We start from the raw sequence: 124,600 nt of genomic DNA on the forward strand, positions 1-124,600 counted from the left end.
AGAGAAGGAAGCTCGGCTGCGAGCTCAAGGAGAGTCAGCACCACAAGCAGCAGCTGCGCTGCAAGCACCATCACCTCTGCAAGCAGCAGCACGTCCGTGCCGGCGAGGGGGCTTCCGAAAAAGAAGGCAGCATCCAAACACTGCCCTCATTAGGGCGGCGATTGAGGAGCAAGAGCTCCTCCGTCTGAGCTTCGAAGCTGCTCGGACGAGAGAATTTGAGCTCTGGGAGCGGGAGCTCGTACAAAAAAATATTGTTTCAAAGGCTCAAGAACGTGCTCTACAGGCACAAGAACGTGATGCAAAGGCACAGGAAGAGCTGGCTGCAGTCATGGTGGCTTTCCTAAATAAAGCACCGAAGTAAGGGGATTGAGCATATTTGTGTTGTAGATGGGAGCAATTATTCATATATCTATGGTATGTGATATACGTCTTTATTGTTAACATGCACAATTGCAAGTGTTCTACCGCACATTAATATTCATATCCCCCCTCCCCCCCTTCCCCCTTCCCACACACACACACAAAATGTTATGGAAAGTGACACTCCTGTCACCTGTGTCTTGCTAATATAGTGACTGACAGGGCGAGAAGGGTGAATCTTTCCGAAGCTCCAGCATCTCGCCCAGTTACTATTGAGGAGGAGATGAAACCCTGGCGCCCCATGTGGTTAACTTTAGAACTACACGGATGGGGACAACAAATAACAATGACCCAGCGCTCGGCTGACGAAACTGAACGCTGCGCCAGCGTTCGGCTGGAGTATGTTTTCCGGTCGCCCGAGGGGAAGGAGGGGCTCTTTTGTTACCACTCCCGCTGCATGAACAATGCAGCATGCACGGTGCATTGCGCAGCTCAGCACAAAAGCTGAAGTGGGTCAAGCTCGCATTCTCTGATGGCAGCTTTCAGCAGAGATTCAGCACTATGAACCAACCCATGTTTACAAACAAACCGGAGCTCTCCTGGCGGGCGCCACTGGCGCCGCGCATGCGCGATGGAGTGTGGGCAAGAAGCTCGCCGTCGCCCATAAACAAGCCATTGGAAGGCGATGTTGTCGGCGCCGTCCCCGTGCTCTTTTTTTTTGCTTTGGAATTGTTGCTTCTACGTCTTCCTAGCAATGTCTCACTACTTTAGCAGCCTCAGCGAAATTCACAAGGCTCGTTACACCGCACAACTTCGCGTGAATAATGTGACGTGCGGCGATTCATTCCGGGTAAACGCCGCAGAATGGGTGCTAAAGCCTGACTCGCACGATGAGATTTTGCTCGCTATTTTCAGTCGCAACGTCGCTCGGGCTGCAATAGCGTGGACCGTAGCTGAGATGGTCCACGTCGATACTGAAAATCACGAGCAGAATCGGACATTACAAGTCGGTCATGGCCACTGGTAACAATGATCAACATCTTTTTGTATCTACTGTTTACATTGAGCCTACTGACCCCAACCAACCTGCACTTACTTCTTGTCGCAATTACCGGGTCAACTTTTGGTCTACGGGCCGTTGTCGTTTGAAAGAGCAGACGGCGGTGCGAACGATGAGGCAGCCGTTTGAACGTGAAGGCGCACTGAACGTATTTCGCAGGTGGTTCGTCAAACTTGGCGGTTTTCCCGCGTTCATGTTGGAACAAAACAAATAAATCTGACGATCACAAATAAATTTGACGACCATGAACGGACATGAAGATCGCCGGAGCGGCTACATGGAGGGGGTCTGCACACGGTAATGGGGATCCCAAGAGCCTCAGCAAATGAAACGGTTCTGAGAGAGATGGGGGCAGAACCAACACTTCTAGACTTGAAAGTCGGGATGCAAGATGCAAAATCGGGATGCAAATAGGGCCGAGAGGGAAGGCCATGGCCCCGGCGGGCGGAGGCGGTGACCGGCACCGTTACAAGTCGACCTGTGCCATGAAATGTGTTGTTTTAGTACAAACATTTTGTTCGAGAACATTTTTCAACGCAGTTCTTCGGTTTGATCTATTTGTTAACAGTGACTTCTCGACGTTTGTGGAGATGGACACACAAGTGTGCACGTGCCGGGATATGTAGTAACACATTTCAGTCGAAACATTTATGCCGGGTGTTTCATCTGTTGTGTGGCAATTTGGGCCAGTTGGTTCATGATTGTAGACAAGCGCCGAAAAAATACAGGCACAAGAAGTTGACGTAAACACTGGCGCCAGCGTTTACAATTGGCGCCAGTGTTTACGTCAACTTCTTGCCCCCTCTTTTTTTCGGCGCTTTGTGCTTCAACACCAAGTCGACGTGGGTGTGTCTTTGAGTCAGGAGTGTTCAGTATGGATACATAGGATGATTCCCATTCGCAGCATTCATAGGTGAGATATACCCCAATTTCAGCTTGATTTGTGGTGTAGATGCGAGTAGCTCTTGACAAGAAGCTCTCTGAAGGGTAGGCTCCGAAATTCACGAATCCGAGAAATCTGTATTTAAATTGCTGGCTTGTGCATGCTTCAAACCCACCTGTAATCTTTTGTATGAATTCCTATTTTTCACGAACTCCTGTCACTGTGCTTTCTCTTCACAAACTTCCTACATTTTTCGACCATTTCTTGCCCTTGTTTAAAATCGGAAACGTCCAATCTTTCTCTACTCCCGTTACGGCAATTATGTATATTTAGCGCTCTGTAAATTCAAAAATACAAAAATATTGAAATTTTGAAGGGCCTGATAGGACACATTATAAGCCTTGATTTCTGAAAAGTAGAAGAAAAATTAAGGTGGCCCTCATTTTAAGCTGATTTTCCAATTATTGCAAAATCGGTAACCCGTTTACATTTCAGTGTGTTTTTCCGGAAGTTTTCAATTTCAATGACAATTTATCCGAGTATTAAACAAACGCGTCCAAATCATGTTAAAAATATTCGACTTTCCAGTCCTTTAAGAACCGAATCCATAAAGCTCTAAATTGCTTAGTAATCGATAATACATATTTACCTCATTTTATTTTATGTACAGATGTTTAAATGAACGGCTAAGGGCTCTACTCTACCAGAAAGTGAACGGGGTTCGGGATGGCCATCTGTCGTGTCACTGTCATGACTGCGGGTGCAAACCAATATTTGCTTCTTCTACTGCTCTCGCTAGGCACAAAGATAAGACTGTTAGAGAGATTATGGAGGCTAACGCTATAAATAGATCCGGCACGTGTTGTGTCAGTGTGGCGTCAATTGACTTGGCGGATAAGGAGTTTGCGTACTTGCGGTCCGTGGCGGGGCCACGGATTGGTTGAGATGTGGTGCGGTGACGCAGTGTGTTTCAACGCTGAGGCTCTTGAATTAAATCAGTTGAAAGTTAGCGCTCTGTGGTGTCTGTTCTTCCTATGTCCCTGTCTTCAAAGCGCAATCATGTTTTCTAACGTACCATACCAACTTGCCCAACAATCAGCACTTTTCAATCTAAGGCGACAAGTTTTTCTTTTTATAAATATCCAAAGGTACGGTTTCACGCAAGTCGCAAAAATGTGCGCGTATACCGATAGCGACTTTGTGGTTTTCGTTCTTCAAGAGAAATTTTATTTTCCGCAAAAAATGTTCGAATGTTTTTGCGGTTGCACAAATAAAATATATGTCTACCAGATATGGTCTTTCGATCCTATCTGAAAACGCCCAATACAAAAAACCTCAATCAATAAAAAAAAAAATTTGGCGTTGTGCGGCGCTTTACGGCGGCGGATCTATTGTCGTTCACAGGCGGCGCAGGTTCAGGTTCTGCTGCGTCTTACCTCCTATATCATGTTACCGCCAAGGTTGTAGGCTGATCTGTTTGAAAAGTGGCTCAGGTTAATTCCTTCATGTCGCGTAGACGGGGACGCTACACGCCGGCTGTTGAAACAGGCACCGCGAAGCATGTTACAGGGGGGCGCCTCTCGATCGCTCCGGCCTATGGGCATTTTTGGCAGGGTTGGGCAGTATCGCGATACAAAAGTATTGCGATAGTATTTTAGAAATACATTTCGTATCTGTAGGGTGAAATGTATTTCGTTACATTTCTTGAAAAAGACCCCCCCCCCCCCCCCAAAAAAAAAAAACAATCAAAACGCATTCTTTTTTTTTTTCTTTTTTTTTTACTTTTGAGTGCATTAGGGTCAAGGAGATGTTGGGGCATTGTTACCATGCTGACCAAGGTTCCTTCCGATTCTCCGAACTAATTTTTATACGTCCCCTTCTCTCTTTTGAGAAGTGTTGCGTCGCGGACTCGAACCAGGTGGTCTGCCAGGACTGGAGTCAGACATCTTCTACCGCAAGTCCTTAGGTAGGGATTCCTTGAGTCATTGTTTGCTGGCATCCAATGCACGCGTCAAACCGTCTCTCTTGCCCTCAGCGGACACAGTACAGTACACACAGCCGGCAAAGCTGAGTCACAGTCTGTTGCAGCACGAGCCTGGCGGTGGTTGACTTGAAATGGTAGGATGACTCACGCAGTGAAGTTCAAAACATATTCGAATGCGTCTGCGGCTGCGCCCGTAATTGCACGGCTCAAGGGCACGTCATCAGTCTACGTGAACGTGACCCGCTCTCTGGTGATCGGAAACCCAGAAAGGAGGCCAGAAGTGGCTTCGCTGTGCCGACCCAGACTTCGTACACCTGCGACTTGTCTCGAGCGCGCTGTTTTTCGGAGAGCTTTATTTTTTTATTTCAAAATACTATCAGTCTCTATTGAGACTATGATAGGGTGGGTATACAAGCGTACAAAAAACAAGAAACAACAACTACAAGAGCAGCACACACTTGAAAAGGTACTATGAAAGGTATCACCAAATAATCACAAAAAATGCTTTGACAATGAAAGATAACAATATAGATCCGTCATGGGCTATAATGCGTTGGCGGAAAACAGTATAAACAAAAAACAACATTTATTTCACATTTCGCAAGATGCTATATAAAAAGAAAAAGCTTCAAGTGATTGGCATACCACAGCTTGCTCCGAAAGAAGATTCCAGTCACTTATGGTTTGTGGAAAGAATGAGGATCTCGCACCTGTGCCGGGATTCCGAGTCAGAACATCCAACGCGTCAGAACATCCATCGAGTCAAAACATCCATTTGTGGATGTTTTGTCTCGGTGGATGTTCTGACTCGATGGATGTTTTGACTCGGATGGATGTTCTGACTCAATGGATGTTTTGACCCTATGGACGTTTAGACTCGGATGGATGTTCTGACTCGATGGATGTTTTGAGTCGATGGATGTTTTGACTCGGATGGCTGTCATGAATATTTTGACAAGTTGAATGTTCTATCGTTTTTTGCCTGAAAGGAGAGTGCTAGCTGTTGTGTAAACGACTTTTGACGTTATGGTAAGCAAGGACCGTTTGCATACGCTCCCAGATAAAATTTAATCATTTATGAAGGACAAAATTGACTTCGGTATTTGACGGAAGTGGATAGGATATGTTCTTATTGCTTTACTATTATTTGAGCTGTGAACTGCCTTTACGATTTTATTATCTTATTGAGACCTTGTCAGTTACTTAGGCTATTCAATAAACGTGGGTTTGTATATGTATTTTGTGATTCCGATTTCTTCAATTTTCCTCTACGAGTGTTAGTTACTTTTTTTTTTTGCAAGATCATTGCTGTTGTTTTTCTTGGTCCCTGCTTGATCCACTAATGGTCTGTATTTTTTATTAATAAATAAATAAACAAAATAATAAAGTTGATATCGTCAGGGGCATGTAAACGGACCTAAATAATTTTTCTTTTGTTTTATCACATATTAGGGGGTGTACGCTCGTCAGTGACCCTGTGTCTTTCTTGTAGCATAACGGAGCGTAAAATAAGGAAGTATTTTGGTGGTCCACTCCGTAATAAAACCAAGTAGGACACGACGGCGCAGTGGCAATGGCTCTCGGAAGCAGCGATCGGTAATGTTACGTGATCACGCGATGTGGTTTAAGATTGTAATTTACTTGCATTACAGCGAAAATACGCTGCTTTGCGGTCTTGGTGGCGTTTTATTTGATGTCGTTTGACCCGTGCAGCTCGAGAGCACGCTACTCTGCCATTCGTGGCAGCTACGTGACCCACAGACAATGGACAAGGCCTTTCGAATTCATATAAAAATGATAGGTATTTTGATCGCCTTTGAAGAAACCAGTGTGACAGTCATTCTATAATTTTAGCTTGGTGTATGTCAATGCGCTCCTAAGAGGTTCGGAAAGAAAGGAGTATTTTTTCCAGGCAATGTGGGATAACAAATTTTAGCAATTCATTCAAAAGCAACGTGATAAAAATCATCCAAATTAAAAGAACGATATTATTATTCACATGAAAAGTTAGAGCACTCTCATGCTTGAGATGGTGAAACATTTTTTCAAAACAGAATGGCTCTGTTTTAAAAGTATTTTGCTTCGCCACATTAATTAAAAAAACATTGTTTTTTTTCCCTTTTTTTTTTTTTTACATATGGGTGGGAGATGCAGAGCGCGCGATGGGCTGACTCCGAGTCTGCGCGATTGCTCGAGGGACCAAAATACTGTTGTCGGTGAATGATGCAGCGTAAGCCCTTCAGAAAAATTTATTTCACCTCGCCAGTCAATTGCTTCCATTTTTGTGTTAAGCCTCTGAATTGTTTCAAGTCGCTTTTGTCCCAGACGTTCACCGTGATCAGTAATGTTATTCCGAGAGAATCGTAGCTTTAGTTCGTGGTTTTTTAAAGTTAGTCTCACTCTCGGACAAAGCACTCTACATGGATTTGCTCAATTGTATATAAATAATAGTTTTTAAATTACGAAAGCACTATTGAAACAAATTTTAGTTTTGTTTTTTCGTGTATTATAACTTTTGTGGGTATTTGTATCCCGTCGCAGTGTCTCTACACTCATTTTTGTCACGATTACTTCTACCGGACACATCGTAGTGCATATCGTTCGAATAGAGTCATTTGGTTGAATAAGTCACCAAGACATCGTGAGGCATTCAACGAGGTTTATTCAAGGAAACTGGCCCATGTGTGCTGTTCAGTTCATTCTACGGAAGAACTACAAGGATTGTAATTCTGTTAAGATAATTAAGGGCATCCTGAAATGTCAGGACTGCAGATGACAAATAGCCAAATATACTCAGTGACAAAAATAAAACACGAACACGAGGGATCCTACATCCAATTTTGGCAAGTGCCCGAAACTGGCACTTGCCAAAATTCGCAGTCTCGAGCCGGAAAAAATTCATATATATTGTTTTCTTGTCTTTTCAATTCAAATAATAGTTTTGAATCAGATGGATGTTTCGACTCGGATGGATGTTCTGACTCGATGGATATTTGACTTGATGGATGTTTCGGCTCGGATGGATGTTCTGACTCGATGGATGTTTTGACTCGATGGATGTTTCGACTCGGATGGATGTCTTGACTCGTTGGATGTTCTGACTCTGGTGTCACGTGGCCTGATGGATGTTTTGACTCGATGGATGTTCTGACCTAATGGATGTTCTGGCCATAAGCGCTGTGCCGGCAATATCAGGTCGCAATCCACGAGGCCTCTGTTTGGATGATGCTAGGCGAAACTTGAGGATTGCAATCCATGCGTCGGTGGGGGAGGGTTGGCAGGAAGGACCTTCACAACAGGGATGCCACCGTATCGTTTTTTTCAACCGTAACAGAAGATAAGACATGTGTTCCAGAATGCTTCAGGTGGTCCACTATTCTCGAAAATTCCAAATGACACAACCTCCACAATCTTCAACGAGTTATCTATAACGAAAGTACGTATTGTCCTTTCATACAGCAGCGTAGTAAAGTTTCATCTTCAAGGCCACACCTAGAGATCAAGAATACCAGTTCATTCCACCGTGACGTCATGTGATCAATGTTGACAGGGGCGTCCTTATTGGACAGGGGCGTGGTGACGTTTTAATAGGATTTAGGATGACGTAGAATTTATTTAGAGGTCGAAATCTTTTCGCATCCCTCGTCAGACAGACAGGATGTCAGGGAAGGGACAGCGGTCAGTCATTGATGGAACGTTTTTTTGGGCCCTTTGAAGACTCCTCATTGTCTAAAACCACTACCTTCAAGGCAAAGTGCCAAGCCTACGGGAAAGTAATTTCGGGATAAAAAACTTTCACTTCCAACTTCAAGCTTCATCTCATTTGGCGTCTCAAACAAATACGGAAAATGTATTGCAGTATCGATATTTCTGTATTTGTATTTCTGCCCTCCCTAAAATGTACTCCTGTATTTGTATTTCCAAAGACTTTTTGCCTCTATTTAAAATGTATTTCCGATACGTCTCGCGATACACTTTTACAGATATATTTCAGTATCAGTATTTTAGCTACTATTTTATTGTATCCCAGTATTTGTATTTCCAAATACATTTTTGAGTATTTCAGCCAAACCCTGATTTTTTGGGTCAGTTTTACGAAAATGTATTAGGAATTTTCCCTTCAAAACTACCGTCCACCTCTGCGCTGTCAATTTGTGTATTCCTGACCGCCACGTAGCAATTTTACGCTTTTAAATAATAATGAAATTGTAAAGAATGGTTATGTGCACGCCCCATTTATGGCAACCGCGTTGCGTGAATTTGGCCATATTTCTCGCTTTATAACTTCAAAGACACACACATATTGCATTATATTTTTGCAGATTGTGTTAGCACATATTATAAATGTTAATTTCGGAGAGTTTAAAGGGGCCCAGCAATGTCTTTTCTACTAATTTTTAATTTGCACCGAACCTGAGCGCACTGAACATAGTAACTTAGTGAAACTTTTCTTTTCTCGAAATCCCCTTTATTTTAAAAGTTATAGGCAAATTAAAATTACAAAAACAAGCAAAAAATAACCTCCCTCATGACGTCCTTGGTTGCTTGAGAGTGGCCGTGAACTAGAAGAGGGGTAGTGAGCTTATCGAGCGCTCAAGGCTGCCGCACTCCGAGTCGACGGCGCGAGAGGGCGCCATTGAAGCGTGTTCTGGATAGGCTGTATGCAGCGGGCAGCCAGAGCGGCTCTCATTGCATTTGCTGCGCGATTAAATACTAATTCGGCATGACACTTCATTGGCCACAAACGACAGCAAACACGGGGTAAAGATCAGTTTAGAACGAGCGCTACTTTGCGCTGCCATACCGCGAAACGGCCAAACCGCAAGACAAAGCTTCTGGCCGAAGGCCTTCGGAACGCTCGGAGCCGTCCGGATCCTCCTGCCCAAATGACCGCAGCGCCGCCGCATACATCCGTGACCTTTCCGTGTCGGCGCCTGAACCCACTACTCCTTTCTAGTATGCGCCGCCTTTTCCACCGCTTGGTGGCGGGTATGCCGACGGGTCATTTCTTGTTTCCGTACTTTATGAACTGCATTCGTTTCTTTTTTGATCTAAAATACTGAACAAAAACAACTTTTATAAAAAAACTGAAAGGGTTCGCGCCACATATATTTTGTATTTTGACTAAAAAGAAGCTTTTAGCGGCTCTGACCAGTAGTAAGCCTAGGACCAAAGACGTCACATTTTGCGCGCTTTCGGTACCGCGGGTCGCCCTCGTCGGTGGAGGAGGTTTCTGCCTCGTCCGGTTAAAATATGACGCACTGATATTTAGTTACTCTCTCCGTGTCCGCTGGACTGCCTGAACCCCAAGAGACGTGAAAACCGCAAAAAAGGTGGACGCTTAAATATGATTGCAGGGCCCCTTTAATGAAAATTAAAGATGACCTTTTTTTTAAATGATTTTCAAAATAATGCATTTTTAATTAAATGCCCCTGTGTGAGCAATTCTACTAAATTTATTCAGTTAACCAGGACAACGATATTTCAAGCACAGATAAACTACAGGGTGATTCAAGGAGACGCCAGGCTCTTTAAATCGAACGCAAAAATTCAGCTTCTTAACCTATTCGCGACTCCAATTCAATATAGGTGGCGCCACTCGATTTCCAAAATGGCGGGTTTAGTGAGGGTCGGAGATGCATGCCGCTGCTGAGCCTGTCCGCTTGGCTGGCTTCACTGAGCGACAGAAATTATTTCTGCTTATACGAGGAAGCTAGGGTGTTATGAGCGCAGGTCACCTCTTTCTCCTGAAAACAACAAAGGTATTTAGTGCAATATTTACGCCAGGAGGCACGTTTTAATTTTGGAGCGAAACCGAAACTATCCTCTATCGTGGATTTAATTTCTTGATATAGGTCTTAATTTCAGATTCTTTCATAACCCAAATGTGTCTCACACCGTAATTTTTTAGTTAAAGAAGTTGTTCTCGGAAAATTTTGTCCCTTTAAAGACAGAGTTTTTCATACACCTTAGAGGTAACATGGAATATTATTATTTGTTAAAAAAGTTTGCGCTGATATTTGTGCGTTCTCGCTGCCTTTTCTCGCTCAGATAATTGTCATGTGAAATAATGAAGTGCGGGCCTTTCAATGGGTTTTTGGGATGATTAATTGCTTTAACATTTTAACCAGCACAAGAATAACAGAATAAATCCAAATTATACAATACGTTCCCAAAACGTATGAATTAAGAAACGCTGTTCTCACTAGAAAAATTCAAGGACGGAATCCGAGTAAGACAGCTGAAGTGTGTCTGTGTGTTTCTTATAGAAACGCGTGACGCGTAGGAGTTTATAGTGCATCCAGTGTTTGACTGTTTGCCTATCTTAATAACGATGTCAGAGGTTTTCATGTGCTAAAAAGAAAACAAAATGATATACCTTTCTGGAAATACTATTATGGTTAAATGGCGTATTTTTGTGATCGTGGCGTTAATTGAGGGCATACATTGCCACGATTTGTATTAATAATATTATGAATATTAAAATTAAGATATTGTAATATGCGATCTTTCAAGTTCTAAAATAATTAGTTGCCTATGATCTCATTTGAAACGCACGAACAAGTATGACAATCAAAAGTGTGCCAACTGTCATCACTGGTGCCAATTGCAACATTTTCAACAACCAAGTTATAGAATAAATATAGTCTAAAATAAAATAAAATTTTCTAGCTAATATGAGAAATTCATGTAAAATGAGATTCATTGAGGGTACTGTCAAAGCAGCGACTTTTGGCAATCGGCAAAACTTCTAAAGTCGCCGTCAATATCCTTCCGGACCGAATCCCCCCCCCCCCCCCCCCCAACCTCCTCGAAAAACAAAAACGGATATTATTTTTTTTTCTAATCACCAATTTTTCATAACATTTAGTTACTTTCATTTCTACGCCCCGTCGTTTTGCCAATCTCAGACTTTCCAGATCGAAGGAACGACCTGCTTGCACGTCTGCTCACTGCAGCATGTGTTGTTGGCGTCGGAAGCCGATGAAACAGTAGTGCGTTTTAGTATTGCGTATACGAACGAACGCAAGTGCTGTGTGTTTGCGTTAGCTTTGCGTGTTCCACGCTGCGCGTGCGCGGAGCCCAAAATTGCGGTCTTGGATCGGAGCATGCCAACGACGCGCACGCGCAACGTGTAACACGTCACCCTAACGCAAACGCACAGCGCATGGGTTTGCTTCTGTACGCCACACTAAGACTTTCTAGTAAGGTACAATTTCACACCGGCTGCAGCACTCCATTGGGACAGTGAAGAGTGTTGTTTGCATTCGGAAATGACATTTAGCGAGCCATGACCACGCGCAGTTCCGCCGTGTCCGCTGAGCAGGAGAATCGGGGGACCCTCACTAGAGCGCTTTCCGTTTCCGCCGCGGGAGGGCGAGCGTCGAGCTGGAGACGCGAATCGCGCTACGATTTTGTGCAGCGTTGCCCACAGATGGTGCATTTTTTTTTTTTTTTGTAAAGTTTGCAAAGAGCGAATTTACCTGAGAAAAAAGTAAAGAAAGAAAAAGGCTTAGCTCCTATGGAAACGCAGCGACGCCACCGGTCTTCAAACAACACGGCACCGTTTCGCACGGGAGACAAGAGATGGCGCAACGAACGCTGCCAACGAACAAGCATACGGCGTCGAGAGCCGGCGTATTTAGCAGACGATCTTTTCGACTCAAAAGCGGCGCGCGTTCCGCAGGCTGTCGACAGTCGCAGAAACAAAAACAGGCTCGGTAACAACAAGGAACTGCAGTCCCTTCTCTGCTAAAGACGCCGGCTCTCGGCGTCGTATGCTCGTTCGTTGGCGGCAGTTGGCGTCGCGACCGCTTGCGCCATCTCTTGTCTCCCGTGCGAAACGGCGCCGTGTTGTTTGAAAACCGGTGGCGTCGCTGCGTTTACATAGGAGCTAAGTTTTTTTCTTTCTTTACTTTTTCCTCAGGTAAGTTCGCTCTTCGCAAATTTTACAAAAAAAAAAATGCACCATCTGTGGGCAACGCTGCACAAAGTCGTAGCGAGATAGGTTAAGAAACTGAATTTTGCGGTCGAATTAAAGAACCTGGGGTCTCCTTGAATCACCCTGTAAATACCCGGCAACACAGTGGCAAAGTCTGAAGACCTTGGCGCTTTTAGATACGGAAAAAAAAATTTAATCCAGAGCGTTATTGCTCAATGTGCCGTATAACGACATAACGACCCTAATACTCGGTGTTTAATACTTTTTGTCAATCCTTCCTATGCCTAATGTGTAAGTGAATATTTCTAGACCCATAACCTAAACAACATTTTTTTTTTTTTTTTTTTTTTGGGGGGGGGGGGGGGGGGGTGCCGACCGAAATGCCAACATCGCGCGATACGCAAAACGTGCACGTGCCTCAGCTTTTTTTCGCCAGACAACTTTTTTCTCTCCCAGAACAAGGATTGTTTTTATGCTTCTGGGCATGGAGCCAGCAAAATTATTTTTTTTTTCATCAAAATTAAAATGGTAGCCGGACTGCTTGTTCGATCTTATCAGAAAACGCCCTAGATAAAGTCCTCTTACGAGCTCATGCGCGCGCCCAACAGCCCGTCAGAGCCCGAGGCGAACTAGCGTCGCTCGCTGGCGAAACGACGCAACTGTGAAAAAACGTAAATAAAATATCTCCTTGTCGTGGCACCTCTCGCGCAGCCGTCGCACACTCTTGAGCAAGGAGCTCGTGCTCGTCTGATGTCATGGTGACAAAATATTTTTTTTTCTTTTTTTTTCTTTTTTTTTTTTTTTTTTTTCACAGCTGCCTCGTTTGGCCAGCCAGCGACGCTAGTTCCCCGCGGGCTGTTGGACGCCCGCGTGCGCTCGTCAGAGGACTCTGTCTGGTCGCTCAGTGGCGGGCAGACTTCTCACCTAAAGAGTACATCTCACACCGTGCCCCAAGCCCAGCGTCCAGCGCACAACGGAAACACACTCCCGCCAAAAAGACGAGGCAAACGCACCCTGCGCAACCAACGAAACCGCGAAGCTCGCAGCAACAAAACAACAAAAAAGACCCTGCGTCTACGCGCGGATTGGGGAGATCCCATCCATTCAGATATACATGATGGGGGAAGGACGCGGATGATTAGATTATCATCACGTTCCGCCACTGCTAGCTTTGTGCCTGCTGCGCGAGTGGTAAATTTGGTGCGCCCCGAGTTTCCCACGAGCTTCTAGTCGTTCTGAAAAGTTGATTTGGTGGGCTTCGATGACGCTCAGTAAGCTTCTAATTGGAACCGTGTCTATTTTCACTAAATAAAAGTTAACTAACAAATTTTAATTAATTAGCCGACTTATCGCAAAGGATAGCCACCCACATAATGTCAACTCACCTCCATCAACTGTCTTACTGCATCTTTTATATTTTGTAATAAATCTGTTCGAATTAAAATGGAACATACGGTATATATATATATGGGTGGTTTAATCTCAAATCGGGCAGGCTAAAAGGGTCTAATTTTTAATTTTGACGAAAAAATATATGTTTTGGGTGCATTTCTCAAATGAAGGAGGGCGCGAACCGCATGTTCCCCAATTTTTTTGTTCTCGAGTTACGAAGCGTAGAAGCCGGAGTGACCGAAACTAGTGTTTTTGCCTGCCGTCGCAGGTCGCATGTTTGACACCCTCTGCTGGCGCTAGTGTTTTTCCTACACCTTTTTAACGTTTCCCCCTCATTTAATAAGTACTATAAAGATACCTTGACGTATTTAAATATTTTTAGGAATTTAATTGGTCTCTAAAACAAATTTCAAACTTGTCACTCAGGTCGATTTTTTGTCAACTTTGACAGGTCATTACTTTGTCTGTACTTAAGGTAAATTTTCTTTCTTTGGCTTTATAGAAAGCCCAAAGCAAGCCCATTATAGATATAATAATATCATTATGATCTGTTGACCAGCCGCTCTGCTACCTTCACGTAAACGATGTAAGAAATAACAAATGCTAAAAGTTTGAGGTCGATTTTCTCAAAAACCCCATTTTTGTAATTTTTTTTTCTTTTAGATATATTAGTCGACTACAAAAAAAAACAGTTTAGAAATGTAATATTTTGGTTGTATGTCCTTTATTTGAGCCGCAATCGCGTGAAATGTGTGCTCATTTGACTAAAATACAGCAACCTTACCGGCATTGTGCGCCTTTACGATTTCGAAAATATGTTTTTACTTTTGTTTACGTTTTCAAAAAGAAACGTAAAGTAGGCGAACTTGTGATAGTCATTGTAATTTAAAGCTTGAAATAAGAGAGAACCCACATAAGCAAAATACAAAACAATGAGTAACAAGTATATACAAATCAAAAGGCAACGCAACATGTAAAAAATTGTTTCTATATACAACGGTTCAAAGTAAACGAGGGTGACTTCTAATTATACAGTTTATTACGATTTGAACGATAAATTCTCCCACCATTCAAATCTGAACATAAATCTTCTGGAATTCCATTAACGAGTTTCAAAAGTGGACCAGAAAAAAAAAATACATTCCCCACTTCATCAGACGCGCCCAGCGAAGAGCCATATGGCTCGAGAAAACGGATGTGAAGTCAACGTGCCGTCATCTTGTACTTCAATTTTGCTGAAAATTGGAGTGTCGTGATCCAGCGCGCGGTGCGAGGACATCACTGGAAGAGCAAGTTGGTTTTCATCGTTACCTGCGTGGCTACATAGTCAGCGACGACCTCGTCCATGACTCGTCCCATCCGCTCTTTGCGCTCAAAGTCGTCGAAGGGCGGCTGGAAAAACTATTGCCTATTTTCACGCAACTCGTTTATATTTCAGACGGTGCTCCTAGCCACTTTAAAAACAGGCACCAGGTGTACGAATTCCAAAAAAGGAATGTCGTTGTTAAGTGGATATTCCCCGCATCAGGGCACGGGAAAAGCTTGTGTGATGGAGTGGGCGGCGTGCTCAAGCACCAGGCATCCATGTATGACTTGAAAACTACAGAATTGTTCTCCCGTAACGGAACGTGCAAAGCTTCGTTGAGGCACTCAGACCGAAAGTCAAAGGGATTGTTCTACTCTCAATCGCCAAAGAGAAGCTCACGCGTTTCCGGGAGCTCAAGAAAAAAAGAGTGGGGGGAAGGTAAACCCACCAAGAGGCATCCGATCTTCCCACGTGTGGAGGAAGACACTGGAGGAAAGCGCCTTGAACGTTGCCCTAGAAAAGATATGCGAAAGTACAGAGTAGCTGCATACACGTGTCAAGGCATGCACGTACCGCTTTGTCTCCTCAAATTTAGAAAATCATCAGTGAGTGCGTGCCGGCATGTTCAAAACTGCAACTGTGAACTCCGTGGCTCCTACAACGTCTGAAAACTGATACCCAGTTACGTCGAACTAGTAAAAAAAAAAAAAATACTGACTTCGAAAAATGTGTTTCGATGTTTTTGTATTTTACTGGTTCTGCGCGTGCGTTTTTACATCACTGAGGTGCACGAACTATGCAGTCAACTGTCGGCGATCAGCAAGATGTGAGGTCCAGTCCAGCTCCCGTGACATCAGGCGTACCTCAAGGCTCAGTGTTAGGTCCCCTGCTCTTTCGTATTTTTATCAACGACTTACCTTCCTGCGTTTCGTCCTCTATTAGCTTATTTGCAGATGATTGCGTTCTTTACCGAGAAATAACTAACACCTCTGATGTTGCTATCCTTCAGTCTGACCTTGATTGTGTTTCTAATTGGTGTAACAAATGGAACATGCAGCTCAACACTAACAAATGTAAAGTAATGACTGTTTCTCGTCTTAACTCGCACTCTACTTTCTACTATCTAAACAGTGTTTTGTTGGAAGGTGTATCATCGTATAAGTACTTGGGGATCCATATTTCATCGAACCTGTCTTGGGAGCCTCATATTCGCTACATAACTAACAATGCTAACCGCATGCTTGGCTTTCTCAAACGTAATTTTCCATCTGTTCCTGTATCTCTCAAGCTACTACTATACAAAACCCTTGTCCGCTCAAAATTGGAATACGCCTCCCCTATATGGGATCCCGGTACTGACTTACTTACAACAGCAGTCGAAGCTATTCAAAATAGATCTGTTCGCTTCATTCTTACTAACTATCACCGTAGTGCAAGCGTAACATCCATGAAAACGTTTTTAAACCTACCTAACCTTTCTTCACGTCGTGAGTTATCCCGTCTTTGTCTGTTTCATAAAATTTATCATCACAATTCTTCCTTGCATCAAAAATTACTAACTCCTCCCTCATATGTCTCACCACGCGTCGATCACCAACACAAAATCAGTCTACCTGTTTGTAAAACCACTACTTTTTATAATTCATTCATCTCCAAAACAACAATCACGTGGAACCACCTTCCATCGTCAGTTGTGTCTGAAACAGATGCCATCATGTTTAAGCGTTCTTTAACCACTTTTCTAAGTTAGAATTTCTTATGTTCGTGTTTCTATTCTTAGGTTGTCATTTTGTTTTTTAGTGATTTTCGTTTTGTAACCCACTCCCCTCTTTAATGCCCTCGGGCCCTGAGGGTACAATAAATAAATAAATAAAATAAGTAAATAAAATAAATAAATAACAAAACCCGGCGCATATTTCCCGAATATTTATGAACATAATTTGAATAATGTGAGAATGTATCATTCGACCGTAATAGGCTAGGTAATGAGTAGCCACCCTCGTTTACTTTGAACCGTTTTATATAGAAACAATTTTTGTCATGTCGCGTTACCTTTTGAGTTGTATATACTAATAACTCATTGTTTTGTGGTGTGCTTATGCGGTTTCTCTCTTATTTCAAGTTTTAAATTAAAATCCCAAGGTCGCCTACTTTACGTTCCTTTTTGAAAACGTAAACGAAAATAAAAACATATTTTCGAAATCGTAGAGGCGCAAAATGCCGGTTTGAGGTTTGTTTGTGAGAGTTTGGAGTCGATTTTCTCAAAAAACCCATTTTTGTACATTTTTATTTTTTTACTTTCTTTTAGATATAACAGTCGACTACAAGAGAAAAAAAAAACAATCTAGAAATGTAAGATTTCTAGATTGTTTTTTCTTGTAGTCGACTAATATATCTAAAAAATATATAAAAAAATAAAAATTTACATGAATGGGGTTTTTGAGAAAATCAATTTCAAACTTTCAACATTTGTTATTTTTTATAACCTTTACGTGAAGGTAGCGGAGCGGCTACTTAGCAGATCATAACGATATTATTATATCTATACTGGAAATGCTTAGGGCTTTTTATAGCTAAAGAAAGAAAATGTACCTTAAAGGGATATTTCAACGAAACTTAAGTATACCCGTCGTGTTCAAAAATAGGTTGAATATGATCCACAATATCCGTAAATGACAATCGCACGTTTGTATTTTGCGCCTGGTGGCTGTATTTTTCGTTATAAACGGCCCACTCGGGCAAGCACTCGGAGAACAGCCAACGGAGACCACGTGACATCCAACGCAATCGTGACGTAGTTCGTCTCGGGACGAGCAAAGCTACGGCGAGGCTGACGTCGAGAGGATGGCCTAGTCGTTCCAGCCACCGCAGCGGCTGCTTTTGTACTAATTCTGAGTAACTGGTTTATCTTCTATAATCTTGTAGAGGGATAATAGCGACTTCTGGGTCACACAAAAGGGATTCTCGCAGCTTAGATCAGTTTTCATTACACTTCAGCTTGTCTTAGACAAGCACGGGAGCAATCTCAATTGTGCTTAGCAGCAGAGATGAGCATGAGTGGTTAGGAACCTAGATAGATGGGATAACATAGGGGGCCTCCATGTGCGCTTTGCATAGGGTGATGCCAACTGCCTGTTTCCCTTTCCCACACCCTCGTCCACCGCCATTTTGTTCCTCATTGTTTCCCCGTGCACCGGAAAGTGGCCTTTGTGTCCATCGGTCCTCCCATCCAAAGGGGGAAATGCTAATCCTCCCTCCGTGGGTTCCACAACGCTGCTCCGAACTTGTGAGATAAGGTGCTTGTTTCCGGGAGGGTTATAAGCCCACGGATTATCGCCGAGGACCAAAATGGCTGCTGGTTTGTCGGCGAGTGGTATTACAAAGGCCGTGTTCCAAAATTTACTCGATTTTACTCCAGGGGTAAGAGTTTTGTACCTTGGTGTTCCAAAACCTACCCGCGTCCAGCGTTCTTCAATCTATGTTGTCACGTGACACGACCCGCCGGAGTAACTCGGGTTCATTTGGGTAAGATTTGAAACACAGCCAAAGGGTGGCATCACCCTAGCAAAGCGCACATGAAGGCTCCCTAGGATAACAGTGTAACAGATGCGAAAACTTGAAACGTTGCGAGAATGAGAACCAAAAGGCAAGTGCCATATGTTGCTGAAGATAGTGTCCTTGGTATTTTCTAAGCGGCTTTCACCTGTTCAAAATGCAAACCAGCACTGCTTATCGCACAACCCACACGTACTCGACATAGTAATTATATGTGCGAACTACGTGACGAGCGTAAACAACGGACATGCAGTTGCGCGGAGGAACAGGGCAAGAAATTTCGAGTTTATCCTATTGTGTAACTCAATATCGAAGCGGCAGACTACGATTAACGGAGTTATCGTATTCGAAGCGATAAGCAGGAGCATGGTTAAGTACGCCGAGCAGATCTACCGCCGCTCGCGTGAGAGCTGCTGGCCGGCAAGGTTTCGGATCTTACCGCGTTTCAGTTCTATCAAATCACGTTTTGTCCTGTGGGAATGCGGTTCTAACTTCTAACGATGAGGTACTAAAAGGAATTTTTTGCTCATTTGTTTTCAACTAGCTGACGTCCGGATCCCGGGCCGCAGAGCCTCAGGCGATCTTACGCTTAACAACTCGACCTTACCTCGGCCGACTCGCTTAACAGCGTATGGTTAAAGAATAACAATCCAGTCGCGGGTGGTGTAGCGCTTGGAATCCGACCCCCGAGTTTTTTCGCGCGTTTCCGACTCGGGATACACAGGGAGAATAAACAGAACAAAGGATTGCAAGGCCGACCAAGCTAAACACGCTCATTGTTGCCAATCGAGTCAATAGAAACAGAAACCAAGACAAAATAATTTTTCTTTTTTTTTGGCACACTTAGCGATTTGGTGCATAATGGCGCGAGGTATTGGCTGTGGCGGTTTCCGCAACATGGCGCCGGATGGCGCGGACAAATGCGTCTGGCGCAAAACGGCGCAAATGGCGCAGCCGTTCCACCCCTGATTAGTGCATTTTTGCGAGTAAGTTGATTTACTGACCAAGCAGTCAAACAAAATCAGACTTCAAGCTTTAAGAGCTGCCATACAAAATATTACGTTTTCTACTTATATTACTTTATAAATAGGGCTCCGTGTTTTCGGAGTTTATTTTTCGTCAAAATCGGAGGGTGTTTTTCGGAGTTTATTTTTTTTCCGAAGATTCAGAGTTTATATTTTTTATTCCCAATTCTCCGAAATTCGAAGTTTAATTTCGCTGTGTTTCCTATTAAAAATAAAAAAAATAAATAATGACCGAATGTAAACGTATGCCAGATAAAAAATAAAACGCGCTTGTATCAATTGACATATTTTCATTTGAATTTGGCGTTGGTGCCACTGCCATTGGCAATACTAATTTATCCACGACAAAAGTCACACCAAGTGGCGCTCCGATAAACGCCGGTACCTTAAAATCAATAAACTCCCGGAGGTAGTCGCTAGGAAGCTCATAGTCATCCTATTCCATCAATCCAGCCCGCGGCCGCGCGAGGTGGAGTGGTTAAGGAGGTAATGGAGAGTTTGAACTGCCCCTCTCTTCCCAATTTTATACAGTCCCTATGGTTCACAGCTTTCACTGTTACTAAAACATACCCTTTCCTTTCTCTAAATCACAAATCGCATGGCCCAAACTAGAAACCAAAAGAGTGGCTTTTGTCGTGATCCGAATGTACAATGAACGACCTGTTGCCCTGAATCAACCTTGAAGAGACAAGCGGCAAGACCCCTTTTGACAACGGCCCGAGATTTGAAAGATAATTATGGTGGAATTTTCCCAGGATCATTGGCTCTGTGCTAATCAAACTGTAAAAAAAAAAAAAAAAAAGTATTTTACTTTTTTTTCTTTTGCCGGGGGGGGGGGGGGGGGGGGGGGGGGAGGGGGGAGTGGCATTGACACATAAATATTCGGAGTCTATCGGATAAATCCGAATTGACCAAAATTTTACCGGCGGGTGTTTTTCGAATTTATCCGAAAACACTGAGCCCTACTTATAAAGCACTGCAATAGCTAGCTAGAGAAAAAAAAATCAGCCAAATAAATGGTGGATTTTTTAAGAAAATCGACCGCCAATGTGCAAAAATTTGAAATAGTCCTTACTTTACGAGAATACACCGCCCTTTCACTTTTACACACATTAAATTTGTTATCAATAGAAAGAGCATACTCTCAGCTTTCTGAAAATACTAAATATGTTACGATATCTGAAATAGGTCACACGGAAGAGCTGGTCAAACTTTGGCAAATATTGTCAAAGGGAGACACTTTGACAATATTTAAAACAAAAGTGAAGATAAAAATTTACAATGAAATTATTGACCATAAATAATCGCTATTCTGGGAGTGGTCGAAAAAGGTTATATTGCACTACCAAAAATAGACAAAAAGTTGAGAGGAGCGAAACACGACACCTTCGACAGGCGAGAGCAAGGTCAGTTTGCGCCTCGGATGCTGAAAATGTCCATAACTCGAGAACAAAAAATCGCCTGAACTTGCGGTTTGCACTCCCTGTCACAAAAGGATTTTCCCCAAAACATACATTTTTTTCGTCAAAATTAAAAATTCGACTCTCAATCCGTGCCTGAGTTGAGATGAGACCACCCATATACGTAATCGAAAATATGCAAATGAATGAACCGTACCTGATTTGATGAATCTATGTTTTACGAAACCACCGAAAGCCAAAACAAACAGCAGAGCCAGGATTTGAACTCTGGGCCTCGGTCGGGAGTGCTAACCATTACACCACTCCACCCAACCGAACATTGGGAGGTCGAGAGTTCAAGTCCTGAATGGATTAAGGAAGAATAAACAATTAACACTGGGACAATACAACCACATCCTTCAACTAGGAGCAGACGATTAAAATATTCCCACAGCGAGCAGCCGACTAAACCCAGGAGGGAAAGGGGGGAGAAGGGGAGATAAAAAAAAAAAAAATAAAGAAAAACGCGAAGAGCAAGTTGTCAGCAGGAGGGTAGGGTTTGACACGTTGTTGTTTGCTGTGGTCATGGCGAATGACTCTATAATCTCCCTGTCGTATCTGCCAAATCCTGGCTCCGGCGTTTATTTTGGCTTTCGGCGGTTTCGTAAAACGAAACCATTAGTTCCATCAAGATTTTGATTAGTTCGATCAAGTACGGTTCATTCATCTGCATATTTTCAATTGTTTCCTCTTCGGAGACCACGTAGGATGATTAAAAGTGTGCGTTATATATATATATATATATATATAATTGCCGCAACAAAACTTGCAGGTCTATAACATGGTAACATGGTTTCGGACAGCACAAGATGCAAAATGTGTTAGCAGAGCCACATTTCGTGGTGTGTTGACACATTTTGTTTTATTTTCCCTGTTGCCGCAGTCCTTCCCCCCTCCTCCTCCTACTCCACTCCACTCCACCCCTCGAACATGGGGCTAAAGTATCAATCTGCATCACTGTTCTTCATTTGAGAGAAAATATAAAGTATGTCAGCAACAGGCAAGGATTTAAAAAAAAATGACCGCATTTCCACGTGGTGAATGATGTTGATTGGGGCGAAGCTCTGATTGTGCTGATGATATACTGATTTTGTTTATAGGTAGTGCTGATTTTTTTTTTTTTATCCTCTCCGGAGCAGCTTTTTGTCTGCGTAGACGCTGAGCCGCAGCATGCCCAGCTTTTCGTTCGTTTTCATCCATGTCAGAAAGAGAATGTGTGGTATGGAACGTGGTTATATACGCATTTGAGCATTTGACCGCAGCGCCCTCTCGTCTATAAACGTTGAGCCAATGTATGCAAAGTTATATACGCATTTGACCGCAGTTATATACGCATTTGACCGCAGCGCCCTCTCCTGTATAGACGTCGAGCGGCTAAATGCAACATTTCATCCATGACATCCCTAGCTCTTGAGTTACTACCACATCTCAGAGCCCCCTACTCGTCCCGCAGTCGTGGCCGAGAGGTCAAGGCGATGGACTAGAAATCCATTGGGGTCTCCCCGCACACGTTCGAATCCTGTCGACTGTGCAAACATTTTTTCTTTTTATGTGAACAAGGAAGCCAGCCGGACGGACGGACGGACAAGGCTAGACCCTAATGAGCTTCGCCCCTAAAAGCTGGTTTGGTGATCCTTTGTGCTTCTTAATATTTTAATGTATGCCATCAATCTTCAATTTAATGCCCTTCAGAAATTAATTTATGAAGAGTACTGCAAACTGGAATTGATCAGCACAATCCAGGTTGTGTTGTCTTTACTATAGTTACTGACAAGGTGAAATGCAAGCTTCCTACCTTCAACAATGATTCATCACCTCGCGCACCTCGAGCACGCGCGCACGTGCAGCCAAGGCACAGCAGAAGGCATGGTGCGCATGTTGGAGGCTGGGTGTTGAGAAGACATACTCTGCCATTTTCATTCTGTAAGTGACTAGTAATCTGAGAACCTGCTTATGGGTGCATGTGCAACAGACAGCAACACTTGGCACAACCCTATGCCTGAATTGCCTTGAAAAAAAAGACAGGGGTGGTGTTCACTTCAAGAGCAACACAAACAATTTTGAACAAGCAGCATCGTTAGCATTTATCAACCCCCAGCTGCTACAACCACTACGATGTAAAGTTGAGCTAATATCTCCATTGTCCTTTCCTTGCAAGGGCTTTGCAAGTCTGAAAGGATCCAACACCTATTCAATATTTAGAACACCAGGTTGAGAACAGCAAGGACTTCTCTTGCTCTTTTAATGATTTTAAAAACCATTCAGAAAGTTCAGGGTTCCATGGTCTTCTGATGCTGAAACGACTTTAGCATAAAAAGGTTCCATTGCAGCTACAGTACACTTTGAAAACACAGTAATTACAAATTTCTTTGGACGACATTGTCCCATCCAACAATAAAATCTTATTAAATATATCCTGAAACATGTGCATACATAAGGTTATTTCTCCGTAATTTACAGGCAACTATCAAATATAAGGTAACTATCTGGTATCAAAGGTAAACATGATTTCACCAGTGAACTAAAATCAAGTTTTTGTTATGCTTGTGGCATACTTACATGTACAGTGTAGATACGTGTAGACAGAGCACAAAAATGATATTTACAAGCAGTGTCCATTTCACCAGTTACATGATGGGAGAAAGCTTGACACAATCAATATTACCTACGACAGACACTGCGCTGATGAAAATGCCTGTGGACAGCACCCAATGCATAATGAAGTGGCAAATTGTGTTTCAAACAGAATACACGGAAAATGAGATAGTACAACCAACCAACCACCCAACTAACCAGTCTGCACATCCCTCACAGGCCGCACCAGTTTACAACAGCACTGTGGAAAACAATTTCACGGAACCTTAGTTCATCCTTCTTTTTTGCACACTCTTGCATTATTTACACGTCTTATCACAGAATCAATGACAGCATAAAAAAATTGCAGAAGAAAAAATATCTGACAATGCATAAAAGAAAACAAGAGTACATTCAAATATTGACATATATACAAAGCTTCAAACAAATGAAACAAAAAAAAAGCACATGTAGTACCTAAGTAGAGAGAAACTTGCACTAGTACAAGATCTAAAAAAAAAAAAAAAATTTCCTCTTGAGCAAGAACAAACATGCGAGGAAAGAGGCAGACGCGCTCCCTGCATCCTCATATGCCTGCTCTTCCTCAAGTTGCAACAGTTAGTCACTATGCTCTCCATGTCAACAAAATTTACAGAACCCCCAGGTACACCTTTTTCTTCAGGGGTAAAAAAAAAGACACCAGCATCCAAACAGCCTTTAGGAGCTAATTATCACCAATCTTAGCTAATGCCAATTTTGACTGACAGTACACTTGAAGCAGAGGACAAACCAAAGAGATGTACACATCCTTCTGCTTTGTCCTAGGCCTCGTGAACACTGTACATAAATTTGTCTTTGCTAACTCATTTAAGGGAACATAGTTCGAGCGAGTGGAGTGCAAAACTATCCGACACTGGACATCACACCATTTCTTTGCGGCCCCCCACCACTGCCGAGACACAAAATTTCTTGAAGTGTCTGACATAATGTTGGTACTATCTTAGGTGTGCACTGTGAAACAACACTTCCATGAAACCACAGATTACAGGCAACCTCAAATGATAGGAAGGTGTTCAAGGAATCATAACAATACAATTAATTGTGTCAAACTCATATTTCACTGTCTTTGAACTCAAATTAGGCCCATGCATTGATATCGATGTCACAACCCCCGGCAGTTTTGTGCCACTCCAGCTCAGCAAGTGAAACATCTATTAAAATTGTCAATATACATGTACTGTTAGAAATTAAATATTTACAGACTGTACAAGACATCTTACAAACCAGAATTTCCTATTGTACCATACTCTAAACAATTTTAGAAAACCACTAATTAGGAGCATTAATACTTCAGAGTTATATGGCTGACTAGCCATGATCAAATAAACAATAATTACAGAAAAAAAGGATGTGCCAGGAGACCCCTGACACAACCGAGGACGGGCAGTGAAGACAGATATTTTTCCCTTTTTTTTTTTCTTCTTTTTTTTTTCAAAGAGTGTGCAAACGCTTCACCGAGAGTTGGGGGTTTTTGGGAAAAGCCACTTTGTGTGTATGTAATAAATGTGCAAATGCACACGTGCCACCCTCTACTTGAGATAGGACTTGTAGAGGAGTGTGCTATGGATGCTATCGCGTTCCTGTTCCATGAGAAACAGAATGTCTTTCAGGTTGACGCGCTTCACCCGTGGCCGCATCTGCAAAATTTTAAATACACAAAGCTTATTATGTACAGGAACACTGCATTTCTGTGAGGCATAAAAGGAATATGTGGTACTTACTTTTGCATTCATTAGTGCCCTGTGCGAGTCATTAGTAATTTATTCCCAAAACAAAGCAACAGTTGAGGTTTTCTTTTTTTTACAAAAGCATTGAACTGATTTGCGAGAAGGCTTAATTGCTCCTCAAGAACTCTTCCCAGGACCTTTTTTTTTTTCTTTTTTTTTTTCTTTTTTTTTGTTAAAGGCCAATATATACTTCTGCTTGCTTCCTCCTTTCCCGTATAGCCTCCATCTTTAACCTTGCACCAGCTAATACCTCCTAGATAGCGAAGCCATGGGGTTTTCTACATCCCCTTCAAGTGGCCAGCATGAGACAGATTGAGCACAAGCACTGCATCAGTCTTAAGCTGGGACTACTATACTTGGGGTCAATTTTCTATGGCAATGAAGAGAAAGCTAGGGAGGGCAGAGCTAACAGCTCTGTGTTATTGTGCCAAGTAGCTCCAGACTCTTTTGGTTTCGGTATGTTTGTGTTCTGGCATGACAGACAGGCATTTGCTACTGTTCATCTCTTAGTATGAGGATTGCAGTTAGGGGTGCCCAACTTCGATCACCGAGCATGCAGACATATCCGCATATCGGTCCTTGCGTTTCACCCGTTTGTATAACACAAGCAAACGCTTCGTCTGAAGCACTCTGACAAACTTGTGAGGTAAATAAGAATGTGATCGACCACGTCAAATTTTGTGTGTCTCGCGACCGACGCAGATATACGGCATTGATTTAAGAAATGTCGTGAATTTCATTGGCGCTTCAGTTTTGAGGTCATAAACAGATAAACTCTTCCGGTGCTGAAAATTCACAGCGCAGGAGCGATATACCGATATAGGAGCACGCATATGCTACAGTGCCAAGTCAAATTCTATTTGGATCGCACTCGGTTAGGGCTGGCCCTAGGAGGTGTCGGTGGCACACCATGGCTCGGAACACGTATAGTGAAAGCTCACGCTGCAGAACCCAGGGATCCTGGGCTCAATCCCCACCCCTGCTTGCTTACACCGGTGAGCTTGCTAACCAAACACTATACGAAAACAATAGAGAGTCCAGGTTCCCTTTGTCTCACTTGTGCATACATGCAGCACACCACTTGCTCAGTAGTATGTTTCGTCAACTTTTGGTTGGCAAACTTTGCGAAAATCCTACCAGGGCAAACAAAGGGGGGGAGCTAACGAAAAGTACCGACGATACACCGTGCCCAACAAGAGCCGTCGATACACACAAGACGCCATGTTTGTTTTCCAGGAAACTAGAAAACCTGTTGCAAACTTAAACAAAAGCCGTAAGGGCTAAAAAGAAATGCTCTAAGTTTGGCACATTCAGACTAATATTATAGTAACACTGAAATTAAAGCTAAAAAGAACAATTTTATATTTTATAGCTGTGCAAATTATTTTGGTTGAACTATATTCAGCTGTGCAGTGGAACGGCGTGCTTCGGCTCTGTAGCCTTGGCTCCACTGCCACAGAAAGTTGATCCCAAGTATAGTATTCAATCAGTGAAAACACAAGTCCCAACCAAATACTGACGCAGCACTTGTTTTAATGTGAAAACATTAACTGTCTCATGGAGCGAGCTGACGTCATCAGTTTGAGGCGCGAAAACGGCTCCTAGTTTCCGCCGCAATCCCAATAGGAGCGAGTCGCCTTCGGTTCCATTGGCCGCTGCGCCATGGCCTCCGAGATCCCAAAGTGAGCCCGCGCTAGTACGTGATATAACTCCGCTGCAGAAACGAGCCGTACGCCGTTTTAACAAAAACCAAGCAAGAAGATGATAATGTTTATTGGGATGGCGTAATGTGCGATAACTGTGCAAGAAAGATGAAGATTGAGTTTCTTTAGTATGCAGCAGACGACAGAGGGAGTGGACGAGCAGATGACAAAGGGAGCGGACGAGCGGCTTGCATGCTTTCGCATTCACAACTCGTAAGAAATGCTTAGGTGTACCTCAAGCTTTTTTTTTTTTTTTTTGTGTCTAATCTGTGTTCTGAACTGGCCACTCGAAGATGACATAGGAAACCCAGCATTATGGCCTTGCTGTCTACGTGTTGCCCCAATACAGCTCCCCTAGCCATTTAGAAAAGGGGTTCTCTAATGGTGTATTCGCAAGAGAAATAACTCCGGAGAAAAACTGAGTATTTCATAGAGTTGCATGGAGAAAAGCTACAAGAACAAGGTGGCGGTTAAGAAAATCCGAGCGACTACTCGTACAAGGGAGTTGAGCGTACTTGAGCTGGCAGACTCTTCCTACTCATGTGCCTTCGGGGGCACATCAAACAAGAGGCAGGGGGAATAAAAAAAAGGCACCCCACATTTTAATGATATTTTTTTAAATATTATTTTACAATGAATCTTGCATCGCCATGAGGCATTTTAGCAGGGGGTGGGTCTACAAATGTTTATAAAAGCATCAGATATATATATAGGGTGTTTTTTTTTATTCTTACACATTGGTTTAAAAAAACGTGAAAGCAACACTAATGCAGTTTGCGCAGGTGGGTTATACGGCCAGGCGGACGTTATGTGGGTGGCTAATCTTTGCGATAAGTCGGCTAATTAATTAAAATTTGTTAATTAACTTTTTTAATTAGTGGAAATAGACATATGATTTCAATTAGAAACTTGTAGAGCATCATCGAAAACCACTAAATCAACTATTTTTGGAAAGCTATAACGCCGGGGAAGCATTTTACAGCGTTTTGAAAAAACGCTCCATTTGGAAGCGTTTCTAGATTTCGGTTTCTTATCGGAGCGCATCACCGCGCCCGCGGTCCTGCTCCCCAGTGGCTGAGACGTGCAACACACGTGCGGCGTGCTTCCCTCCATTCTACGAGGGAGGCGAGGAGGTGGCTTCGCGTCGCGACCACCGGGGAGCAGTATCGCGGGCGCGTAGATGCGCTCCGATAAGAAACCGAAATCTAGAAATGCGTCCAAATAGAGCGTTTTTACAGAACGCCGTAAAATGCTGCCCTGGCGTTATATCCTGCTAAAGATAGTTGATTTAGGGGTTTTCAATGATGCTCAGCAATTTTCAAATTGAAACCATATGTTTATTTTAAGTAATTAAAAAGTTAATTAACGAATTTTAATTAATTAGCCGACTCATCGCAAAGATTAGCCACCCCCATAATGTCCGCCTGGCCGTATAACCCACCTGCACAAACCGCATTATAGTAGCTTTCACGATTTTGTTTTAAACAAATGTGTAAGAATAAAAAAAAACACCCTGTATATAATTCATCAGACAAATGTAAAACAGTATTAATAAAACATCACTGGAAATTAAAGAAAAAATACATATATTAGCGAACATCCGTGACGAGGCACACATGACCTCAAAACTGGATGGCACCTAATCCTCTCCTCAGAGAGAAACTCTGTTGAGCGAATACACCATAAGAGGAGTATCTTCCCCGCAGAAAACCAAAGGTGTATGTCGCTCTTTACACCAGGATGCAGGCTTTTAATCAAACTTACACTAAACTAAACTGGCAGCCCTAAAGGAATTTCGGACTTCGTGAAGGCAATAAAAATCCCCAAAACAGAGGGCTCCATGATCATACAATCTTTAAAGTATAACTGCAAATAACTTACCGGAAGTTTAGAGAAGGAGTTGCTGAGGCCAGTTCCTGTTCCAACACCAGTCTGTCACAGAAAAAGGAAAAATGAGAATGAAGTTCCATACAGCACATGCACATGATCTAGAAAAATATTCTGAAAATAGCATGTCGCAACAGTGCAGGGGTTATCAACAAGTTGCTCAACCTAGCCTTTAGTGCCTTCGAGCTCCAAGTATTTTTCAATTGATGCTCATGTATTTTCAAGCCCTCGCCCCATTACTTCATACTTTGATTGTAATGCATAAATGGCTTCTACACAGAGGAACCATCATGTTTACCAAAACCTGCATCGACCTGCGTACAAACACAGCCCAGATTTGCCAAACGAAGACAGAGCGCAAAAGACGTTTGCACCCAAAATAGCCAACAGCACTCGGGCAGATGTGAGTGTGGATGGAGCCGGTTTCGATCGAGAAAATAAAGCCCGGTTCTTCTGCTCACATAAATTAAGTATGCCTTTAAGAAAACTGAAGCCCCTTTAGAATGTAAAGCTAGGGGTGGGGATAGGGTGCTGGGGGAAAAGACAGAAGGGAAAGACGAAATAACATGGTGGATGCCCGTGACATTTTCTTTCAGTAAAACAACCGTGTCAGTAAGAAGGACAATATTGTTGTTTTTCTCGCTGGCACGTTTGTTTCACTGATATAAATGCCATAGGCACCCACAATGACATTTCTTGCTTTGACGAAATTAAGCCTAGGTATTCCATTTTTTCAATCGAACCCGGTATTTCTGAGTGCCAATATTAGGGCTTTTGCAGTCGCTACTCTCCTTGCATAAACAGGGTGTCTAGCAAATTATTATTTTGAAATTCCCTAACTTGTCCAGGTTTTCCCTGACAATTTCAGGTGAAATTCCCTGACCATTGTAGAGGCAGTTGAATATATAAGACCATTACAACACAAGGCATTGAGCATTGAGCACTGTGAGAATCATTTTGCACCGGCTTAATCCAGCTTGCATATTCCGAAATATTCGGGTTCGTCCAGTCCGAATTACACGAGCACTTTCTTGGTGCCAACATCATCAGTGGAGAGGCCACTTCCAGAAAAACAATGAAAATACAACGCTCAACCACAGACGTCAATAACCGTATGGCAGCATGGCCACCATTGCGGTCTGCAGCTTTCCCATTTGTTACTAAATCTGGTAGCTCTAACTGGATCTAGCCTAGTGTCGCGCCCTCAATCCAAGGCTTGGACTGTATTTGTTGGCTGTTCCCTTTGCATCGGGTAGCACACTCTACACTGGGTGAGCAGAGCCCGCGCTTTACTCTAAGCAGAATTTATTGCCTATTTTTCTGCCCCAAGTCTTCGTCTTTGCTCAGGGCACTCAATTACATTTCCGACTCATTTTCTCTGACTGGGCCCGCTTTTTGACAATATCCCTGACAATTTCCCGATTTTTCACAGTAATTAAAATTTCCCACAATTCCCAGTTTTCCCGGTCGCTAGACACACTGATAAACCTTGGCTCTCCACGTGCTGTGCGGGAAAGTAGATGCACAGGATCAGATCACACGAAGGTTAACCTAGATTTGGACAGACACGACAATTGGCACGAAACCCTAGGCGAAAAGGCTACAGTCGGTAACAGGTTAAAGGAACACTGACACCCCTCCAAAAAAAATTTTTGTTTAATTTTTTTTGCCAGGCAATTTATAATGGTGTCAGAAGACTACCCAATCAAAATTTAACTACTGCTTCACATATATTTTTAATAAAGTAAAAAAAAACGCAACTGCTCAAAACCGAAACTGGACTGGAGAGGAAGAAGGAATATAGACCCTTTCAGGCAACATTTCATGGGTGCCGCCATCTTGACGTCACGTGACCCTGCCGCCATAGCCGACCTTCAGTTTCTCGCCGTGTGTGCTGCGCCAACCGCCACCGGAGTTTTGTTTTCGCGTTCTTTTATGTTCTGCGTTGAAATCTTGTGTTTTCTTTGGGTCTTTTCGATATTTCGGGCTTTCATTTAAGCATTTGATATCTATATTTGAACATAGACTTTGTGTTTTCTTATTTATAGAACGGAATCGGACAGCGAATGGATCGACGATGCAAGATTATGGCCTAGGCTTCAGAGACCACGCAAGTTTATCACATTCTTTCATTTTTGTCGCAAATAAAGGACAGTCAACACCATTGTGACATATTGAAATTTCAACTGACGCAGTAAGGCTATCGCAGTCGTGCCCCTCGCTCCATGTGCGCGCTTTAGACATTGATTCTGTAAGTAAAAGCCGAACCGCACGTAAGCGCTTTAGCGAGCGACGACACGAGCGACGGCGACAACCACGAGAGTCAGCGACGAAGATTTCTCACTGTCACCCGTCGCGTCGCTCGATTTTTGGATTTTTTAAAAACGTCGCTCACCCTCTTGGTCGCTTGCTTTCGTCGCTTTCACGCAATTTGCCTCGTCGCGCGATTGACCGCGCGACAGTGAAGCGGGTCGCCGTCGCTTGTCTCGTCGCTCGCCAAATCGCTTACATGTGGTTTAAACTTATTTAATTTCGATGCACACAGCACTGAACCATTGGCGCCTCGATATTAAATATAAACCGTATGCAAGCGACGGCGACCCGCTTCGCTGTCGCTGAATGTTCGCAAACCCTTAATTTTCGTGAATTAAAATTTTTTGAAATTTAAGATTACATGAAAATTTCGGTCCTTAAGAGTTTTAACGCAGGCATCTGGAATTCGCGCAATTCAGTGGCTAAGATTATGTCTTCTGTGACCGATTCGTGAAAAATAGGGGCTGCGAAAATATAGCATTTTACAGTATCTAATGGAAGAAAGCTGAAACTATCGCCGAGGTTATTATATCAGTGAGTAGCATTTCAGCGGCTGCTTGATTTTGTCATTATGTCGCGCTTGGTCGGTAAACAACTGCTGAGTAAACACTGATAGTAGTATACTCCATTTGACCGCGGCAGACACTAAAAGCCATCCCAGCCAATCCAACCCTGTAAACGTGGCATGTGACTACGCTTTTTGTCGTGCGTCGTGGCGCTTCCTTTTGAAGGTCACGGGAACCTCACACAGCCTTGGATTGGCTCCGATGACTCGTTGCTAGGCATGTGCGAATACCGTAATGTCCCGAGTCATCGACCACTCCACTTTTCGGGCAAATATAGATTTCCAAAAAAAGAGCAGTTATCGCCCACCCCTACAAATACCCCAATGCGGACTCCGCAATCCGCGAACATTCATCCTACCCAAATGACACGGCCGCGTACCTTACAGTTAGAGGACTTCCGTGAAAAAGTAAAACAAAGGGGAAAAAGACACGTCACATTGTTTAGGCATTTTCTCCCCTATTTCCACGACCCCGAAGTTCGAGTACATGCGTGCGAAAAGGAAACAATGGAGGTAACAGAACAAAACTTCGTTTTGCTAACAAAAAAAAACTCAGAAAGATAACACAAGCAGTAACCCATTCAGGGGTTGCAAGATCAGCAAATGCCCCAGCCCCATATCCCGGAATGTAACCACGGAGTGTAAGGTCAATGTCAGTCTCCGCCGAAATACGGGCACCGCGCACCCTTTTTCTGTAGCGTCGAGACCACGGTTGGTAAGGATGCGCAATGTTTGAGACAAAGCCAACAGGTAAATAAAGCTTGCTGGGACGCCGCACAAAGACGTTTGTGAAGCGTTCCATTTTGAGCCAGTGTTAGTGGTGTAGCCAAACAGACGTTTCGTTCTCCCTTTTCTTAAAAAAAAAACAAACAAGCGGTTTATTAATACGATACCCGCTTGTCACCGAGACAGGTACCTACCTCTGAATCTCGTTCATTTCGAGTCCTTTTTCTTTTCTGTGTCCACACACAGCCTATCTAGGTGACGTCACACGCCGAAGATACCCCATAGCATGGACCAGTTGGGCACGCGTTAGCGGTTCTCGCGCACACGTGCCAACGACTCCTGCCGTTGACAACAGTGGTGCTGCCCACGTCATGCAGCAACGCCGCCTCAACCCGCGTTGATAGCACGCCCCGCACGGACGCACGCATGTATGCACCAAACAAGAAAATTGCACAAGAGCCCTTGTGACTGACAAGGTGCCCAACTTGGTCCGACGCCAAAGTATTTGCCAACTCGATTGCTCTGTCGCTTCTTCTGCCCGCTCGATCACTCATTGCGCCTGGTTGGTTTTTCTATTTTCTTGTTGACTCTTTTTTTCTTTATTAACGAAGAGAACATAGTAAGAAACGTGCCTTCATGAAGCAAACGTTTGCACTGTAGCTGATCCACAGTGTTCATCGCGTGTATGCAAGCAATGGCCTTTGCAATATTAGAACATTCTTTCATAAATATTTATTTCTTGCATAAAACAATGAAACTAATTTGATTTTTGAGTTTAATGTATCTCTTTTGCAGCTGCACTAGATATGTACAGAAAAATGGGCATTTTTTAGCTTTTTCCAAACTTTTTGTGCATACCCACCGAGACATGGCCCACCCTGACTCAGGATATTACGGTAGTGGATTTTGAGTTCGGAGCGAATAGCGGTTTTTGGCCAAATATTTTCTAATCGAATATCAAATAGTTTCTACAAGCCTTTCACTAGTGTTGCACCATGCTGAAACAAAACCCAGCTGAACTAATAAAGATTGTTCTCAAGCTTCCACTTGTCCATTTCTAAGCTAACTTAATTTTAATCCAACTATATCTATAGACAATGGCCTCAGAAAGTTCAATGCCTACATTGGGATGGCAAGGAAATTACGGATTTGACATATAATTAAACCTATACACCAACTTAACAATCCTACGTCACGCTGCAGTGGTGGCACTTTGGGCACACTTCCGGTCTGGAGTGTAGGATGCGGGCCAGTAATTGCTGTGTTGTTTTGGAAGTAACCAGATTAAAACCTGCCTTCTCATCAAAATGCCACGACTGGAGCTGCACCAAAAGAGCCAGGAAAGGTGTCAAGATCAGTTTTCACATGTTTTCTGCCTGCCTGGTTCGTCCGAGAACATGGATAATATTTGTGTGCGTGTTCGCTATGTGTTTTAATCAGTTAAATAAATATATCCTACATTATCCCAAATTAACCGGTAGATCACAATGGCGACGAGGATAGGATCCATGCAACAAAGACGGATATAAACAACTAAGCGACATCGGAACAAAGGAGACAGCGGTAACATGAGTAACACCCCATCTCAAACCTAAAGAATGCCTCGCATCGGGAAAATTAAAGAGCTCCATCAGAAATCAGAATCATGGTCTTCGTACATCAAAAGGATTGAAGTGTTCTTCTCCGCGAACGACATTCCAGAATAAAAGCGAGCCGATGTTCTTCTCTCTATCGTCAGACGAGAAATGTACGGACTAATACGGAGCTTGGCGGCACCTGCTAAACCAAGCACAAAGACATAGTAGTACGTACAGATCATTCAACTAGTGGAGAACCACATCGACCCAACGCCCAATGAAACAGTTGAACGCTACAAATTCCATCACCGCAAGCAGCTGGAATCCGAAACCATTGCAGACTACATAGCTGCGCTCAAACAGCTTTCACTGCAATGCAACTTGGGTGTTTCCCTCAACGACTGACTTTGAGACGAGCTCATTGACGGCATTGAGGACGGAAACATTCTCGAGAAGCTTCCGGCTGAACCGACGCTGACATTCAAAGCAGCCGTGTATCTTGCCACTTCGATGGAGGTATTCATGAAGGATGCGAAGGAAATAAGAAGCGAGACCGAGACCCAACAAGATGTCAATCGCTTGGTGCAAGGGCAGAAACACGAGACGTCACCTCCGAAAAAGGCAAGCAAGCGAAAGGGAAATCTCGCGCACAAACAGGATCCCATGTCACCGTTTCGGCAAAACCAATCCCGACCCTGAAGACTGTTTTGCAAGGAACAAGGCTTGTCAAAAATGACCGCATCTCCACGTGGTGAATGATGTTGATTGGGGCGAAGTTCTGGTGGTGCTGATACGCTGAGCCGCAGCATGCCGAGCTTTTCGTTCCTTTTCATCCATGTCAGAAAGAGAATGTGTGGTATAGAACGCGATTATATACGCATTTGACCGTAGCGCCCTCTCCTGTATAGACGTCGAGTGGCTAAATGCAACGTTTCATCCATGACATCCCCAGCTCTTGAGTTACTACCACATCTCAGAGCCCCCTACTTGTCCCGCAGTCGTGGTCGAGTGGTTAAAGGGAAGATGGGGCACTTCTACATTTGAGAAAAAACGCTTGAATTGCGTTCATTTGGCCTTTAGAATAACAGATATCAAAATTATATTTCAATGCGACGCGCCGGAGAGCCACAAGAGCAATTTCAAAATATGGCTGAAGCCCCGCCCCCCTAGCCTTGGGCAGCCAAAAGAGCCGTCGATGACGTCACGGACAGCGACTGTCTTTCGCGTTTTTCTCGCGTTTAACAATACTTACGCAGCAAATGGTTTGGGTATTCGGGTTCATGGGGTAAAAATACACTAGAATTCACTTCTAACTCAATTTTTCCAAGAAGCTCCGTAGCTTCCCTTTAAGGCGATGGACTAGAAATCCAATGGGGTCTCCCCGCACAGGTTCGAATCCTGTCAACTGCGCAAATATTTTTTTCTTTTTTTTAAAAGACAGATGGGATGGCAATCGATGTGAGCACGGAGGCCGGACGGACAAGGCTAAACCCTAAGGAGCTTCGCCCCTAAAAATGCGGAAGAACAGCACACTTCCAAATGGTCTGCCGTGACAGGAAAAAAGATCCACAAGACTTAAGAAGAAAGGACAAGCCAAACTTCACCAACCATGTCACTACACAAAACTCGGGAGACGAAACTCCGTTTTATTTCATCGACTCAAGTTACCCGAAACCCATCACAGTAACTGTGAAGATTTGCAACAAACCTCTTCAGATAGAGATTGACACAGACTCACCCGTGACTGTGATCAATCTGGAGACATTTCAAGAAATTCTTCCAGACATCCTGTTGAAACCCTCGGGAATAACGCTGAAGCCGTACACCGGCAAGCCCATCGTTCCCGAGGGAAAGGTTCAAGTAGAGATGCGGTACAACGGGCAAGTCAAGTGGCATGAAATCGAAATGGTGAAGAATGGGGAACCTCCCATACTGGGAAGGGCATGGCTTCAGGATTTTCAAGTGAACTGGAAGGAAGTACACAATGTGCGTGCAGAAACCTTAATTCTCACAAGAGTGCTACGGAGATACAGTTCCACCTTTGAAGGTCCGGAAGAACTGAAGGACTACGCCGTGAAACTCTGCGTGAATGATGATGCTCAACCAAATTTTCTCAGACCAAGGTCAGCCCTCCGACAAAAGATCGAGGAGGAGCTGGATCGTCTTGAGAAAGAGCCTATAATCACTCCTGTGATGAGGAGTGAGTGAGAGACTCTAATCGTTTCAGTGATGTAGGCAAACGGCGCATATGCGGGGATTACAAGGTTACACTCAACCCCGCCATGAAGCCAAAAAGGTACCCACTACCGAAGACTGAAGATTTCTTCGTGAAGATTGCCCATGGAGAGAAGTTCACCAAGTCAGATTGCAAACACTCCTACTTCCAGATCCCCTTAGTGGAAGAATCAAGAAACCTCACTGTGATCAACACACACGAAGGGCTCTATCAAGTGAACGGAGCGCCATTTGGAATAACCTCAGCGTCAGCTATCTTCCAATGCGTCATCGAAGAAGTCGTTGGGAATTTGCCGTTCACAGGTGCATTTCAGGATGACATCGTGGTAACTGGCAAGAACTATGAACATCACCCTGCGGAACCTGGACATCGTACAGCAAAAACTCAAGGAAAGTGGCCTTCTCTTGGGAAGAGAAAAATGCTGCTTCATGCAGGACTCCATAGAGTTCTAGGACATGTCATAGACAAAAAGGGACCCACCCAAATCCCAAGAAGGTGGATGTGATTCTACATGTGAAGAGGCTCAAAGACGACGAACTCTGAGCATTTCAGGGACTGCTGAACTACTACGGAAATTCCATCAGCAACGCAGCCGACATCCTACATGAACTGCTGCAGAAAGATAAAAGGTGGGAATGGTCGAGATCATGCCAGAGAGCCTGCAACGAAGCGAAAAAGCAACTCACCAAGCAGAGTCTGCTAGTGCACTATGACCCTGCACTTCAACTGGAACTGCACTGTGACGCATTGAGCCTAGGCATTGGTACAGTACTTCAACACGCACCACCCAACAAGCAACGTAGGCCGATTGCCTTCATGTCAAGAACGCTCTCCAAAGGTGAGCGAAACTACTCTCAGATTGACAAAGAAGCACTGAGTCTAGTTAAAGGCGTAAATATATTTCACCAGTATTTGTTTGGACGCCACTTCACGATGTGGACAGACCAAAAACCCCTGGTATTGATTTTTTATCCCAGCAAGAGAATCCCAGGCACGGTTGCAGCAAGAATGCAGCGATTGGCAATCATCTTGTCAGGGTATGACTTTGACATAAAGTGTGTATCGACCGATAAGAACATAGTCGCAGACCCGTGTCGAGACTCCCAATGACTGACAAAGGCGCTACAAAATCAGAAACTACAAGAATGGACGAAATCAAATTTCCACCTAAAACGTTTCAAGAACTCCCACTAACACATAAGCAGATCAGCAGAGAGACACAAAAGGACACCGTGTTGTCTAAAGTTTTAAGACTCACCATGGATGGATGGCCAGAACAAGTGAATTCCAATGACCTCAAGCCTTACTTCTGTTGCAGAACGGAACTAACCGTGGAGCTCAACTGCTTTATGTGGGGAAAACGCATCATCATACCCTCGAGGTACTGAAAACATGTTTTGAACGTCTTGCATCAAGGTCATGCGGGAATGACAAAGATGAAAGGACTGGCACGTCACTACTTGTGGTGGCCGCTTTAGGATCATGACATCGAAACGATGGTCCGAAGCTGTCGGCCGTGCCAGGAAGTGAGCAAAGAGGCACTCAAAGTTCCCATACACCCGTGGGAATACCCAAAAAAGAAATGGCAACGCCTGCATGCAGAATTCGCAGGACCCTTTCAAGGAAGGAATTTCTTGCTGATCATTGATGCACATTTGAAGTGGCCCGAGGTAGTGCCCATGACCTCGACGATTTCGGCAGCCACCATAAGAGTGTTTCTAACCCTCTTTGCAAGATATGGGCTGCCAGAAAGGATTTTGACAGACAATGGTCCACAATTCCAGTCAAGCAAATTCCGGGATTTCATGACAAACTGATTCCAGCAGTCATTTTCACCCAGGAACCATTCTGCAACAAATAGTGCGGCAGAAAACTTTGTAAGAACATTCAAGAAGTCAGTCAACGCAAGCCTGAAGTCGGGGCTGAGCATGGAAGAGGCATGCCATAACTTCTTGGTGGCATACCGGACGACCCCGCACACGACAACTGGCTCAACACCTGCCAAAATGACGACAGGAGACGAATTTTGCACAAGGTTCAATTTTCCTAGACCATCAATAACGGATGTCGTGCGATCAAAACAGGCGAAGCAGCACACCTCGCGCTACTCTAAAGAACAACACTTACATCAAAACGACCAGATCTGGGCAAGATGGGCAAGGCTACAGGAACGGTAAGAAATGGTCGAAAGGTGTCGTCGGCCGAGTTCTAGGGAACCGAACACATGAGAATCGCACAAACGGCGGAAATACCTGGAAACAGCACATTGAACAGCTGAGACATGTACCCAAGGAGGAAGAGGGAATATCTCCGAATCAAGGCGATAGCCTCAAGGCCGCAAAAACATAGAAAATGTTTGCCCCTTCCCGTGGCTTCAGTCAGCGAAACGGTTCACCGTCTCCGAATTGCAGTGACGACTTTCGAACTACGGTTCAAGAGAGTCAAAACGATCCTGCAACACCGGAGGCAAGCACTTCAAGCTCACCAGCCACACCGCTTAATGGCACACGTGACCAAGGCAAGGAGGGCAGCCCTCCTCTTCTCAAAAGATCAACACGGACGCGCCAGCCACCTACGCGGTTGGGCCTGTGAAAACATGAAGCTTGCCGTGTAGTATTGTGTGCATGTTTGCCACGCATAGTGAATACGACCTATAGCCTAGGTAACAGAGGGCTGATGCAACCAGAGACACCGGCGGGGAGAGCGAGCCACAAAGAAGAATGTGACGCCTGGAAAGGAGCAGACTGGGTGCGGTCGCAGACCAAACAAGACGATTCTCAATCGATTGTAACCTATCAGTCAAATAAATATATCCTGCATTATCCCAAATTAACCGGTACACCACAAATAGGTGCCGTGAAAAGGGAAAACCAGACGCCGTCGGACCATGACTGCTTGTGTGGGAAGCACTTTGGGTTGAATTCACGGGTATTTCTGGTCGTCAGATTTATACGTTTTATTCAAACATGAACGCGGGAAAACTGTCGAAATGTCCGGACCACCCGCGGACCCTGTTCAGTGCATCTTAACGTTCAAATGGCCATCTGATCTTTTAAACTGTCGCCTGCTGGTTTAAAGGGGCCCTGCCATCATATTTAAGCGTTTACCTTTTTTGAGGTTTCCACGTCTCCTGGGGTTCGGGCAAGCCAGCGGGCACGGAGAGAGTAACTAAATATCAGTGCATCATATTTTAACCGGACGACGCGGAAACCTCCTCCACCTACGGGGGCGACCCGCAGTACCGAAAGCGCGCGAAATGTGATGTCTTTGGTCCTGGGCTTACTACTGGTCCGAGCCGCTAAAAGCTTTTTTTTTAGTCGAAATACAAAATATAAGTGGCACGAACCATTTCAATTATTTATAAAAGTAGTTTTTGTTCAGTATTTTAGATCAGAAAAGAAACAAATGCAGTTTATAAAGTACGGAAACAAGAAATGACCCGTCGACATACTTGCCACCAAGCGGTGGAAAAGGCAGCGCATACTAGAAACGAGTAGCGGGATCAGGCGCCGACACGGAAAGGTCCCGGATGAATGCGGCGGTGCTGCGGTCGTTTACGGACTGGAGGATCCGACCGGCTCCGAGCGCTCCCAAGGCCTTCAGCGAGCAGCTTTGTCTGGCGTTTTGGCCGTTTCGCGGTACGGCAGCGAGAAGTGGCTCCCGTTCTGAACTGATCTTCACACCGTGTTTGCTGTCGTTTGTGGCCAATGAAGTGTCATGCCGAATTAGTGTTTAATCGTGCAGCAAATGCAATGAGAGCCGCTCTGGCAGCCCGCTGTATACAGCCTATCCAGAACACGCTTCAGTGGCGCCCTCTCGCGCCGTCGACACAGAGTGCGGCAGCCGTGAGCGCTCGCGATGAGCCTACTACCCCTCCTCTAGTTCACGGCCACTCAAGCAACCAAGGACGTCATGAGGGAGGTTATTTTTTGCTTGATTTTGTAATTTTGATTTGCCTATAACTTTTAAAATAAAGTGAAATTCGAGAAAAGAAAGGTTTCATTAAGTTATTACGGTCAGTGCGCTCAGGTTCGGTGCAAATTAAAACCAATAAAAAAAGTGCTTGCAGGGCCCCTTTAAGGGGAGACACTCCCTAGAAAAAAATATTTCTGCAAAAAAAGTTGATTTTGAAAAATGACATATTTACCATCCACCAACATCTAGAAATTTTCACTAGTTTACACTGCTTATTTAATTTGTAATAAATTATTTTCTGTCCACCAAAGCTAAAGAAAAGGTAGGGTTTGGAGCACTTTGAACGCATTTTTCTCCGTTCCACTTTTTGGTATAAAATTCCATTTTAGTCACTCTATCGTTTGATAATGGCAATACAGGGAAGGCTCGTTCTTCACTTTTCGTGACTGAAATTTATTAAGAAATGCGGCTATGGAATTTTTTCGGCACTTCACGAATGTCTTTTATAAAATATGTTGACATTTTGAACATTAACTCGGCAACAACTTGTCAAGTGGAGAGTGACGACAAAAATTGAACAGCTGCTGAAGCCTCGGTAATGGTTAGGCTTCATTTTGATAGATAGCTCGGCAAGCCTTGCAAGCCACGCGCTCGTCTGGGCTTTTTCATATCGTACGCGAGTGCACTTTGGATGCTTGATGTTATTTGTTTGTTTGGAGTTGAAAGCAAATAAAATGTGGTGCCAATTCGTCCCCCTTCCCAGTCCAGCAAGATACGAGTGAAAATGTGAATGGCTGCTCACCCCAGCGCCTGCACTGTTGTCCGTCTTCAACTTTTTCCGGGGGCCGATGGCCAGAAGGGCAGTCATGTTCGCTTCTCTTTGCCTCATCTCCTCCATTTCTGCTTTTTGCATCTGGGGAAAAAAGAAAATGACAGTGCATATCAAGTTTCTTCACAAGCATGCAAGGTTCTTTAAAGGGGCACTAAAGAGGATTCTGCGATCGTCTGTTCTTGGACATAACTGATTCTACGGGCCCTAAGCATCCTAAAAATTCAAACATTACAATTACTTTCGGCATTTTGTACTATAAACCACTTTGTTTCATACATCTGCTGGGTTCATGACCAATTTCCTATGAGCTATGCATTAACCATGATGGACCAACTAACTTTTAGGAGAAACAGTTATGCTACCAAAAAAATTTGCAGTAATTAAGAAACACACGCAAAAAGAAAAAAAAACACTGTTTATAGTAATCGCCTGCCTGAATAGCCAGGGTACTTCTATTCATTACCAAATCTTCCTAATACATTCAATGTGCACTGTTTTTAATACAGAACGTGCCACTCCGAGGGGTGCCGATAGGCGGGTACCCCTCCAAAGAAAATGCAAGGCCACATGAAGCTAGGAATTCGTACGATTGTGCACAGCGTTACAGAACTCGAGTGTTCAAAATGGTATCTGCAATCATTTGACCAATTTTTGTGGTTATCTGATGTGCATACCCAGTGTTTTCAACGGCTGATATTTTCAATGCGCAACATTATGCAACTTCTTCGGGCACCCATCCAGTTGCTCTATGCAGTCAGTACTACTATGAATTGAAATGTATCAAACTAAGAATGCCTTGAATCTGTACGAAGCATTTTAATGAGAAAAATGAATTATAAATTTAATTTTTACTGTGGCAATGAAAAACAAAAAGCAAACATTAGGAGATTACTTCAATTAGTTATGTGAAACCGATGCACACTTACAAATTAGCATCCCTGGATCCCTTGAAAGTGTGAAGGTATACAAAGATGTAGTTTGGTTCCCCAAAGTACAGTAGAACCTCATTGATACGTCCCGGCTCATATTCAAGAGTAAGGGCACGGGAAACGTCTAAAGAGTTGCGCTGTTTTTTTTTCCAGTTCATATGCTCTCGGATAACACTATTTCCCGAAAAGTATGCTCAACATTCCACCAAATATCGATCGGGTTATACGTTTCTCGGCTATCAACTTTGCACTCGCATATTCGGAGCTCCGAACATCCGGTCTCAACGAACGAGCGCCAAGCAGCCGTCCTCTGGGGTATACGACTCGGCGCACACATGCAGAGCGGTCTGCGGGTCAGCCCGCTGATAACCTCACCGCAGCGCCTATTGTTTGCCGCAATTTCCGAAAGCCCTCCAGGTGCTCAGGGGCGTTTTGATTGGGATTACAAAACACACAGCGCAGTTTTACTGTCTGAGCTCATTATTTGATTAGTCAAAAAATCCTTCCCATAAGATATTAACAAAGGATTTTAAGTACATACTTTACGCATCTTGATTGCAACTCGGGCGGCTTGGGCGAGAACCTCGGCACTCTTCGCCAGCGTTCTCGGCTGTTGGCGGTTAGCGTCCGCACCGCTTCGTCGGCGTACTAACTGCAGCATCAGATGGACAACAACGCGTCCATCTGATGCTGTCATTCATTTTCCTCTCTTCAAGTGCTAACACTGGCGAAAGTGGCACGAATGCTGTCGTAGCGAGCAACCGAAGTAGCCAAAGCAGTAGCATAAAGATCAAACCCAAATACAGCTATCTACCAATCGAGCTTCACCCGTGCGAGCGCATGTTCACTTCAGTTGTCAACACCGGAGCAGTCCGCTCGCTTATGGCTTTTCAAGCATTTCCAAAGTAGACACATGATTATGGGTCACTCTTGATAACTCCAGCAAGCAGTTTGAGGCATTGTTCGGAGGGTTGAAAGCATCGACTGCAAGAGTGCGCAGAGCAACTCTAGATTAGGACGCACAAGGGAGTAGTAGAAAAGCAGTAAATGAATGAATCTGGCATTTCTTTGTTTCTATCTTTGCATTGGTTCAGCTCTGGTTCCTTTATCAAGTTTCGCCAACGCTTTGGCAGCTTTGGTTTCGCGTTCCGCCCCAAGCCAGTGCCATCCCATTTCACCATTTTTCCTGTGCCGTGTAGGCTCGTTTCACTCTGCGATGGCGTCGCTTTCGTGACGCCATCGCAGAAATGCTTTTTTAAACTACTGATTTTTTTGCTTGTTTTTTGTGTGTGTGTGTGTGTGTGTTTAGAAATGGTAAGTTTGGATTGTACGTTTTCCCGGGTAATAAGTTTTTCTTTTCTCACGGTTTCTTCAAAACATATCAACGAGGTTCTACTGTAGTAATTCTGCAACCGACAGATTACCAAAGAACATGTACCAGCGGCTGATAGAAACCCAGGAACCGCATGAAGAAAAATTATGCAACTGTTTGTCACTGGATCGCCCTACAAGAAGCCCAGCTGTCTCGCCAGGGCGATTCTATTAAATCAAGTTTTTCTTTTCACCCTTGCGGTGCTTCGGCTGTTGTCAATCCCTTCCTTTTATTATGACAGTTCTCCTGCGACAGGAGAATGGTGTCGCTGATGCTGCCGCAAATCAGCCTTTAATTACATTTGCTCTTCTTTACCTTCCACATTTTTTTTTTTTTTTTAGATAGTCTTTAACTTGTATTTCAATGTCATGATAAACCATGCTGGTTTTATTTTCTTAATTCGAAGCGAATGTAACTGCCGAAGGGCGATGTGCAAGAGCTCTAAAAACATTGCTTCCCGTCCAAAAAACAAAAAGGGGAACTTAGAAGGCCTGGCCAACCTTCCTAAAAGCATGCATGTTCACCTCTTTTGCCTTCTGTTTTAGTTTCAGCTGCTCTGGGTCCTCCATTTTTGAGCGGCTCTGTGGAAAAGCAAGCAAACAAAACATCCCTTTCAAAATTCTCGATTAGAAGCCCAAAAAAAGAAAATATGTAGCACCTATCCAATCTGATACAATTCTTCCATGGTACTACTACTATTACCTGAATGGTAACTACAATATCAAAACTCAAACAAAGTCACAATCATGATGTAGACTGTGCACAAATAAAACACTGGCACTTTTCCGCATTTTACTCGGACAGAATATAGACGGACAAAATTCAATGCTTTAGGTTACTGCCCAAGCGGTAAATGGTGACTTTCTTTTTCTTTGGAGACTTTCCTATGGGGACTTTCTGTTACGCTTGTAGCGAGCAATTTAATTTTAAGGGGGTACTCTGGCTGTTTTTTGAGCAACCGAAACAAACTGCATTTTTTGAATACCCGGACTTTAGTCTTTGCTGTATGCTATTCATTGTCTCGAATTTCAAAATAGCCCAAAACCAACATGTGTGACTTCGCACCAATGGTGCGAAGTCACAAGTGGTACAGATTTTCAGGTCACGCAGGTTGTCTTGAACAGAGTATGTAGAGCATTTTTTCACACTTCTCAGTGAATGAGCTAAGTACGCTTTTCCCACCATCAAACCTCTTGTAATCAGTTGGCAACGTGGTTTACTGCATCACCCTTTGAGGAAAAAAAAAAAAAAGCATTCGCTTGTTTGTGCTAACAAGTATATTTTTCCAGACCCAATTAATTATTTCTTGTTCTGTGCTCTTCAAGACAAATGACTGAGGTATGACCTGTCACGTTTGGAGTATTTACTACTATACCAACAAAAATAAATTAACTACTATAACAAAAATTTGTCATTTACCAACAAATACACACTAAACCAAAATTTAACACTCGCATCAAACCCTCCATTCATTATCTTTTCAAATTTAATCCATGGCAGTTTAGGAAAGTACCTGCAGGTCCTTGGCACACCTAAAGAAAACAATTCTTAACTCTGGTCTGAAAGGACATTCTTAAACTCCAAGCAAGGTGGTGTCCTAAGAATGCCTATACTAAATTGCCTGCTTCCCTTTACTGGGACACAAAGTAGCTCGAGGTTTGATAAGTCAAGCTTACCTTTGCAGCTCGAAGAAGGATTTCACGCTCTTGCTCTTCGTGCCTTTTCTTCTCTAACCTATCCAATTCCTCCAGAAACTTGAGCTGTGCTTTGACGTCTTGGGTCACTTCGTACCGAGAGTCACTCTGAAAGATTCCAAGACACCTTCTCAACCAAAAGAATTGTGTAGCATCATAAAATAAGTTCTTGAAAAAATATCAAAACATACTACGGCATTCAGCCGGCTAACAGACAGCCACTAGATTTAAAGGGGCTATGCAACGTAATTGGGTAGGAATGTTTCTCACTTTACACAAGCTTACTGAAACTAGTGGGACCCAAGTATAGTCTCACGCAATGCCACTGACCAAGAGGCTTCTTTTTCGCCGCTTATTTTAAAGATAAAAGTGGACGTCTTCTTTCAGCCTCTCCTTTGCTAAACTTGATGACGAATCTATGGGGATTGCATTGTTGGCGTTGTCAACAATGAGATCCCCAGGATTTTGTTATCAAGCTTTGCAATCCCTACGGAGACAATATACAGGGTCATCGAAATGAATCCGTAAAATTCACTATATTCAGGAAAACACAAAGAGGCAAAGATAAAATGAATATCAACCACTTTCAGTGCTTTGCTTGGTCTGCTGCAACGTCTTCCTGGCTGACAGATTATCTGAATGTCTTGGCAATGCTGTGAACTTGCGTCTTCTTGTAGCCATACCATGCAATGATTTGCTTAGGCGACTTTACGGCGTGAAGCGATTCAAGTATTGCTGCCCTCCGGTCGTATTCCCCACTAATCTTTGAGCAAGTCGCGAACTGTTTATAATGCGATGGTCTGCTGTCGATTCACATGGCCGCAGAAGTGCAATACGACCGGTTAGCTTCACTGTATTGTTAAGAGACAAAATCTGGAGAAAGTCCAAATTCATCTCGATGACCCTGTATATAAACGCAGTTCATGCAATGAACACGAGCCCTGCGCGAGCATTCGATTTGGGCTTGTGACAATCAATGCCTCGACATGAGTTCAGGTAGCAGCTCGTGTCCCATTGCTGAAATGCCAGGAATAGCCGAATTTTAACAATGTGTGGAACTCAGCACATGCCCTGTGCTTTACCAACCCTAGCGCATGGCTATGATAAACATTAGGGCCATATAATAGGCTCCAGATCAGGGGCCGCTTGTTCCGGCACAAGTTGAGGGGGTGAACGATGCTCATTTTTTTCTCAAATTTTTTTCTGCAACTGCCACTGCATAGAGAAAGAAATTAAAGTGTGTTTCTAGGTTATGAATGTCAAGGAATAACTCTGAATGGTATTTACTGAAGGTAGACAAATTGTAATGCCCTTTTATATAATGTACTGATTCTAGAACATGTTTCAGTGAATAGAAAGATCCAAAAAGCTGGAGGAATTAACGTGAGTATTTGCCCACCTTGTGTCTGCTTCTTCTCTGTACATTTTGATGGATGTGATTGCTACCGACCTCCTCTCTGCCGATTGACTGGGCGCAATGAGGAATACGGTAAAGGAAGTCAAGGCCATCGTACCAAAACCAGGACTGAACGCGAATGCAACTGGACGTCACGTCATTGTGGACGGCAAGCAGTGTAGCTTTTTGACTGCCCTTGATGGCTCTGAAGACACCAAGTTAAATGAACGACTGGCATCAGAAAATGTTTATGCAGCATTAGTGCTGAAACATTTTTCCTTTTTGTTCAATCGCATGTTTTCACTGGTTTCAGATTCAGAGCTCTGAACAAGACAACAAGGATATGCACGAGGATATCCAGCCACGACCCTCCAAATACTATACAACACTCCGCACCGCTTTTGACGTGTGCGCAAGTGACAAACCATGGTTTATCTTGCGCAGCAGTGAGGTAAAACAGGGTGCTAGAAGCACCGTGTTTCACAAGCGTGTCGGGCATGTCTTTCGTTTTGCATATATCTTGTCCAACCATGATAGATACGGGTAGAAAATGGGCGTATTCAAGACTTTTCCCTACCCTTTACACTCGGACACCTAGTAGGCATCACACACCCCAGTTTCTTGACAAATTAGAGGCACCAAGCCGGGATATTAAAGCACTCGGCCAAGACCGGCGCAGTTCTCCTCACCTTGATGTTTTCCAGCCGGTGCTCAGCAACGATTCCCAGCTTCTGAACCAGCGATTTTAACCGCTCTTGCGTGGCGTGGGAGATGAGGGCAACCACATCGGACGGGATCTCTTCGATGCCATACTTGACGGCTGAAAGGCCCGGAGGCCCCAATGACCCGCATGAGAGCCAGAACCACAAACAAAGGGTCATGCTGGGTCTCACCTACACTTGTGATCCTCCTCTGCAGGGGGTTTGTGAAGAGAAAGTTTTCATCCTTGCACGACCGTATCTGAGTGCCCACAATCTCAGCGTTCGATGCAAGGATTCTCTGACTTTCTTCCACTAAGTTCACTCCACCCATGGCAGCGACGTCGTTGATGTCGTCGTCATCCCTGCAAATTGCAATTCGGGCGTCATGACTTCGGCATTGGGTTCTTAAAAAAATATTAAGAATGAAAAAAAAAAAGATCTCGATAGACCACTTTGTTTTGTCTATCTCCCTTCCCCTTCCCCTCCCCTCCCCTCCCCTCCCCTCCCCTTCCCTTCCCTCTTCTCCCACCTCCTCACCGAATAATTCTATACTAGCCTCCTTGTCCACTAATGCTTACATCAGCTACCGTAGACCACACCATGAGCATTGAATTAGTTGACAAAGAAAGAACTTCATTGTTTAGTCAACTGCCTTCTGAATTGTCAAAGGAAGTAGCTATTGTTTCAAAACTCATACTGTCTGGCCCGGTGCACAAATCACATCAACCCAGTAACGCAATGTTTAGGCATGGGCTATCTTTCCGTGCTGGCTATCTTTCCGTGCTGGCCATCTCCCAGGAAACTATGACATATAAATTGTCTTCAATAATGCTTTAGAAAGGTGATGCCTAGTGGTCACCAACTGGAACAAAAATGCACACATTTCTGTCATGCAATAAAAAAAAAATTCTCAAATGTAACACTTTAGAAGAAAAATTAAAAATGTTCTACTAAGCAGAGCACAATCACCTGACTTAGATGCAAATACCCTCACTCACCTAATGTTCTAGCATAGTTCTCTACCCTCCTTGTCCTAAACTTACTCTGTTGCACACTCTCGCTGCCACAAATAATTGTACTTACTTTCAGCACAAACACTGGGGCAAGACTATCTTTCTGAGAAATGAAAATGTGAACTAAAAAAAAAAAAGTTTAGAAGAGAATCAACATCAGCCTTAAAAACTGACATCGACCAATGTCTTCGTCTTTCCTGACCCCTTGGTGTCTCTTTCTCAAGACAACATCACCGACCCTGACCCCGGAACATTTCTCCTCGAACAACATTGGAAACAATGCCAATGACACGCAAAAGGCTATTTTAAAATTCCCGCAACACGGCAACACGGTTGCCGGAGAGTGCTGCGCCACCAGCCGTCTTCATTCACCCCCCGACACAACAAGAACGGTTTTGAGAAGTGACAAAGCAGCGTTTTCACAAACGGCACTCGCCAAACACTGGACTGTTCCATAGGGCTGAAGTACCTGAGCGAGGAGTAAGTGCGTTTTTCCTTCAGCGCCGTCACGGGGGTCCTGGCCACGATCGGAGTGGCTGCCTTGGTCTGAATGGTCCCCATCGTGGCTGGAGACAGCGCCGTTGTCAGGTTGGTCGTCTTGGCAACCAGCAGGCTCTTGGTCCCTGGCCCCACCACCGTTGTCGTGGGTCGTGGCTGCGGCGCGTCACAACACTTTTGTAACATTGTTTAGAAGCTAGCAGACAAACCTCTCTGGAAGCTTTATCGCCCGAAGCTTCTCGACGGCCATTTCTAGAGAGCCGAGAAAACCAGCGTTTGTTTGTTGGCACAAGCAACACATTCCCATCTTTAAAAAAATTGTAAAGAACTCGAAGTAACTCTTCGGCTGAGCCCTTTCAGTAATAACGAAACTGTTTCTTTTTCCCGTTTATAATGGCACTAGGCAGTAGCTCTCAAGTTTTGAGCTGTGCCCTGGCAAACAAAATTGGAGATTGTTAGATCGCTTTTCGATTGTGTGCCACGAGGCTTGCCCACATTGATATGAATTTCTGAAAGAAAACAAAAACAAACAAAAAAGTTTAAAGGCAATCATCATAGCATTTTGATAGGATGCTAAAGGTGAAGTAGCACTGTTCTTTCGTTGATTAAAACAAATGTTTAGTTCTTTCATATGCTCTGTTTCCACGCATGGACAGACGCTGACAAGTGCTTGCAGATGTCAGTGGAATGCACAATTGGACACCAGACACCGTTTTATGTTGGCTTTAAATGGTCATGCCTCGCGGACGCTGGTGGAAGCTACAGCACATCTTTCGTGGTTGCGTCTTGCAGATGCTACGACACCACCTGGCTGAGAAAAACAGGCTTATACTCATCTTTGGGAGAAACTACAAATAGCACACAGTGTCGGAGTTCTCCTGTTCCAGTAAAAAAGCACCGGAAAGCGACGAAGGGAGGGTGGGAGGCAGTTACCGTGACGAGTCTCTGATGCTGCGCCAACACACCCTGGAGTCCCACAGGCCCTGCGAGCTGAGCCGCCAAGCCTCCCGTCACAGGAGTCATCACCCGCACCTGGGTGGCTGCATGGGGCATGGCTGGACGGGTCACCCCCGCCACTTGCTGCGAAAAAAGAGTGTACACAGGCGCCCACATTGAGATGTTGTCGAGCTGTCAGGGACGCACGCCGGCTGGATGGTTGCGCTCTGGTCTATGACCACGGGTAGCCACACCCCGGTTGTGCCATAAAATGCTGACGAAGTAGTATCTGCCCATAATCATACAATAAATGCAAACAAGATTCGGGAAGGGATTATGAATATTTTGTTACCCAGGATAACTCTTTAAACAAAAAGAGAAAAAGCAATGGGCTGACTACAAGCATGACCCATTCGTTACCAATATGATAATGGCAATATCCAAGTAAAAAAATATAGTACCATTCCTCTAACCAATAGGGATTCCTTGTCCTACTGCACTTTGTACAACCCTTTCCTGAAAACAGTTTCAATACCCCGTAAACGGAACAAGGTGGGGGGGGGGTGGGGGGATGTTCCCTCGCAAACTTCTCTCGTTTCATTCTCCTTCAAATTCTTTTTCCCTCTTCCCGTTTTTTCTTTTTTTTTTAGACATAAATTAATTTATGAAAAACTATTTCTGCATTGGGCTGCCTTTATTTGATATTCCAAAAGCCACGAACTACCCATATCCCTTCACCAGCACAGGCACATTGTCAGAGGCGTCAGAACTACAGTCGCCGACTGATTTTTCGGACGCCAATAATTCGGACTTGTTTGATATTTCAGACCTAAAGGAGGAACCGTGACCTACCCGATAAAAATAGTGCACATTCACGACTGATGTTTCGGACAGCCTGAAATCCGAAAGTTCGGTTTTTCGAACAAAATCGTCGCATCAGCGGGAAACACCACTGAAAAGCGGCAATTTTGGAATCTATGTTGGCTGCATATGGATTAGCTTGGTTTGGCAGCACTACTTAAATACTGCTAAGTCCTACTGCTAGGTGACGCTGAACAGCTTTTTAATGAGAAAGCATTAATTGGGGGGGGTCCCATGGAGTGACCTGACGTCATCAGTTTGAAGCGCAAAAACGGCACCTAGTTTCCCTGATCCCAAAGGTTCCATTGGCTCGTGCACAACGACGGGGCTCCCATTGGCCGCTGCGCACGTCAGTTTCAACGATTGCCACCAGATGGCACTGCGTGTCCGAGCAGCCAGCATGCCGATAAAACTAACCGCCGCAACCCCATGTCACTACGGGCCCCGCACCGGTTAAGGGGAGACACTGCCCAGAAAAAAAAATTTCTGCAAAAAAAGTTGATTTTGAAAAATGGCATCTTTACATCCACCAACATCTAGAGAGTATTCCCAAAAAGTTTCATTAATTTTCACTGTATAGTTAATTTTTTATAAATTATTTTCTGTCCACCAAAGCTATAGAAAAGGTAGGGTTTGGAGCACTTTGAACACCTTTTTCTCCGTTCCACTTTTTGGTATAAATTCCATTTCAGTCAATCTATCGTTTGATAATGGCAAAACAAGAAAAGCTCATTCTTCCCTTTTCCTGACTGAAATTTAATAAGGAATGCGGCTATGGAACTTTTTTGTCACTTTACGGATGTCTTTTGTAAAAAATGTTGGCATTTTGTCGAAGGCACAGAAGACAAAAAAGTTGACCAATTTTGCAGAAAAGAAAATTTATAAAAATGGATTACTTTTTAGAAAAAATGTTAAATAGCCGCACCCTCTAGGCATTCTGCTACATATCTAGCAAATAAAAATCTTTAATATCGCAATAGTTTTCTGACGATAGATTAACTAAACGCAGGCGTGTTGCTGATAAAAGTTACTCTTATTTCCTTCTCTTTTAACCGACAGACCTGAAATTCTGTTATACACCCTCTAGCATGACCACCAGCCTACCCTGTAAATTTCATTAATTTTAAGACAAGGGTTCAAAAGTTTACCCCCCTAGGGGGTGTGCCCCCTTAAAAGGGACATGTTTGCGCGCGCTCGGAGGCTTCTGCTCGTCTCGCCGTCGACCAACATGCCGTCGCCTCCATGATTTACATCGTCGGCGGTGCTTCTGCTCGTCTCGACGCTAACGAACATGGCGCCGCCTCTAGCATCCACATCGTCGGACATTCATGCTTTCACATTCACAACTCATAAGAAGTGCTTAGGTGTCTTTGGAATTTTTAGGGGCGAAGCTTCTTGGAATCTAGCCTCGTCCGTCCGTCCATCCGTCCGTCCTGGGTCTGTGCTCACATAAAAAGAAAAAATGTTTGTGCTGTCGACAGGATTCGAACCTGTGCGGGGAGACCCCAATGGATTTCTAGTCCATCACCTTAACCACTCGCCCACGACTGCGAGACGAGTAGGGGGCTTTGAGATGTAGTAACTCAAGAGCTGGGGTTTCTGTCATGGATGAAACGTTACATGTAGCCGCTCAACGTCTATACAGGAGAGGGCACTGCGGTCAAATGCGTATATCATCTCGTTAAACTTTGCATGCATTGGCTCAATGTTTATAGACGAGAGGGCGCTGCGGTCAAATGCTCAAATGCGTATATAACCACGTTCCATACCACACATTCTCTTTCTGACATGGACCATTGACTTAAGCGGTGGAGATGCGTTCCCACGGCTTCTAGCGGATCCCAGCTGATCCGCTAGAAGAACCACTGGCTCTGCATTTCACCAACCATAAAGCAGTAATAATGAAGTCGAAACGCAACCCGGAGCTCAGCACTACCTATGAACAATAAAATCAGTATCGTCAGCACCACCAGAGCTTCGCCCCAATCAACATCATTCACCACATGGACATGCGGTCATTTTTTTTTTCTCCAGTCACACATCATTATCATCATCATTGTTGTTTTTATTTTGCTTTGTTCATTCGCCATTGCAGTCATGGACTTGCGCCTCTCATCTCGATCTCGTCTCAGTGAATCGTGTTTTCGGACTACGCTGGCTTGGACATCATTGCCCATCTGTTCTTCCACCACCACGATGTGTCGCTAAGAAGCGCGAAAAGTACTCAACCATAACGCTAGAAAAGAAGGCAGCGATTCTCAAGCTAACAGAAAGTTGCCCAATGCAAACGGAGGCTTAACCTAAAACAAGGTGCGTAGGCCTAACCTGAAGCAAGGCACTATTTACGACTTTTTAAAGCCCGCTTATAGACATAATAAAGGCAAGTTTTCTAATCTGCTGATTTTTCAGACTGCTCTATTATTCGGACGTTTTTTCAGTCCCTGCAAGTCCGAAAAATCGGTCGGCGACTGTATATCGGAGATGGGGATGGGGGAGCAAGAGTGGTTTTCTGTTCCCTCCCCGCTATTGTGTACATTAACTTTTTTTTTTTTTTAATATCTTGGGGGGGGGGGGGGGGGGGGGGGGGGGATTGCCTGCCCTGCCCCCTTCCCCACCTGTTCCAACGCCACTTCACTTAGAAAAACACCCTTAGGTGGGAATCCTCCTTGGAGAACAGAGCTGTCTCGCTCCATCGCTCAAAGCACCGAGGACAAAATAGACCTGGGAATGAGCAACACCTATGTAGACACAAACTTTATGTTCTAGTGTTTAGTGTTTTGCAAGCTTCCAGTAAGAACACATGGAAATAAGACCATTCTATTGGTGGCCTTATATATATTCCGGTCGAGCCACCCCAAATGTTTTCCAACTGTTTCTGCGCAAAATTAGGCCTCCAAGTGGAACAACGCATTTCTGAGGAAACCCTCAAGCCTCTCCCTACCTGAATGTTTGGGATGATGGCAGGCGTCGACGGGAGCGTGACTGCACCCTGTGGAGGCGGCCGCACCCCTTCAATAGTCAGCTCCTTGGTCATCAGGGAGTGCCGCAAGTATGGAAGGCTTTTCTGAAACCACCGAGTGAGGAATCGTGAGCATGCTGCAAACAAATTGCACGTAACCCCCGTAGTAGCTTACTTTTAGAAAAGGTACAAGGCATGGCTGTGGTGAAGAGTTAAGCTCTTTCTGAAGCTGGTTCGTGAAGTCTTCAGGCTGAATTGTTCCATCCTGGGAAATGAGCGAGTGTCAGAATGCATCCCTACATGGATTGCTACTGAAAACACAAGAGGCTAGGATCTGACAAAAATTGACTCTTACAATGAGCCCTTGAATGAGGCCCTTGACGTTCGATGCCACTTGTTCGGGCTGGTCGCTGGCCAGTCGTATCAACGTGGACAAGAAGTTCTTGCATTTTTTCTTGGCAGTGTTTGGCGACATCTGAAGAAAGTGGAGAAGAGTTATGTGTCAAAATGAATGCAAGCGTGCCTGCAGCCACACCCGCAGTCACTGAGGGATGGCTAATACACTGAAAATTGTGCTGCAAGTAATGGTTACTTCGCCCCAGGAGTAATTCAGAAAAATCTATAAACTGACCTATCACAAAGTGGTATTCAACCTTTTGACGGTTGTCACCGTACACGTACGGCGGTGATAACACATTTGAAAGTGCCCACCTAAACGCGAAACTGAGCACACAGCGGAAGGTGTAGCTATTTGTTATGTCTTTGGTGAACTATAAACATTATATTCACACAGTGTTTCACTTTGTTGGGCTATTTATAGTTTTCGAATTCGACGCTCCGCACACGTGGTGCTCACTTCACATACCGGCTGCTCTGGCGGTAGTGCCAATGTGAGCACTGGCTCTTCCAATTCAGACTTCCAACGCCTTTCTGAATTAAATTCAGAGGATGAGAGCTCATCATCCGACAGAGAAGCTCTTAAAATACCTCCGGTTCGGAATCTGAAGCCGCCAGAATGTTGCGGAAATGGAAGTGCCAAAATAAAACCGTGTAAAAAAGGTGACATCTTTTGACCTTCAATATTTTAATTAAATGCTTTTAAACCTAAACAGCATGCAAGCACAGTATGTGCCCCCGTTAAATAATTAAGAAAAACTTTTAGCCTTTCCACTTTGGTGAAGAAGGAAGACCAGCGAAGCTGTACTATGGAAGTAATGGCTGGCCGCAAATCGGCAAGCCAGAGTGGAAAGGCTGGAAAGGTTGCACCATCTATGAGCGACAGCGGCAAGCGGACAACCGGCAAACACAACACTCTGGACAGCTACCACCATCTATGAGTGACGGCGGCAACCAGGGTTTTGTGTCGACATTTCTTTGCAGGGGACACAATCCTGGAAAAACTAGCTCTTAACAACTCCGCTGTAAAACATGTGCACTGATCCTTTTTAATATTATTTCTATGGAAAAAAAACAAAAAAACAGCGAGAAACATTTTTTGGGAAAAAAAACTCGACAGTCAAAGGGTTAATGTGCAAACTCCTTGGTACCAAATCAAGTTAAAATTAGCTTACATATCTGTTCTTTTTTAAGAGCCACTGACAGAGAAACAATGCCAAGAAGCAAGAAAATATATTCATATGTGTATTTAAATGGGCATGGCACTCACCTGAGATGGAGTAGTAGCAGCAGACTGGCTGTTGGCTACTGTGGTCTGAATGGACAGGGGCTGCGTTACTGATGTGCTGGTTGTAGTTGCCACCTTGAAATGTACATTCCCGAAAGGTGTTCTGAGAGGTGTGACTGACTTCAGTCTATATATGAAAAGCAGTTCTAATTGGGTAACAATCAAGGAACTTGTATAACTTTCTATATAAAATCCTTGTAATGGATTTTGCGGTCACAAGGCACCGTATCTAGTCATCATAGTTCCACCTTCCATCTCATTCCACATTCTGCAAACTACACCTGGTTACTATTTGGAAATTTGGAGTTACTATTTGGAAATTCACCTACCTATATATCAATGGCTAGCTTTTAATTTTCCATATTATACCACTATGATACAACATCTCCATTTGTACAAAACGAAGAAATTAAAAACCTGTAAAAGAAATGTAACGACACTTGCACATAGCCTTTCTAAGCTGCAAGCTTAATCTACTAGACATCTGCTCATTTAGTAAAATAAGGTTCCAAATACACTTCTACACATATCCTTACACAATGCTTACAAACATGTCTGCATTCAAACATTATTTGTAGGCAACACTGAACAGGTACAGAAGCCGGGAAGCAAGAGCATGTGAAAAATGTGTGTAATCCACATTAGAGCACACACAAAGAAACACCCCTGTCCGACACCCAAAATGGGAGTGACTGCACTTAAGCAATCTAACCATTGCTATCCCTTTGTCTTTCCTTCCTCCTACACTTCCCTGCCCATTTGCTTCCAATGATTGAGCTTCCAGACGAGTAAAGAGTGATTTTCTAAATGTCCCATCCTGAAGAAAACTGAGCATCAGGTATACAGTCAGAGACTCAATGACTTGCTGCAACTCAGCAGGCGGCCAGACAGTTCGTTGTAACAGTCCACAGAGCCGCTGACTGTACTTACAGGTTCATTACCTTGTAGCCAGATACTCATGGTGTAAGGCGCAAAAAACAATGGACACAAGAGAGAAAACAGACATACAGGCGCCTGTATGTCTGTTTTCCCTCTAGTGTCCGTTGTTTATTGCGCCTTACACCACGCTTTCCAACGTTCACCAACTAGGCCAACTACAAGTTCTTCTATAGCCAGATACTGTTGCAATCTATGTCGGAATATGACCTTTTTGCTCAGGATTGATCCCATGCCATTAAGGTTCAGTGGCCGGCACACCTCACCCTTCCCGAGGCAGGGATTGGCAGAAGACGTACTTTGACAGTGACAGTCTGCGGTGCCATTGGCTGGCCCATGGTCTGAATTGGGGTGCTGCTGGCAACCGTGGGCACAATGTTGATCCCTGGCTGGCCCTGCTGCAGAACTGTGCCCACCATCTGGGTGGTGCTGGTGTTGCCCTGGGGCAAGAAAGAAGCCGCTCGCTGGCACGTTCCAAGCTCATTATTTGGTGCACTGTGGTCGCCAACAGTCACTTGGATTTGCTGAGGGGACTCAAGAGGCTCTCAAGAATACAAAAGAGACAAATTGGTTATTACAACAGCAGACGCCTGATGCCCTTTTGGAATTTACCATGGCTGTGGGGGTGAGCCAAGCAGACAATGTAACATCTGCCTTTTCAGGAGAGCACCCAAACTGTTTCAGGCAGAAAGCGAGTACTAGTCAAATACACTGTAATCCCCTCGGAGCAAATGCAAATAAAGTTGGCTATGACCATTCTATATGAAACTCATTAATGTTTCGACAAGAAACATTTCATGACGTACAATGCGAGGACATTGTGTCTGCAGGTTCTTTCTTGTCCTCCACCCTGTGGTTTCCTTTTTTTGTTAGACAGGTTATACCTCAAAATAGCAGTGAAATATACTTTTGCAGCCTCATCGTAATACAATTCCAGTGTTCTACGAAATCTGGCTTTAGTTAAAATATTTATAAAATAGGAAGAGGGTTATCTTTCCCAGATTTATTAATACTGCAACATGACTTTTGAATGCTGCTGGAAATTTTCATGTAAACAATGCCAATGCACTTTTTAGGCTTGTAATGTAAAACACTACAGGGCAATCCACTTATAACGATAATAAAAAAAAAAAAATTTCAATCGTTATAAGTGATCATCGTTGTACCTAGGCTAGAAACCGATTGTTTCTAGTCTAGAAACTGATTGTTATAAGCAGTACATCATTATATGTGGTATTGTTATAAGGGGATTGCACTGTACTCCTAAGCAAATGCCTTTTTCCAGTAAGCTTTTGCACATGCCTACATTCTCTCCTCAAACTCTTGCTTCCTGTTGTTGCCATTTTTCGAAGGGCACCTTCATGCACGACCAACGTTGTCAGCACCTATCTCTGCACGTCCTTCGTCTTTTTTGAAAATTCTTTTTTGAGCACAGGTAGCATGGGGCATAAAAAGCAATAAAAACCGATACCACGGCACAATGCCAATGTGTTATGACAAGTGGAGGAACCTTGGGCTGCCCTTCGTTCGTAGCTAGCAGACAAGATCCCAGATGGTGCTCCTTACTTGAAAAGTATCCATTGTCTAGGTACTGCTACTAGGCTATCCTAGTATTAAAATAGAAACACTGTAACTTGAGTGCCCTCTCTTGCTGGTGCCTCCAAAATCTAAGTTGAGTGATCTGGGCATTTGATATTGCTCAAACAAATGAGAGGAATCAAGACTGACGGTCTCTGCAGACTCAAAAGCAAAGCAGACACCAGAAAGTACAAAGGAAGGCTATGGCAGCCTCAGTGCTAAAAATGGTACACACCTTCCTTCCCTGAAGCTGCTGAACAGGTTGGGCTCCGAGGTTCTGCACAAAAAAACAAGCAATTCCTCCGAGTTTTTTTTTTTTTTTTTTTCTTCTTCTAAAAGTGGCACGTGGGACCAAAACATCCCCAATTTTATATAATCAACTTTAGATTGGCATTCAATTAGTTAGAGCTAATTAAATCGGAACATGCTCAAATTAGAACGCAATTCTGACACAAACCAAATACATCTAACATTAAACATAGTTACAGTTGCGCACACAGGGACAAGGACAGAGAAGAGGAACACGTAGACGACAGACAAGCGCACACTCACAACTCATGTATTAACAAAAGAAGAAAAGAAAGTGATACAGAACGCGTAATCCGCTTGAGCGTTGGCCACAGAGGCACGAGGGACCACAGGCCCGAGGGCTCGAGGGGGACACGTAAAATTACCCATACGAAAAAGATTTTAAGAAGGCAATTTCCTCCTCTGTTAATGAAACAGACGGAAAGCTGACACATCGCTCGCCCATGCTTAGGATAATAAAAGCTTCAAAAATCTTTTGCCTTCTTGCCTTCTTAAAATCTTTTTCGTGTGGGTAATTTTATGTGTCCCCCTCGAGCCTTCGGGCCTGTGGTCCCTCGTGCCTGTGTGGCCAACGCTCAAGCGGATTCCGCGTTCTGTACCACTTTCTTTTCTTCTTTCGTTAATACATGAATAGTGAGTGTGCGCTTGTCTGTCGTCTACGTGTTCCTTTCTCTGTCCTTGTCCCTGTGTGCGCAACTGTAACTATGTTCAATAACTACCAACTCGCCCAACTGTCTACTCTACGACATCTAACATTGCATAACTTCTTGGTTCCTCTTTTGTATTTCGTAATTCACAGGCCACAGTCGGCGGCACTGTGGCTTGTGGAAGTCACGTGCCAAATTATACCCTGCATAGTCACTGACAAGGTGAGGACGGCAGGGAGGAGCTTCAGTTGTCCTGCCTCCAGTACGAGCTTCGAAACTTCGGCAGTGCTACAACACCTCGTGCACTTCGAGCGCGCGCGCAGCGAAGGCACGGCGGAAGGCGTGGAGCGCGTACTGGAGGCCGAACGTTCAAAAGATATGTCTTGCCGTTCTCACTCAGTAAGTTACTATAGTCACTGAATTTTTCTCGTCCTAACGCCCTCGCAATAATATAAAATGATGGCAGAGGGTGGGATACAACTCTCGGAAAGGGATCCCTGCAAACATTGTGCGAAAGCCTTACTTAGAAATTCACTTTTGCTCTTAAAATACCAAAGCTGCTTTTTTTTTTTTTTTTTTCGTACAGTGCATTATTGCTTATTAAATCTCCAACATTATGCAAAAGCCTTACTTACTTAGAAATTCACTTTTAGTCGTAAAATACCAAAGCTTTTTTTTATTTTTTGTACTGTGCGTTGTCGCTCATTAAAGCTAAAAAAGATTGGCAGACAGTAAAATTTGGTCTTCTCTCAAGAAAACAAATAATGAATAGTTTCAGAGTCCTTTGAAAATTATTAAAAAAAAAACAGCATGAATTTAAAAACAAAAAATCGCTCCTTCACTTTAAAACTTTAAACAGCTACTAATATTAGTACAACACACAAAAAGGATCAAAACTGTGTCAGGAAACCAGACTAATTTTTCGTGCACTTTACTTTCTTTATATGCATAATACTACTAATGAAGGTTAATGGCTTCAGTCAAGCATCCCTAAATGTAAAGAAGCTGCATCATGCACAGAAACACAATGAGCACAATCCGAAGCAGAAAACAGATATATAGCCAAGAGGCATAGTTGACCCCACCTCAAAGGGCAAGTTATGTGTCATTTCCCAACCAGCTCATCTGTGTACCCTCTCTTTTAGCTAAACAGGGTGACCCTTCAACCCCAAAACATTTTAGCCTTTATAGAAAAATAAAGAAAGGGGAAGTGGGGTGTGAAAAAGAAAAAAAAAACTTATCCCTGAGAGTGAAGAGTGAGGAAATCAGTGAGCTCATTGGTACTCCACTACTAGAAGTGCAAAACTACCGATAGTGGAAAGCTGAATCTATCTATGAAATGATTGATAGTACACTAGTGCTAATTGACTACCCTAAAACTATCGATAGTAATATCAATGGTTGACTACCGTAAAACTATCGACAGTACTACTGACACAGGCTATTGGAGAACTATCGATAGCCGACTACAATAAAACTGTCGATAGTAAACTATAAAAAAGCTATCGATACAGTGTTAATGATAGTCTATTACAGTAAAGCAACCAATAGCACTTTTGACAGGTGACAAAGAATGACAGGAGTCCTCTCAGGAAATCTCACTTAACTCTAGAGAAAACGCAATTGCAATTAGTGACTTCTGCATAATTATCGAGGAACAATCTGACTATCGGAAAACTATCAGAAAAAAGTAGAAAACCTGTTGAGAAACTACCAGTGGACTACTGAAATGCTATCAATAGTACATTATTGAAAAACAATCAATAGTATACTATTGATAATCTATCGACAGTGAACAATTGATGGTTCTTGATAGGCTGTCGAAGTTTGTTGTAGTGCTTCTAGATTGCTTTCCATAACTAAGGATCGTAGACACCTGAAACTCTGCTGGAATATGGTGCTAAAACACTTTCAGAAAGGAAGGAAGCTATAATTAAAAGCACGAGAAAAGTTAAAAACATAACCAATGGTTTTGGAAATGACAAGCCTCACTTCCCCCCCTTCCCCCCTCCCCTTCCCCTCTTCCCCCCCTCCCCCCCACAATAATGCTCTAACAATGATCTGGCAATGAAACCCTGTCAACAAAAAGAGTAATATGCCCATGCTCTATAACAAAATGTGATTGTGCACTTGTCTGGTGACTAACAGTCACAAGTGTGTCATTTTGGAGCTACCAGAGGCAAAACCTGGTAGTGCTTCAATTAATTTGACCAAAAATAAGTTTAAAAAAAACAAAAAAAAAAAAAAACAGAACAGTGTTGGTAGAGTTACAGCATCTTCACAAGTGCTCTGTCACCTATTTTTAAATATACCCCGAATTTATCTCGATGGCTTTTCAAGACTGTTCCAAATGTCTTTATCACTAACCAGTTAACGGTAGGTTTTATGTATGAAAATTCCTTTTCTAAATAGTTTCTCAGAATGTTTGCATGGAAATGTTTTGAGATAAAAGGAGCACACTGTATAGATAGACACACACACAATGAACCCAAGCTGCAAAAACTACTAAATATAAAAGCACACACCAAAGTGATATGCAGAAATGACAGCAGGAGGAGAAGAAAGATGCAGAAAAGGACACATGCATAAAAAAGATTATCAAGCCTTACCGGCATCTGCGACCAAGCCTCACACACAGGCACAGGCAGAGAGCACATGCAAATTCAAGCGAGAAAAAAAAAAAGCACAAGTACACAAAAAGTAAGTGAGGCTTAGTGCAACTTCTCACAAAAGAAAACTGAAACAAGCAAACCTGTTTGACATAAAGTTGCCAATGTCCTTATATTGTACATTTCATGTGCCAATTTCTGAGGGGTTCCTTTATGCCATGAATTAAGTATAGCAACCACCAACTAGCCCAAGTATCCACCATTTTGAATTAAGTAGAGCGATGCATACTAACAACATTTAAAAATGGTGCCCGCACACATAAGAGATCACAATTTATTTCCTTCCTCAGTGAACAGGAGTATTAGTCTGAAGTGAACAAAACATTCCGAGGCTATAAATTGCCCGAAAATTCCCTGACATTACGGCACAATGTAATATGCTCCACACATTAAAGTATATAAAATAACATATAATACTTAAAGGATCAGACACTGATACCTATGTAAGGTTTCCAAAATGTCTGAACAGTTTCATGTTGCTGCCTAGATAAACAATAAGTAAAACATTACACTCAAAACAAGCAGTCTCATCTTAGAAGTGATTCACATCCATGGTGAAACATACTTTTGATTACTTAGTAACCTCATATTGACTGTTGGCAAGTTTTGTCCAAATTGCACACCCTGGAAATATGCACAGCACGCCACTATATGCATGGCAGCTCCCTTAATCAGAGCATGAATAAAACTAGTCCCTGCATTTTTTTCATAGGCCACGCGCATGCAGACTCGCTGCTTCCGTCACAAGTTCTACAAAAAGAAATTACTACTATGACATAGGCACCAAACCGATGACAGTTGGCCGATAACAATGCTACACGGCGTAGTTAACTCACTGTTTATGCGGACAAACTGATGTTAGTAGTCACAGTACGAGCAATCACCTATTAACTAAACATAAACAATGAAGTATTTGCAGTGACCAACAGATGCCACTTTTTTTCTTCTTTTTTTTTATGCACAGCTGAACTGCTCATAAAGTAACAAAAAGAACTCAATTTATTCTCACCTGCTGCTTCATGTGCTCGTGAATATGGGTACGACGCGCAAGAGGGGTTTGGTGTCTGCAATTCTGTAATGATAGGCCTTTTTTTAACTGCTGTGCATCTGGAAGACCTTACTGATCATATGTCCAGTTAAAATCTAGTCTGGATAAGAAGGAGAAATAATCACACTGTTAAGAAAAAGACTCCCACATCAGTGTAGGTATTTACAATACTTAAGTGGCTGTAAGACAGAAATATGCTGCCCAAGAAACCATATAATTATTTTTAAAAAATGTGAACTTTAAAATAAAAATTTTAAATATGCTTCTGATACTGGCCTCCTATAATCTGAAGCAATGAGCAGTTTTACGTTCACACAGGACTAGATAGGCTATGGCTGTGCTGGCAATAAGAGGTTGTGCACCGTTTTCAGATCAGGTTTCCATGTGCACAGCATATGCCAGCTTAAAGCTGACTATGTGCACAAGACAGATTATGCACTAACATTACCACATCCGGATTCAAAGTCAACTCTAAGAGATCATAGTTCATGAAAAATATAGTCTAGGCATGGTCTCGATAACCAAATTGCCCAAAAATATGTTATACCGAATTCCCCCAAAATATGTCAAACCAAAAGCAAGCTTCCTCATGCTGACAAACACAAAGGAAAGCAGAGACATCCTGTGCTCTTGAACAGAAGGCAAATTAATGGTACCAGAGAATGGCAGGAACCGATCCTAATGATGCAATTAGGATTCTCAGAATCAAATCACATGAAGAGAGAACACAAAAATTGGAAAGGAGCTAGATGTGCTTTGCACTACCTTACAAGCCTCGTTAGTACATGCAGACTTCAACATATATCTCAGTCACTAGGCCTCTGACAGTGCATAAGTTACTATCCTAGACAATGTACAACGCTTTGGGATATCAAACTTCCTGCCTTCCTTCTGGTACTGTGGCCTGGACCGTGAGAAACCAAATAAACTTTAAACTAGTAGTACTTTCAAGCAAATGTATGATGCATGTAATAGGGTCGGCACCATGACAGGTCGAGCATTTCTCTCAGCTAATTTAGCTCCTGCTCAAACACCAACATCACTGCAAGGACACAGGATGCCAGCTGCACCTTGAAATTCTGACTTTCCAATTGTGATTGGCTATTTCGGAAAAAAATTCTAGCGTCGTGAAATGGAGGGGTGTAAAACTCCACACCAATGACAGACTGTTTCACGGAACACCGGCCAAAGTGTTCTGCGAAAACTATGCATCAAACACAAAAAGAGCTTACCGTAATATCCGAGAGATGCCCCACCTCCAAAAGATAACCTACCCCTATTTCTGGCACAATTTGTTATTTTTTCAAAAACACCGAAAGATAGCCCACTTCTAGCAATTGCAGGGCCCTGGCCCATGGTGACCTTGGCAGAAATGATGTTCGTTGACCATGGCGAGATACGCAAACACTGCTGACTGGGAATGATAGTCATCTTCGGTCTTTATCGCTCCTCCCTGTGATTACAAGTTTTGCAGTCACAAAATCTAAAACTAGCATTCTTTTTTAATTTTTTTTTTTTTTAACGCACATTGAAATTTAGTTTACTTCTTATTTCCATCCGATTTGCATTAGATTTTAGGTGGGCTATCTCTTGGAATATTACGGTACTGCCCTCTGGACCCTGAGGGTACCGTAATAAATAAATAAATAAAAAATGACAGCTGTTTCTGACAAGGGGCCTATTCGGGAAAATGAATAATGCTCGGTATAATTAGGTGATTAATAATTTTTAGTAACTAACTGTTTGTAAGTTTAAAGGTATGTTCTCAGTTAGAAAACTACTAGACATTGCCAAAAATCATTAAATCAGCTCACTTTAGAAAGCTGTAAGGTGTGCGCACCATTTTATGGTGCTTAAAAAAAAAAAAAACTCCCCCAAAAAAAAAACAATGCGCAGCTAGGATTTAGTTTCCCAACCGAGCATATCTTCCTTTGCACCAGTGGCCCTGTCCCTTGTGGCACGCACCTAATGCGTGCCACCAGTCATTCTTTGCATGAGGGAAGTGAACCCAAGAATCAAAGCTTATTTTTGCAATGTCATTTGAAAAGTACAGCGTTTCAGTGCACCGGCATGCTCCATAGTTAATTTTCTTCTGCGAGAAGAGACAAGGCGATAGATGCACACTTTGGCTACGAGAACAGGTCTGCTGGCACAGGGATGTGTTCTGACAGGAAGCCAAGACTTAAAAAACTTTCAGCCTTTCCACTCTGGTGAAGAGGGAAAGCGAACCTGTACCATGGTGGGAATGAAGTAATGGCCGGCCGCAAGTCGGCAAGCCAGAGTGGAAAGGCTGGAAAGGTTGCCGCCATCTATGAGCAACGAACGGCGGCAACCACACAACCGGCAAGCCGGTTGCCTGGTTGCCGCCGTCGCTAATAGATGGCGGCAGCTGTCCAGAGTTTTGTGTCAAGATTTGTTTGCCCACGGACATGATACTGGGGAAACTAGCCCTTAAAAGCTCCGCTGTAAAAAGTGATAAAATAATTAATAAGATGTTTTTTCACCTGTCCTTATATTTTTGTAAAGTGGTCTCATTTCGAGATTTTCAATCACATCCAGAACTTTTTAATTGAAACCATACCCCTAAATTTACTAATTGAAAAGTTAATTACTCAAAAGTAGTTAATAACCCTACATTGAAAGTTATTAATTTTCCTACATAGACCCTTTGGCAGATATCAATATGACATCAACCTTTTTTTTCTGTGCAATGCATACTTTCCACGGGAATGAATGGGCCGGCATTCAATGAACTGTATGTCCCCCACTTGTGGAGCACAGTAGTGCAATGATCTCCCCTCTCTGATCCAATGTCAACGTAGCCGCGTCAATGCAAACAGGCAGTGCGCCGCCAGTAACCCTCTTCCTCGGAAGTGCATGTGCTTGAGCTGCGCTTGGCGACGAAAGGAAAAAGAATGCGCTACTCTGGCTCCGCCATTCAGTTACTCTACTTCTATACAGCAGGTTTTGTAACAAGGTGGACAGTCTCAATTGTAATTTGGAGCATCCCTCAATGTTTGAAGAACTCTCATGACTCGTGCGTAGCTATTGTGAGAAACTTAAAAAACAAAGCCAAGGCCCTTGACAGGTGCGCACTGAGTAAAGTGTGAGGGGACATCACACCATTTAAAATTTTCCAGATTCTGGCTGCACTCTGTTCATTCTGCTCTTTAAATCAATACTTAAAGGGCCACTAACACCCCAAAGGTCGTATATTTTGTTGTTGTCTAAAATGATGCAAGTTGTAGTCACAGACACAAAAAAAAATACATCAACGAAAAAAAGAAAAAAATTTCCCCATGCGAGCGCGTTTTTTTAATTTCTGTTGCTTTTCTCCAACTCACCACCTCGCTTGTTTTTATTTGTGACATAATCGATTATAATATTTAGAAGCTTTGTAAGCAGCATTTATATAATATTTAATAACGGCATTGGTAAAACATGTTTTTCAATGCAATTGCAAATGCACTCAGGCCCTTCTTTTTGAAATACTGAAAATTGAAGTGTTTAGTGATGTCGCCTCCTGGCTTTTTATCCTCCCTCGGAAAACATGCGGGTGCTCGGCACATGTAGCACTGCGGATGATTGGCGAGTCGGGGAATCGATAGCAGTTCTCTTTTTTAGGTGCCCGAACACCTCTAAGACTTGGAAAAATAAATCGTCAAATGGTCAAAACAACTGGGTTTGGTGTCTGTGTACTATAGTTTCAGTTGTGACTCCACCGGGGCAGCCTTTCACGCAGAACCAGCGCAGAACCGGCGCGACGTGGCCCCTCAAGCAGCTCACATAAGTTTACTGTACATCCTCTTCGACCTCACACCGTTTCAAAGAATTTGAGATCACTGAAAGGGTCCTAAAAGAACTTCAAGCTCGTAAAAGAAGCGTCATCTGCTGAAAGCGATAGGTGGCATGCATGGTCTTGATCGCAGGACACGGGCGAACACAACACCCTGGGTGAAAAGGGTTCCGAGGCGTGAGAAAAACTCGAGTAGCAGGGCGACTCAATGACGTCACTGCACTGGCGCGAATCGCAGGGGAACTTCAAATTGGGCTTTTGGAAATTGTTTTCTTACTTCACAAATAATGAGTTCCCAAGTTTCAAATTTCGAGGGTAATGTCCAGGCATTGTTTTCTATCATTTCGGATAATAAAGAAGAAAAAAAAGATTTTGACTTGCTCTTAAACAGCTAGAGCGACAAAGAAGCAGGGCAATCAATACGTATGTAGGCCAAGAGCATAAAAGTTCGCTAGTGTGACTTTATCAAATGTGTCAAAATGCTCATATCAAACACGTCGACCCCAATACCGTAACTTTAAAACACCATGTCGGCCGAAAGTAAGGGTAAGAGAAACATAATATTAGGGAATGCTCGAAGCATTTTATAGGTTTTCTTTCATGCACTCAAAAAAAAGAAAAAAAAAGGAACGAGCAATTTTGCATGCCACTGACAACACAATACTAAAAAATGCTATAGCAAGCAAAGAGAGACATCATGCTTGCTTCCACCAGAAGTGAAGTCACATTTCAAAGTTGCAACACCTCTTCTAATAGAAGTACAAACAGGTGCCTGACATGGCTCCTTGCAAAAAGCCAGCCAAGCAGAAACGGGAGCCCATACCTGTACAGACTGCAACCGGTAGGTTGGGGCACCCGAGATACTTGTGGCAGAGGAATTGGGTGGCAGGCTTGGTGCTACGTTGACCACCTGAAGCTGGCCGTTCTCTGTTTTCACCAACAGAGTGCCCCTCATCATGCCAGGTTGCAGGGTGATCGTGTTCTGAAACAACAAACAAAATGTCGGAGGAGGGGAAAGCACCGCAATTTGTTGCAGGGCAGAAGAGAGAGGAAACAAGCAGGTAGCAGAGAAAATCCAGAGTGAATTAAGTGCAGCCATTTAAGGCAGTCACCAATTTATAATGCGCAACATGATAAGCGTGATGCTCGTGCTTCTAGTGCATTTTACTTTGAAAGGCACCAAATTTACCCCTTAGGTTAGTGCCCCAAATGAGCACTTTAGTAGCTTTGATGACAGCATTTTGCTTCAAAGAGAAACACAGAAAAACCGTTCCACCACGATGTCGTCGTCTTGCTTATATTTCATGAGCGCTGGGTCAGGAGCCCTCAATAATGAGCGAGGAGCAGATATACGATGCAGCTACACTGTAATATATAAAATTTACAGCGTTTCTTTTACCACAAAAAGAAACTACACATCACCGAACGCCAATTCTCAGCCCCAATATCGTGATAGTGGTCCGAACCAGATGGCAAAGTTTCAGGAGTAACCGTAATGTTATTCAAAAGTTATAAGCGATTTTCTGCAATTTTCAATGGAAAACCGGCGGTTGACAGAGCCCTCGAAAACATGAAGCTGAATGGCTTAAGTTACCAAGAACGAGACCCATTTTCCTATTGAAATTTTCAGAAAATCACTTATAACTTTTTAATAAGATAACAGTTAATTCTGAAACTTTGGCATCCGGTTCGGACTGCTAGCACTACATCTGGACGGAGGCCAAACGTTCAGCAAAAAAATAACTTATTTAAAAAAAAAAAAAACGCCCATATTGTTTTTGGACATGCTGTAGATTAGTGTTCCATGCTTTTGTATAAAACAAAAAATTTTTCGAAAAACTTGCTCCTCCAAAAAAAGAGAAATTCAAAACTAAGGCAACAAGAAAAGAAAAAAAAAAGACTGAATTACCTTACATTAAACTCACTTATGCGCCAGGCCAGCGATAGCCCTAACAAAACGAATCTAGTCTCCTTTTCAACCTCGAAGAATTGACAAAGCACCAACGTGTTTAGGATAACTAAATTCACTGACAGGATCAGAATGGCAGGGAATTTCTTTCGGACTCCGCAACGAGCGCTCGCTGCCTTCCATATGCGCTCGCTGCCTTCCATTGTGCTCTGGCTACGCGTGGACGCTAGAGACTCGTGAGACGCCGAAGCGATGTCAAAGGTAGGAAGCTCCTGCTGGAGGCGGGACAAGTGAAGGACCTCCCTGCCATGCTTATCCTGTCAGTGACTAGAGCCAAGGTTGTTGCATTTCTGGGTCACAACAAAGGACAGTCTAAGCACGTTACTCTGCTAGTCGCTGCTCAGGTTTCCATATCAGACTGTACTAGAGCCACTACATAAGCTACGCTTCAGAGTAACGACACTTCCACCGTCTTGGTGCTTAAAATCATGGTTGCCAGTTATCTGAAGCTTACTCTGAAATGACAGGAAACGCTTTTCCGACCTCCAGACATGTTAAAACAGTTCTCGGCAGAGCAACACAATGTCATCCGAGCTTCCTAATACCCTACCTAAAGCTGAGGAAGACGTTTTTAATTGTGGCGATCGACAGTTGCGTCTGCCTGCACTAAACACCAAGATGCCGGCGCCCACTAGCAGATGGGGGACACAGTGCTGACACTCTAAGCGTAGCTCATTTAATGGTGGCTCTAGACTATACCATTCGGGATTTTTACACACAAAAAAAAGAAGGCAGTGTTCTTATGATCCCACAAATTCCTCCTAAATCTTGCTCACAATTAAAATTGCTTTCTGTCTTTGGATGTGTTCGCGTGTAATTGTTTCTTCTTTTCTTTTTTTTTTTCTCTTCAATACTATGGAAAGTTAAGAATATAACAAAAACTAAACTCTGATAAATGCAAAATTTCAGAGAATTTGAATTTTAAAAAAAAGCTCAGACAAATGCTAAATTTGGAACAACAAATAGGCTTCGAAAACATGGAACCTTAAGGCGCGTTCACACTCTTGCAACCGAGTACGACCGAGAAAGACTTCTTGAGACCGGATGCGCTGAGCGGAGCTGGTCCTAAGAGATCGCAAGAGGCTTAAAAACCGGTTTGGTCTCTCTTGGTCGTACTCGGTTGCAAGAGTGTGAACGGGCCTTCACATATAGAATATAGAGGATGTTTTTCTTACGAGGGAAAATAATTTCTGAAGAAAAAACACAAAAAACTAAGAAATAATTCCTTTAAAAAAATGTTATCCACCACAGTGGAGATCAGGTAGAGAATACAAAGTGATAATTAGCAAGTTAATAACCTAAAATCTACTAATTACCTTTTGAAAAATTCACTTCAGCTGGCACACTCCAATTAGAAATTTGTTACTAGTTGCAAAAATATGCCATAGCAGAATTCAGAACGCTAGTTCTGCTACACACTATTTTCTGGCAAATTTAAGCTGTCTAGGGTTTGCCATACCGAAACCAAGAGAAAAAGAGTGCCGAAAGATGTGTGCCCGAGAAGATAGCAGACTATGGTGTGACTTTTCTATAGCCATGTCACTCTTATCGGCTCGTAGTAATTCGCTACCTGCACCCCCTGCGGAGGCTGAAGTAGCTTCCAGGTGGGACTACCGCCATCCTTTTTTTGTCTAGTTTCGGTAGCTCATCTGCTTTCAGCTTAAATTTGCAAAAGAACAGCACGAAGAATTTAGTTGTCTGAATTTTAACAACTGCTATGGCATATTTTGACGAAAGGAAACACATCTGTAATTGGAACGAGTTGCCTAAAATTATTTCAAAAGTTAATTAGTGGATTTTAGGTAAATCATTTGCTCAGTCACTTTACACTCATAACCTGACATCCACCGCAGTAGCTAATGTTGTTCTCGAGGAATTATTTCTTTAAGACCCTACACTCAGGTGATAGTTTTGGGGCAGCTAGCTGTCACAATGAATATTTGATTCAAACACAGTCCTCTATCCCTCCAGCAGGGTATAAGCCATCTAAAACCTCAGTAGTGTCCCTGGTAGTGCAATTGTTTTATTCAATCCTTTTAGCTAATGGCAAGAAGTTAGTTTGTGCTTCATTGACTAGCGTCATTCACTACACAGTTGCCAAAGAGGCAGGGAATACTATAACTTGGAATCAGATATTTGTACAAAGATGCAAGTTTGTTTAGAAAGTGCTCCAACATAGAATGTCATTTGCTTAGTAATTCTATGTACAGCATTGACAATCAACACAGACAAACAAAAAGCAGATGCAAGCACTGAGCACGAGAGCTGGCAGGTTCTGAACTTGGAGATTCCACCGATGCGTTTTAACAGTAAATAAACATAATTAGATAAAGAATGTATTAGATTCTTACATGTGCTCCACTTTCCATAGAACATGTGTAGAGCCAATACTTGTGACCTAAGAAAGGAGGACCTAGCCAACAATGAGGCCACAATGTTTCCATACATGCTGCCTGCACTTTAAAAATGAGCATGACATTCAACATACCCAAAATCCAATAAAACAGCAATTTTGAAAAAAAAAAAAAAAAAGTTTTTTAGTAATTGTTATTTTCTATCAACCCTTTCGTAAGTCACAATCATTGGCCTTCCACATGCTCTGTAACAAAGTGGACGTGCAGTAAACAGTGCACGTTCAAATCGAGTAAATATGGTACTTGAAATCATTACCGGAGAAAATAAACGTGCAGTGGTTTCAACAGTCAGCACGTTAGCATAATACATATCAATTCAGCCCTCTAGCGGCTTATAACAATGAAAGATTTTGGTTCAGCCTTTTTCACACTCTGTAACGTCTTCCAGCCCATTTGCAAGTGCAAAGCATAACTCCACTTACAATCTGTGACTTGGGAATTTAACATGAAGCAGACTCCAACAAAGCGACAGTAAAAACAATAATCATAAAAGTTCCTTCTGGGAGGTCACGGTGAAGAAAGGAACATTTTTTGTAAATTGCTCAGTAAAAAAGATATTGAAGGAGAAAGAAACCTGCTTGCAGAAAACAATCCCGAATAAAAAAAAGCACCACACCCACAAATAGTATGGCCACCACCTTGCATGCCACCGATTCCACACAAGCCACCACACACATCGCTGTAAACTAGGTAACAATAATTTCCCTGAATATATGCATGTTGACGAAGATCTTAAAAAGGAAAGGACACACTTTACAGTATGTGCATGGATGGAATCCTGTAAAGTCTTTTTTTCTTTAGCAATTATGGAGCAGCAAAAACAATGTCTTACAGCAGTTCGGAAGCAGAAAGACACGCACAAAGGCAGACAGCAAGCTTTAAATATGTTAGCACGAGATGATAGGAATTTCATAAATGACAAAATGCTACATTGTGTGTGTGCTTTTATCTCCCTTTTCTAGACTGGCCATGTGGTAATAAAAAAAGTAATGAAATATTCTTTAAGAAGATTAAAATAATTGTGAAGTTTCAATTAGTAATAAAGATTTCTACTTTCCTAGTAATTCTACATTTCTCTTTTTTTTTCTCAAAGACTCAATGAAAAATTATGGTAATAGAGCCACTCTCGTGAATTTGCATTTTGAAAAGGTCGCAATTCAAAATAATATTTTAGTTCTATTAATTTTTTAAAACAAACTAAAAACAATAAAAAGGTTACTCTACATTCACATTAATTTTTAAAACCAAAGTAAAAATAACAATAGAAAAGTTACTCCAGATTCAGAAACTTAAATTTCCTGAATTTGAGAAAGCGGTACATTTAAAAACATCTTTTAAGAATGAAATGTCGCAATCGAGGGCAAACTTGCTCACAAGCATGAAACTTTTTTTTTCTTCTCAATTAGCTTTGGTTCACTTAGATGAAGTCATTGCAAAATATAAGTTGTTTATGTATAGTATCTAGAATTTATGGAAAGTTGGATACAATTTCATCAAGATGGCACAGATAGTCCTTTTGAGCACAATGACATAATTTGGCAAGTTCCATCTTTATGCAAAATGTTATTTTTTAATCAAACCAAAATTAACACGAAAAAAAGGGAGGGGGGGAGAGACTTGCATTAGTGATTTTTTAACACTAGGGCCAAGTTGGTGGCCATGGCGGCCACATGAAATGAGACGATTAACTTTAAAAATTTTTGTTTTTCGGGGCATAATGTAATTGGAGAATTGAGGCTCCATCTCGCTTATGTGTAGCCATGCCATTAAATTGTTGATGAAAAGGTTTGTAGTGGGCGCTAAGAGTGAGAAATGTCACCCTTGTACAAAGCTTCAAGCTGTAACTATGCGGGCAAAGAGCGCCGGTGACATTTATCCCACCGAGCATTGCCAGATTCGCAACCGAAACCGGCTCCAATGGCGCCAAACCATGTGTCCATGCCGCAGGTGCACTGGCGCTCTTTGCCCACTTAGTTTCGGTTTGAAGCCATGTATCAGGATGACATTTCTCACGCCGTAGTGCCCACTACAAATTTCTCTATTGAAATTTTAAGGCACGGCTAGTATTAAGGTTAAGCGTCAATTCTTAAAGGGCAAATACGGTCCATACTTTCGATTTTGGGATTATGACTGTTTTTAGCGCAATCAGCGTCCCTTAATTACAAGGTGTAATTTTTTTCTTGTTATTGTGCGTAGTTTTAAAGATATCGACGCTTCAAAGTTTTGTTTGGGGCGCGGCCGACAAAACCGAAACTAGTCGCTCCAAGCCCCAGCAACACTGGAAATCAGCCGCTATGTGGACGCGACGTCAGGATCGTTCTCGTTCAACGAGTACGCAGGCCAAGCAGCACCTACCTCTGTTGCGCTAGCCGTCTGAAGAAAGAAGGTAAGCTGATTTTGTTTTAATTCTGTATACGTGGTAGTTATCCAGCATATGTAGCAAGAGTTAGGGCGTATACCCAAAAGATAGCGACTAAAAAACCCATGAACTCGTTCGGTGCCATACTCGGCGGCCGCCACCGTATGTGGGCTCTGTTGTACTCGTCGCTTGTATACCGAAAAGCTAGCGACTGGAAGACGAGTGAACTCGTTCGGTGCGGCGTCCAAGGCTTTCCAAAGTCCACTCCTCGAACAGCAATCACCCACAAATTCTCCGATTTCGAGTCCGTTGGAAACTTGTAAAAAAGGACCTCCGGGTTGCACAGCGAGTTGTTTGAGCAGCCCACAGCGCTAAAAGTTGTACTCGGCATCTTTCGAGGAACAGCTGGGCAGTACGAGAAAAGAGTCAAAGTACAGGCTAGCTGGTGGAAGTCAACCATTTCGTCGTTTACCCTGAGACTGGGGTTTTTTTTTGAAGAGCAGAAGAAACAGAAAAAACAGACAGGTCTCAAAGTCCACTCCTCGAACAGCAAGCTGGGCAGTCTTGGGCGCACCGAGTTGCTCGCTAAAACGAGTCTTGGAGTCCTCACAAACAAATAAACAAAAGGCTATACCGAAGCTACACGGGCTACATATAAAAGCAACGGCTAAACCCGCCAATCACAAGCCGAAGTAGCGGTGGTAGCGACTCAAAGAAGCACACTTTTCACTGCTCGACCACGCAACGGGTGCGCCCGACCGGACCAGAAGAAAAAAAGAGAAAGATCCTGACGTCACGGCCCAACGTTGCTTTAGCGATCAGCAACCCGCTGGCCGCCCGCTAAGGAGCGGTGGCTCGCGGCGGCTCGCATTTTTATTATCGGCATCAGTTGAAAATGCGGCGTCCCACGGACGTAATATTTTGGCTGGGGTCGCATTTTGTGTCACTACAGCGATACCTGTAATTTATTTCATTTTGAGTTTTAGCCAGAGTTGCCCTTTAATATACATTACGCCCCAAAACAATAAAAAATAAAAGAAAAAAATTTACCCTTTTTGCCCCTTTTCTAGTGGCTGTCATGGCCACCAATGCAAAATCCCTAAGGCAAAATCCCTCTTTTTTATTTATTTTTTTTTTTTTTATTCCAGAAAGACTAAGTACAGGCTGTTTCTATTTAAGCTTAACAGATTTGTTTAAAAAAAGCCGTGAAAGCTACACGAATGCAGTTTGTGTAGGCGAGTTATACGGCAAGGGGGACACATATTGGGGGCTAATCGTATCTATCAGACAGGTAATTAACTAAAATGTGTTAATGTTGTAATTATTGATTAAATGTATGGTTCTAATTAGAAACTTGCTGAGCGTCATCGAAAACCACTAATCAGTCAATATCGGAAGACTAGGAGCACGTGGGTAGCACGGTGGAGAGCTAAAGTCGCCACTCGTGCAGCCGGAGTAAGGCTACCGGTGCCATCACGCTCCCGTGCGGTTTGTCTGTCTTTTATCATAGCCCCAGCCTTGTGCCTGTTGCACGTGTGGTAACTTCAGTGCACAACTGCACTTCCCACGCACTCAGTCTTTTTAAAAATTACTGATTTAGTGGTTTTCGATGACGCTTATCAAGTTTTTAAGTGAAATCATGCCTATTTTACCTAATCAAAAAGTTAATCAACAAATTTTAGCGAATTATTCCACTTGCCGTGACGATTAGCCCCCTATATTATGTCCCCCTGGCCATACAACTTTCACGGCTTTTTTAAAACAAATCTGTTGACCTTGAAAAGAAACACCTTGTGTATATATATATATGCAATTGATGATATAGGACAGTGCAAGTGGAAAGCAGTGGATTACCTTTAGCTCATGCAAACCCATACATCACAAAGCACCATAGCAAACAATCGCCGCACCTAACGTACGAGTATATATGGTGTCCCCAGGCTCGATCTAAATGGAACATAAAAATTGACGCTTGCACGTAGCAATCTCATCTTTTCGTCAAAGGTGTATTTCACAGATCGGTTTCTCCTTGCAAAATTGGAAAGCGTAGCTCCCTTTCTGTAAAAATGGGGCCAAGAAACTTGCCAGGGTCAACGGCGGGCGAAAATGCAGGCGACCAAGTCAAGTGGCGGGGCGCGCTTGGCACATCCAAGTGTGATTAGTTGGGATGTTGCTTTGTATCATTATGCACAAAGCACGCGAGAGACGCACCACGAGAGTGTGAGAATGTTGTGCAGAAGAGTGGCAGACTCCACCACCAAGTCGAGAAGGCAAGCGGGGAAAGTGCAGAGGGCGTAATCCAGACCAGTGTTAGTTCAAGGTTACTCACGTCGGGTTCGGGAGGCCTATGGTAGCGGTACCTCTGCAGAAATAAGTTGTATGTGTTTGTTACCACACTTGCTGCATACGTGGCTAACTTGTGAGCACTTTACAAGATGTCATTCTCTACACAAACAGTTGCAGACACTGGACCTCAATGCAGGTGCACATTAACATCTTTTCCAGAAAACCTTGCTTTCTACTCTGCCAGTGTTAGTCAGTGAACATTGCAGTCAGAGCATTCTTGAATGTGCCACCACCAAGCATTAAGTAGAAAAGACAGTAATAACATGAGTAAAAAAACATTGATACACTTCTCACCAAATAAGACTACTTGTAATGCAGTCTTGTATATAAAAGCTCAAGAAACAAATACATCTATAACTGATTAAAGAGCAGCATAGATATGTCTGTCCTCAGCACATGCATAAAAAAATATGAAAAAATTAACTACTTTTGTAATTTCCTTTATTTACTGGACACTGAAGTGGGGACTGCTCTTTTTAAAGAAGAGCAGTGCCCACTTGAATGCAAAAGAAAAAGCGACTAAATCTTTTTCACTAACAAATAAAATATCAAGCTGTTTTTGTTATGCTATGGCAGGGTTTCCTCAGTAGAAAGTTGTTAATAAAAATGCACCTTAAAATTATGGTACTTCTTTCTTCTACAATGTTTTCAGTGGTCAGATGAATTGATTGATCAATGTCATGTTTAAAAATACATCTAGTGATTAAGAAGTGTTTTCTTACAGCTACTGATTTAAATCAAATAAATCTTATTTGAATCATATAAATCTGATTTATTCAACTTTTTAAAAAAAATCTCGACTTTTTTCCACCCTGTAGCAAACACAGGTGGATTTAGAAAGGCCTCAGGGAGCCAGTGTGCCAACTTCATCAGCTATCACTTTGCCTCACAAGGTGGGGGCGGGTCAAAAAATTCTTGAGCTTGACCCTCTTATACTACAGTAGAGTGGGCTATAAAGTAGGGATGTGTAATTACAGCTTCAAATTCAAATTGAATAGCGATTGCCCAAATAATCTGATTAGAGTTCCTAATATTCAAGTTTTCTAATAATTCAATATGTCAAATGCTTGGAATGAAATACAGGTTTATTCACGTCAACATAGCCCTTGTCGCAGGCCTAATGGGTAGGTCTAAATCAAACATGCCCATTGTGAAGTCTCAACCAACTAACCATTTCGATAAAAAGTAGTTGGTATTCCTGGAATAAAGCAGTCGCGCTCGAGCTTCTTCAACGCACTCAACAAAACCACACAAGTCAAGTACTATATAACCTCCCTTCAGCTGTGACAGTGCTTCAAACCTGTTGTTGCATTCCTAATAGGACAATTAATTATCAAAGCATGAATAACAGCAGTAATTTAACATGCCTCGTCCACTTGGCCACAGCACTTTGTTCAGCAAGGTGCTGTGGCTAGGTGACTCGAAGATGTCTCTAGACTGCATCTAAGATGTTGCCCCGATTCAAATTTTATTGTTGTTTGCAAGCCTTATAAAGGGGGCACCCAGATTTAAATGGTTCAGCCATACCTGTCTATCCATCTAGCATGCTACAGATGTTGTGTATTCATTAATTGATCCATGCGTGGATGAACGGACACACTCTTCAGCTATGTCCCAAGATTGTCACTGCCCAGCAATCATTAACGGCTTTTTCTTTTTTCTTTTTTTGTGCTAGCCACTCTTTGTTTGGCGTATTGCAGTAAAAGAAGCATATAGGACTTTTTTTTTTATTCTAGGCAGTTTTTTGTTTAGTGTTTATGCAATGCAAATAAAAGTTTTGTTATTTAATATTCAATTAGAGGTTCAACTTTCTGGTCACCTATTTGGCACTATTCTATTCAAATTCAATTCGAGCTGAAATTTCACTATTCGCACACCCCTAATCTAAAGCATTCCTTCCATCACTAAAATGGTTGTCTAGAGTCAAAAAGAAGAATGATGCATTATTTACTACAGGTCAGACAGAGCATGTTTATTCGCGACTCCAGCAAAACGGACGCCGCCAAGCGGGAAAACCGGGAACCAGCCGGTCCAGGTCGCTCCGCGCCCCGCCGCGTCTCTGGTGGCTTTCGCGGACGCGTGCTGTCGGCGCGGCGGCGAGCAATGTAATTTGATGAAGGTCCGAAAATTTCTTAAGTTTGCCTGAGTGTTCATTAGTGTGGTGAAGCCTCAGTAGATTGTTTCTTTCCATCACGTGTTTGAAAGCCCGTTTATTCCACAACACACGATCGCGTGCTTTCAATTTTTTGGATGGGAAGGAATCACGGAAAAACGTTTTGATTTCTCGTCTGTCTCTAATCACAATCAAAGTGACGACTGCTTGGTAACTGATAAGCGGTTTCTTTATAAGGATGTAGAACAGTAGACTGAGGTCGACAGACGAAGTGTTTTACTGGAGGGGACACCAATGTTGCAGTCAAGTGAATGGGAAGGTTCGATAGCTGCTTTCCTTGAGTTTGGTTGTGCTGGATTAGCTTCAGGTTAATTTGAGCCACTAACGCCGGCCGGTGCGTTGGCTATTCATCTTGGCGGCTTTTCGCCGAAAAAGACCACATTGAAGGAGTTGGGCTAATTTCGCAATTACTTGATTCAGAAAACCTGCTCGCTGCACATGATTAATGAGGGAAATTATCTGCTTTCAAAAGGTGGGGGACGCGTCTCGCAAAGATAGAAGCTGTCACGTCATTAGGATCTATCGCGCCTCCAATACTTATAACCCCTGTCGAATCCAGCAGCAATATACGTCTACATTGCTCAAATTGACCGGCCACAAAAAAAAATAAAAAAATTATCCGTTTAGGATTCGAAGTCAAGTTCAATGCAGAGAGGTCTGAGTGAATCTCCGATGAAGACTCTCCTCAGCTTGTCCGCACTCGTCCCGTTCTACCGGCTAGAACCATTTGGCTAAGTTTAAGTAGTATCTCTCTGTCTGTCAGATATACTTTTATTCAGCAGTTCACCCTAATAGTTAGTCGACTATGTTCATATTTCAACCCGAAGAACATACTAATATCGCTTTAGTGGGACCATAGTACGTAATATAACACATAACTGCATATTCATCAAAATGACTTTTCGATTGCTACTAAAACCTGAATTGAAATACGAGTATCAGCTGCTTAGTGAAGTGCCAGCGAGTTGACATGCTCCTTGGCTCAAGAAGCGCTTGCTTAATTTTCGTAATTTTCCTGCAGCCTGTGTTCTTGACCGAGCACACGACTGCAGCTGTTTCTTGAAACGCGGACAGGCACAAAAGCTCAATTTCGCGGACAGGTAAGTCGCATGATCGAGGCATGCGAGTTAGCTAAACATTACTCTTGGTGGAACAATTTTGTAGCCCTCGCCGCTTTCCTTAGATGATGAAAACTAATTAGAGTCTATTACCGTTTCTCCGGAGCCCATAGTTTCGGTTTTGATCGAAGTCTCCGCAGCGAAAGTTTGACATGAAAAGAACAAAAAACACCGGCAAAACAAAACTATGCTCGGCAAGTTTATGCGCACCGGCTAAACTTAACTGTCTCAGTTCAAATACCCATAAAATTGGGCATTCAACAAAATAATAATTGTTAAATTGAGTGCGCCACCCATTCAGGCGGCCCGGCCGAGCCGACGCGACCTGGACTCAGCCGCCATGTTTGTTTGGTGGTGGCGCCCCCTACAGGTCGCTGGAGTCGCGAATAGGATCTTGAGCAGTTATTGTTCCTAAATGAGGCAATTGTAGTGTATGCTAGAAAATATGTATGAGTTTACTAATCCTTACACCTCTAATGGCATGCGGATCTTATACAGGGTGTTCCACGAAAAGTGGACAAGTTCGATATTGCGAAAACTATGCGTCGCAACAAAAAAAGGCTTGTGTGGTTTAGGTATTGGGCCAGGGGCCCATTTAGAAAAATTAATAAAATTTGGGATAATTAAGTTGTTAATTATTTCTGCATAATTAACTTTTTAATATTGTGTTTAAGGGAATTGTTTCAATTATAAAATTGCTCAGCATCATCGAAAAACAATAAATCAATAAATTGCAGAACAATAGAAGCACTTCACAACTTTCTAGAAAACCGCACAACTTTGGCGGGATTTTAGGTTTCAGTTTGCAATCGGAGCGCTTCTTAGCATTGACTGCACCGCACCCCGTGGAGAAATAGTGCAACCAGCCTCTGATGCGCTGCGCGAGGACAGCGCAGCAGAGGTTGGTTGCACGATTTCTCCACGGGGCGCGGTGCCGTCGGGGCCGAGAAGCACTCCGATTGAAAACCGAAACTTCAAAAACCTGTCGAAGTTGTGTGGTTTTTCAGAAAGCCGTAAAATGCTGTGCGTGCCTTTTATCGTTCTGCAGGTTGTTTAGTGTTTTTCGATGATGCTCAGCAAGATTCTTAATTGTAACCATGCCCTTAAAATCAATATTTAAAAAATTAATTACGAGAAAATAATTAACAACTTAATTAACCCAAACTTTAATAATTTTCCTAAATAGACCCCTGGCCTAGGACAAAAACGACACAAGCCTTTTTTTTTTTTTGGTGCGACACATAGTTTTCGCAATATTGAATTTGTCCACCTTTCGTGAAACGCCCTGTGTAGTGCTAATAGTATGCTTTAGGAAAGAAAACGCTGAAATAGCTTCTGCAATACATTTTATGGTAATCTCAAAGTGAAATTTTTTCTCAAACTTCAATTGTAATTTTTTAATAATCAGAAAACTGCACACATCGATGTCTTTAACAGCTATCCAAGTTTAGAACTACTAGAGAGAAATGACAAAATATTTATGACTGTGTAGGGAAGGACATTTACACAGCAATCGGTGCAAATGTCCCATGTCCTGTTCATAAATGCTTTGTTTTTACCCCTGCTAACGTGGTTAATGTTCTCAGACTGTTCACTACATTTTTTATGCACCAGTCTTAGACTTGGATTATGGCACTGGCAGCACTGTGTTGCGCAGCCGCCAAAATGTCAGACATTTTTGTGGCTGTGCTTACATTTTTGTAAGCAGTGAAAATGCTATAATATAGAAAAGCTGAGAATGTGCATGCCTGTAGAGCAGGTAGGTACAAGCAGAAAGAGCTTTTGCTATTACTTTCTCATTTGTTTACATGTTGGCTCCTGTATGTTCAGATTCTGGTGCCCCCCCCACCCCACCAAGCACCAGTGGATACTGCTACCATCCTTTCTTACTGCTTAGCATCAGCAGGCAAGGCATTTTGCTCGTATTTTTGCTGCAGTTTGGAGAAACTAGAAATTAATCAAGCAACTCAACACTAATGACTCGGAAGAAAATTAAGATCAAGGATCCATGCTCAAATGCAGGAAAGAAAACACTACTTTCGGCAGAAACAAAGATGAAAGTTGAGCTAGTTAATATGTAATTAATGAACGCTAAAAAAAAAAAAAAAAAACTTGATGCAGACACTAAAACAACACATTAGCCCTTTACCTTGGGTGCATTTCTTGGTCTGCATCTTGTTTTGCACTTTTCAGGTATGTTTTTGACAGAAATGCTAGGTCACATATCCTTTATACCCAAGAGCTTTCAATTATGCTAAGGGCTCCAATAATTTGCATGTGCAACAAAATAAAATAGGAATGTCAAAACACTCATATAAAGAAAAGATAAAGATATGCTGCTGAAGAATTATGATGCTGAGAAACCCTAAACCTGAAACAGAGCAGGAACATACATCATGACAAGTGCAAGATAACATATAGACAGCTTTGCAAACAGTGAACAAAGCCACAGAAGTATGCAGTCTTGGAATATGCACAAACTGTATACTAGCCAAAACAGAAAACCACTCAGACAGAACGGCGCTCAATTATGAAGGTGGCAAGTATTGGCATCCGGTATTTCGACCTTCACTGTTGACTTGAGACTTGATCGTCTCCATTCACATTGTAATGTAATACATACTGCCATTTCCCAGAATAGCAAATTTCAGATTGCATTTTGTCCAATTCTGAAACACTCCAGCAATCCCACATGCGTGCAACATAAGCAAAATTCAGGATAATAAAAACATAGTGTATTTTCACTTTGTTCTTGCTGCCTGCTCTTGAAAGATGTCACAATTTTTTTGCCCTCCACAGCACAATGCCCCAAGCCTGACATGCATGCGAGTCAGAAACCTCCAGACTAAGGAGAGGCTCAATGAGCACTGACATGGTACATGCCCCTAATGAAAACCTCTCCAACTAAGAGAGCTCCCCAAGTCAGGTAGTGAACGTGTACACGGCCAGTGTCCAAGTTGGTCGGGTTTCACTGTGAAAACGCCTCTCCGAGAAAAAGTGGCAACTATAATTTCACTTGTCTGTGCTACAAGAAAGGGGGAACGAAATGAGCAATCTGTTCAACTGCCTTGCAATGGCTGAGATGACCAAAAAGGAAGACAACAACACTGAAGAACTGTATGTTGATAACTCCACACTAACAAGAGCCACCACCTTGCGCGAACACCTTCATATGACACCACCATGCGGAAAAGATGAAATTCAAGCCTACAAGCTCCTGTGGCTTCGTTCAAGGCAGTATATTTATATGTGTTTCTCTGCAAACAGTTTCAACAGGTTTTGCATTGACGAAGACAGCGTCCATTATTTCCATAATCAATGGAAGCAAGATTTAATTTACAGTTTGTCAAAGAAACCGTTCACGGGTTTCCTGCTGCCAATAAATTAACCATGCGTTGCAGAATGCTCAAAATTTACTGGTAATTGCTGGATAAAAAGTTTGAACCCAATATGCTACATGAATTAAAAGCGAGAAGAAACTTTTTTTTAAGGGTTAGAGTGACATGCTGGAAAGGCACAGTTTAAAAAAGATTAAAAAAGTCATGTGGCATGAAAAATATGCACAAAAATAAACTGTGAAAGCAAAAAGAAAAAATTGCTAGCCTTGCATATGGGGCACGAGATCGAGCAGTCACATCCCCAGCAATTCACATCAGCTGCGGTGACAACAGACATAAATTGCTGGTATGTTTCTAGCCAGGCATTTGGCTGCAAACGCTGACACAGCACTGTGTACAATCTGCCAGGCTTGATACAGATAAATGATGTAAACAACTCAGCACATAGGCTTGGCATCGTCTAAACACCAGGTGGTGTGGAGAACAAGATCCACAACGCAATGGAAAGTAACTGCCTTACAAAGAAAATGTCAACCTTTCATTTAAATTCTAAAAAATAAAAAAACTTTTAAACCAGTTATAACATATTAGGCTGGAACTCTCACAACAAGCCATCACCACTAGGGCTATCTTCCCGTGAAGTTTCAGTATTCTGTGAAGACCGCCTGAATGATTTCTTTGACAGATGCTGTGCAATAATACTCTAAGTATGAAAGATTCTGCAAGGGAGGCAGTATGTGCTTGCATTTGGCAAAGGGAATTCTGAAAGGCATGGCAAAATAATCACAAAATGAGTGGAATTAAAACACCATGGACTTTATAAAAATTAGCATGAATGAGCCCGAGACTGCAAATAGACTGCACTGTAGGGCTTTTGCCTGCAGGTTATTGGCAGTAGATAATGTAAACAATCAGAAATGTGACCACAATATGATTGCACAAAAAAGATTTGGAAGAGAATCTTTCTAGAGTCTAGACAATGTGGGTGAATGTAAATATTGTATTCCCTAATATTGGGCTTCACGATCAAAGAAGTGGTGCACGAAAGCACCCAATGTCAAAAGTCCAGTGTCAAATGCCCCGCGGCAAACGCCCACCCTTTACGCCCTAGTTTCAGAAGCCCATCGCGAATCCCCCGCGTCAGGTGGCTATGTCTTCGGCATGAGGGTGGATGATTCTGCTTTTACCTGAGAGACAGCAAGTGTGCACGCAAGCTTGTGTAACGTAATCATGTCGTACCCGAGATTCAAGTTAGAAATAACTGGATAAAGCTTCCTTCACGTCTTGCGATGTTAGAAGTGAGGACAAATAGAAAATATCAGCCACTGACAAAACATTTAAGTTACAGTTCTTATGAATAAGCATTGAACCAAAGCTTTCGTCGACTCAGAAGCACGTGCAGATTCACAGTTCCAACGAAGTGGGTTCTGTTAAAACGTTAACCCGCAGCTCATGGCGCCATACTTGTTACGTACAGCATCAAACAGCAGTTCCATTCTTCTTATGTCGTTCTAAAAATATTTGTATCCATCTAGGTAGATAAAGTCTATAATCCTACGCCTGAGTATACCTCTGTGACAGCGGAGTGCATCGCTGGTCATGCAGATTTATGCAATTGGCCACTTGTATGTCATTCTAAGTTTTTCTGCAGTTCAAGTTAACCTTATTTTGTTGTTTCTTTCACTTAAAAGACCCTTTGTATACCTTCAACGGATTAGGTTAGGACATAGAACAATGCTGGTCGAAGTGCGAAGAGGAGGTGGGTCGGGGGCAGTGGAGACGGGGCTTTCGGCAGGCACAGGGTAATTAAAGGCTAGGTTTTCGAAACGTGGGGCTAATGATGCAAGGCTTTTGTGAGAGGAATTCTGCACATGGGGCAATCGTGCTACACCCGATCACATTAACTAGTTCCTCCTCATTCTCACAGCTCACGATGAGAAATAAAAACGTTGTGACCTATATTACAGACCAATAAATGAATGAGCACCAAGCTTTGAAAGCATTCACATCAAGCCACAAAATAATACTAATAAAACTGTGCCGGTACGACAGAGTAGAACCATCAAATGAAACTCCCGCCAGCATCATCATGACAAAAACATTGGAGGCAACAAACCTGAGAACTCCCGCTTGGGAAGCCAAAGTTTGCAGACTCCCCCCGGATGTGTAAAACGCAGGGTCCCACAAACTCCCCCATTTCTCCGATATACCCAAATTCAAGGCATTAACTCGGCCAATTGCGAGGAAACTTGAGGGTCCTATCGATCGCTTCACTCTTGATTCCGACCGCGCTCGCCCACGCACGCAATCGTTACGCAGACAGCTCTTTGGTAAGCCCCTCGGCGTTCCCCACGAGCCTCCCTGACCGCAGCGAAGCAAGAAAGCCCTGAGCGAACACCGATAGCACTCGCGAAGCAGGGGCAACGCGCGGCCGCAGGGCGCCCGACCGCACGAGCCCGCGCTTTGGCGCGAGTGATCGCGGAACTGGCAGAACTAGCAGAGCAGCGTAGCACGGCCGCGGTACGGCCCACTGCGTGCCGAGGCGGCGCGCGGCGTCGCGAGCGCGGGACGAGCTTGAGCGGGTGATTACCTGCACGGAGGGCGCCCCGGGCCTGGTGGCCAGCATCTGGGGCGCGAGCCGCATGGGACTGCCGATGATCACACGGGGGGCCAAGGTCTTCTGCCCGGCGAGGCCGGCGCTCCCCGGCCTAGCCGGATTCACGTTGACGATTTGCACCCCGGGAGGCAGGATGCTCGGGCTCGACATCACCTGGGTGACCACGTTGACGGGCTGCGAGCCGGGTTTGGACGTTTGGATGACGCCCGGCGACGAGCAGCGCAGGAACTCCTGCGCTGCCACCGTGGTCGGCTGGGGGGACTCCTGCTTGATCAAGATCTGCGGCTTGAAGCCCCCCTTGGGGTCCTTGGGATCGAGCACGAGCCGCGGCTTGGCTGGCTGGCTGATTATCAAAGGTGCCTGCTGCGCAGCCACGTTGGCCAGGTTGTGGATGGCACTGAGGCCCGGAGTCGTGGCCGGAGTATGCGGGGCGGAGCGGATGGTCGTGCTTCCGTTGGGGACCCCCTGGATCTTGACGTTGCCCCGCTGCTGAAGAACAGCGTTGTTGACGGCCGCCAGGTTGGCCGCGTTGAAGTGTCCCTGCGGCGAGTACACGATCTTGATGTCCGAGTTGTTGATGGGCCTCACGAGCGATGTGTTGAGCAGGGCCTGCTGTGCCGTGCCAGTTACTTGATTGATGTAGCCGCTGGCTGGGAGAGCGCCAGGCAGGGTGACCATCACTGTGTTCGTCGAACTAGCTGCCGACGATGCGCAACTGCTCACTCCGACGATGTGCGAAGTGGTGGCGATAGTCTTGCCCAAATTGGACACCACGATGCTCGGGCATGAATTTGCCAGCGCTGCGGCCACAGCGTGTTTTTGTCCGTCGTGTTGCAGGCGCTGGAGACCATCTGAAACTGGTACACTGTTGACGTGATTAGTAGACGCCGAGCTTACATTGAGCTCTTGGTTTGGAGTGTGAATCCCCGATGATGAAAGCTGCGACTCCAAAGAGCCTACCAGTTCGCTTACTACTGACTCGTCCACATCTGTAGTTAGCATTTCCTCGAGAGACTTGGCTGACGCCATTTTCGAGTTACAACTGAAAAATAAAGTACGCATGCGTGTCCCCGCCGACGGGAATTCTGGGTAGGGAAGCACTTATACTCTAATGTGAAACAAACCACTTATCTAAAACATATTTGAACGAGACATAGAAATATAGCGATGTTTATAGCATGTGCATAAACTATATCTTTAATATTATATTAATTAAGGCTATAATAGTTTAATAAATGCATTCACTTAAAATTTAAAGAAAAAATGTGAATTCTTAGTGTAGGTATTAGGCCAGCGCTGATTTGCATATTGCTCATATTGCTTTCGATGGTGGCGCCTCCCAGCCGGTTGCGTAAAAACGGGTTCGGGGCCGCCATTGCTTGAGCTGTCCATTGCCTCAGCTTATGGTCTGGAAGCATTTACTCGGTCGAGGTAATCCGTTGTGATCGTACTGGCGGCACAGTATTTGTGCGAGGTTCAACGATGAGCACAGGAATTCCGTACTTGGGGAGCAAAATAAGCCTAATATCGAAGTCAGAAATTCGTTATGAAGGCATTTTGTACACCATCGATACGAGAGAGTCGACCGTTGCTTTGGCCAAAGGTCAGTACGAAACCTTTCTAAATACAAGTTGAAATTATTGTTCGTTTAGTCTCGGTGGTATCAGGTATGGCGTTTCTGTTAGTCAATTTGGAATGTTGTGTTGTCACGTGCATCAAGTACAGGCGGTGGGCAAGCAAACAGACATGCAAAAAATAAACAAAACAAGCGCAGCTGCCGAGGAACGGCATGGATGACTTACCAATTGTTTCCTAATTGAAGTTTGGTGCAACGTTAACTGCGTTTGCTGGCAGGAATATGTTCGGACTTCGTCAAAAATGAAGATTTACTGATTAAGTCTCATTTCCTGCGTTGTCATTCTTAGGCCTATGCACTTTTCCCGAATCGTTATGAGCTGTCGCGTACCGACTGTCATAAGCGTGAAATAACTTTTCAATTTGTTCTACAGGTAATGGTGGCTTCTTAATTGCTCTACTTTTATTTCTGTTCGGCTTTTACTGCGTATAAAAACCTAACCTGCGTATGGCCGAGGCTTAGCGAAGGCTTCGGTTTGTTTGTAAAGACAGATTTTTTTTCGGTTGAACGAATTAAGTTCCCGCTAATAATGCCCCCACCGTTCGGGTGGAACGTACTCTTCTTCCACGGGTTCCAGTGAGTGAGTTGACAGCTTATTTCTCTGGTTGTCAATAAACCACTGACGTCTTTGCTATGACACTTGGCTCAGTAGTGGGGGTGGCTGTATATTCGTCCGTGTCGTTCCACTGCTGCCTCATTCAGTACGCGTGCGAATGTAGCTTGTTTTTCGTCGTGTATTGAGTAATGGAAGCCCGGAACAATGCAATTTGTGAGGGCATTGACCACTTTTGCGTAAAATTTCTGCGTCGTTTATCTACGAGATAAATGGCCTGCACATCTCGCAATGGACAGCCCGTTTGAGATGGATAAAGCTGTTGACAATGTAGAGCTGGAAAATTGTGGACAGACTATCCTACAGCCAGTCTTGAGTTAAGCTGGTATGCGTTGTAGTGTAAGGTGTTCGGTGGAGGGTTGCTCTGTACCATAAACCTTCCAAATTACCCAAGCACCATAAAGAATGCTATGAACGTAAATATGTGCGCTGCACGTGCTCGACATAACCGTGTAAAAGTTTGAAACAAATAATTATAAATGTTGCTGAAACATTGCTACTGGTTTTAGATTTTCGCTTTAGAGTAGATAGTGATAGTAGTTTATACATGGCTTGCACTGACATCACATCGTATACTTTTGACCACCATGTAAGAGGAGAGGGGAGCTGTTTTTGTAAGAATTTTGAGTGACTGGTTAATCTTCTGGAAGAATAATGACTTCTGCAAATCCGGAATGCTCAAAAAAGGATCCTGATAAGAGTGGAGCTCCTTCCCCTTTTCTCTGGTGGTCATTGGAGTGCTCTTCGAATGGTGTCACTTGTAGGCCATGTATTGCACTTAATATGTAGTGCCTGCTCGGTGTGCGGGTGAAAAGGGAGGTATTGCACCCATACACATCTGCCCCTGTCACCGACCGGGCGACGCTGCAGACATCAGCACGTGTAACTACACTGTCAGCATGCTCCTTGGTGCTTAAGAAATTTAGCGACTTGTTTTTTTAGCCTCACTTGTCCTTTTAAGGGCAGAGTGCAGAGACTTCTTCCATAAGAAAATTGTCATGTTTTCAGAAATGGCGACCAATATTGGATAAAGTCGGGTGGCTACAGAGTATTTCTGCCCTCACTGACAAACTATTTAAAACAATCAACTTATAAGGCAGTTATTTGTATCGGTATTACAGCCACCAGTGTTGCTTTAGAGTTGACAAAGCATCATTTTGTGATAAAATTGAACAAGATCAAATTTCAAGTCTGAATTTGTACTTGGAAAGTACAAAAAAAAATCTATCGAAGTATATATCCAGATAATGTACTTCAAGTAAAGTACAAATTTTCTAAACCTACTTAAAGTAATACTTCAAGTACAATGTACTTAAAGTGCTTTTCAGCACTGTCTAGAACAATGTATTGCTGTCAAAATAATTAGCTGATTTTGTCAGGGTTCCCGGTCACCAGTTTGGTTGTCTAGAAAAGACTGTCCAGGACGAGTAAAGCTGTGCAATTTTTGATGCAGTGCACCCTATTCTTACAGCTCTAGTTGTAGTGAACAACTTATGTTGCAAAATCTTCCTTGCAGTGAGGTCCTTTGGCACTGAAGATCGCCCTACGGATCGTCCTGTTGCCCCGAGAGATGAAGTGTACGAGTACATCATCTTCAGAGCTCACGACATCAAAGACCTTCGGGTGTCTGAGCCTCCCAAGCCACAGCAAACTTTGCCTGGGGGTCTGACTAATGATCCTGCCATTGTACATGTAAGATGTGTTCTTTTTAGTGTACTATTTTGTCCTTGTCTCGGGACTGTCAAGTGCCAGAAATTTTGTGTATGGACACTTGTGTCGTTCATTTTATCATGTGGAGTAAAGGTCCCTGAATTGAGGTAGCCTGTTAACTGATGGGAGCTCGGAGCCTCTTTTATTTCTGGCGTTTTATTTGAAAGTAGACTTTTTGGAAGTTTGCAATTGATTTCACATTCTGCTGTGAAGCAAAGTTGATCACTGGGCTTCACTGTGGGCAATCTTTTACTTGGATTTTCTAAAAAATTTGTGCAGGCAGCCTTTTTTCTGGCTTTTGACAATGATGCTATACTTTGTGCTTTTCTACTCCAAAGTAGTATATTTTTACTGCTGCACATGTACAGAGTGGCCCACTTCTAAAGGGAACACTGGAACTTGCGGCCGGTGCTGCGCCGGCTGCTGGTGCCCGTAGAAACTTGGCGAAGGTGCAGCGAGCACCAGAGGTGGTGTGTGCAGTGCGTCGTCCGCTACTGCACTTTTGCTCACTGCGCCGTGGCATGCAGTAGCAGATGACGGGTGGCATGCACCACCTCTGGTGCTTGCGGCATCTGTGCCAAGCTTCCACGGGCACAGTGCAGAGCGCCGGCCGCGCGTTCTCGTGTTCCCTTTAAAAGTGACCGCTCTGTACTTTCCTATGTCTGGTGAGATTTTGGGCTAGTGTTGGTTGGTTGAAATAACCCTTTTGCTTTTTTTTTTTTTTTTTTTTTTTTGTGTGTGTGTGTAAATTCAGAGTGCTGCGTGTTTTTAATCAGATACACTCTGCCTTTGTGAGGCCCTGTTTGTCATTCTGAAGGCTTTGCTCATTGTGCATTAAGGACAATCTATATTGGTGTAGCCTGTGGTTAGTTTCTGAGATTTCATTCCACCTCAAGTAGCCCAGAGAGAGCCATTGGATGTTCCCACAGTACTGCGTTCCATAGCATCTGCTTGACGAGAATTTTCAGTCCAGTGGAGCTTTCTGTCTGGCGGAGGTAGTGGAAGTCGGCGCTACTGATGAGAAGAGAGAAACAAACTAAATCTATGTGCAACTACTACGCACTGGGTCGGGAAATTAACGGCTGATGAATTCCAACCTACCGGAAGGCGTAACTAGGGGGTACTGCAATGTGAAAAGGGGGAGGGGGGGTTGCTTTTGCTTGGAAAGGTGTACACCTTCAGCATTCTCTGCAGCACTCTGCTGCACCTGTGGCCGGTGGGCAGAGTGGTTTTCCAGCTCCGGGGTACAGCCAGCCAGCACCGTCATATGGTGCCGTCGGGACACTGCCATCATATTCCGTGGCATCTCAGTACACCCCTCAGCCTCAACAGCAGCAGTCGCAGCAGCTCCCTCAGGGCATCGCCGCATCGCAGCAGTCTGGTAAGGACTGAATATGCATTTGTTGTCTTTTAACACTTCCCTTAAGGGGAGAGACACGGGGCCTAAATTTTAAATTTTTATGAAAAACTTAATTTTTTAAGTTTGAGGTTTTCAGTTATTGAAACAAATTATGGACCAACACGCGGCTCTGACGTCACGCTCCTGCGGTGGCGCTGTTGTCACCACGGCGCATTCGCAGAAGTTTCACCTCATGCGAATCTGGTTTCTGCGCTTGCGCAGTGCTCACACCTGGTGTGGGCAAATGCGGGCTTGTTTGTAAACAGCGTGTCGGTCTATATTCCCTTGCACTAAATTTGATAACTATACGCCAAATAGTTGGGTTGATAAAAAAAATATTTTCAACACATTGCAAGGCAGTATCAAAGTAAGGGAGTTAAAGGTTGAAATGCATTTTTTTTTTTTTTTTTTTTTTTCAGTTCCACTTTTTGCTGCGAATTTCAAACGAAGGAATCTTTTGTTTGAAAGTAAAACTATTCTGATATCACAATCAAAATGTTTAACTGAAATTTACTGGGAAATCTGTCCATTTCATTTATTTTGTTTTAAGTGTGTCATTGAGAAAAAACTGTCTTCAAAAATTGACATAGAACAGATAGGCATCTCCTATTTTGAAGTTATAATTCTTCCTGAAATATTTACATTTGAATTACAAAAACTAGACAGCCCGAAGTCCCACATCTCCCACTTTATATTCAAGCAGTCAAAATTATGCTTCATCACTTTATTTGCATTTAATACATTTCTCAACGAAGAGTGACAAATCTTCTTATGCAGGTATGTCAAATTGTCCTAGAGAGCTGAAATCTTGCACAATGCAGATATATCTGATGTTAAATCCCCCCTGCAAATGTCATTCTGATCACTTGAGTAGTTCAGAAGTTAAATCTCTAGCCAGTGTCCCCCCTTAAAATGTTTCAGGAGTGTCAGCGTTGCAGCTTGAATGTATCCCTTCGGGACAGTATGGGCTGCAACTTGGTCTGGCCTTTTGTTCCAGTCCTAGTGGAGACAAGAGCTTCTGCAAAATAGCTGGCGAGCACGCCAAGAAGTAAGGAGGGCTGTTGTAGGTTTTATCGTCTGCGATAGTATCAAAATGGGCCTGGCAAGATGTCTTAATGACAGTCTGCCACCAATAAGCTTGTGTTTTTGACTGAGATTGGATGTTATGAGCAACTACCCTTCTGGTTCGTAAAGCATGTGCACTGCATTGTGAGTTCTCCACAGTGCCCTAATGTTGTGGATTCCACATTTGTTGAAAGTTCTTTTTAGCATCCCTGGTAATTTGGAGACATTGTACGGTTTTCTGAACTGTTACAAAACTGTTGAATATGGTAATTTGAAAATGCTCCAGAGGCTGGGTGGAGACGTAATAAAACTGTTTGATATAACTGGTGAAAGTTTGATTAAATGTTTTGCCTCCCATGTGGGAGGCAACTTTAGTAAAGCAAGGAGCAATGGGAGTAGCATGCGGAAGTTAAAAATTTTGAATCAATTGATTGTTGGCTTTTTGAAGAGAATGCACTTTCCTGAGTAAAAGCAGAAAACAAGAACACAATTTTGCTACCTGTGGCATCTGTCTGCTACCAAGAGGTCATCTAATTGGTGCCACAGCCAACAAGTAGAGGGGGGTAAGGAGAGAGAGCAAACTCTGACCTCCATTAGTAGACTAGTAGGTTTCTGACTCGTGCTGCACTGACGTTTTCGTTGTAGTGCATGATTAACCTTTGTCAGGCTATTTCGGCTATGTCAACAGCTGCCGCCATTTTTCTGCTGTTGCGCCAATTGGACACTTTTCATTAGCAGACGGACATTGTAGGTAGTGAATTTGCTCTTTAATTCGTTACTTATTGACTTTGGCAAGCTCATTCTTTGAAATTTTGATACAAAATATGCACAATCTTTGGCCACCTCTGTAGAAAACCTTGGCTCAATACGTAAAGATTTATGTGGTCAAAAGGCCAGTGATCCATTTTACTCTTCACATATTTTGTCATAAAGTTTGTGTAAAGTATGGTAGAGCACAACAGTCGTTCTGAATAAACCAGAATTCAAGTAACTTCCCGAGTCTCCACTTCCTCTTCCTGACCATGGTGACACTCTTAAAGGGACACTGACAGGGTGTTTGTGCTCGCCGAGGTGTTTAGTTGTACGCGATATGAGTGCCCAACTACCCAGAATAGAATTTGAGGCTCAAAATTCAGTTTCCATCTGCCCGAAAACAGCTGATCGGGAACTTGCCGGTTTGAGTCGTGCTCACTCTTCTCTGCGGTCACGGGCAGTTTTCTAAGGTTTAGACACAACCACCAAAGTAGTCAAAGTTGTAGGTCATTGAAGGCATGCACACAATTTTAAAAATAGAAAAGAAATATAATACCCATTCTTTCTGGCTGCTAAAAAGCTGCAAATGTGTTATTTAGAGGGAGAAAAAGTATCGCAGCCAAGTGACTTCTGCCACCTTTCTCCTCCTCTTTCTTCCTACTCCCCAGTCCGGTTTTGAGCAGTTGCATATTTCTCCTTTATTAAAGATATATGCGACGCTGTAGCAAAATATTGATTGGGTAGTCGTCTGACACTATGACGAATTGTTTGGCAAAAAATAAAAAAAATTAATATGGGGGGGGGGGGGGGTGTCAATGTCCCTTTAAAAGCCGCAGGTGGGTACTAGTCCATGTGCTACTCCCATTGCTCTTAGCTTCATTGACGATGCCTTCAGCATGGGAGGAAAAACGTTCAATTGAATAAACTGTTTCTCTTATGTCAACCTGTTCCTGTTATTTGCTTTTATTGTATTATAATTCGTAATGTTCAATGTTATATGTACCATGCTTGTGTTGTGAATGGATTGCTATACCTCATTGGCCAATACTCAGTTTGGGTTTGTGTGGCTTCGAACGTGAGCACTTCTACCCTATGTTTTTGAGCTAGCGGTTGCTGGAGGAATGTTTGTACATATCACAGGCCTCTCATCGGTAGCGATTCCCTGTTTTGCGGTTTTCAGGCTCAGTTGAGCGTGCAGCGGAATTGAGTGCCGCCGTACCCCCAGGGTCGCAGTCAGGCAACACAACTCCAGCACAGCGCAAGAGCCCGACGATTGATGCGGGGGTTCAGGTGTCGGCACCGCCTTCGGAAAGGCGTCAGGCACAGAGGGGCCAGGCCCAACAGGGCATGGGCCCCCGCAGGCAACAGCCACATCTCCAGCCACATTTGCAGCAACAGCCACATCTGCAGCAACACCACCAGCAGTACCAGCAACATCCACAGAATCAGCAGCAGAACCAGCCACACCAGCAAAATCAGCAGCACCAGCAGAATCAGTCGCACCAACAAAATCAGCAGCACCAGCAGAATCAGCCACACCAGCAGAATCCACCACAGCAGCAGAATCAGCAGCACCAACAAAACCAGCATCAGCAGAACCAACATCAGCAGAATCAACAGCAGCATCAGCAGAATCAGCAGCAGCACCCACAGAATCAGCACCTGAACCAGGGTCCCGGGAACCAGCAAAGGACTGTTGGGCGCCGAGGAGGTCCTGGCAGCAGTGGGACCAGTGGCAGCGGGGTGTCTTCCGGGGGTCGCCCACGCCAGACCAACTACCGCAACACCAAGCCCAAGGAGCCGCTCAAGTTTGACCGGGAGTATGACTTCGAGCAGGCCAATGCAGAGTTTCAGGAGCTGGAGAGCAAGCTGGCACAGACTAAGATTGGTGAGTGTGGGTATCTTTTTGGTTGACTTTCTAGGTGTTTGTTTCCCATTGTCAGTGAGTAAGGGGTTGCACTGCTTTTGCTTTCGCCACGCGACTTCCAGCTTTCATTGGCGTATTTGGGCGATTTTTGCTTGGTTCGGTGCAAAGTGCTGCCTACGCTTTAATGGATATTCCAAATGCCAACTGGGCGATGCTCCTGCTATAGAAGTTAATTCTGTGGAAAAAAAAAAAATGTTGTGTGGAGTGTTTTGCACACTTCAAATTTCAATGTGCAGTTCAGGTCCTCAGGAGAGTAGTTTATCTATCTAAATACCCTCAGGGCCAATCAACATTAGGGAGGGGTGTGGGAGTAACAAAATAACACGTATAAAGAAACAAAAGGGGAGGAGTGTTCATAGCAGTTTTAGACATTTGGGTATCAAGAATATAAATGCAGGTCTGCGAGGGATTGACTAGAAATGGGTGTTGGTATTATATTTACAAATTCTAACTTTGATGTGATGATTGATGAGAGGTGAAATGTAGAACGGTGGGATGAAATGACTTAGCTTTAAGTATGGGTTGGCATGATAGATCTTCTGAAAGACATGAACGAGCAACTCTGTGTCGGAGAGAGGTTAGGCAGGGACAAGGCCATTTTCATGGAGCTTACACTTGCAGTGTGGTGATGTTACGTAGAATAAAGCGGGCAGAATGGTTTTGGGCCGCTTCCTGAACATTACTTAGATTATACTGACTGGGGTCCCAGAGAGAAGCATACTGTAATTTGGAGCGAATGAGTTTTATAGTGTTAATTTTAAGGCTGACAATGCGAGAGTAAAGTACCTTTTCAGGTAACGTAGCATGCGGTTAGCGTTATTGATGACTTGTTCAACATGCAGTTTCCAGGAGAGGTTACAAGTAATGATAACGCCCAAATATTTTTAAGAAACTGGCCAAGGGGACATTGAGATGGTAGAAAGGCACGTGAGAATTAGTATGCAATATCCTCATAACAGGGATGTAATTGCTGCGCCAATTGCGTCAAACTGAGCCAAGCGGCTAACCCTGCTACATCCTGCTACATTTCGCCAAAATATGGGTAATCTGCGCCAAGCCTGTGCCAAAGGACCAATTTAGGTCGCCTTTCAAAACCGAAACTAAACTGAGTACTGGGATTGAGCAGGTGTGTGTTATGTGGTGCAAGCGGCCACCTGACGCAAAGTACTCTGCATCAATTGTCCGCCCGGTCTTGCATGGCTTTCCCGGCGTCTTGCGTTTCGCGCTCTTTTGTGGGTCTGGTCTCGTCTTTTTTTTGTATTTTCAGCGATAGACGCGGATGTGTGCAGACATTTTGCCATTGGCTTTTTGGTGGTTGTGCACTTCGTCTTTATTTGTACCGAGCAAGAGTGTTTGTCTTGCTGTCACTAATAGCTCGGCAAATATGCCAGATACTGGGTGCACTGTCACGTTTCCTGGTTAGCTTGTTTTTGCTAAAGATGCAATGAGTGTTATTTGCAGTGATGGAAGTGCTACGCCAAATTGCGCCATGTATGAAAGTCTGCTACATCTCAAGCCAAAGCGTCATTTTCGCTCAAAATTGTGCCATAACTGCGCCAGGATGGACTTAAAGCAAAATATAAAAATAATTTATTATTGGTTGGCCCTATTACTTAGAAAATTGGAAGGAAAAAAAGGTACGAATATATTTCATGGCGTCTTTACCCTCCATATAATTTGTTTCATCTCAAGTCTGTGCACAATTGAAAGCTCGAACGCATACAACCTCGAACACATACTAAAAGCGCAAGTCACGGGGCATTCACTGCTCCCGATTGGTTTAGCCGATGAAAAAACGTGCACAGGGGGATGAATTCTGTGATGTTGCCTTTTTATGCTGTTTAATTGGTCCCATTGGCTCGTAGAGTCGGCTGTAGTGTCGACTTCAGGTGAGACGAAGTATAGGGATTGTACGTCAATCGCTTTGGCCGGTTGATGCGCTGGCCAGTTGATCGTCGACATTGTCTAAATTATCAGACGATGTCTGCTAGGTCAAGAACTAAGTTTCGAGAAAACTTTGCAAAATAATTGGATGGTGGTATACTAAGGCAGGACGTGACCAGGATCTTGTGCTCACCACTCGATTATCATGTCTGTCGCATGCCTTCGTGCCGTGACTGCAGAGTACCGCGGCACTTGCGCCGCTCCTGTCAACCTTCACTACATCTCGCCACACAATGAGCCTGCATATGTCGGGCTTCACCAGTTTTGCACTGGAGTGCTAGGAGCAGCGACTGACCTGTTGGAGGGTTAGCGCAATAGGCACGAAATTCATTCTCGGGAATATTACAGATTGACCTTCTTTGTCTTCATTGCAAATTATTCTCTAATTAAAAAAAAAAAAAAAAACGGCCGGAAAAAAACCAGTTTCTATTTTTGAGTAAATGTGGTAGTTCTTCTGCAGCTGTCGAATGATGAGCAGTGAACTTTGATTTAACTCTAGTTCCAGCGCCGCTGAGGAAGTTGTTTTTGTAGGTTTTGATGTTAGAGGTATTGGCTGGTTCATAAAACTTGAGGGACTACTTTTTATGGGTGTGGCCTAAGTGGTGTGTGAATCTTTCTGCCTAGCTTTATTATAAGCTTATTTTGACACATTTTATGCAGAAGGAGTGAAGCGTTAGATTATTTTAATGGGCTAGACAAATTGGTGTATTAGGGTTTCCTTCCTCTAATTTATTCATTTATAAGCAGCTGTCTTCGGAGAATTTCTTTCATTAGTGGCAGCTGTTTTGAGACTGCAAGCCGGATTTGCATAACAGCTTTTTAATGAGCTTCAAATTGTTTTATTGTGACACTTCCCAACTCTTTCTAGTGCTCCAAGTGTTTCATCTGAAGTTTTTTTTTTTTTTTTTTCCAGCTGATGAGAAAAAAGATGATTCTGGGACCGAAACTCAAGTGGGAGACAACCATGATGATGACGATGTGGTCTACTATGACAAGACCAAATCTTTCTTTGACAACATCAGTTGCGAGGCCATTGAAAGAAGCAAGGGGTGAGCATTTGTTTCTTTACCTTTCGAATTTTAAGTTCTTTTGTGGCCCTTTTAGCGATCTCAAATTCCGTGAAACTGAGGTTGAGGATGCGCTGTAGAATCTTGAGTGATGTGTGGGGGGGCCATGTCGCACCGGTTTTGTGTCAAAGGCTGCCCCGGCGGAGTTGCCACCAAGTGTACTGCACATGTCGGAAAAGGTGGCCCGGCTAGCTGCAACTCCCGAAGGTCTGCTGGAGGGTTTTGGCTCAAATCCTTTATTAGTTCTCTACACTTTGTCGACGAGGATTATGAGGGCAGTCTTCTGAGCGTCTCTAGAGAGTTTCGGGTTCAAGTGGTACCTCGGTCGAGCCGCGTCGTTCCAGCGAAGTTGCTGCAGCAGGTCACATCACGCGAAGCAAAACAAGAATTTCGTCAAGAGTCCCAGACTCCCCGATCTTCACTGCTACAGGCAGCTATAGGCACCGAGCGCCGCCATGGTTTAAGAGGAAGGCTAAAAAGTCGGGAGGTGCGCATCACTTCCGAACTCTGATTTTCTATATTTCAAAAGTCTTCAAAAAGTAGTGCGTTCAGAATTTCCTTTGACGTTTTACGAAGGCCATTATTAAATAAAAGAAGTTGCTTACAAAGCTTCTCAATTTCATTATCGGTTACGTCAAATGAGGAGGTGGGAAGAGAAGAGCAGAAAAAAAATGTTCAGCTTTTCCACTCTCGTGAAGAAGGCCAGAGAAGCTGCACTCGATACACTGTGTGATTCTTCGTCGTCGTCTATTTTTCGCGCCGTTTCCTACGATGAATTCCCACTAACGCACCCAACTATCCATTCTTCTATTATACCTGGGCAGCTACCGCCATCTACAACCGACGGTGGAAACCATACTGGTTGTGTGCTTGCCACCGTCGCTTATTGATGGCGGTAGCTGTCCAGGTAGGTTTGTGTCGACATACCAGACACGATCCTGGGAAACCTAGCCCTTAACAGCTTCGCTGTAAAACTCGCTCGTGTAGGAAATGTTTTTTGCATAGTTGTTTGTGAGACTACAACTTGCATCGTTTCAGACGAGAAAAATACGACTTTTGGGGTGTCAGTGCCCCTTTAATAACATCAAAATTGGCAGCATGAAATTTGTCTGAGGCGGTTGCATTTGTTACCTGGAGATAGTGTGGCACAAAGCACCCAAGGTTCGGTTTCAGGTGGTTTCATAATTTCTAAACTTTTTGTGTTAACATGGCCATAATCTAAAGGGGTACTGAATTGAAACTGCTGCTGCTGAAATGCAGCTTGTTCACACAATATCCTCCGTAACTCTGTTTTCTTCTGTTGATAGCGCTAGAGGTCTTCCTCTCGCTCGCCTGGACTTTTTTAGATCGTCCGTGACTCTACCCACCGTGGCAGCTTGTGGATCTTCGGTTGGCAGGTTCAAATCGTGGGAAAATGAGCATTGTGCAAGAGTTTCGTTAACATGTGGACCTCCTGGAGGTCTGAATCTCTTGTCATTCCTTTACTTATGGTGAATTCCGCTCGCAGATCTCGAGCGCTCCAAAAGCGCTCCATTTGGAGCGCGCATATTCCACTCGCAGATCTGGCTCAAGTTGGTCATCTTCCGCTCGTAGATCTCTGGCAGCGCCCGCCCCACGGAGCGCCCCAAACTCCGCCGAACTTGCTCTGCGGGATTTTACAGATCTCTCCGGAAATTGACAGAGCGGCCCACGTGATTTCCGTCTAAATCGGCGGAGCGCATGCGCGGCGAGGTTGGAGAGATCGGCGGGCCGGTCGGGCCACGGTCGGGTCGTCGGGTCGTGGAGTTGGATCTGTTGGGTGCGTCGGTTGTTTACTCTGGACTGTGACGGCTTGAACGCTTCTACCTCGCGTTAATCAGTGATAAAAAGCCGGGAATGTGGAGCGTGGCAAATCGTAAGCGCTGACATTTGTGATCACCGAGGAAGAACGAAAAAAAGAACAACAGAAAAGCCGGAGGCAGACTCAAGGTTAGGCCTATTCATTCTGCAGCCAGTGATTGTTTACCTTTTTACACTGCATTCCATCGGCGTTTTCCCGTGAAATAAAGCAAGAAGTGGTTAGGCAACGACCGCGCAAGTGATGGTTTGTTACCTCTTTGTTTATTAAAGTCGAACTAGCAATCTGAACTCCACCGCTGGCAATCTCTGTCCGTGCCCCGCCGCTTCGAGGCGGCCGAAAGGTATGTGACGGTGCCGAACGCGGACGTCTTCGCTATTTGTGACATGGGCGCCGTGGTACGTATAATTCCGCCCGGCCTGTGTCGCGTGTTACTTCTGCAGCTAAGCAGTGACAGTCGTCACTGGTCGTCGGAAAGATCAGCCGGCTGAGGCGTTGGTGGGCTGGTCAAGTTCGAGCAGCGGCCATTTTGAACGGCGGAAGGAGAAGGGGTGGGCAGGGGTGTGGGGGAGGTCGCTCCAAAAATGCAAGTTTATCTTCCCCTCGTCGATACGGAGCGGGTCCCACGGAGCGGAATTTTGCCTCCCTCGCGGATTTTGGAAAGCGCTCCAGATCTACGAGTGGAATTCACCATTAAACACATTCCTTGTTGCCCTTAAAATGCTCAGATTAGTTTCAATTTGTCACCAGGCTGGGTGGTTGGGTCTTTGGTTGTAGGATGCAGAGGATAGACTGGCGGCAAGAGCGCAAGCTGAACCACGAGACCTTCGGCATCTCGGCGAACAATTGGATGCGGCGCAATGCGTGGCGCGGGCGCGGTTCCGGGGGTTTCTGGCGGAGCGGACAACGCGGCGGTGGGCAGCGAGGAGGCGGACAGCGCGGTGGCAGTGCTGGTGGCAGCAGTGGCCAGCGCGGAGGAGGCAGAGGAGGTGCCCGACCCCGCAATGGCGCAGTGAGTGGTTTGCTTCCTCTTCAGCGTAGCGTTCAGTCCTTTCAGTCTTCATAAACTTAAGTGTTTGTTTCAGTATTTTCTTTGTAGAGTGGTGTTCCCCCATAACTGGCACCTCTTATTCGGTATTAGGACAGTAGAGTAGTTAAGAGTTCATCCCTTGCCTACTAACGAGTGTCACTTGTACCATCTCTTACGGAGCGTGGACTTCGCGCTTGTTTGTCGCACTCTCCTGCAGATAAAAAAACCGCCCCTGTTGCTGGTAAGCGTTCTCGCAAAAACGATGTGGCTTTGGCGTGCAGGTTCGTTTAGCCCAGGAAGAGGTACATCATTCTTTATGAAAGTCATTCATGATTAGGCAGGGATGCTACTTTGATGGACAGTGACAGGAGTGATGAAAACTGTGAGAATCCTACTAGCATTCAATCAACTTCGGCGTCTGCACGTCAGTGGGACTTGGACCGGAGGTCCTATATATCGCACCTAAAAATTGGATGTTATTTGGATATCGCACCTAAAAATTGGTAATCGCACCTAAAAATTGGATGTTTTCTTATTTTAATGCAAATTGCCTGCAGTGATGTGATTGCTGCGCCAATTGCGCCAAACTGCGCCTATGGGCTAACCCTGCTACATCCTGCTACATTTTGCCAAAATATGGGTAATCTGTGCCAAGCCTGCGCCAAAGGACCGATTTCGGTGGCCTTTCAAAACCGAAACTAAACTGAAAACCGCAATAGACCGATCTCACCAGCTAGTTTGAGTATGCCACCGCTGCCGACGTGCATCGTGGGAGCTGTAGTCTTTCTGCACGCGCGACAACCCTGCTGGAGGTCTGCACGAGCAGAGCACGAGGCCTCATGAGCTGTCTCGTGAACTGGCGTCTGCCTCCTACGAACTACAGTTATGGCGGCGTCACGCATGCGTGGAACGCTTGGTGAGATCGGTCTATTAGGCATGCGTGAGCTAGGTGGCGCAAGCTTCTCCTGACACAAAGATACCCTGCGTGAATCGTCCATCCGGTCCCCCGTTGTATAGTTTTTCCCGCCGTCTCGCGTTTCGCGCTCTCGTCGTTTCGGGAATCTCGTCTCGCGTCTTTTTTCTAATTTTTTCAACGATAGACGCGGGCGTGTGCGGACGCTCCGACGCTAGTGTGCCGGGTGCCAGCAATGTCGTCATGCTGTAAAACAAAACCACGTTTTTGCGCGGCGAGAGTTACTTTGTGAGCTGAAACGCTCGCGCTACCACAATTACTGTGGTCGCGCGACATCGGGTGTTGCCGTCCCCACGTCGCTGCAGATATGGCGCTTTCTAAACTTATTCATCGACATTCCTGTCTTTGTTTAAATCATACTCTAATACAAAAATCCCTCTTTAACTCAATGACTGCTTGTCGAAATATTGATTACCTAAGTTTTTCTCGGTAGGCTTTCTTTCGAGAGAACCCCGGTACGTGAAAAATATGCCGATAAAGAAAGTTGCTGAAGAGAAGTGAGCTAAAACAAAGAAGGCAATGTCTGCACGCTGAACCCGCACAGCGCGCTTGTTTGTCTCGAGTTCAGTCGTTGCACAAAGTGCTCCAAGAACTTTTTGACCCTGGCTCGCGATGTCCTGCATCGATGCGCTCAGGTTCTTTTTCTTTTTTTGTGTGTTCAGCTTTGTCTTGCCTTTCGGCCTGGCAAGCACGCGCTGCTGGACTGTTTTATTATTTTTTTTTTGCCGCATGCTGGACAGTTGCATTTTGCATACTACGACAGAGGCACCAGCGGGACGCTTGCAATCCATTGTTTTATGTTTGCTTACTTTTGATGAAAATCTGGCACGTCGGGAACCAGTAAAACGGTAGCATGCGTTCTTTTTGGAATTGCTCGGCAACGCCTACAATACACTTGTGGGATGTCTTAGCCGTAAGAACACAAACAGCGAGTTCTGTCAGAACACAGCACGAAGTGCCTTTCGTTTGTCCGCCACTTAAAACGAATATTTTTAGCTTAGAATATCTGCTCCAAAAGCCACTTTCGCTGCTCCAAAACACTGTTTTGGCTGCTCCAAAAGGTACTCCAAAATGGCTTAGGCCAATCACATCACTGTGCCTGTTAGAAATAAAAAATTTGATGTTTGTTTCCTACAAATATGTAGGCAAGGGGTTAGAGCATAGTTAAATACAATTTAAAAAGCTTTTTTTTTTTCTTTCATGTATCTATCAGTTGTGCCTGAAATGAATTGTTGCCTTTGCACATCAGTGTCTATTGCAAAAAAATCATACTTTTGCTTTTCTGTGTGGGACTGCTTTTTGGCATACATTCCGTGGTAGAGGTTGTTTCACGAAATGCTGGCAAAGTTGCTTTAAAGGGAAGATGGGGCACTTCTACATTTGAGAAAAAACACTTGAATTGCGTTCATTTGGCCTTTAGAATAACAGATATCAAAATTATATTTCAATGCGACGCGCCGGAGAGCCACAAGAGCAATTTCAAAATAGGGCTGAAGCCCCGCCCCCCTAGCCTTGGGCAGCCAAAAGAGCCGTCGATGACGTCACGGACAGCGACTGTCTTTCGCGTTTAACAATACTTGCGCAGCAAATGGTTTGGGTATTCGGGTTCACGGGGTAAAAATACACTAGAATTCACTTCTAACTCATTTTTTCCAAGAAGCTCCGTAGCTTCCCTTTAAGGTGCTCATTGTACAGAACAAAGGTTGGCATAGTAGTTTCTGCCAAAGGGCCTTTATTTCGAAAAATTTGCAGTAATGGAAGTGCTCAGCCATTTGTGCCGAACTCTGCTATGAGGGAGTCTGCTTACATCTTGCGCCAAAGTGCAGTCAACTGCACCACACCTGTGCCGTGATGAGCTCAAAGCAAAAAAAAAAAATATATATTTTATTATAGGATTATTCATTTACTTGTTTAAAAGTCCCCACACGGCCCGAAGGCATTACAGAGGAGAGTGGGTTACATCAGTAGAATTCAACAACATACAATAAATAACAACCTATGCAAAACAATATGTGCATATTAGTGAAAGCTGAAATGTGAACATTGTTAAAGCAATTTCTGAAAACAACGCTGTCAGATATTGATGCCACAGACGCTGGAAGGTGGTTCCACAACACTGGTTCGGGGTATGAATGAATTGTGAAAAGTAGTAGTGTTACATGAAGGTACACCCATCTTGTGTCGGTGATCGAGACGTGGTGATACGTAAAAAAGGAGATGCTAATAACTTGTCACGCAAAGTATGATTGTGGTAGTAGATTTTTTGAACGGGCACAAACAGAAAACTTCTCTATGCGATGGAAGATTAGGCAGGTTCAAACTTGATTTCATGGATGTTACGCTGGCAGTGCAGTGATAAGTAGCAAGTATGAATCGGGCGGATCTATTTTGAATTGCTTCAACTGCAGATGTTAATACGTCTGTAGCGGGGTCCCAAATTGAAGAGGCATATTCTAGTTTGGTGCGAACAAGCGTTTTGTAAAGAAGTATGCGATAAGGGGGCTACTGAAAAATTTTGTTTTATGAAACCCAGCATACGATTGGCCTTACTTGTTACTTATTGAATAAGAGTTTCCCAGGACAGATTGGATGAAATATGAACTCCCAAATATTTGTAGGTTGTTACTTGTTGTAAAGGAGTATGGTTCAGGTAATAAGAGACATCACTGTGAAGCCGAGAAACCCTCATTACCTTACATTTGTAAAGGCCCGTTCACACTCTTGCGACCGACTTCGACCGAGAGAGACCAGACCGGTTTTTAAGCCTTTTGCGACTTCTTAAGACCGGATGCAATGCAGCGGAGCTGGTCCTAAGTCGCAAGAGGCTTAAAAACCGGTCGGGTCTCTCTCAGTCTAACTCGGTCGCAAAGAGTGTGAACGGGCCTTTAGTGTTAAGCTGCATACGCCATAAGTCGCACCATTCAGATACACGGTCAAGGTCACACTGAGAAGAAACATTGGATTTGCTAGTCACTTCATGATATATAGCACAGTCGTCAGCAAACAAACTAATTGAAGATGAAACACAGGAGGGTAAGTCATTGACATATACAAGGAAAAGAGGACCCAGTACAGACCCCTGCGGCACCCCGGACGTCGCCGAAGGTGCACTGATGTTTCAAAGAGCAACTGCCAGGGGGCACTGCTAGTACTGCGGGCCACGTGGAGCGGTGTCCGCACTCATATTGTGATAAAACATGTTCATTCGTCGGCTAAACCAATCCAGTGCAGTGAATGTGTGACTTGCGCTTTTAGTATGCATGTGCTCGAGCCTTCGACTGTGTTTTTATCGCGCTGTTTTCTATGATGAAGGGCATCACAGACTCTCGTACCGCGCTAACTTCTTGCCTATGCACATTGGTGGTCCTTTGCTCTTGCAAAACTTACAAGAAGTAAATAATAGGCAGTATTATTTGATTGTTTTGATACCTCCGATAACAATTTGGTGCATGCTTAAAGGCGTCGGCGAAGTATCGGGTATTGTTATCAGTCATGAGAATAATCTACTAAAACTTCGTAATAAAAAAGATGGCGGTAAAAATATTTGTACAAGTAATTTCTCCTGGTGCACGTCGCTAGCAAAAATTGTGCTTTGTCATTGGTGAACAGTTTCGCCGACCGTTTTTCGTTAGCAGACGACCCGGAAGTGCAGAGTGGTGCGGCGATTGCTAGAAACGATAGGTCTTGACCACAAGGTGCACATGTGCTTCATAGAGCAATTGCCAGGGGGCACTGATAGCACCGCGGGCCACGCGGAGTGGTGTTCGCACTCATATTGATTGTGATGGTACATAAAGATCACAACTGCCATGATGTCGCGCTTTGATGCTGTGAATCAGCCAGAGTGATTGATGCCGGGCATCAACTGCCCTGGCTGATCGGTGCACTGGTTGGTTAATCGTAGACATCTAAAGTTCCAGATGCCATCGACGTCAGGAACCAAGTGTCCCCAGAAAACTTTCCAAAATAGTAGGATTTCCGATTGCCGCTAGTGTGATAAAACAGAACCAGGGTATTGTACTCCTGATAAGATCACTTGATTATCTTGTCTGCCACATGCCTTCGTTTTGTGGCTGCAGAGTGGCACTTGTGCCACTCCCATCAACTTTCACTGCCTCTCACCAGCGTGCCAGGGGTGTGACATCTGTGCCAATTGCGCCATTTTGATACAAACCCAATTTTCTGCCCCATTTGTGCCAAAAACGCGAAATTGGTAGAAATTGCTCCACACTGCAACAAAGTAACTAAAAAAAAAAAGTTTGTGGCGACGCTAGATTTAGCGGGAAAAGAGAGCTTGCTTGGCAACATTCAATCTCGTCGTAGTAAAGTACACGGCACGGGTACAGGGTAGCGGAAGAAGCAGCTGGATTCAAAGATTTCAGCTGTAGTACCCTTCTATACCTGCGATACGTGGTCTTTAACCTAATTTTCGTACTACTTGCCGCTGTCATTTGTGACTGCATGCTAACGGTGTGCTGTCACGCGGTTTCGCTGTCTGGCTGCGGGAGGTATGATGCACAGGCTATCAAGATGAGCAAACCTAAGTGTTTCTTTCGTTTTGAAAGTAAACCTTTTCTTAAAAGTACTATTGAGCGCCTCCATTGTATAATTGTTCATTCGTGTCCGTAATCTCGTCAAAATGGACGGTGCAGTCACCGTGAGTACTTTTTATTACACGCATACTTCCACTGGGTGAGCAATCAAGTGAATCGGTCACACACCCGTATTTAGCGTGCATGTGGTGCTCATAGTTTTTCTACCAATTCGCTATTTACCCTGCGACTCACTTTGGTGGGGAATTTTTTTCTAACTGCACGTGCTTTCTACGAGCGTCCGATCGATGTCTGGTGTAAACCGTGCTTCCCTGTTCATGCTCTCAAATCACCGCTTTAAAAAGTTTTGCACTACAATAGCGCTTTGGCACCAGTTCGCATAAGCTTTTGAGATACCTGGTGCCCACCTAACTTTGCAGCAAGCCTGTGCTTCCTGTCCATCTATGCGCATAAAACTCGCGTTTGCCTTCTCAGTTGTTTTTATATATATATATTGGTGCGTATCGGCGCTGATGACTTGTTGGAACCAGGGTAGACAAAAATAGTGATTAAAGAAAGAAAAATGTGATTTATATCAGATTTTTTATTATTTAAATTTCTGATAAGCCGCTCTAACATTTTCTGCTCCTAATCGGCTCCAAACTGTAGACTTTCGTGCTGCATAGTTGCTCCTAAATTCATAAACTGGTGCTCCAAAACGAGAATTTTGTCCTAAGCTGCTCCAAAATCTAGATTTTTCTGCTCCAAAAATTGCGCCACAACCTGTTTCACCTGTCTCACCCCTGGCGTGCACGTGTCGAGCTTCCACTTTGCACCGGGCTGCTAGGAGCAGTGGCTAACCTGGGGAGCGCCTGGCTTAGCAAGATAGTCGCGCAAATTATGCTCAGGATTCTTACAGGTGTAACTTTTTACCTAATTGTAAGATAATCTCTAAAAAAAAAAAAAAATCCGGGCAGACAAAGCAAGAACACGCGTCTATATACATTTGAATAAATATGGTAGTTGCTGTGCAGGTGTCGATTGAAAGGGCAGCAAACTTTGACGCATCTCTGGTTTCTATGAGGCTGAAGAGCAGTGTTGCCTTTGAAAAACAAATGTAGGCTTTTATCATTTTTTGTGCTTTTTGCAGTTTCTAATATTATTCGTCTGGTTCATTAAATTGTGGGACGCATTTTTATTGGTACTTGTTAACGGATAAGCTGGTTCTTGTTTGCATTTACAGAAAATTATACTTACAGGCTAAACAAATTACAGTATTTATATTTATGCCCTCCCTTAAATGTATTCTTGTATTTGTATTTCCAAAGATTTTTGCCTCTTTTTAAAATGTATTTCCGGTACGTATCAAAATACATTTGATAGATATATTTGAGACTTGAGTATCAATATCTTGGCAACTATTTTCATCTATCCCAGTATTTGTATTTCCAAATACATTTCTGAATATTTCTCCCCAACCCTGCAACTTATGCAGCTGTCAAGTGACACTTGTAACGTTTAGGAATTTACCCATTAGAGAGTTGAATTACTCGAAAGTAAATCAGGGCCTAATCAAACCGAACGTGAATTTCCCTTAATATGCCCTTTGGCAGAGGCCATTAGGACACAACTTTTTTGTGCTGTGCATACTTTTCACGGGAGCGATTTTGGCTGTTCTCTAATTAGTTGATGAGCTGCCTCAAGCAAAGCTCTCTTGCAGATCCCCAGTAGACCCTTTCAAAAGTCCATCAAGAAATATTTTCTGTCGCCAATTCTTGGGCACAAAGCGCGTGATTGAGTCCGAGTGCTTGCTGAGCGCTGGCACGGCACTCGTTTTCTATACTAGCTGAGCAGAGTTCACGCCAATCGCTGACGCAACCCTAGTGTCGAATACCGTATTTACTCGAGTAATAGCCGCACTGTTCTTAAAGAAAACCTGAGGGTTCGCTTTTCCGCAGAGCACGCGAATTGCCAATCACAGCGATCAACATGGCTCCAGCGGTTTACAAGACAGAATGTTTTTGCGTGAAGATATCATTTGTGAAGATTGCATTTGTATGGAGAATCGTGTTCTTCATCTAATTATTTGCTGTTACTCATGCGCAACGCAATGATTGGCTGTATATGTGCTTTGGGGAAAAGTAGAAGCAAGGGCCTTGTTCATAAATAGTGCGGCTATTACTCGAGTAAATACGGTACAAGCCCATACAATGGTGAACTCTGACTGGTGCAGCATCTACTCAAAACTTGGCTGAGGTGCCCAAACTTGCAAGCACACTTCACATCAAATGGTCTCCCATTTGGTGCTATTCATTTAGCCATTGGATGGGAGACAGGGTCATTTCTCACACCTTTGCCCCACCTCCCAAACAAGTTTCTTGAAGTAAGCAAGTGCTGTTATTTTCCTAACTTGTGTATGGAGCAATATGACTCATCAAAACGTGGCCAATTGTTCTTTCAAGAGAAACTGAGGTTGGTATAATGCGGGAAAGATTTTGGCATTGTATTTCTTCAAAGTACAACATGTGTGGAAATGTATAATCGCCAAAACTTCTAAATCTATGTCAAATTAAACAAGAAAAATTGAGAATACAGAAAATGGTGCCCCACACCCACAGCTATTACTTCTGAAAGTTTGTGTACCCTAGCTGGCATTGTCTATTTATGGTTTGTCGTAGAGTTAGCCTCCGTAACATGTGCGCTTTTCAACAAAGGAATGCTTATATAGGGCTGTGCGGCTGAAGTTTCGCTGCGCATACGCAGCACCACTCCACCCCCTGGCGAGGCGTGCCGATACTTGCTAGAAGTACGAGGAGCAGACGACGCGGGAGGCTGGTGCGCTTGTCGTGCTGGCCTCGCGCTTCGTAAAGTGATGTACCGAATGCAAAAGGCACCCAAATGTCACAGCATCGTATTAAACAGAAAGGTATCCACCTCCCGAAAAGTTTTGTTTAATTCCTGGGAGGTGATTCAAGAAAGATCGCCAGGAGCATGAATCGCCAGCTCTGCGGAGGACAGGCTTAATTATTGTTTCTCTATCTTGTCGCGTTATTCAGTAATGCAGCTACGCTTGCTTGTCACATTAATAAGAAGTAGGTCACACGCGAGAGCATGCAGGGGTTTTGCGTTGCTTGGGGGCGGTATGAGCTAGCGCTTGGGGCCAGCAATCCGACACTGACGTTCTACGATAAGTCCCTAGTGTAATAGCTAAGATGATTCCCCATGGCTGTCTACAAACGAAACCCCAATACGCAGTTACCATTTTTTTATAAAATACTTTAAATGTGAGAACCAAGCTCACTTTGCTTACCCGCCAATTTTGTTCCCCGATGTTAACAAGAGAAAGCGGGTAAGCGGCAACAGACTTGTTGAAAAATTGGGCAGATAACCGTAGCCCCTATTGCGTACTGACTTGAACGCATAATTGAAAATAAATTGACGGCTGTATTTTATTCTTTTATATAATATTAAAATGATGTAGTTAGCCCACAACAGGCATAACTACTTCCTAAGGGCGTCACAAAATTAGACACTAGAACCTCCCTGGGTCGACCAATTTGAGCGTGTTGGCGATGTTGGATGTTCCTAATATAATAGCTAGGATGGTTCCCCGTGGGTGTCGACAAATAAACCCAATTATGCAGTTACTATTTATTAAACAGGTTTAAATTTGAGAACCCAGCTCACTTTGCTTACTAGCCAATTTTTTATTTTGATGCATTAGTGGAGACTGGGTCGAGAAAACTAGAAACACCAACCGTGGACAGAAAGAGGCATCTCTCATACACAGTTAATATTTTTAGATTTTTCGCCCCAGTCTCGGGCAATTCATCCAAATTGTTAATATACACGCCGGCTTCTTGCACAGGGGTTGCCCGACGTCAAAAATAGTGGGTATATCTCAAGGTACCTAGCGTTGAGGTCTACCCACTATCCTTTCAATCAAAACCAATCAGAGCTCTGCGTCGTTCTGATGTCACCGCATCTCCTGTGCAAGCAGCAGACGACTTGCTCTCCGCATTGCTTGGATGCGTTCTAGCACAACGGTTTAGAATTTGCTTCGCTCAGCAGGACATTCCCAATGTTCTCCCCATCCTCCCGCCGCCTTGCTGTTTGGGTGCCAGCAGGTGTATTTGCCAAGTAAGTTATTTGCAAGAAACTCTACAGATGATTGAGGCAACCAATTATCGCTTTTATATCTTACGTTTACGACACAAATGAGGAACGCGGAAGCAGCCTCAGCAAAAGCACCCCAAACATGCAAAAATATATATTATGCCAAATGTTCATTTTTATAGAGTAGTTACGTATTGCTTTCCCCAGAAATTAGGTCAACAAATACCAGCGAGATCTTATGTACATTTATAAAATATAAGGTCCTGAAGAATGCCCACCCAAAATGAAAAGGTAAATTATGTGTGTGTGCGCGTGCGTCGGGGGGGGCGGCACTACAAGCTACATAAACGGAAACTCGTCAACTTCAAAGTTTCTTAACCTTTCCCTCACCACAGCCTCGGGTTTTAAACATCATGATTAACTATCACCAGCTCGCCTGCGCACTCAGTCTTTTCGTTACTGATACATATTGCAGACACGGCGAACTCAAGTGTGCAAAAGTATGTGGGAATTCACTATGAACTTCCCTGTAACGGGTACGGCAGCAGAACACTGACGCAGCGCATTTTCGCTTCACAGTGCGATATAGACAGAACCCGGCCCCCTCAAACTCTGGTGTCAAAGAACCAATATCGCGCGCGCAAAAAAAAAAAAAAATGCAGTAACGAATTTGGAATTTGCATGTCATGGGAAGGAATACCCCCCATAGTACGGAGGCTGCAGATTCGCGTGTCACGATGCGATAAGCATGAGGGAACCCGCGGCGAGCACGCTTGTCGCGTACCGATACAGCAAATCACTAAATAAACAAAAAAAAAAAAAAAACGGGATGTGCGATTTTTGGGGGGCGCGTTTGTACGAGACTTTACGGCGATTCAATGCGTGTGTCGTATTTCGAATACACTAAATCATGCTCCATGCCACTGTGGAAAGAAAAAGGGAGGATTAAGTGAATGACGAAACGATGTATCGAAGCATCGTCTTGTCGTTTGTCTGAGTTCAGATGAGTACTCTGACAAAGCGACCTGTGCATTTGCCATTTTCGGAGACCAGGCTTACATGCCGTTGACACGACCACATCGGTATGGTGGTTTCATAGCAATAGGGCCTTTTAGCAAACCGTGACCTCATACTACCGCAGCCTTTGAACCACGGTATCACTTGGGTGCGCACTTAAAAGCATGCCTCAAAGGCTCCAGTAGTTTGCGGTACGCGGAACACTGTTTGCTAAAAGTCCCCATTTTTTTTTTTTTTTTTTTCAGAATTACCTAAACAAATAACACGGTAAACCACTGTGGCCAAAAAAAAAGTACTCCAATAAATATAGCCGTAATAAAAAAAAAAAAAAACTCGTTTGGTTAGTTTTGGCGCAACATGTGCGCTTGGGAGCAGGATGGCGCAGCAAAATGGATTGGCGCACAATGGCGCAATTGGCGCAGCGCTTCCACCCCTGGTGGCCGAGTGGGCTAGCGCACACCAGCTTGGCGCATGTGGAGCGAAAGCTCACACTGCAGAACCCAGGGATCCTGGGTTCAATTCCCACCCTTGCCCGTTTCTGTCTGGATTAGCATCATACCTGCGTGCGGTCGTGCATCACTACAGCGTGGTACACGTTAAAGACCCCAGGCCAGCAGTCTGTACTGCACTCGCTAAATTTCTCATCTATAGCTGGGAGACAAGTTCAGTGATGTGATTGGCCTAAACCGTTTTAGAGCACCTTCTGGAGCAGCTAAAACAGTTTTGGAGCAGCTAAAACAGTTTTGGAGCAGCTAAAACAGTTTTGGAGCAGCTAAAACAGTTTTGGAGCAGCTAAAACAGAGTTTCGGAGCAGCGAAAGTGGCTTTTGAAGCAAATATTCTTAAAAAAGATGTTCATTTCAAGTGGTGGACAAACGAAGGACACACTGCTTGCCGCAATCAATCAATTATTGTCAAGATAGATCACCTGGGAGGCTTTCAACATTGAACTGAACTGCCAATGACATGACACATTTTGCAATGCTTCAGTTAAATGATACATATATCTCACAAACTGCACATATTAAAATTTATTTGAAAATGACCAGCTTAGTAGGAAATATCACATCATTAGGTTGACTAGTAATATAATGAATGGAAGAAGTCTCCAACTGATGAAACGCGTAATTACTGCCGTGAAATGCGAAATTGTCGTGCGAGCGGAGATGGCTGTTCGATTGAAACCATGCCACTCCGTTCGGTCTTCAACCAATTCCCAAAATTGTTTGCAAAATTTAACTGTCCAACATACGGCAAAAAAAAAAACAGTCTAGCGGCACGTGCTTGCCAGGCCGGCAGGCGAGGTAACAAGCTAAACAGAGAAAAAAAAAAAAGAACCTGAGCGCATCGATGCAAGACATAGCGAGCCAGGGTCATAAAGTTCTTGGAACGCTTTGTGCAACGACTGAACTCGAGACAAATAAGCACGCAGTGCGGGTTCAGCATGCGGACATTGCCTTCTTTGCTTTAGCTCACTTCTCTTCACCAACTTTCTTTAGCGGCTGATTTTTTTTTTTTTTTTTTTTTTTTTTTTGACGTACCAGGGTACGTGTCGAAAGAAAGAATACCGAGAGAAACCTAGGTAATGAATACTTCAACACAATAGTCTTTGAGCTAAAGGGATGTTTGTAGTAGCGTATTAAACAAGAACAGGAATGTTGATGAACATGCGGTAGTCCTTGCTTTTCAGTTTAGGAAGTGCCATAACTGCAGTGACGTGGGGACGGCAACATCCGACGTGGCTCGACCATGGTGACTGGCAGGCAGGGACTAAATAGTTTGGCCACGCCAGTTACTTTTAGGAGCGAGTGCTTTAGCCCATAAAGTAACCCCCGCCGCACAAAAACATGGTTTCGTTTCACAGCATGACGGCATGGCTGGTACCCAGCACGCTAGCATCGGAGTGTCCGCACACGCCCACGTCTATCATTGAAATTAAAAAAAAAAAGACTCGAGACTGCAGGAAAAACCATGCAAGACCGGATGAACGAGTACTTTGTGTCGGACGGCTGCTTGCACCACCTAGCTCATGTGTGCTCAATTATGGTACTCAGTTTAGTTCACGTTTTCAAAGGCGACCAAAATTGGTCCTTTGCAGCAGGCTTGGCGCAGATTACCCATATTTTGGCAATATGTAGCAGGATGTAGCAAGGTTAGCCCCTTGGCACAGTATGGCGCAATTGGTGAAGCAATCATCACTGCAAGTTGCCCATTGAGGCACACTGAAGTTCTAGGCTGCATAAACTTACACACAACCCAATTATTATTTTTTTTTTTTAGACAGGAGCTTTCTTTGCAGGGTTGTAGTATCGCCCAATTATTGCTTCGACACGACTATAGTCAGTTACAGGTTAAGAAGGTAGCGGCAAATGCCCCTCAAAGGGAATCAGATATCCCTCCGCCACCTTTGCATCCAATAGCGCCCCACCGTTTCCGTGACGTCGCGGACAACGCGCGAGGAGGGTCTTGCCTTTCTGTACATATTTGCTTTATTTTTCAACTTTGACTTATCATTGTGGAAGCCACGAGAGGGAGATTAGAGTTCTCCCCCACCGACGGAAACAAATACGACTTTCGGCCCCCCCCCCCCCCCCCCCCCCCCCGATGGATACAAAGGCTGCTTTCAGGGGCTCGGTTCCCTCTCCGATGAATACAAAGGTCGCTTTCTTAAAAAGTGGGATCGGCGACAAGTGGGAATCCGTTGAAGCGGAACAAGGAGCGTTTCCAGTGAACTCTTCTTTCGACTGCGGAGAGATTTGAGACGGGCGCATCACACTTGTGGGGGGAGCTTCTACCTTCTTGACTTGTAACCGACTATAGTTGCCTCACAGATTGAATTTAATTATTTCCTGACTGCGCTCATAGGCCATCAATCACCAGTGATGGAAGGTTTCCAAGTGCTGTCAAGAAATCAAATTTAGTGCGGAGAATTATGTCGCAGAATCTCGTGGATAGCCGAAGAACTTATGTAGGTTTGAGCTTTATCACAAGCTGGTGGGCTGTCAAAAAGTCTTTGAGACTATGGTTGCACATGTTTAACATGGCTGCTAACTTGTTGCATCAGTCTTCATAACAAAAATGGCATTTACATAATTCAACTGTATTATGGCATAGTTTAGATTTCAAGAGCTCTGGGGATTAAATGATGTTATAGGTATCACTTAACAGATGTTTGTCGGTAAGCATCATCAATTTCCATTTGATGCTGTCCTGAGCCGGCGTGCCCGTTTTATGTTCCCAACAAGGTGGAAAAAATTGCTAAATATGAAGGAACTGCAATCAAGGCTATGACAAAGACAAGGTAGAACACAAAGAAAGCATTCTGCTGGGAATGTGAGGTGTATTATTGGCGTTTCACCAATGGGACCGTTCGGCTGGGCCAGGGGGCGCGCTGGAGCGATACCAGTGGCGCCGCGCCGTGGCCCAAATTCGCCCTACTTAGCCGTTCGCTCGTCCCATCGCGCTGCCAGTTGCAATGGCGGGCACCGCGTTGAAGCTTTCTGTCCGTTAAAAAAACTGCGATCATTTTTTAGGGAGGCAAACCTCCGCAAAGAAAGGTTGCCTGTGTGTCAGGTCTCCGGGGCGGAGCAAATAATCTAGGCATGGGAATATGTCGTTTGCGAAGTGTGTCTCGCCAGTGCAAGACAGCGTCGACTGTAACATCCGCCTCGAGATAAATACTCTTTTTCTCTATGGTTTCGCTAGCTCTTCAAAGTCAGGACTATTCGGACAAATATGAGGATGTAATATTGTTTAAATTGTATTTTCGCGCACAGCTGCGCTGTCGCATACACCACCTTGAACTCGGGTCACTTCTCGGAGTTACCGGCTGATGGAAGCATGCCGCGCCTGTTCTAATTCATCCGAATGAAGTTAATGACGAGGCACGTACAGCCGGATCGCAATACTGGGTCAAGTTCTAATAAAAAACCGAAGCGGTATGTCAATAAGGCCTCGGCTTTTATTTTGAGGGGGTTCAACAACATATATATAGATATAGATATATTACTATACGCCGCAACACCTTGCTGTGTTTGCGCGCATCTGTCACTGCCGTCAAAGCGGTAGAATTGCAATTCATGCACGCGCGTCAGTAAACCACTTTTAATTTTATTAGTGAAGAAAGGGATCTTCAATCGACTTGCATTTGCGCTGTAAAGCGTCCCCTTTTTTTAAACATATTTTTATGTGACCTCAAAATGATGATTTTGAACAGTGTTCCGGTGCACAAAAAATTAAAAAAATGGCGTCACTATTTGCATTGTTAGCTATTTAGGTACAATTAAACTTGATATATCTTGAGTATTGCCGCAGCGCCGACATTGACGAGGGTAGAAATCGCACAGACTGTGGTGCCACTAGCGCATCTTGACCATGCACCCACGTCGCCGGTAGTGGTAATGTTGGAAGCACGGTCTGTGCCTCCGCCACTGGCACTGTCGGAAAGACATTCTGTGCCTCCGCCACTGGCACTGTCGGAAAGACATTCTGTGCCTCCGCCACTGGCACTGTCGGAAAGAGTCTGTGCATCCGCCACTGGCACTGTCGGAAAGAGTCTGTGCATCCGCCACTGGCACTGTCGGAAAGAGTCTGTGCATCCGCCACTGGCACTGTCGGAAAGAGTCTCTGCCTCCGCCACTGGCACTGTTGGAAAGAGTCTCTGCCTCCGCCACTGGCACTGTTGGAAAGAGTCTCTGCCTCCGCCACTGGCACTGTTGTATGCACAGTGTGTGGCATCAACATTGGCACTGATGGGAGCACAGCCTCTGGCGCCGACACTGGCACTCTTGGGAAGCACAGTCTCTGGCACCAACACTAATGGAAGCACAGTCTCTGGCACCAACACTGATGGAAGCAGTCTCTGGCACCAACACTGATGGAAGCACAGTCTCTGGCACCGGCACCGGCGATCCTGTATGTACAGTCTGACACCAGCACTGATGAAAGCACAGTCTCTGGCGCCGGCGATCTTGGACACAGAGTCTCTGGCGACGGCGGCAGTATGAGCTGCGACGGCGACGTCCTGAACTGTGATGGAGAAAATGAGAGCTCGAGCTGCGGACTTGATGGTGATGAAGATGGATGTGGCAGCTCGGACTCGGGCTCTTGCAGGAGCGGTTCGGCGTTGGGCGATGCCTCCGGCACGATCGGAAGTTCGGGCGAAAAGGATAATACTTCAGAGTTGATCGTGGAAGGAGATGCCGCTGGTCCGGTGAAGGACGAACACTCCGAGAGCCGCGGACTCTCTGGTAGTGGCGTTAACGGCGGCAGGATTGGAGGCTCGGGTGAAAGGGTTAATGATTCCGCCTTAACCGCGGAAGAAGATACCACCGGTCCGGTGAAAGACGAGCACTCCGACTCTGACAGCCAGGGACTTTCTGGTAGTGGCGTTGACGGCTCGTCCGACCAGAACGGACTTTTACTTTTTTGGGCTTCGACCATTTCGTCATCCGTCGAATCGGATAGAATTTGTCTCCGACGTTTCACAATGGGCCTAATTAGAGAATGTGGAGATGATGTCGATGAAGATCCGTTCTGGTCGTCATCCGAGTCGATATCAATAATTTCGTTTTCGGAATCGTATACAGGTTTCTTTCGAATCGGTCCGCTGTCAGAATCGGAGTCTAGACAATTCTTCCGTTTTCTGAAAGAAGAGGTGTACCGCACGATTTCTTCTTCCTCGCTGTCCGACGAATCAATTTTGGATTTTGGCACTCCTGCGTTCTTCAATACCATCTTGGTTGCAATATCCAATTCGTCATCGTCCGAATAAGTCTTTGTTGCCAGATTGGACGCTTTCAGATTTTTTCGCGGAGCCCGGACTACTAATCGAGTTGTCCTCGATCCCTTCAAACACCTCCTGGCTAGACAACGTGGCAAATACCAATCGCTGTTCGTCGCCGGTAGACGTCGACTCAGCAACAGGTTGCTGGAAGCGAATCGTTGTCCGAACCGTGTCCATGATAGAAGAGTTTTTGAAAAACCTGCTCGGCATCATGGTATTGGCCACGTTCATCGACGTGGCCAGGAGGGTCGGACATTGCTTCGACCATAGGTCGAGCAATTCCTCGGTCAGCACCTCGTCCTGCCTCGTACTGAAATAGATGAGACCGAGGACGAATGGCCACAGAGTGGTCGCATCGAAATATTTCTTCACAAATGCTTCGACGGTCGCCTCGTCTTCGAAATTGCACAGGTGCATAACGAAGACGCGGCGACTAGACTTTTGAGAAATTTTGGTCACTACTTTGGTCACGCAGGAGAAACCGAGAAAGGTTTTCAAAGCCTTAATGTTTTTTGGAGTTTTAAGAGTATCATAATTATCCAGGCGGCCGTAATTCAGGTCCTCGTGCGACGCCATGTTAGGACGTATTAGTACGGATGAACATGTGGCGGCAGCGTTACAATCGAATGGTCGCAGGAGGTCCGATATTAAATTATAAAAGGCCGCCAGGATAGATTCGTTTTTAGACTCGACAACGAGGCGACAATCCCACACCCGCCGTTTTTCAATGATAACATACAATACATAAAAAAATAAAGATGTCATCAATTCCGATGTCTCCCGAGCGACAGACTCGTACTCCGTGGAATAAAAAAGTCCTCTAGAGAAGTCTGCAACATCAAAGTCCCCAGTTGATAGGCCGACCCCGGAGATGTAAACCCATGGATCGGTCAAAATGCTCGGATACTCTACGAGTTGCGCCAATTTAGATTTTTTTCTATCCGTCATTTTCCGACTTTCAATATTTGCAATTACATTCACGCATTGACTAAATTCCGACGAATAAAAAAACAGATTTATACACCAATGTTTTAATGGATTCGCAAATGTAATTTACCATGAGGGCCCTATCCTTTTCAATATTAATACTTAAGCCAATAAACTCGGCGAGTTCTCGACGCATCGTCAACGACGTTAGCGCTGGTAAGATGAAATATTGCAGGAGAATGACCTTAGTTTTATCTCTGCTATCGTGACTGAACGTGTAGCTATAAGGGTAAAATACTTTACCCTTGTAGCCGTTAAACATATTTAAAACAACGTGGGCGCGATTGCATTCATACCCTTGATAGTGAGTGAGCAAAAGAGGTTGCACCACGTGTTTAGGTTTTTCACGTGCGCCACGATAAAATACCCAATTTTCGCTGGAGTCTCCGTCCACCGGCAGCCAAACGGAATAGGGGGCCGACGCTACAGAATCCTCGAGAGACTTTAACAATTCCTTCGTTACATGTCTCTCGCTCATCATGCGGGCCACCTCTTCGTTAAGGTAATCGATGAATAAATGCCTTAAAGAATCAACGGGAGAATTGTCCAGATTAGCTATGGACCACATGGCGAAATGAATTAATAAAATGATAAGAGAAGATGGTTTCACCGGTACCGTTAGGAGGTCGTAGTCTTGCGGCATCTCCTTCCACGTCCTCGGAACGACGCCGGGAATGAATTTCACTTTGTCCTTGGTCATTTTCTTTCGTTTCAAACTTTCAAATACTTTCATGCTGGTCGAGGCTGGTATGGTGGAATGATTGAAGGTTGCTTTCACCGGCGTCTTGAGATGATGGCCCGGAGCTTCTCGGCGTGCCGTCGGCATTGGAAATCGCCTGGAGTCCATGTCTGCCAGTAGTAGTAGTAGTAGTAGTCCTGTCGTTGCTGCGAGGGAGAGGGCAGGCTAGTAGTCGGGGTCGTGTCTGGTAGTCGTGTCGTGTCGCCCGTTTTATACTTCACTAAGACCCCCCTCTCACAGCCCATGTGACTCTCTGGCGGCGAGCTATTAGTAGCATTGACGTCAAAAACCACTCGAATAACAACCGACCTTGCATATTTCCATCTCGCGTTACCGCTCGACATCTGACCTTGGCGATAAGACTCGCGTGAATGTAAGATCAGTTCCACGAACACTCGATAGTTACCAGTGTGGTAATAGGCTCACTGTTTTGCATATCTTGTGACTGTGTCCCGACCTTCAAGCCAAGCGCCGCATTCATTTCCCTCTTAGCAGTATTGGTCTTTTAGAGCGACTCTAGCCCTTTGATCAATCTTTTGTAAAACTTTCCTTTACTACAATGATCCTTACAATTAGTTTGGCGCAGATGGCCTCGTAGCTTTTGCGCCATTAACCCCCCAAAATCTCTCACGAACACCCGACACCAGACTTTGAAGATAAATTAATTTCTAGAAAAAATTTTGAGACGAAACTTAGTGTCTGTCCTGTGCTGGCTTGCTGATACGACTACCACGAAAATGTTCTCAATTATATAATCCCTTCTATGAGTCACTTTGTTTAAGCTTAAATTGAAACTACCTCCTATCCATTGTCTTGTCAACTTTTCAACTTTCCCGGTCATTATCACCACCCTTAGCAACACTATGGTTCAACACTCTTCATTCTAAAGGTCAAAAATATTAAAGGGGTGTTTTGTTTCTACCTAAATTTTTGTTTTCAAAGTTACCGTCCCCACGCAACACGAAGGTTAAACACTCTTAGTCACAAAATATTAAAGGGGTGTTTTGTTTCTACCTAAATTTTTGTCTTCAAAACCACCCTTAGCAACACTATGGTTCAACACTCTTCATTAATATTAAAGGGGTGTTTTGTTTCTACCTAAATTTTTGTCTTCAAAGTTACCGTCCCCACGCAACACGAAGGTTAAACACTCTTAGTCACAAAATATTAAAGGGGTGTTTTGTTTCTACCTAAATTTTTGTCTTCAAAGTTACTGTCCCCACGCAACACGAAGGTTAAACACTCTTAGTCACAAAGGGCAAGATGCCTTAGACTTTCCACGCTCCTCCTCCCCCCCCCCCCCCCACCCCCTCACCCCCCCATACAACTATCAGCCTGTAGCAACAACGCTCTTAGTCAGAAAGGGCAAGATAGCTTAGACTGTCCACGTTCCTCCTTTTCCCCCTCCTCCCTCCCCCCTCCCCATACAACTATCAGCCTATAGCAACAGCGCTCTCAGTCAAAAAGGGCAAGATACCTTAGACTGTTCATCAATTAATTGATGAACTGTAGTCAGAAATTGGACTTTATTTCATACCATACTGTTGTAGCTTGAAATGGTTTTGTTTTTAACTTATGGAACCTGCAATTTAGGTTTTTAAACAGTGAAAATGTCTTGTTTTCATGAGGCTTAAGTTTTTCTTTAGTTGCCTATGCCTACTATTGTAAATCCACGAGAGGAACCAACCTGCTACCAGGACAGTTCTCAGTGGCAGTCGTTCATATCTTTTTTGCTATGGGCTGGAATATATTTAAGAAAAAGTTTTGTTTGGAAATGGTTCTGGAACGTCACATGGAGATGCTTTTTTTATTTACATTTCTTTTTGTATTTCGAAAAACACATCTGTGCTTATAGCACTAAGCAGCTTAAAGATTTCCTTATACTGCTCCGAAACTCGATTTTTGTTGCTCCTGAGCTGCTCCAAAGCTGAACTTTTACTGCTCCAAAGGGGCATCTTTGCTGCTCCCAGACCTGCTCCAAAAGGCTGAAGCTTGCTTCCACCCCTAAGCCACCGATCCCCCCCCAAAGCTCCTGTCTATTAAGTCAATGAGGTGTCTAGTTGTGCTGAAGCAACATTTAGGCGATGCTGTAGGCCTGGAGAGAGAGCTCTTGTCCATCGTTGCAGGTTTCTCGAGACGCCTGGTCAGTGGCTCCCCGAGCGGAAGCAAGTGGTGCCGTCGTCGACACTCCCTGGTCCTAAGCATCTGTCCGAAGAGTCCAGCCTCCTAGCAGCAGCCTTACAACGGGGGCTTTGTACAGTCGCGCAACTCTGGGGAGGGAGGGGAACTGCCCTTACTTTGGCCACAGCAGCAGCTGTTCTACCGCATTTGCCATTTAGCACGGCTGCCCCTTATGATTTTGGAGTAGACTCGAATTATGTTGTAGATTCCTCCTTCGTCTTCCTCCCCTCCCTACAATCTTCGAGATATTTTTTTGTTTCTTTTTTTTTTTTTCCCCGTAGGGTTGTGGTTGGTGCAGGGTACCTGAATTTTTAGTAGTAAGTGTACCCTTCCTTCCTGTAAACTTTTTTGCTTAGTTTTGTACTTGGTGCTGACGAAATGTCTAGCTACAAAATTTGTGCTAAAGGGTTATTCCATTGAAGCAAGCTTAATGCTAACTTTTTTCTTCTGCTTCAGTCTGGGTAATATAACCCTGGTTTGTGTAAACTAAACCCAAGAGCAAGATTGTGCAGAAGTTCCGTCGTGGATTTTTTGATGTTGCGTGAAGGGGCATTTTACTTGCTGCTGTAAAGCGACAGCGCTTTTTTTTTTTTATATACGAAATGTGTACCTTCTATGAGGCTCCTCCCCCCTCCCTCCCTCCCTTCTGTAATGAAAAATCCATGAAAAGGGTAATTTATGGTTTTGAAATAAAGATTGCATCTTCATAAGTTGCTTGTGATGACTTGTCTTTTAGTCTGATGCAACCAATAACAAAACCGCTATACGTGCTTCGCACCTGCCTGACGTCACCCCGTCAGCTCTCCGGCCACCACTGGAAAAAAGGGAACTCCCCTCTCTCCGGGACGACTTTGTCCCAGACGTAGCTATCCTTCCTCTAGAAGACATCACTCAAAATTTATACAAAAGCAGCTTACCTCTTCTGTGGTGATGCGAAATGGATGATGTAACGTCAGTTCAAGATATGTATAGACGCTGACGAACTGTGGAGGAGCTTCAGTTGTCCCGCCTCCTGTGCGAATTTGTACCCTTGAAAGAAGTTCGGCGTCTTTCAGCTTCGACTTCTCTAACTTGACCATAATTTGTTCATTGCGGAGAGGAAAGTGCCCTTCGTTTGTCCAATATTTAAAATTGATATTTTTATTTTCCTAGGAATATATGCTTCAAAAACCACTCGCTGCTCTTAAAGGGGCACTGACACCCCAAAGGTCGTATTTTTTTATTTTCTAAAACGATGCAAGTTGCAGTCATAGACACACAAAAAAACTCATCGCGAAAAATAATTTCCCCCGCGCGCGCGCGCCCTTTTATTTTTGGCGTCTGATTCTCTCGTCTTCTTGCTTCTTTTGATTCGTGACGTCAATAATCATGAAATTTAGAAGCTTTGTAGGCGACATCTCTAACATTTAATAACGGCAATCCTAAAACACGTTTAACGCAATTGCGAACGCACTAGGGCCCTTTTTGAAATACCAAAAATCGAGAGTTCGTTGTGGTGCCGTCTCCTGGATTTGTGTCCTCCCACGGAAAACGGGCGACACCGCTCAAAACCGGTCCGCCGGCGCTGGCTCCTTTCCTCCTCGCTTTGGGTCGCCATGGCAACAGTCGTAAAAGAAAGTGAACTCTCGGGCTCCGCAATATTTGACGTCAACGCACCGGCGCGGATCGCGCGGGAACTTCAAATTCGGCATTTGGAAATTGTTTTTTTTTTTTTACTTTACAAATACTAAATTTTCAAATTTTGAGGGTAATGTCCCGGCATTGTTTTCAATCGTTTCGGATAATAAAAAATAGGATTTTGATGTGTCAGTGCTCCTTTGAGCACTGTTTTGGCTGCTCTAAAAGTATCTTTTGCTGCTCCAAAACACTGTTTTGGCTGCTCCAAAGGTCACTTTTACTATTCTATAACACTGTTATGGCTGCTCCGAAAGGTGCTCCAAAACAGCTTGGGCCAATCTCATCGCTGTTCCTGTGACTGCCCCGATTCGTTGAGTATATGCACTGAAAATCACCCAGTCGTGGGCGAACTGGAGAGGCCTGGTTTTTACAGAGAAATCTAATGTTCAAAGTTTTTGGAAGACTATTTTAGGTGCCATGTTTGCGCGACTTTTTCCGTCCAAGCAAAGATAGAACTGGTGAGCTAGATTTCAGTTTCATTTACGTGGCTGGGAAGAAGAGCAGATAGCCCGAACACCTACGTAAGTTACTTCTGTTGCCAAAGTTCTGCTGCAGCGGGAGCGCGTACCCAGGCTACCGCGCGGCAGCACATTTTTGCGTTTGAATTGCGCGCTTCGCAGTGTAGAGCCGGGGTTTGGCTCTGTAGACTCCGTAGAACAAGCCGTCGCCTATCCGGATGTGCTTTGAGGTGGTGCCACTGGTGGGTTGGTGCATCTAAACTTCTGAAGCCCGTCTAGAAACATCCAGAGCAAGCATCATAGTGACCCCTGGTGACCCTAGCTGTGAACCCTATGGGCCTCCTGCGTTGTCCAGGGGGTGCTGCGAAAAGGGACTTCTTGTTACAGTGCCTTAATGTTGCTGGCGCAGCCGGCAAGCAACATTGGGCGCGTTAAGTTAGTGAGCTCCAGACTCCGGACATCTGCGCTCGAGCGCGCGGGTTCGGAGCGTAGCTTATAGCCGATTCACACGACGGACTGATCCGCGGACGGATTGATCACGTGACGACATATCCGCGGTTCGTCCGTCTCCCAAGCGCATCCACACGAGGGAGACGACGAGCAGACGCCAGTGAGGACGGACCGAACCTGTTCGCACCCCACAGTGCCGCGAAACTCTAACATCGCACAGTAGCACCGTAATTGTCCAAGAGAGTAATCGACGGTTGCTACCGCGATAAAGAATCGTACGCCGCTGCTACCTACAGATTGAGAACAAAACACCGGGACAGGCTTCGCGCGAAGCGCCACTAACTTTACTAACCCAAAGCATGACAGTGACACAGGCATGATCCTGCCCGAGAAAGCTTCGGCGTAGACGTGACGAACTTCTGGGCTCGCTGAGGGGCGTTTGGAGATGCCTTCACACACTCCGCGCTCGTGCACAACACTCAAGCACACCACATCCACAAGAGAAGGCTTGCTCGGTGAAATCCTGATTGGACGTGCAAGAATTATCGCGGCGTGCTAGACTAGTTTTGACGGGAGCTTCTTGACACGGACCCAAAGGAGCACCGGAACCTGCGTACCTGCGTCCCGTCAGCCGGACAAAGTTTCTGTAGTTTCTCTCACGCGTGGAACCAAGAATCGTACGACAAAATGAACCAACGAACGCACAAAACACAACGACGCGCCATTTTTGTTTTGAACGACCAGAAGCAAAATACCAAGAAAACCATGTACCGTTGCCAGACTAAATGCTTTCCAAGTCAGTCTGCCGCCAAACGTCCGCGAGTGAAAAAGGCGCTCGACTTTATCAGTCCGCGCCTCCGCGGAGGAGGCGCGGATCGCAGGAATCGGTGACGTGCCCGTCACGTGGTACACGGTCCGCGGACGAAAATCGCGATTTGGTCTGTCGTGTGAATCGGCTATTAACGGCGCACTTTGGTACCGAGGCGCTATCTGACGCCTGTTTTTTTAACGTTTCCGGTTCCGGCTTTCCGGCGCGCGCTTGAACATGGCTCTCGTCCCGTCGAAACATCGAAGAAGTGTTTGGTCGATGAAGACTTAATAATAATGCTTGCCACTGTACCCGCTACACAGACATATATACATAAAGTGCGCGGAGACGGCGGCAACAGCGAGAGCTTGTATTTATGCTGCACGCTGTTGGTGCGGCGATTAAAGGTACGCTGAACGCCTGAACGGCTCGCCTGATTCTGAAATTGCGGTAAGGTACATGAAGAACTTCGACAAGCATTTGAAGGACGTATGCATACCTTTCTACACCAGCACCATGCTTTTTTTTTTTTTATTTTCCATTTTCCACGATGACGGAACGACTACACGAGCTGCCAAGCAATCGCCGTCGAAGTATCCGCGCATCCAAGCAGGCGCGACTTGCGCGTCCGCTTGGCGCCGAAGTCCCTAAAGACTTCGGCGCAAGTACGAACGACGCCCAGAGCTCCGAGCACTGCATCGTAGCGCAGAACGAGCAGCTTCTACCCACGACCGGCCTACCTCGGTGCCGTTCCTGGGTAGGCCGGAGCCTTTCGGCCGCGGGGTTCGGTTGGTGCGGTCGCGGTGGCATCCTCGGAGCGTTCGGAAGCGAACTCGCTCGCCAGGGATTGCGCAAACCCGACGCCTCTGGTCCAGATTGGCCGGGCGGTCCGGTCCGGAGTGTCCGGAGCCCAAAACGCTTCGGTTTTGATGATTCTTCCGTCTCGTGCGAGACCACCGCCGGTGAAACCACAGCAACCACAGTTCGTGAAACCGGTGAAACCACGACCACCGCGCAAAACCACCGCGAGTAACCGCGAGACTGGCCGCGAGAGCGGAAACGCGGTTTAGCTCGAGTGCACTCTGACCGCTGGAGCGCGCTCGAGCGCGTTAACTTAACGCGCCCATTGAGGCACTCTAGCACTTGTTTTGGGTGGTACAGCGTCTCGCACTGCCACGCATGCAGAAGCGTGCCTGCTCTGGTGCGGAGCGCGAGATCACGATGAAAATACAAACAACAAAAATTCGAAAGTCGTCGAAGCTAAGACGCTAGGAGCGTGAGTAACGTTGGCGTGAGCCAAGAGATGCCGTTTCACGCGTTCTAACATGAACAAGAAAAATGAAAGCGTCGCAACGCTGGTGGGCCGCCCCCAAATCAAAATCCTGGCTACGTGTTTGCCGTTTGTGTTGCATAGTTTATTTTTGTAGTGAATAAAACCCTGTAAATATTTTTTGG

The 124,600-nt window shown here is 44.1% G+C and overlaps 2 protein-coding genes across 17 annotated transcripts; one reads left to right on the plus strand and one right to left on the minus strand.

The window, feature by feature from the left end:
* Positions 1-23,178: 23,178 nt before the first annotated feature.
* LOC8035852 (transcription initiation factor TFIID subunit 4) lies at positions 23,179-85,552 on the minus strand. 13 transcript variants are annotated; one of them, XM_040503502.2, is made up of 20 exons: positions 84,416-85,535; positions 75,180-75,212; positions 66,932-67,090; positions 62,274-62,336; positions 57,875-57,916; positions 56,361-56,501; positions 55,108-55,200; positions 53,797-53,916; positions 53,617-53,706; positions 53,424-53,546; positions 49,619-49,765; positions 48,657-48,841; positions 47,367-47,536; positions 47,163-47,293; positions 46,477-46,545; positions 45,060-45,185; positions 43,908-43,964; positions 41,053-41,163; positions 28,913-28,963; positions 23,179-25,238 (listed from the first exon to the last, which is right to left on the minus strand). In XM_040503502.2, exons 1-20 carry the CDS (start codon positions 85,502-85,504, stop codon positions 25,131-25,133), a joined length of 3,108 nt encoding a protein of 1,035 aa, XP_040359436.1. In that variant the 5' UTR covers positions 85,505-85,535; the 3' UTR covers positions 23,179-25,130. The 13 variants fall into 13 exon arrangements, with proteins under 13 accessions (XP_040359436.1, XP_040359435.1, XP_040359439.1 ...); XM_040503501.2 differs by having other exon boundaries at positions 56,361-56,525; positions 84,416-85,525; XM_040503505.2 differs by lacking the exon at positions 62,274-62,336 and having other exon boundaries at positions 84,416-85,525.
* A 197-nt stretch (positions 85,553-85,749) lies between these two features.
* LOC8035851 (protein LSM14 homolog B-B) lies at positions 85,750-120,462 on the plus strand. Of its 4 annotated transcripts, none has more exons than XM_029976813.3 (7): positions 85,750-86,045; positions 88,208-88,383; positions 89,596-89,782; positions 92,799-93,506; positions 96,403-96,538; positions 99,171-99,405; positions 119,698-120,462. In XM_029976813.3, the coding sequence occupies exons 1-7, from the start codon at positions 85,925-85,927 to the stop codon at positions 119,770-119,772; spliced, it is 1,638 nt and encodes a 545-aa protein (XP_029832673.2). In that variant the 5' UTR covers positions 85,750-85,924; the 3' UTR covers positions 119,773-120,462. The 4 variants fall into 4 exon arrangements, with proteins under 4 accessions (XP_029832673.2, XP_029832672.2, XP_029832674.2 ...); XM_029976812.4 differs by having other exon boundaries at positions 85,774-86,045; positions 92,799-93,512; XM_029976814.4 differs by having other exon boundaries at positions 85,774-86,045; positions 92,844-93,512.
* Positions 120,463-124,600: the final 4,138 nt, after the last annotated feature.

This window comes from Ixodes scapularis, unplaced genomic scaffold (assembly GCF_016920785.2).
Source record: "Ixodes scapularis isolate PalLabHiFi unplaced genomic scaffold, ASM1692078v2 PGA_scaffold9__187_contigs__length_104089568, whole genome shotgun sequence".
Taxonomy (NCBI): domain Eukaryota; kingdom Metazoa; phylum Arthropoda; class Arachnida; order Ixodida; family Ixodidae; genus Ixodes; species Ixodes scapularis.

What these genes read in the sequence shown, in the direction of transcription:
- LOC8035852 (XM_040503501.2), bottom strand. Translation starts at nt 85,504, where the DNA reads ATGCGTACTTTATTTTTCAGTTGTAACTCGAAAATGGCGTCAGCCAAG. An exon ending in CTGCTACTACTCCATCTCAG is followed by an intron (nt 53,917 to 55,107) that starts GTGAGTGCCATG and finishes CACTTTCTTCAG; the next exon opens with ATGTCGCCAAACACTGCCAA. An exon ending in AGAGAAGAAGCAGACACAAG is followed by an intron (nt 45,186 to 46,476) that starts GTGGGCAAATAC and finishes GGAATCTTTCAG; the next exon opens with AGTGACTCTCGGTACGAAGT.
- LOC8035851 (XM_029976812.4), top strand. Translation starts at nt 85,925, where the DNA reads ATGAGCACAGGAATTCCGTACTTGGGGAGCAAAATAAGCCTAATATCG. An exon ending in ACAGACTAAGATTGGTGAGT is followed by an intron (nt 93,513 to 96,402) that starts GTGGGTATCTTT and finishes TTTTTTTTCCAG; the next exon opens with CTGATGAGAAAAAAGATGAT. An exon ending in GCCATTGAAAGAAGCAAGGG is followed by an intron (nt 96,539 to 99,170) that starts GTGAGCATTTGT and finishes CTTTGGTTGTAG; the next exon opens with GATGCAGAGGATAGACTGGC.